This window comes from Notamacropus eugenii, chromosome 2 (assembly GCF_028372415.1).
Source record: "Notamacropus eugenii isolate mMacEug1 chromosome 2, mMacEug1.pri_v2, whole genome shotgun sequence".
Taxonomy (NCBI): Eukaryota; Metazoa; Chordata; class Mammalia; order Diprotodontia; family Macropodidae; genus Notamacropus; species Notamacropus eugenii.
Window position 1 is genome coordinate 42771037 of NC_092873.1, and position 144179 is coordinate 42915215.

The window sequence follows — 144179 nt, forward strand, 5'->3', positions numbered from 1 at the left end:
GGCTTCTGTATCCCACACATCCAAAATAAATATACCATGGGCTCAGGCCATGGAAGAGCTCAAAAAGGATTTTGAAAATCAAGTAAGAGAGGTGGAGGAAAAACTGGGAAGAGAAATGAGAGAGATGAAAGAAAAGAATGAGAAGCAGGTCAACACCTTGCTAAAGGAGACCCAAAAAAGTGCTGAAGAAAATAACACCTTGAAAAATAGGCTAACTCAATTGGCAAAAGAGGTTCAAAAAGCCAATGAGGAGAAGAATGCTTTCAAAAGCAGAATTAGCCAAATGGAAAAGGAGGTTCAAAAGCTCACTAAATAAAACAGTTCTTTAAAAATTAGAATGGAACAGATGGAGGCCAATGACTTTATGAGAAACCAAGAAATCACAAAACAAAACCAAAAGAATGAAAAAATGAAAGATAATGTGAAATATCTCATTGGAAAAACAACTGACCGGGAAAATAGATCCAGGAGAGACAATTTAAAAATTATGGGACTACCTGAAAGCCATGATCAGAAAAAGAGCCTAGACATTATCTTTCATGAAATTATCAAGGAAAACTGCCCTGAGATTCTAGAACCAGAGGGCAAAATCAGTATTCAAGGAATCCACAGATCACCGCCTGAAAGAGATCCAAAAAGAGAAACTCCTAGGAACACTGTGGCCAAATTCCAGAGTTCCCTGGTCAAGGAGAAAATATTGCAAGCAGCTAGAAAGAAACAATTCAAGTATTGTGGAAATACAATCAGGATAACACAAGATCTAGCAGCTTCCACATTAAGGGATCGAAGGGCGTGGAATAGGATATTCCAGAAGTCAAAGGAACTAGGACTAAAACCAAGAATCACCTACCCAGCAAAACTGAGTATAATACTTCAGGGGGAAAAAATGGTCTTTCAATGAAATTGGGGACTTTCAAGCATTCTTGATGAAAAGACCAGAGCTGAAAAGAAAATTTGACTTTCAAACACAAGAATGAAGAGAAGTATGAAAAGGTAAACAGCAAAGAGAAGTCACAAGGGATTTACTAAAGTTGAACTGTTTACATTCCTACATGGAAAGACAATATTTGTAACTCTTGAAACTTTTCAGTATCTGGGTGGTGGGTGGGATTACACGCACACAAACAGAGACAGAGAGCACAGAGTGAATTGAATAGGATGGGATCATATCTTAAAAAAATAAATTAAGCAGTAAGAGAGAAATATATCAGGAGGAGAAAGGGAGAAATGGAATGGGGCAAATTATCTCTCATAAAAAAGGCAAGCAAAAGACTTTTTCGTGGAGGGAAAAAGAAGGGAGGGGAGAGAAAAACATGAAGTTTACTCTCATCACATTCCACTAAAGGAAGGAATAAAATGCACACTCATTTTGGTATGAAAACCTATCTTACAATACAGGAAAGTGGGGGAGAAGGGGATAAGCAGGGTGGGGGGGATGATGGAAGGGAGGGCAATGGGAGGAGGGAGCAATTAGAAGTCAACACTCTTGGGGAGGGACAGGATCAAAAGAGAGAATAGAAGCAATGGGGGGCAGGATAGGATGGAGGGAAATATAGTTAGTCTTACATAACACAACTATTATGGAAGTCATTTGCAAAACTACACAGATATGGCCTATATTGAATTGCTTGCCTTCCAAAAGGAATGGGTGGGGAGGGAGGGATGAAGAGAAGTTGGAACTCAAAGTTTTAGGATCAACTGTCGAGTACTGTTCTCGCTACTAGGAAATAAGAAATACAGGTAAAGGGGTATAGAAAGTTATCTGGCCCTACAGGACAAAAGAGAAGATGGGAACAAGGGAAGGGAGGGATGATAGAAGAGATGGCAGATTGGTGATAGGGGCAATTAGAATGCTCGGTGTTTTGGGGTAGGGGGAGGGGACAAATGGGGAGAAAATTTGGAACCCAAAATTTTGTGAAAATGAATGTTAAAAGTTAAATAAATTAATTTAAAAAAAAAAAAGAAAAAAAGAAAAAAAAATTTGGCGGTGGGGCATGGACGCCTGGGATTGAACAAGGATGGCCTGGCTGAGCCTCTGATATTGGGGCAGCTGAGTGCCCCTGGGCAAGTTATTTCATCCCTCTGAACCTCAGTTTCCTCATATGTAAAATGGAGCTATTAATGCTGCTAGTCCCGACCTCACAGAATTGTCAGGAGGTCCCAATGAGGAAACTTTAATGCCCTATATTGATGGCAAGTAGAAAGCCCTGTGGATAAAGCAACTGAGCCTGGAATCGGGAAGACTTCTCTTCCTGAGTTCAAATCCAGCCTGAGACACTTACTAGCTGTGTGACCCTGGGTAAGTCACACCCTGTCTGCCTCAGTTTCTTCATCTGTAAAATGAGCTGGAGAAGGAAATGGCAAATCGCGCTACTATCTTTGTCAAGAAAACCCCAAACGGGGTCAAGAGGAGTGGGATACAATTGAAAATGACTGAAAACAACAAGATAAATGCCTGACAATAACAAAACAATGGAAGCTGTGGGTTCTAATCATCCAGCTTGGCCCCAAAGAAGAGACAGGAGAAGGCCCCCTCCCTCCCCCCACATCCCTTTTTGTAGAGGCAGGGGACAGGAAGGCCAGACTTTTGCCACTGTCTTGGTTGGGTTTTTCCTTTGCTTTCCTCATCTGTGTTATAAGGATCAAAAGACCATGGATTTAGAGTTGGATCGGACACTAGAGGCCATGGAGATGAATGCCTTCATTTTAAAGGTCATTGCTTCCTGGGAACCAGTCAATATACATTTAGTAAACACCCATTATGTGCCAGGCTTTGTGCTAGTGCTGAAGATGAGATGAAAGGCAAAACCCAGTCCCTTCCCTGAAGGAGCTCACAGCCTAATAGAGGGGAAGACAGAGACGTTGGAAAAAGTTCAGATAAAAACAAAAGATAGCAATAAAAATCTGTTTTTTAAAAAATATTCACAAGTCTCAATGACAAAACATTGAAACTGAAAGCTGTGAAATTGTAATGATCAAGGTCAGTCCCAAAGAAGGGACAGAGTAAGGTGAAGGTACAAAGATGGAGGACGGTGGGTGTGGGAGATCACATAGAAGGTCAGACTTTTTGCCTGTGGGTTAATTTTGTTGAACTAATTTTTTCTTCTCTTTTTTCATCTTGGTTTTTAGGAGTGGCTTTCTGGAAGGGGAAGGGCACACGAAAATGTAGGTGATAGTAAAACAAAATATTGACAAAATTTACAAATATATTTTTGTAAGTTCTTCTTTCACAGGGTCCAGGGAGTAAATTGAGGCCCCTTGAATGGTGCAGCTTGGCTCTCTGTCAACAGCTGCAGGGTTAGGATTGGGGCCAGACAGTGCATTTCCTATTTATGGTCAAAACCCAACTGTTTCCTTTCCTGAAGCCACACCTGCAGTCTCTGCTTCCTCTTCCCCTCCTGCTCCCCAGAATGGCAGCAATTTCACCAGGTGAGGTCTGGACTCTTCCAAGGAGGCAGCCAGCTCTGCTGGCCCTCCGAGCAGGGCCTCCTCCCAGCTGGAATGGAGCCAGACGCCATCTCTCAATCCCATTCATCTGTCACCTGATTCATGAGTCAACTCACTGTCTTCCAACTGCTACTATCCCAGATGGATGGGTTTCTCCCTAAAGGAGATGACAAGGGCTTTGTTCCAGGGCACTGACCCTGGATGGGTCACCCCAACATCCTCTTCTCATTTTGCCCTAGGCTGCCCCCTAGGGCCCACCTTCTGATTCTACTCCAACCTCTCCCCACAATTGGGGGTAGGGAAGAATTCAAAGACCATTTGCCACACTGTAGGGGCATGGGCCAGAGTTCTAGCTCCCAGATTACATTCAACTGAGGCAGATTCAACTCTGCCCCGTTCCCTACAACTGAATTTGTCACAGTCCTAAGAATTTCTAGTTCTGACTCAAAGCACTACTAATAGTAAATATAGTATTACTAACCCTGTTTAGCACACACGAAGTACCTATAAATGTTTTTCATTCAAAATAATAGATGATAACTCATTTTGATAAGACTTGGAGATTTACAAGGTGCTTTTCTCACACCCATCCTGGAGGGTGCATGGTGTGGTTAAACTTGTTGCCCCCATTTTGCAGATAAGGAAACTGAGGATCAAAGAGACACAGTCACAGTCAACAGTGAAGAAGCACTTATTAAGTGATAATTATGTGCCAGGCATTGAGGGATACAAAAAAGCCTAAAGGAGTTTCTAGTCTAATTGGAGAGATGTCCAAGAGGCCAGTGGGGATTGATGACTCTGGCTCGGCAGAGAGGTTAGGGCCAGTACATTCATTGATTTGGGAAACATCTTCATGAAAATGATTGGGAACTGATGAGATCACCCAAGACAGAGGGATTAGGCAGATGTGAAGGTCCATGGCAGAATGTTAGAGGACACCCACAGTTGGAGTGGGTGACCTAGATGAAGAACCAGCAAAGGAGACTGAGGACAGATGAGGCAGATCAGGAAAGAGAAACGTCAAGAAAACCTACCGGGCGTGTGGCCTGTTGGTAGACATTTGCTTGCATGGGGTCTGTCCCCCCATTAGATTGTGAGCTCCTCCAGGGCAGGAACTGACTTTTGCTTCTTTTTTTGTACCAGGGTATTTAATAAATACTGATTTATTACTCAGAGAGGGGAGAGAATCCAGCAGATGTGATCGATATTGCCAAGGAGGTTCAGGATTGAGAAAAGGCCACGAACAATAATAATGATAAATAATAACCCAAAATGAACTGATTGGGAGGTGGCATTGGGGAGTGAATAGAACTAAGTCTGAAATAGCAAGACCAGGCATCCAGACTTGCCTTTCTCTCACTGTCCCAGGACTCCGGGCATCTTTTGGAGCATCAGAAGGGGTAGGGCCTAGAAAGGTTCCTTCATGGATGAAATCACTAGGCTGAGTCCCCAAACCTGAGGACCAGCCCTGAGCTTGGGATTATGGGAGAAAAGGAAGAAACCCTGTCCTTCTCCTCAAGGCACTTAGAATTTAGATGGGGAGGGGAGGAGGAGGCAGAAAGAAATCAGGATGTGAAAATACCAACTACTTGGGAGTGCTGAGGAGGAAGGACACTCCATCCAAAGTTACAGGACTTGGGTTCAGATTCCAGTTCTCCTACTCACTCCTGTGAGCTTGGAAAACATTTCTACCTTCTTTTGACCTCAGTTTCCTCCTCTGTAAAATGAAGGGGTCAGAGCTCTAAATCCTCTAACAATATGAGAATTGGAATGTAGGCCCCAACAGTAGGTGCTTAATAAGTGCCTGTTCTCTTTCCTCCCTCCCTTTGTATCTCTAGCACCAGCAAGGTACCTGGTGCATTTTTTGCTGTTCAGTTGTTTCAATCATTTCTGATTTTCTTGGCAAAGACATGTTCTTCTCCAGCTTACTGGACAGATGAGGAAACTGAGGCAAACAGGGTTAAATAACTTGCCCAGGGTCACACAGCTAGCAAGTGTCTGAGGATGGATTTGAACTCAGGTCTGACTCCAGGGCCAGCACTTTACTCACTGAGCCACCTAGCTGTTCTACCTGGAGCCTCATGGAGGACTGGAATTAAGAATATCTCAAAGGACCAAGATGCATCATTTAATATTGTTCACTTATAATAAGCTATTTTAAAAATCAATAAAAATTTAGATATAAAATTTCTAACATTTTTATTTCCAAGTAAATTTAAAATTTTGGCGGGTCCTTCTAGTGTTACTGAATGCTTGGTTGGTTGACTGACTGAATGGAATGTTCAAGTGTGGGATGCTGGAGCTCCTTAGTCACAGTTCTGCTCTTGGGGCCTTCATAGAGGCTGGATGGTGGGACTGCAGTCACTCTATGTGAAGGTAAGGACGAGGGGTCTCCCCCAGAGAATCAAGAATTCACTTCATGTCAGAGAACTGAGAAAACCTAGCATGGGACCAAGGAGTGAGCTGGGAAGTTTGGCTGGGGCCAGATGTGTGGGGCAGCCTCTGGAATGAGATCATAGGATCATGGGCTGAGAACTAGAGGCAACCTCAGAGGTCAGAGTAGAACCCTGCCTCTTTTACAGATGAGAAAACTGAGGTGCTGAGATTCAGAGAGGTTAAATGGTTTACCCAAGGTCACACAGGTCATGAAGTAACAGGGCAGGGATTTGAACCCAGGCCCTCTGAATCAAAATCTAGCACCCTTCACACCATCCGCTGGTGCCTGTGCCCTAGAATGGTCTTCTGAGATGTTAATCATGTGTGTGTGTGTGTGTGTGTGTGTGTGTGTGTGTGTGTGTGTGTGTGTGTGAGAGAGAGAGAGAGAGAGACACACACACACACACACACACACACACACACAGACACACACACACACACACACACACACACACACACACACACACACACACACACAGAAGGTCCACCCATGCCCTCCCATTCCCTCAGCTGCTCTGAGTCTTCCCAAGGAGTTAAAGGTCTTCCTTGCTTTCTCTTGACATCATGAGGAACCAGCAGAGGTCATCCTGGCTTCTTTTTCTGTCCCTTTCCTTCTGTTCTTTGGAGTTCCTCACTGATTATATGTGGTATAGTATACTGATTTTACATATATATAAATTATATATGTTCGTACTGTTTTTATGTTATTTTATTGATGGAGACTGAGAAAGGTTAAGATTTCCCAGGATCACAAATCAATTAAGTGCCGAGGTTGAAATCTGAACCCAGGTCTGCCTGACTCATACCCTAGCATTTGATCCTCCAGGTAACACTGCCTCTAGGCCTCAGTTTCCTCCTTTCTAAGACAAAGAGGCTGGACCAAGTGGTCTTTGAGGTCTTTTCCAACTCTAGAAATCCATGGAGCCCAGAAGGCAACTCCCAGGCCTTAGAGGATTGTTGCTTTCTACTCTGATTCCTAGGATCCTAGGGTCTTAACAAGAACTGGACACATCCTTAGTCCAGCCTCCTCATTGTACAGAACAGGAAACAGGCCCAGAGAAAGAAAATGACTTTACCCAAGGTCATACAGGTAGGTAAGAAAATGGCAGTCCGCATTATAACTCAGGTCCTCCGACTTCAAATACTTTTAAGGTGCCAGCTGTACAAATTGTTCAGACTCTGATGCTTCATAGGGGTGGGGCCTTTGTCTCCCCTCTCTTTCAGTTGCTAAGATCAGCCTCCAGCCCTGAGGGCCCAGCACCTAGGACAAAAAATGTCACCAAAGACCATCCCTCCTCCATGAGGGTTCAGCAGGGATATCCAGAAAGGCTTTGGAGTGCCATCTTCTGGTGGAATTCATACCCTGCACCCCCAAGTGGTACAACCTGCCAAGGAAACTGACTTGGGCTAAAGACCCCAGGCTCCCAGCTGCACCTACTCTGCACCTGTCTTGGCTGAACAGGTTATTTCTCCCTTTGGCCTGCCCCTCCCCCCACTCTCCTGCTCTCAAAGACTCAGAAGGCTTAGGCTCAAATTCCACCTGAGACTTACTACCTATGGGACCTTGGACACATCAGATCTCTGGGTCTCAGTTTCCTCATCTGTAAAATGAGGGGGTTGGCCTCTATGAAACTATGACTTCTCCCCTCTTCTTCCCCAACATAGAATCATGGGATTTAGAACAGGGAAGGCATTTTCTACAACCACCCTCTAGTCCACCCCATTTATTTTTCAGAGAAAGCAACTGAGGGCCGGGGGAGGGAGGGGAGGGTGGAGTAATTTAGGATCCTCCATCTAAAGCTAGTGTCTAGTCTGACCCATTTCAGGCCCAGGGGCCACAGGAACAGAAACACAGCTGAACCCAGGGCCTCTGAGCCCAGATCCAGGCACTGACGTTTATAGTGTCTGATAACATCATCCTGTGCTCCAGAATGAGACCCTTCCACTTGCAGGCCTTCCCTTATCTCTTGATGGTTCAATTCCATTGCTCCCCCTAACACATCCTTTCTTTTCTTCTTCCTCTTCTACAAAACTGTCTCTCAAGGAATTGATTCTCTAATCTGGCTCTGGCTAAGAAAGGAATGAAAATTAGCACTAGATAAGCTTTCCTGAGTCAACCAACTAATCAATAGACATTTATGAATAGACACACCTACTATGTTCCTGGCATCGTGCAATGTGTTGGGAATGCAAGGAAAGGCACAAAACAAAAATGTGCCTGCCCTTAATGGACTCACTATCTAATGGGAGAGAAGAGGCTTGTTTGTATGTAACTGTCCAGCAGGGGCCTATCCGTCAGATTGGGAGCTCCTCAAGGGCTTAGTCCAGTGCCTGGCACACAGTAGGCGCTTAGTAATTATTAATGACTAGAGAGACAGGATGAGCTGGAGATAAACAACAGAGGGTGGTTAGTGCCTTTTCACTCTCATTAAGGAAGGAAGGGCTTCTTACAGAAGGTGAGGTTTTAGCAGAGACCTGAAAGAAGGAGGTGAAGATGAGGGAGAGCATTTCAGGCATGAAGGATGGCCGGTACAAATGCTCAGAGGCAGGAGATGAAGTATCTCACACAATCTAGTGCTTGGGAGAGATCTCCTCTCTAAGGTCTGTATTCTTTCATTGTTGGGCACTCCTTAGAAAGTACAGCTGAGAGAATCGGGAGGGAGCACAAGAGTCATCCCCCAGCCTCCAGCCTTGGATAATCTACCCCAAGACACAGTGGAAGGCAGTTGGAAGGGGAGTTGGAGGGTCTGGGCTTGAATCCTACCTCTGTTGATAGCTCATCTGACTCAGGACCTCTCTGGGCCTCAGTCTCCACACCTGTCAAATGCAGGGTAGGCTAGACGAATGAGTTCTGAGATCTTTTCCAGCTCTAACCACATAAGAACCTAAGGCTTATGAATCCCTCAGAAGGGTCTATGAGTGTTAGGAGCACAAGAAGGACACTCCAAGAATACTATAGTGCTATAGGAAATGATGAACAGGAAGACTTCAGACAGTCCTGGAGGGACTTATATGAACTGATGCTGAGTGAAAGGAGCAGAACCAGGAGAACTTTGTACACTGCAACAACCACAGTGTGCGAAGAATTTTTCTAGAAGACTTAGTCCTTCACAGCAATGCAAGGACCTAAAAAATTCCCAGTGGACTCTTGAGGCAAAACATTTTCCACATCCAGAGAAAGAATTTTGGAACTGGATCTCAGAATGAAGCAGACCATTTTCTCCTGTGTTATGTTTTGTTTTCTTTTGTGGTTTCTCCCATTCGTTTTAATTCTGCTATGCAACATGACTAAAGTGAAAATGTATTTAATAGGAATGTATGTGTGGAACCTATATAAGATTGCATGCTGTCTCAGAGAGGGAGTGGGGAGGGAGGGGGGAAAGAAGAGAGGAAGGGGAAAAAATCTAAGATATATGGAAGTGATTGTAGAAAACTGAAAACAAATAAAATAATTTTTAAAAAGGACATTCCATGAATGCTGAACCTCTCCATTTAAGGGGCCTGCTTGATACTAGCACACTCCACAAGCACCTGGCACTTGAGGGGACCTGTACATGACCTGAATGCAGGACTAGGTCTCTTATGGACACTTGCATTACAGACTCACGGAATATAAGATGTGAAAAGGTGCTCAGAGATTCACTGTCTGGCCACTTCCTTTGGCAGAGAGTAAAATTGGTATAGTGGAAAACATTGATAACTCAGTAGGTAAAAGCCCTGGGTTCAAATCTCACTTTTTTTTTTTCAAATTTATTAATTTATTTGTTTTCAGTTTTCAACGTTCACTTCTCTAAGTTTTAAATTTTCTCCCCCTCCCTTCCCAAGACAGCATGCAATTTTATATCATCTTTACACATACCTTCCTACTGAATACAGTTACACATCAGTCATTTTGCATAGAATTATAATGAATGGGAGAAACCATGAGAAAAATAAAACAAAACACAATGAAACACAACAAAAAAGAAAATCTGTCTGCTTCATTCTGGGTCCGACTCTATAGTTCTGCCTCTGGATGTGGATGGCATTGTGCATCAAGAGTTCTTTGGGAATGTTTTAGGTCCTTGCATTGCTGGGAAGGGCTAAATATATCAAAATCAGTCCTCGCATACTGTGGCTGTTACTGTGTACAAAGTTCTCCTGGTTCTGCTCCTTTCACTCAGCATCAGGTCACATAAGTCTTTCCAGGCCTCTCTGAAGTTTTCCTGTTCATCATTTCTTCTAGCACAATAATATTCCATTACATTCATATACCACTTGTTCAGCCATTCCCCAACTGATGGGCATCCCCTCGATTTCCAGTTCTTGGCCATCACAAAGAGAGTTGCTATAAATATTTTGTACATGTGGGACCCTTTCCCATTTTTATGATCTCTTTGGGATACAGTACTAGAAGTGATGTTGCTGGGTCAAATCTGGGTATGAACATTTTTGCAGCTCTTTGGGAATAGTTCCAAATTGCTCTCCAGAATGGTGGGATCAGCTCACAGCTCTACCAACAATGAATTAGTGTTCCAACTCTCCCACATCTTCTCCAACATTTATCATCTGTCATGTTAGCCAATCTGATAGATGTGATATGGTATCTCAGAGTTGTTTTGATTTGCATCTCTCTAATCAATAGTGATTTAGAGCATTTTTTCATATGATTATACATAGCTTTAATTTCTTCCTCTGAAAACTATTCATATCCTTTGACCATTTATATAAGAATGACTTATATTCTTGTAAATCTGACTCAGTTCTCTATATATTTTAGAAATGAGGACTTTATCACAGACACTAGTTGTAAAAACTCTTTCCTAGTTTTTTGCTTCCCTCCTAATCTTGGTTGCATTGACTTTGTTTGTGCAAAAATTTTTTAATTTAATGTAACCAAAATTATCCATTTTGCACTTCATAATGTTCTCTATCTCGTTTGGTCACAAATGCCTCCATTCTCCATAAATATGACAAACTATTCCTTGCTCCCCTAATTTGTTTATAGTATCAGTTTTTACAACTAGAGGGTGCACCCATTTGGACTTTATTCTGGTATATGGTGTCAGATATTGGTCTATGTCCAGTTTTCCCCATACTATTTTCCAGTTTTCCCAGCAGTTTTTGTCAAACAGTGAGTTCTTATCCCAGAAACTGGGGTCCCCGAGTTTATCAGACAGTAGACTGCTATACTCTTTGACTACTGTGTCTTGAATACCTAGCCTATTCCACTTGTCTACCCTTTTATTTCTTAGCCAGTACCATGTGGTTTTGATAATTGCTACTTTACAATGCAATTTAAGATTTGGTATAGCTAGGCTACCTTCCTTAGCATTTCTTTTCATTCATTAATTCCCTTGATATTCTGGACGTTTTGTTCTTCCAGATGCACTTTGATATTATTTTTTCTAGCTCCATAAAATAATTTTTTGGTAGCTTGGTATGGCACTGAATAAGTAAATTAATTCAGGTAGAATTCTTATTTTTATTATGTTAGCTTGGCCTATCCATGAGCAACTGATGTTCTTCCACTTATTTAGATCTGACTTTATTTGTGTGAAAAGTATTTTGTAATTGTGTTCTTACAGTCCCTGTGTTTATTTTGGCAGGTAGACTCCAAAATATTTTATAATGCAAATCTCACTTCTGATGCTAATAACTGTTAGGCCAAGTGTGGCAAGTTAACACAAATTTATGAAACTCCATTATGGGCAGGCATGGTGCTAAACACTGAGGATACAGAGAAAGTTAAGAGAAAGGCCCAGCTCCCAGGATGATGAGGGAGATAAACATCATATAGATGGGGTGTGCCGAAGCTGATGGACAGATGGAAGGCAGTAGTGCCAAGGGAATCAGGAAAGGCTTCTAGTAGGAGGTGGGAGGAAGCCAGGAGGTGGAGATGAAGAGGGAGATGATTCCGGAGCTGGAGAAAATGATCAGAGCCAAGAGAGGGAATGTTTTGACTCCCCTGGCCTCAGTTTCCTCATCTGTAAAACTAGGGAGGGTGGAATTAGAAGGCTTCCAAGGACCCTCCCAGCTCTAGAGGGCCATTTCCTTGGAAACAAGTCAATTAATCTCTCTGAGCCTCAGTTTCCTCATCTGTAAAAAAAATGAGGAAAGGTGACCTTGAAGTTCCCTTGCAGATATAAATCTATAATCATAATTGAGTAAGAATCTCAATCTTCTGACCTATGTACACTCCTGGACGATTTTATCCAACAAGTCAATCAGCAGAAAGTGCCTGAGCCCCTAGCACTGAGCTGGGAGATAGGGACAAAAGAAAGAATTCACCATTTTATGTTGCTTAAGAGTCTACAAAGCGCTTCCCCTGTACCAGCCATGGGAGTGAGAGAGAAGTGTGACTAGTCCCTTTTTTACAGATAAGGAAAATAAACCCCATGGATCAATCTGCTCACAGTAACACAGCTAGCTAAGGGTCAGAACCAGGATGTCTTGTGATCCCTGGGCTTGTACCACACAACCGCTAATGAAAACCCAGCCCCAGAATGTCCCAGCCTTAGGGAATACCACCTACTGCTGGTGACCCTGGGGGCAGAATCCAAGCAGAACCAGGGGGTGAATCATCAGGGAGACATAATCCAACCTCTGTGACTGTTACTTTGAGCAAGGCTGCCTTTGTTTCCCCTTTTGTCAAAGGAGGATGGCATTATTTACCGTGCCTGACCTTCACAGATGCTGTAAGGATCCAGGGAGATAATTTAGGTGAAGAAGGCTGGTCAATTATGAAGAGTTCCCAGCTATGCTCATTAGCGATTGGAGGCAGCATGAGAAAGACAATCAGACTGGGAGACTGAATCCTGCCTCTGTACACACGAGCTGTGTGATCCTCCACCAGCCACCGTGGCTTCCTCATGTGTGAAACAGGGATAATTCTACCTGTAGTACCCACCCTGGAGGATACATTACTGACATTTATAAAGCGCTTTCATGTAGCAGCAAGAGAACCACCATCTAAGTCAGGTGGTCTCTGATGGTGCTTGTTATGTGACCCTGGGAGAGCCGCTTCTGCCTCTCAGAGGCCCCTCTTCTCTGCATTAGCGATGGGAGGTTTTGCTAGACCAGTTAAATCAGAGGGCCTCACCCCCTGTCCATTTGTGAGGCTGCCCATCGAGATGCATACCCCCATACGTAGCAACATGCCAAACGTTTACAGATGGACAAATTTACACACATTCTCCCACTGGATCCTGATGATAAGATTATCCCTTGTTTAGAGACCTGCCACAGAGAAACGAGAGTCAGAGAGAGGAGGAAGGGGATGGTATCTACTACCCACATGGTACCTACTGTGTGCTAGGGACTGTGCAAAGGACTTTACAGCATCTCATTTGATCTTCATAACAACTCTTCAGGATAGGTGCTCCATCTTTTATCTCCTTGGAGAGAGGGTGGAGGGAAGAGAAAAGAATGAAAAGTGCCTACTATGTGCAAAGTGCTGGGTTTACAAATCAAAAAGTCAGGCAGTCCAATCCTTGCTCCCCAGGAGGTCACAGTCACACATGGAAGGGTGCAGCTGCCAGTCAGATGGAAAGGTCCCATGGTCCTTAGGGTGTAGGGTACAAAGATGGTGGCAATGGAAGCCACCTCTAGCTCTTCCCTAGACTCTTGCAGCCCAGTCAAGAATGATCAAGTGAGGAGGAGGTGGGGTTGATGCTCAAACTCAGTCAGTTAAGTCCAACCTGGGACCTGTTCCCCCAAAACCAAACCTAGTAAATCAGGAAGAGTCACTGGGAGTAGATGAGGAAGGGGAAGGGAGAGTCTTGTTTTTAACCAATCAGAATTATTAAGTTAAATGGCTCCTCCAACTGGCCCAGCCACAAGAAAAAGATAAGCGGCTTTGTTTACCATCTTGATTCCACTGAACATAAAAATACAAACATTTAAAGTGCAGCACCATCTGGCAAATGGGATGTTGCTTCCTGAATGACTTCATCCTTCCCTTCCCCCCACCCCACCAAGGGATATTTCCACTTTTGTTGGAGAATGAGAGGGTGCAGATAAACAGCTGTGTTTGACTTTGCCCAGTGGGGATTTGGGGAAGCCAGCCTCATTCTCTGGCCTCCTTCCTCCAAGTCTTGTTCTCCTATCCCCAACACCACCATGGCTGAACTCTACATGCCAGTGTCCATCTGTTAGGTGTGTCTGGAGGGACCTGGGTCCTGGTCCCCTCTCTGGACCTCAGTTTTCTTCCTTAATGAATGGGTGGATTCAATTGTTTCTTCATTTTCCTTCTAACTTTCACATTATAAGGTTTGGTAACCCTAACCCTAACCCTAACCCTAAATGCGGCTGGGCCTGAATCTGACTGGGTGTCTCTGAGCCTTCGTTGTTTGGTTCAACTTAAATATGATACTTCTATTAGATGAAAACGGTGGCTTTGTGCTGGATGCAGAGACAGAACACTGGATTTGGACTCAGAGGAGCTGGATTCAAATCCTGTCAGTGGTTGTGTAAATTTAGCCAAGTCATGTCCCTCTACAGGTTTCTTCATTTTAGAAGGTTTGGCCCAAATGATTTCTAAGCCTCCTATTAGCTCTAAATTCTCTCGATCCTAAATATAAGCAATAAATGTATGATCCTGGACCAAAAGCCTGAGAAGGTATCCATTCCAGCTTTAATGACCAGTGGGGCTGGTCTCCACTCCAAACCCTTGGGGGAAAGGGTGGAGGAGGTAAGATGGAAGCATTGCTCCCCTGGCCATGTTCTGAGTGTGGTCCATTCAGTGTCCTCCCAACAATGAGCTCTCCTCTCCCTCTTAGTTTAAAGGCACTTTTCCCCCTCCTCAGAGATCAGAGGATTTAAGATCCCTGCTCCCAGCCCCTTCATTTTACCGAGGAGGAAATGATAAGGGAACCACTTAGAGTCTGAAAAGAACTGAGTTCATTAAGCAGGAAGGATCTTGTCTTGAACTGTTGATCGATCTTGGTTTGGGAGTCAGCCAAATCAGTGCTGGATCTGTCTTGTAGGTATAGAGTTGTTTACATGATGCCTCCCCCTTTAGACTGTGAGATCCTTGAAAGGAGGGACTTGTGACTTTCTTTGTATCCCCAGCACACAGTAGGTGCTTAATAAATGCTTAGTGACTTGACTTCTGATCTTAATCTTCCATCTCTTGCCCTCCCCCTTCCTAGTCTATCCCTATTTCAAGAGGTACAGTGGCTAATGGAAAAAACACAAATCTTGTGCTTGGGTTCAAGTCCTGAGGACCTGCCCCTTATTGGACATCTGACAAGTCGTAAGTCCCAAGAGTTCCTACCGCCATTCAAGAAGGAAAGTGAGATTAGCCAGAATCTCTGACCAAGTTCTCACAGAATTTCAGAGTTGGAAGGGATCCCCAAGAACCAACCCAGCCCTACATCCCACCTCCAAATCTCACAATCCAGCTCCACAGGACATTCCCTGACCTGATCAGTCCAAAAGGAATCCTCCCTCTTCTGAACAGGTTTTCCTAGTCAGCACCACTCCCTCCCTGGACCGTGCTGCCTGGCATCTTCAGGACCTGTGGCATGGACTGTAAACTCCTGGGAGGAGGGAGGGAAAAGACAGGCTCTCCTGTTCCTCCCCTTCTAAACCCCAGGCAGAGGGTTTTGTACAGATCAAAGAGATGCTCAATAAATGCACTGATTGATTAAAACTATTTTGTCAGAACCTGGGCTAGGCATCAGAGATAGAAAGTCAAAAGTCCTTGCCCATAATGGACCTAAATTCTAATAGGGACACATAATAGGTGTGTGTGTACCCATACCCCTTGTACACACATGCACATTCATGTACACTTCAACATATACATGTGTATAGGTAGATACAAAACATATAAAGGATATCGACCCTGGAGAAGAGGGTCAGGCTCACCAGTGAGCAAAGAATCAAGGGAAGTGCACATACCCCCAGCTGTGTGTCTAACAAGTGATGAATGGTGCTCGATAGGTTTGCTGCATGAGAAAGTGGGCAAAGACCACTTATCCAGCTCTGAGCTCTCATCCAATTTCTTTTAAAAAAGGACATTTCTGTACCCCTTTCAGGTTCACAAAGTGCTTTACTTACAGATGAGCTAGGGATTGATTCAAGCATCACTATTCTTTGCATATTAGAGATGAGGAACCCAAGGCCAACAGAGATGACATGCCTTGCCCCAGCAGGTCTCACAGTGACAGGGCTCGGGCAGGGTCTGCTGACTGCCAAGGCCCCATGCCAGAGGATGGGCCAGCCTGCAAATTCTCTAGGAGAGCTGACCTGACAGGTGCTGAAGGATTAAATGGTTTAGAGGGATGAAGAAGTCACACAGATCCCAGCTGTGTGACTTCACTGGTAGAGGAAATGCTCTTTCCAAGGACAGGTCAGCACCTTTTCTACAATTAACGTTCCCACAGAACTAGCTAGAGCACGAAAGGGTGGAGGGATTTGACCAGACTGCTCCTGCCTTCGGCCAGCCCTCCACCCAGGTACACGCTCCCCAAACCCCTCAAAGTTGGGTTGGTTTTTTAATTGCTAACCTGCAACTGACCCCTGCTCCAAGCATGGAACTCTCCCATTTTCCCAAAGAAAGATGAGAGGAAACAGAAGGTGCTATTGAGATATTGAACTTCTGGCTTCTCACAAAGCAGCACTGTTCGTGGTTTCATCATCAGAATGGCTTGGTGCTGAACAGCACAACCCCAGTATCTTCCTGGGGACAGATGTGCATGGTACCTTTGTCGTTTGGGAGAAAAGATAATTCCTCTTGACTCTCACAACCTCCATGAGCAGGGGAGAACCGTGACGCCAAATTATGCTAGGAGTGGAGTCTGTAAGGGGAGATGGGCAGCCAGAGGTGGGGTCCCATCTGGAAAGCCAAGGCCTTGGGCTCTAAAGGGTTAATGTAGTTGAGATGGATGCTCTTTTCCTAGAACCTATTCAAACACTTTGTACTCCATTCCTCTATTTACCTTTGCAAGACAGGATTTGGGTCAGGTTCGCTACTGTTTGTTCTTCCAATAAATTGCAAAGCTAAGAGAACACATTAGCAGCTAGGGAGAAGACCCCCCTGGGCAGATATCTAGTGTTGGCAAGGAGAGGGACCCCCCCACCCCAACTCCCCCCAGGAATCCTCAAATGATTTGTCTCTGGGGAAAAGAAAATGCTGAGCTTCGTTAAAGATGTTAATTAGTCCTAGAAGCACAGACCCAGAAGAAGCTTTAGAATTGGGAGTACAATGGAATGAACATTGGAGTTGGGAGTTGGAGTAGCTGAGTTCAAATTCTGACCACCATTTATTACCTAGTATGACCTTCAGCAAGTCACTCAACCCCTAGTTGGATTAGATGGCCCTTAAGGTTCCTTCCAGCTCAAAATGTATGATCTGACAGCTGAGGAAACTGAGGCCTGCTTACCTAAGGGGTGACTAGAGGGTCCTTTCCCTCCGCCTGTGCAAGATAAGAAAGTTCCCCCTGCTCCACATACGACACTTTCTAATTATACCCAGGGCTGAGCCTGGCGATCTCCAATACAAGGTTCTAACTCTCAGTTTCATCTTTTGTATGCCTCCCCTTTCCCCAAAGCAATCAACCCAAGCAGAACAAACTGAGAGAAACCTAAGTAAACGCAGATGTTTTTATTCTGTAAAGCATATACACACATCTTACAAACATTGAAAATTAACCTAGCATAGAATGCCATTACTGGATCATGCAACAAGAGAAGTGAACGGGATCACTGGGCCATCTGGGCTACGACCTGAAGGAGGGCCATCAGCTGAGGCTCTGAAGCTCTAGAGGACGCACTAACTACAGGAAAAAAACACTTACCGAGAGAATCAAGACGGATTCAAGTCATACGGTGAAAGGGAACAAAAAGGAGAGATCAATATGATCCGAAACCACCACTCTACTGTTTATGGCACTGACCTTCCACCTGGCTGCGTCAGAGCCAGGCCGAGGGGTCACAGCTGACCCCAACACCCACAGACAGACCCGGGAGCGAGTCTCAGGGAGGAGGCCAATCTCCTGGCAGGAATGGGCATCCTTGACTTTGGGGGATGCTAAGGAAGCCTCCCTGCTTATGCAAGATCTCAAGCCTAGCCCAGTCCCTGCCTCCACACACATCAGGGGCACATCTTCTCCAACCTGCTACACTTTGGGCTTCTGCTTTCCGACAAGTGCTTGCATGACTAAATAATGACCACTTGCTATTTTCAGATCTCATCTTAAGCTAAGCTATGTTCTTGGGGCATTTTTTTGGCACTTCCTAGCACCATTCTTGACTTCATTTCTTTCTCGGGTTATCAGTTCCCCACCCCACCCCAGAACAAATCAGGAAAAATAATTTTTTTCAACTGTACCCCTCTCCCCAAACACATGCACGCACACACACAGGCACACACAGACACAGACACGCATGCATGCACACACAGGTGCACGCATGCACACACACACACCAGTCATAAATCTAGTCACACAGCTTCACTTAATCAGGATTCTAAGTCAGTAGCAGCTTCAACTCAAATCTGAAAGTCTTTGAATGTAAGACATTTCTGGAAACCAGGCCCAAGAGATTTCCAAATCTGCTCCAGTACGGAGCTCAAGGGTTCCAGAAAGAAAAGTACATTCAACAATTTACCCATGTGTCACTTCAGGAACAAAGACCATACTGGAAAAACATTATCTATCAGAAAAATATGATTCTTGTGCTTGAAATGTACTTGAGAGAAATACTGCAATGCCAGCCAGGTCCCTGCAGTGGCCTGTCTCATGGTCTTCGGGGGAAAAGGCCCACTTCAGCTTTCCATCTAGGAAGTCTGGGAACCAGTCTCCAGGCCAAAGGAGCAACGCCTGAGGACCCTTGTGAAAGGGAAGAACATGGGCTGCTATTTCCAAGGCCTTAATTTCAGGGCCTCTGCAACATAAGACAAAAGTAAGACATAAAAGGTCCTTAATGAAGGGTCACCATTTTAGACATGTGGGGAAGTTTACAAAATGCTTTCCCTTCTTACAGACTGAGGAAGAAACATAAGATGAGTGTATTAGAAAAGACCATACAAATTCTTAAAAAAGGGGAGGAGGGGAGTCAAACAACGAGGGAAGAAAAATCAAGGGAAGAAATGAGACGATGCAGGAGTCCGAGGAGAACCAGGATGCATCTGTGTCTCACTGAGCCAGCCTCCAGCTCCTGAAGAGGCCTTGGATGAAAAAAGGAGGGATGAGCTCAGCTCGCTATCTCTGGGTTTTGCTCGATCCCCCAGATTTCCCCTCTGCCCTGCAGACTAGAGCAGGACATGTCTCAGCTCCTTGGGACAAGGAAGCTGCTTTTTCATTTTAAAGAAGACAAAGGCCAAGAGAGGAAGGAAAAAAACGACTGGGAAGCATTGTGCTGTGGAGCCCAGCAAGGCCATGTCTTTCCACAGTCTACACAAAAAAATGAAACTTAGCACAGCATGGGGATGACTTCAAAAGGGATTTAGCTTTTAAATATTTGTCTTACTTGGGAGAAAAGCACAACTCTGTCCTAGCTACAGCAGTATTAAAATGAGAATACGTACTTTAATTTTTCTTCATCAAAAAAGAAAGAACCCTAGAAAGATGGATATCTTTTTTTGCAAGCAAAGAGCAAAGTGGAGAACAGGTACTACTACTGTTGTTACTATCCTTACTAAGCCACAAAGAACACCCTGGCCCCAGGCCCTGGATCAGTGGCTTTGGAAACGTGATAGCCTATGGAAGGTGCACACATGTTCAAACACCACTGCACAGACTACGGCTGGGCTAAAACCAAACCAAACCAAACCCAAACAACCTCTGCCTGACAATCGGTGTCCTCTGAGACATTCACAAAGGCCCTGCACCAGCTCGATGCCTCCAGGCTGTGGTGTTCCACTCTGACTGATGGAGCTACATTGTTAACATATTTATACAAACATGGTGAAGTCCACAAGTGAAAGATTGAAAGGTTCTGGTCGCACACACTCTGGTGCAGAGCGAATGCATCATCTGACCAGTTTCTGAATATATTTTTTTCTTTTATAAATATGTACAAATCAATGAACAGGCACTTGAAACGTCTTTGGTTGGAATAACCCAACATTGCCAGATAATAGATTCACAGAGTGTCCAGATACAGGCCGGGCTCAGCAGGCAACAATTGCGGTTCTTTCGGTCACTCACAGGACTAGGCTTCAGCTAAAGCCACCTGGAAGAGACCACAGGCAAAGGGGACTGGTCAGTACAGGGAAGTACGCACGGTTTCAGACCCCATCGCCCCCAGGAGCTCTGCTGACCAGTCCGTGGAGACCCTTTCTCATTCATTTACTGCCCCTGGTACACTCCACATCCTAGACAAACTGGTCCACATCCTATTTCCTGTATACAAGATTCTATCTCCTCATGCCTTTACCCAGGCTGTACCTCATGCCAGGTATGCACTTCCTTCTCAGAGAATCCCTAGCTTCCTTCATCTCAGGGGCTATCTCCCACAAGAGGTATATCCTGATGCTCCTGAATAGTTAACTACCTCCTCCCCCTACCAAAAGCACTCTAGTTTGTATTTTCTTATCTTTATAAGTTGAATCCCCCTAAGAGAATCTAAGTTTCCTGAAGGTAAGGATTGTTTCCTCCACTGCCTAGTTTAATGAAGTCATATAAAAGGGACTTAGAATGTGTGAATGTATTCACATTCTGAGACAGGCTACAGGAATCAGCCAGGATGGAAATCTTGAGGGAATGAAATGAAATCTGGCAGCCAGGACATCCTTCCTATGCACAGGGCCACAGCCTAACACCTTTACCACGCCCTTCTCTTCCCCTGGTGTCTGCTCAGGTCAACAGAACAGGAGAGAATGCTGAAGAGGGTGTGCTCCTCGAATGATGCATGCAACTACAGTTTGAAAGCCAAGATCAACTCATCTTGGACTTTCAAACACACACCAGGAAGATTCTAGGCAGGAGCCAACATGAAGGACAAGAAAAAATCCTGTCACTGCTTTTTCAAAGGAAAAGTATTGGACAAAAGACATGAAGGGATGAAGGAAGCGAGGCCTTCTGCTTCCTCTTCAGTCCATTCGTTTCTTTTTGGATAGGCAGCAGAGATGAAAGCTTCCTGGTTGGCTGCCTCGGTCACAACTGGTCTGTCTGCAGGCTACCCACCACCGGCCATCTTCCTACTTACCTTCTCTGGGCAGAATTCTGAATTGCTCTGTCGAAGTTTGCTTGGTCTGCCCTTGATGACAGCATAGCAGAACATCGTAATCACCATCACAAAGAGGAAATAGCTGGTATGCATGAGATGCAGGTTTATCAAAGACCGATCATCCTACGGAAAGGGGAAAAACCAAGCTGCAGCATCAGAGGGCGGGGTGGCCAGGCCAGCCCAAGGAGTCCTCAACTCTCTAAGGGGAGGGGGCTGAGTCTTTCCGGTGTCATGGACCCCTACGGAGTCCTTCTCAGAAAACAGGTTTTGAACATGTAAGAAAAATGACATGAGATTATAAGAGAAATCAATTATATTAAAATAGTTATCAAAATATTTTTAAAAAACAAGTTCAGGGACCCTAGGTTAAGAACCCTCATATTCTGTATGTTTATATTGGAGTTTTCTTTCTACTTCTGGATTCCAAAAGAAAAAAGCTTGGAAGGGTAAAACCAAATGTCATGTGACTTACATGCTAAAGTCCCAAACCAGTCAAACTGGCCCCTCGGTGGCAGCCCCCACCCCCACAGTCAGAATTGTTAGTCAGGCCCCTCCCTATCCCTTCTCAAACAACTTTGTATTTACTTATTTGTGCATGGTATTTATTTTCCTTAAGGGTCATCCTCAAACACTGTACCTCTAGGATCTGGCATACAGTAGGTGCTGACCACTCCTACCTCTGAAAATCCTTCCCTCTCCGTCCTGGGTGTGCCCCTAGTGCCCCCTCCCCCCTCCTCATTCTTCCCTGGAGTCAGTCTATTCTCCCCTCCCCTCAGCCTCCCATCTGCCTCCTGCACGGGGTATGGCCCCTGGTCCTGCCAGGAGTGCAGGGGGCTAGTGGTTGGGTCAGGCCTTCAGCCTGTCTTTATTCCTCATAGCCTGCCTCTCACCCAACCCTGGTCCCGGGAGCTTCTGCATCACCGAAGCCTAAGTTGGTACACCCAGCTTACACGCATGTAAACACCACGCATGTCTGGGAAAATAAAACATGGCAGAAGGTCTGCCCCTGTGGAATGTGGCAAGGAGGCCACAGAGGCAAATCCCAATGCCTCTGCCTCCTCAAAGGCCAGCTGGCATTTCTGCAGCAATGGCCAGAACCTACATTTGGCTCAAGCTTAAAAATATTCTCTTTTAATATGAAAACGGTCTTGAGGCTTGGTGTGAAATCCAGGCCCTTACAAATAACAGTGATGACTGATGTGTTCATGTGACAGCAAGTGCTGTGATTAAGAGACTTGTTATCCACCAAAATACGAAAGCCTCACCTGCAGTCTCCTCCCCCTTTTGTATGATTCTCTAATTGCATATTTTAAGGTTTCTCTCATCTAAGTGTCTGGGACAAAGCCTTTGGACTTTGGACTGTTAAAGTCACACCAGTTTGACGGCTTTTCAAGGCTCACTGATTAAACTGAATTGACATGTAAGTGGGAAAAAAACATACAAAGCTTCTGCCAACACTTGCCAACCAGCTCCATCTCTCCAGTAAGATGCAGAGGGGACAAGGGGAGAACTGCAGTGTCTTCAATGCAGAAATTAAAGGAAGCAGATGTTGGCCCAACATAAGCAGAAATCCTCTAGGAATCAGAGGTCTACCAAAGTGCTCTGGGGCTGGAGCGATGACCCCTCACCATCCGGGAATACCTGACTGGGTCCTGCCTAAGGACCCTTCCAATGTGGCGATTCTGGGAGAACCCCACTCTAAGCTTCACCAGCTAACATAACCTGGAGGTTGTTGAAAGCAGCCTGCAACCTCCCAAGTAGGTTTTCCAGCCCCTTCCCCGCCCCCCCCCCCCCCCTTTCATCCATCCTAAATCTGGTCAACCCCACCCCAGCCCAGAGTTTGTCTCTCTTGTGCTCCTCTGAGTCTGGTCTACACCATTCAGTGCGTGATGTATCTACAGGGTTTTGAGGACCACCCTATTAGTGTCCTGCACAGATGTCCCTCGTATGTCCCTCGTATCCCTGGGAGAGCACACGCCTCTGCAGGAAAGGGTCCTTCTCTATCTCCAGCGTCCCTGACAACATCAGGCATGTAGCAGGTGCTCAGGAAGTTGAAAGAAGTCAAAAGAATAAACCCAAAGCTTTCTGGCCTGAAATGGCCCATTCTTCTGACCCCCAGTGCACCCACTTCCCAGAGAGTGCCTCAGGGGAAAGAAATCCCCCAAGGAAAAGAAACCAACAACTCTCTAGAAAACTCTCCAGGACAGAACGAGGGAGGCTTTTGTCACTTACGTCTGGCACGATGACAGTAAGTTTGGGGTTTAAAGTGTGGTAGACCTTCCCGATGGCCCCTTTGTAACACCAGAAAGGATTATAATCTTGTGAGTATTTCGTATTTGCGTCCCTGGCGGTGGTGAAGACTTTGTACCAAAGTGTGGCGTTGCTGTAGGTCTCAGGAATGCAATGTGGCGGTTGTCTAGGGGAAGAAGAAAACCACCATCTACACCAATCGTCCCTCTTTCTGATCCCTCCCAGGAGGGACCTGCCAGATAGATGAACAAGGGACGGCTGTTTCTATGGGATACAAACCACTTTGTTAAGCAGGGCCTGGCAGAAAGGGAAAGACAGTCTGTTGTCTCAGGATACTAAGAAGCTATTCTGGTTTCCTGGGCAGAAAACCCAATGCCCCCAATCCCTGCCCTATGTGATGTGTCAAAGGGGCTCCTTGGTGCCCGCTTTTCTCAGGCTAAGCCTTTTCACTGCAAATGGCAGTTCTGCGTACCCAACTCCCTAAACAGTTCATAAATCTAATGCCAGATGAGTACATAATTTATCAGATCTTGTGGATCAGACATCCTGAAATGAGCCTCTGCCTGGTTTTCTAATCCATCTTTCAGCGTCCAGGGGCCGCCGAGGCCACCCAAGGCCCAGCATGTTTGCCACATGGTATCACAGAATGAGCACTAGCTCAATCTGAGACCTGAGCTAGCCCCTAACCAGTAGAATGATCTCGGGCAAGTTCCTTTTCCTCCTCCAGATTTTATGTGCAAAATGAACATGATTTCTGAGGCCTTTCCTATGGGCTCCAAGAGTCTGAGATGGTAAAGATTCATAGAATCCTAACGTTAAGACCTGGAAGGACCCATAAAGGTCACCCACTCATAGGTTCATGGTTTGGAGCTGGAAGGGACCTCAGGGGCTACTGAGTCCAATCTCCTCATGTTACAGGAGAGGAAAATGAGGCCTAGTAGGAGAACTGGCCTGGTCAGTTCTCAGTCAGCTGAGATTCAAACCCAGAGCTCTCTCCATGCCCCCACCCCACCCTCCTCCTTTAAGCAGACTTTCTTCCCTTAGATTAGTGTTTACACATCCTCAGCTAGTGAACAGAGAAGTTAACATGAAAGCACAGCTAACTTGGTAGGGGTCACTGAAAACTAAAGGTCTGCCAGAAGTAACAATTGAGCCTCTGAAATGCCAGCATCACCCTCTGCTATTTTGAGAAGGACCTCTCCCGAGGAGAGGAGCTGAGCCTGTTAGAAAGTTTAGGACAGGTCTGGTCGTCTCCCTCCCATGTCTTTTGGTCACGCCCATGCCCATTTCTGCCATTCCAGGTGTCTACAAATGCCAATCCACACAGGATCTGCCTTCGATGCCTTCACATCTTGGCAGGTTTCAGCATCAGGTCTCTATCAGTTATTGCTAGAGGTTTCACTAAGAAACTCAGAAAATTAATCCTCCTCTGCCTGAAATGCTCTTCCCAGCCTCTCAGACAGTAACATAGGTCACCCTGTGCAGGCTTAATGAATGTTTTCTCACAGACCAATAGCAAGGAGACCCAGGAGCATTACTGCACCCTGACCAGTCAGGGATGTACTTACACAGTAACAGGAAACACATTGGTGGCGGCTGTGATGGTCATACAGGCAGTGAAGACCACCTGCTCACAGTGACTGTGGAGAACACAGTCATCTGAGTTCCAAGCTGCAGGCAGGGTGAAGGTAATATTGATCTCCTCGTGGGCTTCTCTACCTGGGAAAAGAAGACAATCTAAGTGAGAAGAAGAAATCATTGCAGCTAACTTCTTTCCCTGCTCAAGCTCATGAGCACACACAAATCCAGCCCCCACCCAGATCCCTGGCACAGCAAGTTTTCAACGTTTTAAGAACATATCAGAACTTACAAAACAAAGAGAATGTTAAGTGGGAAGTGTCTGATCAACTGGGAACCACAGAAAGAAGGTGAATGGATTGGGGTTCTTGGTCTATCAGGGTCTGAGAAGTCCAGTCAAAGAAAAGCCCAGAGACTGGGCAAAGGGAAGGGGCCTGCCTGCTGAGGAGGTCAAGGACTGCGAGTTCCTTGGAGCCTCAGTCCTCCCAGGGCATGCTTCCCAGGTTGTTCTAGACCTCAGCAACTTCCCGCCCCTTTGGGATCCTAGAGTATTAACAGTACTTGTCTTCTGTGTTGAGTCTTATCTGATCTTATAAGCTCCTGGAGGACAGGAGCTAGATCTCACATCTCTGGCAACCCCTACGATGCTGACTAACCACAAGCCTATATCGTATATGGAAAAGGAGTCCTCAAAGATGTTAGTCTTTTGGGGGAAACAACTGATGTGTGTCTATTTATAAGTAGGTACAAAATGTGGACACGATGAACACAAGGACATTGGGGTGAGGGGAACCACTAGCTAAGGGGACTTGGGGAAAAAAGGATGCTAAGGGGATGGAGAACATGAAGATGCCAGTCTGGCCAGACCACAAACTGTGTGAAGGGAAGTCGGGTATGGTCAAGTTGGAAAGGTAATTTTTGTTTTTTGTAGGGCCTTCAAGGCCAAATATAGAAATTTACATTTGACTATAGGGGTAACAGGTTGTGACTGGAATTTACTGCTGAACACACAGCAGATTTAAAAGGCCATTAGGGCCAGGACTGAATGGATATTCAAGAGACAAGGCCTGAACCCAAATCAGAGTCTGTCAGCTTAAGGTAGACCCTCTGGTGTTCTACCTTCTGGTGGGCTGTCTCAGCCCTGTCCTAGCTGCTGCCTATGGAAAATGGAGAAGAATGAAGCTTTAGGGAAAAGAGATGGTCTCCAACATACCTGAAAGCCCAATCTGGTGGCCCAAGATGGTGGAATACAGGTGGGTGACATTGCGGGAGTACCCTCCAAAGGGCTTTAGTGGGTCCAAGGTCAGAGTGATGGCGACAGAAATGTTTGTGGGGCCAGAGTCCTCGAGGGCCTGAGGTGCCTGGGTGGCTGACCGGGACTGCCCAGTGGTCACTGAGGTCTCTGAGGTGGCGCTGTCATTCAGAAGATGCTTTAAGGTTTCATTCTCCGAAACGCACAAGTCCAAGTCGTTAAACTTCAGAAGGAAAGTGTTCCAGTCCTTAAACAAAGAACAAAGTCACAAGACACACTGACGGTGAGAAGTCTCACAGGACAGTGCAGTGCCTGATCTCCTCCTCCCCTGAAGCCTAATCTGGTACCTCAATGGTCCCAAAGTGTGGCCTTGAGGCAGCACTCCACTAGGTGATTTCATACTAGAAAAGCCTGAGGACCAGCCTGACTAAGTTCAGGGAGATCCATCCAGGCCAACGATTGAACAATGAGTTTCTTTTGACCACAAAAGGGTTGTAATCTACACCGACCAGGAGAGTGTCCATACTGATGAGATCACAGGTCTTTCCAAGTGAAACCATTATCACTTTTCATCTGCAAGACAGTTCTAACTTTTTCAAAATACTTTTATGTTTACGATCTCAGAGGTAAGTAATGCTTTCCTTGCATGGAGTGTTTGTTAAGTCAGCTCGGGAACTAAGCCATACTTGCCGGATGCAGTCCCGCCATGGCACAGCAGAAAGGGCTCTGCTCTTGACTCCAGGAATGAAAACCACACATCATCCTTAGCCAAGAGGAGCCCAGTTAGACAAAGGTGATACAAAAGTGCCCAAAGCAGTGCCTTTAACTTCTTAAAAGTGATCTCAATTCCATTTATGGTGAAAAGTCATTCCTCCTCAGTCTTGTTTTTCCCCACAATCCTCAGTGAACACCAATACTTAGCATCTGGGCCTATCTATCTCTCCTCCCCACAGTGGACTCATCAAATGTTAGATGAAGACGAACAGTTCCAGGTGTCTTTTAACATCTTCAAGTTCTAATGATTTTGGATCTTGAGGGCTTTCCAAATACATGTGCACCGGGTCACATCAAGGCTTCACTCAGAAGCAATTTTGGAAATAACCAGCTCTATATTCATTTTAGTGGAAGCACAAAGCTGACCTCCAAAATGAGGCCTCCAAGTACTTCCTCTGGCAATTCTCATTCCAACACAGTGTGCTTACTGTCTCCTGCCCGGCACTAATTTATCAAAAGCTGCTTACTCTCCCTTAAGCCACAATGAAGGTGCATTTAACTTTCTCGCTGTTCTCAGCCCAATGTCAGTGACTGCATCTCTGATCTGATGAAAATGGCTCTAGTTAGGCCCAGCTGTACCCCAAGAATGTACCAGTGGAACTGACAGAAAGCTCCCAACTGACCCCACTGGACCACCTTTTTAACACAGTGTCTTGAACATACTAGCAACTTAATAAATGGTGGTTGAACTGAATTGAACAGATGAAGAAATGATGGATCTGGTATACTTGGGTGCATAACTACAACCTAAACCTGTAAAACCTTGGAATTCTCCTCCCGCTGAGCCTACCCACACACCAAAGGCCACTCAGAACCAACTCTGACTATGAAAAGTCATAGCTAGTTGTAGATTGGCCCAAGGCAGGTTCTCCAGGCTATAAGAGATCCAGATCCATGGTTCTCATCCTCTCCCAAAGGCTGCCCACTTTTTGGCCAAAGTCACTGATTGTTAGCACTTCCCAACCCAGGGTCAGCTCAAACTAGCTAAGGGTTCTTCTCCAAAGCATGGGGGTAAAAGGTGCACAGGCTGAAACAATTCTGATTGAAACAAATTGCAGAGAATGGATTTATCGGGCCTCTTTCTGTTCCCTAAGAGCATCAACGTTTATAAGTTGACTGTAATAGATTGCAGAATCTCACTAGGCAGAGGGAAGAGTCAGAATCCCAACAATACAATGAACCAAGGTCTCTATCCCTCCTCTTCATCACAAAGAACTAGGGTCTTTACAATCTATATCCCTTTTCATACAAAGAACGTAAAACTTAGAAAAGATGCTGTTTTAAAGGAAATTGAGGCAGAGACTTGTTTATGTACACTAAAATGCACTTTCCAGGTCACTCACACCACCAGAAAGCTGGATCCAGTGTAAATTATGAGGTAACAGTAAGTTCAAGTTGACTTTATTTTTTGAATCACTTAATTTAGAAAACTCCCAAGGCTCCTTAGTGTGTGGTATTTAAAAGTTGCTTTGAAATGTGAAATAAGCCTTTTCTAAAACCTCTGTACAGGCTACATGGAAGAGGACAAGGAATCTGCAGTCAGAGACCTGGATTGGAATTCCAGTTCTGATGCAAGTCACATGACTTCAGTTTCCTCATCTGTAAAAAATAAAGTGTGTGTGTGTGTGTGTGGGGGGGGGAATGTTCTCATCCACTTAGAAAATAAACTATAGGGTCAGCAGGAAGACAGCACAACATCCCTTCTACCTTGTAATCCCCAAACAAGGTAAGATGGCCTTAATTTTCTCAATCTGCCTTGACCCAAGGAATGCCAAGCCTAGAGGTCCAAGTCACAATCTCTTGACATTCCTGATTCACCAAGCGGAACTTGTTTAATGTCCCAAATGTCTCTGTGGAAGTACCACTGAACACAGACGTGGGGGAAGAGGAGAACATAGCTACCATTTAATCAGTGGAGGGAACTTCCATCAGGAAAACTCCCTTCACCAATATAGACTTGCCACTCCTCTGTTCTGTCATGTAGTTTTAGACTCTCCAAGGCGGGGAATGAAGAGAGAAAAGGGGTTTCCTCAGGCTGCAAAGCTGATGATTGTCAGGCAAAGGCCTGATTTCACTGCCAGCCTGTTACAATAACTATACTGTATAGGTTCAATTCTTAATGTAGCAGAATAAACCTAGGTCTCTCTTAAAAGGGCATATAATACCTAAGAGCTTTTTGGCAAAGGGAAAAGGAGAGGAAGGCTTTCGGTGTTTTACGCTTCTCTAGGAAAAAAGTCCAAATTAAAATGTCATCCAAAAAGGCTGTTAATGTCTCTTCCCTCCCCCAATGCCCACAATGCCATGTGAAGCAGAATCTAGATTGTTTCTTACCTCTGTCATTTCTGGCGACTTGATCTCCTTTATTTTAAAGAAATAGCCGAGGGTCAAGAAAGCAATGGCCATGGCACTCACGCTGACCATAAAGACGACCAGCGGAGGGCGGCTGCTGATGTGAGCCCTCAGGTTCTCCAAAGGATTGATGTTAAACATCATTCTCATTAGTTCCACCTGAAGGGAGCACAGTGGAGAAGAGAAGAGACTTTGTAAAAAAATCAAACCATCTCAAAAGGTCATTTTATCTCCTTCTGAAAAAGCTACTCATTCCCCAACTGAGAAGTGTGACCAGCTTACTTGCAAAGGGGCTGACTGAGTGGTGCGATACAGAATGCAAGGCAACAGAAATTAAACACTGTAAAAAGAAGTGTCTGGTTTCCTTAACCACCAAAAGAAAGAATTACTCTATTGGTTAAAACAGAGGGTGCACTTTTGTATAAAATCTGGTTGGTGTAAAACCTAATCCATCTGCTTGGTTCAAGGACCCTGGGGGGAAGGGGGGAAGGGCCCCATCTCTGCCTCTCCCTGCTGGTGAAGTCTTTTCAACTCCCCTGTTCTCGATCTTCATATCTTTAAATGAGGTTATGCTAAATGACCTCTAAGGGCCCTGTGGCTCTAAACATATGACCACTGGCCTATAAATCTGTATTGTTTTTCTCTGTGTGTGATATCTATTTCTCTATAGAGGATTTTTTCTTTCAAAAAGCTTTCTCTTTGGAGGGAAGGAGAGGCTGGCCTCTATTCAGGTAAATGAACCAAGCTGTCCACTTGGGTGAGCTAGGGTAGAGTCTTTAAAGAGCCCAAACTCAAGCAGCAACTTGAACCCCCAAAGTACATATAATACTACGTCAATTGGACAAGAAGACACAGATCGTGTGAGTTTCCATTAGAGGAAACTAAATAGTGTATTCTTACTACCCTGATACAACCCCATGGGGACAGACATGAAAGGTCAGCCAAATGGTAGACTATAAGTCTAGGCAGAGGAAAAAAAAAGACTTCATGAACATAGAAAGCTCTATCATCACCTTTTCTACCTAATGTATGACAACTGGTTTTTTGGGTGTTGTGCTCTTGATGCTAGTGCAGTACTAAAAATATATCTTTACACGCATTCTCTCTCTCTCTTCCTTCTCCCCTCCCCTCCTCCCTGCCCCCCACTTCTCTCCATCATAAGCCCTTACTGAAGGGAGACTGACCACTGTCTAGGCATGTCACGAAATCAGAAGTCCAAATTCAGGAGGCCTAGGTTTTTCCGGGCCTAGAGATGAAGAAGGTCCTGCTAGACAGCCTACAAACCCAGTTTAGGACAAGACCACAGAGGGTTGCATGGCCACTGCAAGAGATAATGAAGGGCTAGACAATGACCATTTCTGTTGGTGGATTGAGGTTTCAAAGCTTTGCCCTCAGAATTCAAAGACCCATACCAGGTGACCAAACTGTGACAGGGAGAAGATAAGTCAATTGTGAACAATGACTTTGATGGTCTTCAGCAGGATTTAAACCTCTCTAGAAAGAGATCCTTCCAGCTGTGTGGCTTCACTCCAAGCATGCTTTGAAGTGTCATCTTAGGTGACCAGGGCCCATGGTCAAAGACAGGCACTGACAAGCTAATAATGGAAGGTTCTGCATCTTTCTACTCTCCCTCCCATCTCAAAACCTCAGTCATCCTTAATTCCTCCCTCCCTCCTCTCCCCCAGCCCATCTCCGGCCTTTGAAATCTCTTTTCCATCATTTCTTCTTCCTTTTTGTTTCTGTGTTCACCACCCTCACCTCAGCCTCAGCTCCTACTGTGGCTACTGCAATAAATTCCAGAGGAATCTCCCTACTAAAGTCTTTTTCTCATGCTCCAGTCTATCTGACACAATGCTGCCAAGATTAGCTGGGCACAAAACACATAAAACAAGGGAACAGTGGTGGTAGGTGATTCTAACGGAATACTATTATGCTACAAGAAGTGATGAGCAGGATAACTTCAGAAAAACCCAGAAAGACCTACATGAACGGATACAAAGTGAAGTGAGCAGAACCTTGGACACAGCAACCACAATGATGTACCGTGAACAACTGTGATGATTTAGCTTTTAGCAATACAAGGATCCAAGACAGTGCCAAAGGACTCACGACGCTATCCACCTCCAGAGGAAGAACTGACGGTCTGAAATGCAGATTGAAGCAGACTATTTTTTCATGAGTTGGGTTTTTTTTGGTCTTCATTTTCTTTCACAATATGACTACTATGGAAATATGTTCTGCATGACTGTGCATGTATGATATGCATCAAACTGCTATCTCAGGGAGGGGAAGGGGAAGGGACAGAAGGAGATAATTTGGACTCAAAATTTTAAAAAAACTAATATTAAAAATTTGTTTCTACATGCAATTAGAAATAAGAATAAAATATTATTTTAAAAAATAAGGGAACAGATGTGAGGAGGTAAAGGTTTATGAGGAAGCAAGAGAGGCTTACAATATACCTAGTGTCTGGCTGGAGTAAGAAGATAGTTTAGTTGGCAACTGGTAAGGGAAGCACTGAATTCATTCATCCAACCTATACTTGAATGCTTATTTTGTGCAAAACTCTATCAAGTATTGAAAAGGCCACAAACCTTATTCCTGTCTTTAAGGAGGTTATCACTAAGCCCATCACTAAGTCAAACGCCCACAACATTCTACTCACAGATCAGAACCGACCCCAAACACCAAGCTTTCACTGTACTAAGAAAAGCCAACCATGCCATGCTCTGCCACACTACAGCAATCTGCACTATTTATGTGGAATTTTTTTCTCCCTTTCCCATTCATCTTTTTGGGATGCCTAGGCAGGGCTATTATTTGATAATTCTGTTAACAGAATTCCTCCATCACATGGTTGCCACTGATGGCATAGAATAGAGATGCTTAGAATCTTCCTGAATGGGGCGGGGAGATTCTATAAAAGTAATTAGTGACATGACATAGTGGAGAGAGCTGGGCCTGGAGGCAGGAAAACCTGAGTTCAAATCCCAACTTAGACAGTTGTGTGACCCTGGGCAAGTCTCTTGACCCCTCATCTGTAAAATGATGGGGTTGGCCTAGGTGGCCTCTCAGGGCCTTCTAACTCTATGAGAACAGGTGAGAAAATGCCCTTCCTTCCTTTCACCATGTGCAATACTGCCATCATGGGCTGCTAGATAATGGGTTTTCTGAAGTGTTTTCTTTTTAAATTTCTTTTTCTTTTTTTTAAATTTTATTTTATTATTATTAATTTTTAATGTTTTACAATCACTACCATAAAATTAAGATCTTTATCCCCCCCACACCTACCCCTCACTACCCCCCTCCCTCCCCATGACTGCATACAATTCTGTATAGGTTCTACATATACTTTCCTATTGAGTACATTTTCACTATAGTCATGCTATGTAGTAGAACTAAAATAAATGAAAGAAATCATATAACAAATCAAAACATGATACACAAAAACATACACATACACAAACATGATCTGCTACATTCTGCAAATGACTTCCATATTTCTTTCTCTGAGTGTGGAAGGCATTTTGCCTTGAGAACCACCATTGGGATTTTTTTTTAATAAGTTCTTGCGTTATTACGAAATTCCAAGTCTACCAGAAAAAATTCTCGCACACTGTGGTCGTTGCTGTGCACAAAGTTCTCTTGGTTCTGCTCCTTTCATTCAGCATCATATAAGTCCTTCCAGGCCTCTCTGAAGTCTTCCTGTTCATCATTTCTTATGGCACAATAGTATTCCATTACATTCATATACCACAACTTATTCAGCCATTCCCCAATTGATGGGCATCCCCCCTTGACTTCCAGTTTTTGGCAACTACAAAGAGTGCTGCCATAAATATTTTTGTACATGTGGGACCCTTTCCCATTTTTATGATCTCTTGGGGATACAGTCCTAGTAGTGATATTGCTGGGTCAAAGAGTATGCACATTTTTGTAGCCCTTTGGGCATAGTTCCAAATTGCTCTCCAGAATGGTTGCATGAGCTCACAGCTCCACCAACAGTGAATTAGTGTTCCAACTCTCCCACATCCTCTCCAGCATTTATCATTTTCTTGTTCTGTCATGTTTGCCAATCTTATAGGTGTGATGTGGTACCTCAGAGTTGTTTTGATTTGCATCTCTCTAATCAAAAGTGATTTAGAGCATTTTTTCATATGATTATAGATATCTTTAATTTCTTCTTCCAAAAATTGCCTGTTCATATCCTTTGGCCATTTATCAATTGGAGTCTTTTAAAATTTCTGTTACAAGGCCTGAGTAGGAGAGGAGAGGTGGATTTAGAAAATATGATGATATAAAAACAAAAAGCATCAAAACTAAATAGCATTTTGTATGAACAACCACATTCTCTTGACTAATCAGAAAACTATTTTTAAGCTTAGGATTTATGGCATTAAAAAGCCAGAGGAAGCAGATCTGTAAGTGAAACTGGAGGCTCCAGGGCCTGAAGTCAGCAGGCTCTCCCCTAACAGAGGGGCCCTACTTCTTTCTGTAATGAACACTGGGCCCAAGGCCCTCATTTGTATGTAAATATGAGGCAGGAAGTTCACCACCTGGAAACCTGATCATGAGTTATTCAAAGATCTCAGTACTTAAAAAAAAAAACAAACTGAAAAACATTTTTTTTTGCATCATTTCCAGTTCTCTGCTGCTCTAAGTATTTTTGTACACATGGGACACGCCTTCTGTCTCTGACCTCCTCAAGGTATTTGCCTGGTAGTGTTACTAACATACTGTATGACCCTGGGTAAGTCACCTCACAGTCATGACTCTATTTCCTCCTTTGTAAAAGGAGAGGTTCAATGAGATGATCTCTGAATTCTCCTCCAGGTGCAACACTGGATAAACCAAAGCCAACTAGATTTCGGGGGGCTTCCTAGAGCATCCATTTACTGCCACTAGGGACCATGTCAACACATGAAACTAAGCTTTAGACAAAACGAAATAAGAGCTAGACTAAAAGCTAATCACTGATCCCTTGCAACCTATCCTGGAAGCATCAAATTCAAATGTTTCCCTAACTATACCTTTTCCCTCTGCAGGTCCTACCCAAGGAATCACTCTAGTTTTTGCCTTGGCAAGCGATGTCTTGAATAAAGATTATCTGTGGGCTATTACTGAGTTTTCTTCTTTTGGGGAAGGAGAGGGGAGCTGATGAAGAAAAACACTTCAAGAACATGATTTTACCAAAAGAAAAACATTCAAAGGAAATCGGGTGCGGCTGCTCAGTCCTTGACTTGATCAAGTCATCTTCTGCTTCAATAAAAGATTCTTTTTGGAGAGACTAAGGAGAAAACACTAAGGTACAAAAACAGAAGGAAAAATAAAGCCTTTCAATAAATAAATAATTCCAGGAGGACATCAGGTAGATTGTGCCTTCTCAACTGGTTTAGGCTGTGAAGTTTCCTAGAATTCTGGGCTCCTTTCTATAAAAGGGGTTCACAATGAAAACTGAGAAATCATCAGATTTTAAAGCTTATACTCCACAAGGTGCCTAGAATATGATGTCAACTTGATAAAAAGCAAGAGTTAAATGGAAATCAGGTAATGAAGAGATAAAACCAGGGCTGACTTAAAGCTATAGGTCCCTCAGTCCTACTTGGCTGACCAGTAATTTTCCTAAGAAACCAACAAGTCAACAAGCACGTGAGAAGCATACAAGATGTTCTTCTAGCCCACCCACAGCCAGGAAGCTTCCTGAGGGATCAATTCAATTAATTTCCTACACTAACAAGGGGTAGGCAGAAAAGGAAGCACAAGCCGAGGGTCGCGATTCTGGACAATATCTGAAGCAGCCCTATCATGACTAGGGCACTCTGCCAGTCAGCCCCACATGCAGCCTGCAGACCTCCCTCGGCGGACAGCAAACATCCAACATCTGCCACCAACCCTCGCAAGTCTGAGACATGGGCCAGTCCTGGACTGATGGAAAGATGAACAACTCAGCCTCTAAGGCCAGTGCTGATGGGATCACTAATCTAAAGTTGGAAGGAAGAGCCTCAAGGCCATCTGGGCCAACCCAGCAGTCAGGAGGGTCAAGAAAACTCCAAACCTGACAGGCCTAAGAAAGGTGTCCCTTTACTTTCTGATCTTTTTTAGCAGAAAGGTTTCTGCACAAGGCAGAAACTTTAAGGTATAAACTCTCATGGGTGCCTCGGACCTGGAGCTATTATTTTGTTCTGTATTACCAGCATCTGCACTCTGAAGGGCAGTGTGGTGCTGTTCCCCAAGGCCTGGACTCAGGGTCTGCCTCAGTTGCTCTCGCTATAATTAATCCTGGACTTTGCCTCCCGGCAAAGGCTGCCATGTGCACAGCAGGGGCTGCTGTGCTCTCCCCAAGGACATCACATCCTAGTCCAGACCCCATGCTTACCTAAGGACACTTTCCACCTTCAAGACTGGGGGGACGGTGGGTTTCTATGCTGCATGTAACCATCTATATTGAGACTGGCCATGAGGCCTGTTGTGAGGTAACAAAGCCCTTGTTTCACTCCCACGGTAATGAATCCTACATTCCAAACAGGAACTTGTTCTCCAGGAGCCTAACTAATAATCCTGACTGGGGAAACCTCCCATGGGGCCTAGTGAGAAGAGAGTGGCCAGCCCAAGTGCTTCTGAAACAGGCCAGCAAAAGGCCTTGAAACAGGCTGAGCTATCAAATGAAACCCACTAGCCAGACCTGCGTGCCTAGAAGTTAAGAGCTGTCGGGCCAGCAGCTTCCTAATTTGTGTTCGCAGGGGGCTTCCCAACGTTCAGCGTGGCTCCAAGTGACTGGACAATGCTACACCAGTGGCGGCAGCAGCAATTAAAGCAGCTCACATTTTTACTGTCCCATTGCTACCCCAAATTGACATCATCCCTAGCACATCAATGAGAAAACTCAGACTCCAAAAAGTGAGGGGATGGGGTGGGGATCACACACTGGCCAGTACCAGGGCCAGGACTTAATCCATGTCAGACTCTCCCTTCGTACACTGTCCAATGTACCCTTCCCAACATTCCTGTGAGGGAACAAGACCATGACCCTTGTCTCCTGCCTGAGACATTACAGAGTGGAAAATGACACAATATGTTACTCATGAGCAAAGTCAAGTGCTCAAAAATGGAATCAACAAACACCCAGTGAAAAGAAAGCTAACCTTAGCATCTGAGGAGCCCGGCATGAATCCTACTTGAGTCCCTTCTGTCTCGGGGCTGTTTTCTCCCCCAAAGTCCATTCCAGCTCTCACTCTGGAATCCCATGAGTCTATTGAATGGGTATCTACAATGTAACCGGCCCTCTGCAAGGTGCTGCACTGCCCAAGAAGGGTTTGCAACATATTTGAGGAAACAAGAAAACAACACCCTCCAAAACTCTGACAAACAGTACTGTATGCAGGCTTAATGACAAAGGGATAATTAGGATTAAACAGGGTAACACCAAGAAAAAACTGCAGTGAAGGTGACCATAGCCACAAGGCTTCAAGGAGAGAACAATAATGCAGCAGTGAGGATGGCCGTGGAGAGCTTCATGGAGAAGGGGGCTCGGCTGGATGCTGAAAACTCTGTGAGACAGACAACTGGAGAGGAGGGGAGGTCATCTCAGTCGAGGATTTGGGAAAGAACGAAGGCCCTGGGGCAGGAGTGAACGCAACGCACGGACAGACAGCAAGGAAACACCCTGACAAGAAGGGCAGGGGAGGATGTGACCAAGGATTCGGGGTCCAAGACGGACAGGGCAGGGGCAGGGAGCATCTGAAGTCAGCACCACGAGTTTAGAATTCACAAGATCCTTAAAGCTAGAAATAAGTGCCCTTAGAGGAAATCCAGTACAACCCCCTCATTTTATAGATGAGGAAACTGAGACTCAGAGGAAGTGACTAGCCCAGGGTCACATGGCTCATCAGTGTCTATGGCTGGAATAATCCAAGTGTGAGGTGGGAAGGACTCAGACTGGGAGGGCTATGGTGGAAATGGAGGCGTTTCAAAAGAATGGATGATGCCATTACAATAGGTAGATGTGAAACATGGAAAGGAAGGAAAGCTCACAGAAGACACCAAGTGCAGAGCCTGGGAGCTGGAATGAAGCCTGATACCCACAGAGAGTGGGGAGGGGGCAGGGGTCCTTGCAAACAAAATTATAACCCTCAGTGGGGTGGCCTCCCAGAGACGTGGCTGAACTTGGAGCTCAGCATTCTCATTTTAAAAAAAAGGGCATGTACTGGGAAAGGCAGCAAAGACAGGGACAAAGGGCGAATAACCGCTCAAAAAAAACTGTTATGCTAGTAAAGTGAGTAAATGTCTATGCTTGTCAACCCAAAGATCCCACTCCCTCCTGGCCATTTGCAGACACACTTCACCTGAAGACTGTGGACTATGTTGCTAGGACCACAGGCTTTGACCAGTGAGTTCTCATCTCCATCCAATGGGAACCTCCCATCTCCAAACCCCGCCCCCACCCTGGCTGGAGCTCCCCTTTAGGAGCTCCCAAGGGAAGAGACAGATTTGCTTATTTTGGTATCACCAGGGCTTAGCAGTGCCAGGCAAACAGTCGGTAATTAATTAAAGCTTTTTCATTCAATTATTCTCCCCCCCCTCCCCCCAGCAATATTCTATGCGGCACTTTTTTGTGGTAGCAAAGAACTGACAAAAAAAGCAGACACCCCATGCCTGGAGAATGAGGGAGGGAGGCAGGAAGTAGGCATTCATATGGCACCCACTATGTGCCAGGCACTAAGTGAAGTGCTTTACAAGTGTTATCTGATCTTCACAACTACCTCAGGAGCTTGGTGCTATTATAATCCACATTTTACAGGTGAGGAAACTGAGGCAGAGAGGGTGACGTGCCCAAGGTCACACAGCAAGTAAGTGGCTGGAGCCAGATTTGAACTCAGGTCTCCTTGACTCTGGGCCCAGTGCACTATCCATTGTGTGACCAGATACCTATCCAATACCATCATGACTAAACAAGCTATGGTCCGTGAATATATGCTGAAAGACTTAGATGAATGGATACAAAGCGAAGCAAGAAGGACCAGGAAAACAAGACATCATGACTATGCCGATGTAAGTGGAGAGAACACCCCAATACAACAACCAAAAAAGAAGAGACAGGGGACCCATCTCCCCTCCTTTTTGGGGGGGAGAGGTAGAGAGAGAAATGACATGTTGAACACCATATATCATATTAGACTTTTTCTTGATGTCGATTTATTTTGTTGGAACCTCCTCCCTTTTTTATATGGAATGGTTCTCCACGAAGGGAGGGGCTGAAGATACATCGCACAATGCAGATGATGTCACAACAAGAGATATCAATAAAATGTCATTTAAATAGAGAATGTTGATTCAGGATGGGCCCACAGATTAGTTCAACCACTCTGAATATAAATTTGGCATTATGCAAGCAAAAAGACTAAACTGGCCATACACACTTGAACCCAGCAATTGACAACTGAGCATATACACCAAGAAAATTCCAAATAGAAAAACAAAGGTCCAACATATACCAAAATATCCAGAGCATGGCTTTTCCCAGGAGCAAAGAACTAGAGGAAAGCAGATGTCCATTGACTAGGGAATGGCTAAAAAACAATGATCAACCAGCATAGTAGAACACTGGTAGTGTTCAATACAAAAGGACAATCGTGAGGAACATGTGAAACACTTAACATCGAGTCACGAAGGCCAATGTAGAGAAAAATGGATACAAGGACTCAACAACGTAATTGAAAAGACACATGGTGGAAAAGCCAAGGGAATCTAAGCTCCTCCTCTTGGCAGAGGTTCCAGGAGGGGCATAAGAGTGGGACAGAAGGCTGCCCACCCAGAGGGAGGCAGGGACACTGCCTTTATCAAACATTTTTGCTCAATTGTCTTTCCCTGTTACAAAGTAAGGTTCCCTCTATGGGGATGGCTCCTGGAAGGCTTGATAGATGCTGAGCTGTATAATCAATGCAAAAGACAAGAAAAGGGCCTTTTAAAGAGCTTTGCTGGAGGCAGGAGCAAAGACGGGCCAGGGGAGAACAGACAAGGAGAAAGGAGAAATTCCTCAACGCCTGGTTTGGCTCCAGGTTTCTTCAGCAAGCAGAATTCTCCTCTGACTGCGAAAGAAAGAACAAAATGGGAGTGAGATGAAACCAGAGATGAGGAAGCCCCCACTTCTCTAGTGAGCAGAGACGGCTGGGCTGAATGGAACATCTGAAGATAAAGAGAGAAGATGGCCCTGTCAAAGCAGAGAAGCCTTGTGTGAACTGAAAGCAGACTGAGGAAGGCAGAACCAAGAGCACAGGAACATGAAGGAAACCTGCACTCAGTAAGATCAGAACTCAGACAAACATCATGATCCAGCTTCTGAAGGCTGAAAACAAACCATGATCCTCTCCAGACAGGGGTAGGGCAAAGTCTGCCCCCACTGACAAGACACAGGAAATGAATTTATTTTGTTTCTCTTTGCTACAAAGAGAGTTCAATGGGGGCACGAATTTTGGGAAAGGTTCAATGAACTCTGTCTAGATTTTTCTTGAGAAGGCAGTGTGTTAGGGAGAGATGCTGCCTTTGGAACCCAAAGACTGAGGTGGGACTTTCAGTGCTGTTGCCCCGAGTCACCACAGGCGAGTCAATTGATCTGCTCCTGGCCTCTTTTCTGTAAAATGAGAGTGGCACCAGAGGGCCACTGAGGGCATTTCTAGTAAACTAGACTGGCAAACGTGCCTTTATCTCCTGGCAAAATTGTGGGATGAATTACTGAAGAGAAGAAATGAAGAACTCAGGGGGAAGCAGTCACGTCACATCAGCCCCATTTCCATTTCTGACAGTTAATAAACGAGGATGGTCATGGATATGACATAGGATTGAAGTCTTCCACAGTATCCTGGTGTTGCCGTTTGTTTCTGTAGTCAAGATGGAGAGATGTGGGCCAGATAACAGCACAGGGAAGGGTGGCAAGACCGAACTAAACACCTGGATTCATGGCCTGATGCCGAGTTAGAAGAAAATCTTCGGTGGAATCTTTGGGGCCAGAGCTTGTCAATTCTGCCTGTGTTTTCCCTTGACTCATGTGGAGCCACAGCCCCAGGAGCCCTCCTGCCTCTCAAGAGCCTCCCCTTCAGTCTCCCTGCTTCTAGTCTGCCCTGCACATGCTGCCCAAGAGACTTTCCTAAAGCCAGTATAGACCAAGGAGAAACCTGGGATATGTGTATATTCTTCTCACATCCTATTCCCTGACACGGCCTCTTTAATCCAGTGTCTCCGGTCTCCTAACTGATCCACAGACAAGACGAGGAGCTCTTGGCTCTTGGTATTTTCCCTGGGTGTCTTCCATTCCTGGAGTGCTCTCCCTCCTCATTTCCACCTTGGGCCTCCTTTAAGTTCTGACAAAAATCCCATCTTCCATAGGAAGTCTTTCCCAGCCCCTCTTAATTTGAGTGCCTTCCCTCTCCTAATTAATTACTTCCTAATTATCCTGTATATAGGGCACAGACAAAGGAGAGAGACAAAACAGAAACTATGATTAGGAGGGTCACCGGAGGAAAGGGAAGCGCTTCCAGGCGCTGTTGGGCAGATGGTGCTAAAAGGTTAAGGAAGATGAGTGCTAAAGGAAGGTCTCTGAGGATGGCCAGCACGAAGTCACTGATACCTTCAAACAGGCACTTCTCATGACAAGACTGAGACAGGATCTGGCTGGCGAAGAGTTAAGCCTGGAACGTGTGGCAAGGAACTGAATGAAGGCAGAAAGAACAATCTATTCTTCTTTGGGAAATGTGACAGCAAAGGAGAGGAGAGACAACCAGATGCTAAAACAGGAAACTAGAGACACTAACAAGGAAGAGAAGACTTGAGAAAGTTTAAGCCAGAGGGGAGCTGGGAAAGAACTGGAAGATGCTAAAGAAATGATCTAAATGGAGGAATAAGGTCCCTCCGTGGAGACAGCTGTAAGTGTTACCTGCAGAAACAGCAAGCTTCTCTGCTGTTATTCAACCCAGAGCCCAGGAATTTTAAAAGAGCTGTTTGGATTTAATGGCTCCCCTGACTAATCCCAGCTTGTTTACTGAATGCCTGTTGAACTGAATTATAGAGGAATTCATCTCCCACATGCAGATAGGTGGCATAGTGCATACAGCACTATGGAATACAGAATCAGAAGACTCATCTTCCTGAGTTCAAATCCAGCCTCAGACATTTACTAACTGTGTGACCCTGGGCAAGTCACTTAACCTTGTTTGCCTCAGTTTCCTCACCTGTAAAATGAGCTGGAGAAGGAAATGGCAAACCACTCCAGAATCTTTGCTGAGAAAACCTCAAATGGGGTCATGAAGAGTCTGAAACAACTAAACCAACAACAAATACAGGTTTCAAAGCAACCCCATTTTGCAGATGAAAAACTGAGACTATAAGAAAGTTTTAAAGCAGAACCTTGAAATCAGGTCTTCCAACTTTCTATGCCATAGTATTTTCCTACTTTACTAGGCTGCCTCTCCACTAGCAGGTGTAATTGGGGCAGCTAGGTGGAGCAACAGATAGAACCCTGGGCCTGGAGTCGGGAAGACCTGAGTTCAGATCTGACCTCAGACAGCTGGGTGACCCTGGGCAAGTCACTTCACCCTGTTTGCCTCAGTTTCCTCATCCATCAAATGAGCTAGAGAAGGAAATGGCAAACTGCTCCAGTATCACTGCCAAGAAAAACCCAAATGGGGTCATGCAGAGTGAAACACCACTGAACAACAGGACTAAACAACATCTCCTGCAAGCCTCTTCTCAAGCATTTTTCATTTAGAATCACAGAATCGTAGAGAGTAAAGGGCTTCAGATTAGAGGTCACCTAGAGCAACCTCCTTATTTAAAAAACAACAATATTGTGTGCTGTAAGAAATGACAAACAGGCGGACTTTAGAAAAACCCGGACTTATGTGAACTGATGCTGAGTGAAGTGAGCAGAACCAGGAGAACGTTGTACACAGTAACAGCCAGCGTGTGAGGATTATTTTTGATAGACTTAGCCCTTCACAGCAATGCAAGGACCTAAGACAGTCCCAAAGTACTCTTGATGCAAAATGCCATCCACATCCAGAGAAAGAACTATGGGATTGGAACGCAGAATGCAGCAGACTCTTTTCTCGTGCATTAGGTTTTGGTTTGGTTTGTCCTCATGGTTTCTCCCATTTGTTTTAATTCTTCTATGCAACATGACTAATGTGAAAATGTGCTTAATAATGTATATGTAGAACCCATATAAGATCGCACGCAGGGAAGGAGAGGGAGAAAATTTAAAACTTATGGAAGTAACTGTTCAAAACTGAAAACACATAAATTTTAAAAAATTTTTAAAAGAACAACGTTGAGGGGAAGAGGCAAGGTCTTGCCCAAGGTTACTCAATACAGCAGACGGCAGAGTCCAGGTCTCTGGGTCTGTTTCAGTGCCCTCCTCACATGGGGAAGGAAGCCCCCAGGCCCCTTTATGATCTCGACAGCTTCGCTGACCCTAAGCTGCTACAAAACTACCATTCAGTTCAAAGGAGAGTTCTCCCCTCGGAGGGTAAATCAGTTCTGCAGATCTCACTGTGAGCAAATGTTTAACACACGTTTTAAAAAGAAATGGTACTAACTACACTGGTGAGGCATCAAACTGCACATTAGTAGATTTAAGACTTGGGGAAAAAAAATCTCAAGAAATTTTAAACAAACCTCTGGTCCTGAAAGCTCACAGTATTTCAGGGTGCTCACAGAAGGTTGAAAAAATAAATGGTTGCTATTAGCCAAAGGTCAAATCTTCACATTTCTCAAGGGAATAAAAAAAAGGAAAAAATGCTCGTAGAGTTCATGATGTCACTATCCCATGCAAGCACTAAAATGCCAACAGAAAGAAGAAACTCCCTTCCCCACCCAACTGGGCCCAACTTCACTGCTCAAACAGTCACAGCACTCGGTGTCAATCAAATGGGGAAGGTCATCTCCAAATTATTCCACTTACTGGGTAGCTTCAGCCTATCAGCTAGAGAACACGGAAAAGAGAACAGGCCATCCTGCAGTCCTGGGGAGGAGGTAAAGGTCTGAACACAGAGCTGGCACTGCCAGCCCAGACTGCAGCAATGGGAAAAGGAAGGGAAGACAACTCTTTCTGATGCTGCCCCAAGAGAATGGGAACATCAAATGCTCCCAAACCCAAATAATCTCAACGAACATCCCACCTAAAAGCAATGCTGGGGATAAAAAAGAAAAACCCTCATACCCACACCCACGTGCAGAAGGATTATTTGTGGCCTAATCACTCCAAAGACCTCCCTCTGCACTTGGTAGTGGTCCTGAGCAGAGTAAGCCCACCAGGGTACTACAAGTCATTCCAGTTCAACAGGCATTATTAAGCCTACTCTGTGCTTACAGGGCAAGGGCTTAGGCTATAGAATGTACCAGCAAACAGCAGAAATGGAAAACAATGCCTGCCTCCAGAAAGCTTACATTTCAATGCGCACGGACTTGGGCCAGTCCAAGTGGAAACTGGCGCTAATTTCTAAGGGCAAGGACTCTGTGTGCCCAAACTCTTGGATCCGCACTGAACTGAGTTAGGAAACGCTCAATCCCCAACTTAACAGGTGCGGCTGTACCCTGTGACTCATGGACCACTTCAGCCAGGCCCAGTGGGAAGGAGAGAGGGAGAGAGGAGGATAAAGTGTTACTACCCCAAGGTATCCAAAACAACATTGGCAGTAACCACCCACACACACACACACACACACACACACACACACACACACACACACACACTCTCTCTCTCTCTCTCTCTCTCTCTCTCTCTCTCTCTCTCTCTCTGGATTTAGGGGACTCTGCCTCCGCCTCCTCCCTGGTTTCCTCAGACTCTAGGACTCCTGAGGTCCCTTCCAGTCCTGAATGTGTGATGGTGTCATCTGCAAAGAAGGTGAGAGGATGGATTTGAGAGGGCACAGCTGGGAGTCGCACATCCTGGGTCAGAAGTCTGACCTGGGAAGTCATCTACAAGATGAAGAGATTGCTGGAGATGACCTTGGGTTTCTTTCCATCAATCTCTTAATCCCATGATCCTATAAATTCCCTCTAGCATAAAGACCACAATTCCTTCTGGCGCCTGCACCAGTACTACCCAACAAGTGGTTGGCCTGTAGACCTGTCAGGCCTGTAAAGTCCCCCGGAATGAAACTACAGACAGTGAGAAGAGCCTCAAACATTCTGGAACTCAGCAGGAGGAGTGGCTGCCTCTAAGCAGGATGACAGACTGAGAAAGGTCAGCAAACGTGGCCAGAAGCTTCTGCTACGGAAATTCAAGGATCCCATTTTTTAAGAGTGATTTGTCTGCTAAAAAAGTGCACGATGTAGACAAGGTTGCACTGTGTTATTAAAGACTAGCGACCCATTGCTTAATCACGCATTATTGAGAAACACAGGAGAGAAGCTTGGGAACAAGATGCAAATTATGAGGTCATGTCTCACCCTAAAAGGTCACTATAAAGAAATGTCAAATCTGGCGACCACACAAGTGTCAAGCACCTAAAACCGGTCACATTTCCATCTTTTTAAAGGGATGAAAGAGCCAAGAGAATGTTGCTGGTTATAATGATTGGGTTGATAAAAGCATTTGAGAGAAGGCCAGCTTTGGTCATCAAACTGTAACCTATTAAAAGATGCTGCCCACAGGGCCCATTCTGAGGGAGAGCTGATTGCGGCCCCTCCCCAAAGCTTTTTAAGGAGAACCACAGGACGGCTGGAGACCCTGACCAACACCCAAATGGAACCACTAGTGAAGGAAACGGGATGTGGCAAAGGAACTCCGGGTTCTGTCCATTCACGTTCCTGCGTGGGGTACCGAACACATAGCAGAGCAAAGGAAGAGAAGCAAGCAGAGCAGCGAGGAGACGGTACTGGGATCACAAGCAACCTCAAAGCGCCTGCGAGAACACCCGTGGAGACGGGCAGCTCACTGACGTGCTGCTCAGCCCACGGGTGGGCCTCCTTCCACTCCCTCGAGCCCACCCCGAGCCGCGGGGGCTCACCGGCTTCCTCGGCGCTGCTTCCCAGCCCTCGCTGCCACAACGGCGGGGCGAGGGGGCCAAAGGCCAGGCACCATCCCCCCGTTCTGGCCCAGGGATCCGGCCCCCCTCTGAGCACCCCGGGGGGGAGGGAGCTCTCCTCGTGGAGTGCCCGGCTGGGCCCCACAACTCCTACTATTAAGGGAGAAAAGGGGGGAAGGCCCGGGGCAGCAAGCTGGGGCTCACCTCAGAAATCAGAGCAGGGACCGGCCCCGAGGGCCAGGCCTCTCCAGGGGAAGCTGCGCCTGCAAGGGAGGTCCGGACCAGCCCTAAGCGCGAGGCTGGACAGCGGCCGGCCCCGCCTTCGGCCGGGACGGGCAGGGCGGCGGGCCGCTCCCGGGGGGAGCTCCACACAAAGCCCGGGCCCCCTCCGCGGGTTCCATCACCAGCGAGGAGGCGCTTGGGGGGCGGCCCCCCCGGACAGGGGCCTGCGCGGAGATCTCGGTCCCTCCCCCTGCCCCAGGAAGTCCCCTCCCATCCCTGACCCCGCAGCCCCTGTGCCGCTGCCCCCTACCCGGGCACCCCGAGATCCGGGAGGCCGCCCCCGGCCCTGCCCCCGGGGGGAGGGGTCTCCCAGCGCGCCGCGCGCCCCGAGCCACTCACCCTGCGCCGGCGGGCCGGGCCTGGCGGGAAGCTCCGCTAACGGGTCGCGCTCCCACGCAGCGGCGGCAGGGGCAGCGGGGCGGGCGCGGGAGCCGGGCCGCTCTGCACCATTCTCCCCCCGGCCCGCTCCTGGCTGACACTCCGCGCTCCGCTCCGGCACCCCGGGACGCGGACAGGCCCAGGCCGCGGGCGCCGCCTCAGCCCCAGACGCCGCCGCTACGGCGCTGGGCCGCGGCAGTTTCCGGGTAACCACGCCGCCGTGACCTCCGACCTCGGCCGGCCCCGACGGCGGCCGGGCGGAAGCAAGACTCCTCGGTCTCGCGAAGCCGCGGAGTGGGGCGGGGCGTCGGGGGGCGTGGCCGGGTCGTTCTGGCCAATGGCTGAGGACCCGGCGCATCCTCGGGCTGGGCTGCCTGCATAGCTCAGGCGTCTTCATTCGCTCGCCTTAGAGCTGGACTGGAGCCGGAGCCGGAGCCGAGAGCCCCGAGCGCGCGCAATAAGTGCGAACCCTGTAAACCATGCATGTTGAAAGCATTCATTAAACGCCTACTGTGGTTATGAATTTCACACTTATGGCAGAAGACTGCTATCTATAACAAAATAAGTAAGTTTACATAATAAGCTGAAAAACTCACTAGTTACCTGTTCTGCCTCTGCCAGGTGAGGATGACGCCCACCTGGGTGGATTGTTTGAAGGTAAATGAATTCAGCGGGAAAGGGAAGGGAGCAAGCCAGTATTGATCACCTCCTGTGTGCCGGGCACTGTCCCAGGGTGGTTGTGAGGCTCAGACAAGGTGACGATTGTAGAGCACCCAGGAACATGGCTGGCACCCAGTAGGTGTCCTCCTGGGCAGTTCTTTCCCCTCCATGCTTTCCCCCTGGAGACATTCCTCCAGCCACCAGCTCTTTTGGTTTGTTTTGAGCCAAGCCTGTGACCATGGTTGGAGACGGGCACCTTCCCCCCAGTCCTCCCTCTGCCCCACCTCCCAAGGAGGGTGGGCATTCCTGGACTTGCTTTGGGCCCCAACTAAAAGCCCAGCTTTTACAAGAAGCCCTCTTCATCCCAGTGCCTGCCCTCTGTGCATCATGACCTATGTGTGCTGTGCGGGGCTTATTGGTACACTGTTTGTGTATTCCATTAGACTAAACTCCTTATGGGCAGGAACCCTTTTTTTTTTTTTTGGCCTCTTTTTATATCCAGTCACTTGGCACAGCACTTGGCACATAGAAGGCCCTTAATACATGTTTATTGATGGACTGAAGGGAGATCTGCCCAGAAGTAATGAGCACATCCTTGAAAAGTGGTCCTATCAATCGATTGAACTTAAATAAGTCCCCTCCCCAACTTGTCCTTCCTTCAAGAGATGCCTTCATTTCCAACCAGTCTCCCATTGACAACCCCCAGTCTTAGAGAATTGTCTGAGTCTCTGAGGAGTTAACTCACTTGTCACTGAATAACCAAGACAGGTCTTGAACCCTCCTTCCTGCTTCCTGAGGCCAGCTCCCTATTTGCTTCACTAACCTGCCCCTTGGGCTCTCTCTTACTATTGGAACTCCTGTCATAGATTTTTCTCTTTTTCTTTATATTTGCTAGATTAGATTTTTATACTTCTTGCGTAGAAGTCATTGCCAGACTTGGAGTCAGGAAGATAATAATAATCATATTCTATGGCACCTACTATGTGTCAAGCACTATGCTAAGTAGGTAGCTAGGTGGTGCAGTGGATAGAGCACCAGTGCAGGAGTCAGGAGGACCTGAGTTCAAATCTCACCTCAGACACTTGACTCTCACTAGCTATGTGACCTTGGGCAAGTCACTTAACCCCAGTTGCCTCATCCTGGGTCAGGAATGAATATCAGGTCACTGGATTCAGATGGCTCTGGAGGAGAAGTGAGGTTGGTGACCTGCACAGCCCTCCCTCACTCAAAACAAAGTCAAGTGCAAGTCATGTCACCATTTCTCTGATGGCATGGTCTTCTTCGGCAACGAAGGATGAACACACACACGCGCGCGCGCACACACACACACACACACTATGATAAACACTTTGTGATCATCTCATTTGATCCTCACAACCATGAGAGGTGGATGCTACAATTTTACAGAGTGAGAGATTTGGGTTTGAATTCCATTTCAGTCATTGTGTGACCCAGGACAAGATTGAGCCTCAGTCTGTCACATTTACCAATCTGATAGATGTGAGGTGGTATCTCAGAGCTGTTTTAATTTGCATTCCTCTAATAAAATGATTTAGAATATGTTTGATCTAACTATTGATAACCTTGATTTCTTCTTCTGAAAACTGTCTATTGATATCCTTTTGACCATTTATCAATTGGAAAATGGTTCATATTTTTATAAATTTGGTTCAGTTCCCCATACATTTGAGAAATAAAGCCTTCTATCAGAAATTTGCTGTTAAAATTTTTCTCATTTAATTGTTTTTCCTCCTAATTTTGGCTACATTCCTTTTGTGGGTGCAAAACCTTTTTAATTTCATGTAACCAAAATCATCCATTTTATTTCCCATGATCCTATCTCTTGTTTGGTCATAAACTCTTCCCTTATCCATAGATCTGACAGATACATTTTTCCATCTCCACTAATTTATTTAAGATATCTCTTATGCCTAAATCATTATCCATTTAGATATCATCTTGGTATGTGGTATGAGATGTTGGTCAGTGCCTAGTTTCTGCCAAACTGCTTTCCACTTTTGTCCCAGCCTAATTGCCGTGGGCTGCCCAGGTCATCTTACCTATCTCCAGGTCTTCAGTGGCCAGCCAGATAAACGTATCGAGAGAAGAGACTTCCAGGGTCAAACAGAAGTTGTAGGCTTTATTCAGGATCTTAGTTACATGTCAGCATGCAGGGCAAGTTCTTCCCAAGGAGAAAGGAACCCCACCCCCCAGGCTTTCCTGTCCCCATTTAAGCTCTCCCTGCTGCATAGTTTGCTCATGGATACTGTGCATGCTCTCAGCCCCTTAGCTAATTAACAAAAGGGTGTGCTCAGACCAGGGACCAATCTCAAGGGTGGGATGCTCTCCCCAGCAAGTTTCCACTGAGAAGAGGTGGAAAAACAAGAAAGCTCGAGTCTCACACCTCAATTCCCAGCTGTTCCCTGGGGGGCCTCATGAGAACTCGAAATCAAGAAGCCCTCACTTCTACCTGCCCGAGACCGACTGTTCATGTGAGAACTGTGCTTGCACCCCAACACACTTTCCTCAGCAATTTTTGTCAAATGGCGAGTTCTTACCCTAAAAGCCTAGATCTTTGGGTTTGTCCAACCATAGGTTACTGTGTGACCCAGGGCAAATCATTTAACTTTGCTGAGCTCACTTTCTTTATCTGGACAATGAGAATAATAGCTATTGTTATACCTACCTTCTAGAGCTGTAAAGATCACATGAGATAATAATCCATATGGAAAGCCTTTTGTAAACCTTAAAGTACTAGACAAACGTTAGCTGACAATTATTGCTCTTTGGGGTGTCTGCCATTTTGATTCTTCTGAGAACGTCTTGCTTTGTTCAACTGAAGAACCACCTCCATTATCCCTTCAGTTACCAGGTCTCTTGCCCTAATCCCAGTTACTTTATGAGCCTTTTGTATTTCTTTATATGTATACCTGTTGGTTTCCCTGACAGAATAGAGGATCCAAGAGGACAGAGATTGCATCTGACACATAGTAGGTACTTTTCAGTTTTTTCATCTTTTTATCTCCAGCTCCTAGCACATGAAAGGAATTTGATAAGTATTTGTTGATTGACTGACTAAAAATTACCGGTGATTGACTGGATTGATAGAGAGGTAAGGCCTCATTCTCCTCAGTAAATGAAGAAGACAGGTTCTTTCCAGCCCCTGCATTTCCCTCTGGTCCTTTACATGTTTTTTAAAGGCTTTGTAGTTTCTTTTATCTTCTCTCTCTCAAAAGGACTTATTTCCTATCCCCATTCTGACTTTCAAAGAGCCCTAGTCATCCTAAATAAATCTGAAGTCTTGCTCCTACAAGGAGCTAACCTACATCCCATCCTACCACTTAGGTTTCTTTTGGAGAAAAGAGAGAGATCTGCCTAAGGTCATGTACATGTCATTGAAAAGTTATCCCTCAATCCAACTTTATAACTAACCCAGTCCCCAACTTACCCATTCATTCAAGAGAAGCCTTATCTTCATTTCCAATCAATCTTTCATTGGCCAAGTCTGCTTGCTCACAGTAGTTTTAACTTCCTTTGCTCTACCAGGCCTTTTGGTTCAGGAGGGTAGTTAATGATAAACTCCCACCTGAAATGCATTAGCCTAGTTCAGATTTAAAGGGGTATCAGGAAAATGTCTAAACTTAAAGGTTAAAAAAAATTCAGATTTTTTGGTGTTCATGGCAATGCACCTCAGAGGAAGTATCTACAAAGAGAAGGTATTTTTGTAATGAAAACAATCATCTTTTAGATTATGTGTGGGGAGTGGACAGAGTAAAACCTAGTAAATTAATTTTACATAATGATGAAATCAGATTTGATGTAGCAGCTTTCCTAATTATCCCTGGACAAAAATGTAACGTTGAAGAACTGGGCACTGAATTGTAATGATCTTGGGATCCAAAGACTTGGAGGCTATGGTCAAAAATACCCTAATTTTATGATCTAGATAACTAAGAGCTAAGGTGTGTTTTATGGCGCAGCAAGAACACTGGGTTTTGACTCAGAGGCTGTGGGTTCAAATTCTGGCTTGGCTACTAATGTCCTCTGTGGCCTCTGTAAATGAGAGGGTTGGAATGGATGACCTCTAAGGTGGAGGCTTCAGATATCCAGTGGCTGGACAACTGCATCCTTCCTAGAATGTACTCCTGTACCCCTCTAGATCCCACCTCTTCTTAAGGTTAAGCTCAAATCTTGCAGCTTTCCCAGGCATTCATTCTGGGTCTGAGATCTTCTCCAAACTTACAATAAGTATTGTGCAGACCATTAGCCAACACTGTCTTGGAACATCTCTTTTATTATTCCCTATGATTTTTTGAATGACTTGCATTTCTTACTGAAGTATCAATTCCTGGAGGCCAGAGATTGTCTTCTAGCTCTTTGTATCCCACCCAGCTCTAGAATTCTAGCCTCAGGAATCTTAGAGATCATTCAGCCCAACCCTTTTGGTCACCTGAGCTTGAGTTAACAACTGGTCTTCTTGGTTCCTACCTTACAAATGGATTTGTCTCAGATGGAGAAATTTTTTTTAAAATATTTTTTTTTTCTGTTGTGAGTGTGTTGTAGAGGTCAATCAAACAAGCATTTATTAAGTGATTAATATTTGCCATGAAGTATGGTGCCCGATGGGGATATGAAGTTTAAAAATGAAATAGTCTTTGCCTTAAAGTGCACATTCCAAGAGGGGAGGAACGTATTTAAATAAGTATCTACAAAAGAAATGCCAGGTACTTGGAGAAGGTATTAGCACCTTGGGGACAATCAGGAAAGGCTCCACGTTGGAGGTGACATTTGAAGGAAGCAAGAGATTCTATGAAACAGGTGAGGGAGACACACAACAGAGGCATGGGGAATGGCTGCTGCAAGGGGACAGTAATAAGATCAGTCATACTGGACCACAAAAGATGGGAAGGAACAAGTACTTATTAAGCACCTACTATGTGCCAGGCACTGGGCTAAGCACTTTACAAATATTGTCTTACTTGATCCTCACAACCACCTTGGGAAGGAGGCACTGTTATTATCCACATTTTACAGTTGGGAAAATTAGGGCAGAAAGATTATGATTTGCCTGGGGTCACACAGTCAGTAAGTGTCTAAGGCAGGATTGGAACACGTCTTCCTAACTCCAGGCTCGGTAGTCTATCCTCTGGACCACCTATCTGCAGGAAGGATAGATAACAAAGTTGGAAAAGTAGATTTGGGCCAGGTTGCTAAGGGGTTTTAAAAGCCAGAAGATTCTATTTGATCAAAAGGTAATAGGGATAAATGGTCAAAGGATATGAAGAGGCAATTTTCAGAGGAAGAAATTAAAGCTATCTATAATCATATGAAAAAATGCTCTAAATCACTATTGGTTAGAGAGATGCAAATCAAAACAACTCTGAGGTACCACATCACACCTATAAGATTGGCAAACATGACAGAACAAGAAAATGATAAATGCTGGAGAGGATGTGGGAGAGTTGGAACACTAATTCATTGTTGGTGGAGCTGCGAGCGCATCCAACCATTCTGGAGAGCAATTTGGACCTATGCCCAAAGGGCTACAAAAATGTGCATACCCTTTGACCCAGCAATATCGCTACTAGGACTATATCCCCAAGAGATCATAAAAATGGGAAAGGGTCCCACATGTACAAAAATATTTATAGTAGCACTCTATGTAGTTGCCAAAAACTGGAAGTCAAGGGGATGTCCATCAATTGGGGAATGGCTGAATAAATTATGGTATATGAATGTAATGGAGTACTATTGTGCCATAAGAAATGATGAACAAGAAGACTTCAGAGAGGCCTGGAAGGACTTATATGACCTGATGCTGAGTGAAAGGAGCAGAACCAGGAGAACTTTATGCACAGCAACGACCACAGTGTGTGAGAGTTTTTTCTGGTAGACTTAGATTTTTGTAATAACACAAGAACTTCTTACAAAAAAAAAAAAAATCCCAATGGTGGATCTCAAGGCAAAATGCCTTCCACACTCAGAGAGAGAAATATGGAAGTCACTCACATAATGTAGAAGATCATGTTTGTATATGTGTATGTGTTTGTGTATCATGTTCTGATTTGTTATACGATTTCTTTCATTTATCTTAGTCTGACTACATAGCACGACTATAGTGAAAATATACTCAATAGGAAAGTATATGTAGAATCTATACAGAATTGTATGCAGTCGTGGGGAGGGAGGGGGGTAGTGGGGGGTAGGTGGGGGGGGATAAAATCGCAATTGTATGGCAGTGATTGTTAAACATTAAAAAATAAAAATTAAAAAAAAAAAGGTAATAGGGAGCCACTGAAATTTATTAAATTTGGGAGTGACTCATCAGATCTGTACTTAAGGAAAATCACGTAAGCATCTCCAGTCCTCCAATGAATTAGAGGGAGGGTAAGTCTTGAAACAGAGAAGTCATCTGAGAAGCTACTGAAATAGCCCAGGTGAAAGCCTGTTTTGAGTGGGCAGAGGGGGAGAGATGTGAGAAATATCATGGAGGGAGAAACAAGATTTTGTAACTGATTAGATCCATGGGGCAAAGAAGAGTAAAGAGTTGAGGATGATGGGATGCACCTGGATGGTTGGAAGAAGTCTCCATGACAGAAGTAGGGAATTTAGGAAGAGGGATGGGGGTTGAGGGAAAGACAACTGAGTTCAGATTTGGATGTACCACATTTGAAATTCCTGTGGGGCACCCTGTTTGCAATGTTCAGTAGGCAGCTGGAGATGTGTGATTAGGGCTCAAGAAAGAGGTTGGGATGGATCTGTAGACCTGAGAAATCACCTGTGGAAAGATGACAATTAAATCCATGAGAAGGGCGGAGAGAGAGAAAGAAGGCCTGGGACAGAGCCTTGGGGTGCACCGATAATCAGTGGGTTTGGCAAGCATGATGGTCCAGCAAAAGGGACTCAAGAGTGATCAAAGATATGTAGAAGAATCAGAAGGCAAGTACCATGAAAACCTAGAAAGGAGAGAACACAGGAGGAGAGGGGCGTCAATAGTAGCAAATGCTGCAGAGATGGATGAAGACTGAAAAAAAAAGGCATCAGATGTGGCAATTAGGAAACCATTGGTAATTTTGGGCAGGGCAGTTTCAGTTGAGTAATGAGGTCAGAAGGCAGACTGTAAAGGGTTAGGAAGAGAGAAAAGGGATAAGGAAGTAGAGGTAATGCACATTAAGACAGCTTTTTCTAGGAGTTTGACCATGAAAGAGAGGAGAAATATAGGCCAATAACCTTAAGCTATTAAGAATGGTAGAGTCTAATGAGAGTTTTTTCAAGATAGGGGAGATTTGGGCATGTTTGAAGACAGTAAAGAAGGAAGACCTTGTAGATAGGGAGAATTGAAGATTAGAGAGCATGATTTGGGGTGGGAAGATGCAATTTGCTAGAAAAGATTAGAGGGGATGAGACCAAGGATAAATGCAGAGGATCTGGCTCTGGCAAAGTCACTCCATCAAATACTGGCGTAAAGGAGAAAATGGAAGATGTAAAGGGATTTTGAGGTATAGAGAAGGGGAGAAAAGAGAGCCTACATCCTCTTTTTTCTCAGCAAAGTATGAAGTGAGGGCTTAATTCAGAGGAAGGGTGAGAGGCTTGAAAGGAAAATAGGTCTGGAAGAACTTCTCTAGAGAGCACAATAAAGAATCAATTGGAAAGGAGTAAAAGGACTGTCTTGCTGTCCTGAGAGCTGTTAGGACTAGGTAACATAAATTTGCAGTTGGCTACACCCAGTGTCCACGTAACAACCTTCCTCATAGGTCCTAGCCAATGCCATCAATTCTAATCAAGACCAATTATAGGCTGGGTCCCTTTACTTGCTTCTGAAAAGGCTTACCAGTCTCTGGTTGCTCTCCAAATACAGGAAACTAGATTTCTTCTTACTTCATAAGACTTTAATTAAGGAATGAATTGATTCTAGTTTAACAGCTCATATTGTTTTGACAACAATGAAGACATTCCTGGGCAACTTTTTCACAAGTGGATTCCTTTTAAAAACAAATCCTTTTAAAATATAGTGTACCACAGGAATTGCTGAGTCACCATTTGGAACGGCCACTTTGAGTGGTGTCTTATCATATGATTGATTGCTGCCTCTGTGTGTTCATCTCTCGTTGCCGAAGAAGACCATGCCATCAGATAAATGATGACATGACTTGTGCTTGACTTTGTTTTGAGTGAGGGAGGGCTGTGCAGGTCACCAGCCTCACTTCTCCTCTGAAACCTTCTGAATCCAGTGACCAGATGTTCATCAGGATCACTGGAGATGACCCAGGATGAGGTAATTGGGGTTAAGTGACTTGCCCAAGGTCACACATTAGTGAGTGTCAAGTGTCTGAGGTGAGATTTGAACTCAGGTCCTCCTGACTCCTGCACTAGTGCTCTATCCACTGCACCACCTAGCTGCCCCTTTGCTATCTCTGTATATAGTCTCTAAATGCCTCTTTTGAATGTGAATCATAGGAATAATACACTTTTATTGGTTATTGAGATTATATGATCAATCATTTATTAAGTACCTATGTGCTAGGCACTGTACTAACAGAAACCCATTCAAAGTGCCACTCTGCAAATATGCTGCCTGCCTCCAAACCAAGTCAATGTCCTGGGGGATTAAGAAGAGGCAGCCCCTGAACTGAGTTTTGAAAGAAGTTTAAGGATTCATTCTAATAGGCAGAGATAAGGAAGGAGAGCATTCCCTCCAGGGAGGACAGCCTAGACAAAGGTAAAAGGGGGCAAGACACAGAACTGAGTTAGCCTGGGACATGGAGTGAGGGAAGGGAATTCACATAAAATAAGCCAAAGAAGGTGAGGCTGGAGCCAGATTGGGCAAAGCTTTCAATGCTAACAGAAGGAATTTGTATTTTATCCTAGAGGCAACAAGAGGCGATTGGACGTCTTCGGGCAGAGGAAAGGTGTGGTCAGACTGGTGCAATGGGAATATTATTTTGGCAGCTTTATGGATTGGAAAGGGGAGAAGCCAGGGTTTCAGTCATGAGGCTGCCACAGTCACAGTAGCATTCTGCCAATATCCAAGTACGAGGGTAGGCACAAGACAAAAATGTTGGCTTGAACAGACAGCAGGGGCTCCTCTCTCTGACCAAGGGCAGAAGTGTGTGAAATGAATCCTTGTCACAACCCACTTTACTGACAGGCAAGACAATGAAAGAATTCAGCCTTCCTGTGAGGGTGAGGTCCATATTCTTATTCCACAAAAGCTGTGTAGAGCAGTGAGAAATTTTGTACATTTGTGGGAGAGTGTGACTGTGCGTGTGCCTGGATTACCACCTGGAGAACGTCAGGAAACGGACACACCCAAGGAAAAGAAGCCTCCTCGAAAAGATTAGCTATGAGAGGTGGTGGTGGCAGCTTAGCCATGGAGTTAACTGCTTTGTCTGCTAGAGCATTTACCGGGACAAGTCCTCGTTGGGACAAGCTGTGCACTGGGTGGCAGCTTCTACAAGCAAATAAAGTGTGAGGGGAGAAACCAACACATCCCAATAGGGGCCTGAAGTCACTGGAGGGCACACCTGGGAGCTGTACTAGTTGGAAAGTGTGTGGAAGAACCCAGGGAGCCATTCTTAATGATAGCATGACATGTCACCGCTCCAGAAGGCTGCCTTGGAAGAGCATCGTGGATGTTACAGGTACACAGAGAAGTCCTGTTGAGACTTACCCTGGTCAAGGACCGAAAAGAAGACAAGAAGACATTCCTGAAATACAAGCCTCCATCCTGTGGAGGCCTCACAGAGTTCCACAAAACAGCAAATTGCCAGGTTAAGACACACAGTGCCCGGAATGTACCATTTGGTGGTTAATGCCAACTGATGACACAGAGGGTGAGGTCTTTGTTTTCTTGTTCAGAGCAGGGAGTGCAGGACGGCTGTCTCAGCTGGTCCATAAGAACAACGCCCAGACCAGCAATGGAGGTATTCTGTGCAGGCCAAGATCACAGTAACTTTTGCCCTGGGCTGGGCGCAACTTTAACACCTCATGATCTGCACTACCCCCTCCTACCATCCCCACCCCCACATCATTCGACACAGTTCTTTAATCACTCCAACCCAAGCCTGGGCCAGCTGCCTTCACTCGTAAGCTGCCCTGAGCAACGGAAGCTCACACAGAGGTGAGGGCAACAGTGTGGTTCAAACTTTTCAATGGCCTGCATAATAAATAGTGAAATGACGTCAGGTAAAGACAATCCATTCCTTGATAAAGTCCTAGGCCGAGTCTGGACCTCCAGGCTGACAGAACTACAAAAGTCAGCACACGCTCCGTGCTACAAAAACGGACTAGTCTTGGAGGCCTGAATATCTCAATTCTGCCAGGCTCACTGAAGAGGGCTGAACAAAAAGGGAGTGGTGGGTGTTAAAAAGGCAGGCAGTCATTCATTAATTTGCACTAAGAACATAAACTCACTACCACGCACAGAAGTACCAATTTTCTTTACATATTTACAATTCTACATATTTACTCATCAATATATTTTCCATCTTCATAATTACAAAATAATCCAAAACATGAGGACAGTAGTACCACTGGGTTCCTTCTCAAACATACATGACCCTTGTCCTCTTACATTTAAAGTAATGATTTAACCAAAACCAAATCATAGTGCATGCCTGGGAGGAAGCAGTAAGAAAAATCTGTTAATGATGCTAGTGTTTCTTAAAAATGACAATGGCTTTGTGTAGAAAAGGCAGGTTCAGTTAAAAAAATACACAAAAGCCTCATAAGAACCTACTTTAATAACTAAAATAAATAGTATTTATTAAACATTAACCCTGCCCCCCCAACTGTACCGTGAAAAATGTACTTCCTTAACCCTCCTAAGTACGTCCTTCCTTCTCTGCTGGCTTCCATCAGCAGGAAGTGAGTCATACAGCCTAACTCGGTTCTAGGTCCTAGCCAACACTTCCTGGGCAAATGGGCATCATCCTGCATAGACCTGTGGCTGCAGTGGTGGGGGGAGTTTGTCATTCTCAACATTCTCTGAGTCAATGGCTGCTAAAGGTTGGCTTGGGGGCTTGATGTCCAGGGGATACTTCTCCACAATATCTTGAACCTCCTTTGCAATTCCATCAGTCCAATCAATAAGGTCTTTTTCAAGCTTCTTGGCCTGGCTCATGAGCCTTTCTTGTCGCTCGTTCAGCTGAGAGAGAAGATCCAAGTTCTTATACATCTGTTTCACTCCAAGGCAAGCATCAGGAGCCCAGGGCTCAGACTCTTGCTTCTTGGGAGAGGTCTGGCCCGACATGTAGCGATCAAAGTCCTCCTGACTTAAATTCAAAGACTGAGCATCCAGCTTTTCAATGAAAGCCACTGCGCAGCACTGTGAAAGGAGAGAGAATGACCATGAGCCCAAGAGGCAAGTCAGAACCCTCTGAAGTGGGGTCTCCTCTGTGCTGAGAGAGGGAGAAGGCTCCATGATGCCAGGAGATGGAAGGGCCTGGACCCTTAACTGCCCAACAACTCTTCAAGGAGAACTGTGCACATGTGACAACACTTACCACCAGTTTGGGACATAATGGGTTGAGGGGAGACAGCATATGGGCTCACATCAGGGAGGGCACGAGGGGTTGCCCTCACCTTTCAGAAATCACTTGCCCTTCTCCCCAGGTGCTTCACCAACTGGGGCTTCACCATCCCATCCCACTCCCATTCACTTCCACATCTAGAGTTGCCTTCTCTTTCTTTTTTTTTTTAATTTTAATTTTTTGAGGCAAACGAGGTTAAATGATTTGCCCAGGGTTACCCAGTGAGTTAGTGTCTTTAGGGCAGATTTGAACTCAGGAAGAGTCTTCCTGATTCCAAGCCTGCTGCTCTACCCACTGTGCCACTTAGCTGCCTTGCCTTCTCTTTTATTTCATCTCAAGCTCTCTTTCTTGTCTCCTAGCCCCTAACCACTATTCCTTTCACCTTTAGAATTTTCCTCTCCTACTCATCAAATACTAATTGTTTTGCACGCTTATTTAATGACTCCATGGAGACAGATCTTCTCTCCTTCTAAAATGGACGAGCTCCTCAAAGTCAGAGAAAGCAGTCCTTGTACCCCCATAGCCTGGTATAGAGCCCTTTTACGGGGGTCAATGTTCAACAAATATTTGTGGGATCTAAGTCCTACTCAGCTCCTCCTTTCCTCAAGAATCTTGGTCCTCTGCTCCTAGGAGACTCCCAGTTCCATCAATTAGCCTCTTAATAACCTCCAAGTCCTTGCAGAATTCCCTGGTTTTCTTTTCTTCCCCCAGACTTTAACCCTATGGGGTAAGGACCAGACCTCCAAACCACCACTGTTCCATGCATGGATGAGATCTGCTGTTGTTAGTGAAATGAAGTATACATTTTCATTCCCATTCTGAAGAAACTGGCATACGTGAAACTCAAGAGAAAAAGAGGAATGACCTGATTTCATTCCAGCCCACTTTCCCTTTTGAGGACTGAAGTCCCAAGAGCCAGCTATGGAGAAGGAAAGAGAACCAACGGCTTTGCCAAGGCCAGTTTCAAGCCTGGCACTATGGTACCATTCCCTGAAGACACCTGGCTCCCAGCCCTTCTTTCCACACCTGACCTTCAATCACCTATGTGTGAATATAGAACACAGAGATATATATGTATAAAATAATATAATGTGTGTTAAAGATCAGCGCTTCTTAAACAGTTTAAGAAACACTGAACGGGTCATGACTGCAAAAAGTTTAAGAAGTCCTGTTATAGATAATACAACAATATATATAATAAAACAGAGATGGGAACAAATTTAATGATCCTTCTCAGAATCAGTAATAACCTAACTAACGAAGATTTCCGTGGTGAAAAACAAGCTCACCTCTTACCAATTGTCAACCAGGGTATTTTTTGGTTTTGTTTTTTAAACAAAATCTCTGCTCAAACTGTCACCTTGGAAAAGGGCATAAAAAAGTTAACCCCAATTTCCCTTAAACCAAGGCCCAAGATTTACCTGACTGTTGCTAACATGGGTCTCTCAACTCAAGAAGCTTGGCCTAATTTAATGGTCCTTATAAAATGGACTGAATGAGGTTGCAACAGGTGAGACTGGCCCCCATGGGGATTAAGCATCACCAACCACAAGAGCTCTGGCTAAACAGTGGATGAGGAGGTGTACATGGTGGTGGGAGACATCTTGAGTTAGTGGTAAACTATTGGTCAAAAGAGGCCTGGGTCAGCACCTCTGGTGGATCTCTCACTAAGTGCCTGACCCAGTCTATAGCACCGAGGGAAACATAAGCCAAACACCTACCAAGTTGGTGAAGTAGTAGCCATCCTCCCCAGTCATCAGTCGGCTTGGATTACAGAAACGAGTGATATACTGGATGTTGGACTGAAGGCGTGGGGGGTTGCCCTTCAGAACGATGTAGATGAGGGTGGGTAAGAAATCATCAGCGGATGCTGGTTCATTCTTGGTGATCTTAATAGCATTGAAGATGTGTTTGCTGCATTTGGTGATGCAGGCCAGCTTGTCTCGGGGAACACGCTTAGAATCCATCTCAATAATGTCTACAGAACAGAAAAGAGGTTTCCTCCAGTCAAGAGATTCCTGTATAATTTACATCTCATCCCAAATTCACCCCACTTTAAATAAAACCCAATGAATGAAAATCTAGACAAGTCAGGAGATAATCATTTGCTCTAAAAGAATTAATTACCACTTAAAGCTCATTATTGCTAAGGGGATTCCTCTAACTAAGGAGCTCTTCCAATGCATCAGATGCTCAGAATCCAAAGCACATGTCCCCCTGACAAAGGGGAAGCAGCATCCTCTGCACGGAGCAAAGTCAGAAAGTCAGTTGGGTTACAGTTTCCCAGGGGTACCAGCCCACACTATATCAGACAGCTATTCAATTTATATATACTTCCCTTACTCACAGCTACTACATAAAGCATAGTCTGTATTTGATAACAGAATCCAACCACAAAACAAAAATCCTTCTTCAGTAATCAACCCATTCAGATCTAAACTGGCCAAGAGCCCAGTGGAGTAGATATGTCACTGTGCATCTCTAAATGCTTAAAATATGACTTGAAATGATTTTTTTCTTTTTTTTTTACTATGAACTTAAATTCAACAAACACAAATATTTCCATATATGACAAACAGAAAAAGAAGCCTTGCTGACTTGTGGCAGACTGGTCTGGACTGGTGAACTTGGTGGTTTGGAGTGTGGCACCAGCAGGGAAGCCAGCGTCAGAGGCTCAATGCCTACGTGGACTTGGTGGCTGCACTTCTGCTTTGCTACCACAAATGGCACTATCACAAGGACTGAGAAAGCCTGGGGATGGCTTATCACAATCGTGACCACTACTGGAAAAAGGAAGCCATGTGCACATCTTCCTGATGAGTACCAGAAGCCGCGTCTACATTCGTGAATTTGATCCTGCTGCATTGGGCACATTCCCTGGCAATACTGGCCCACGTTTTGTGGGGAAATTGAGCAGCCTGAGTGCCTGGCCCTGTCTGAAGAACCCATTTACTAGGTGTTTTTAGTTCAGTGGACAAGAAGGAAGTGGGTACCCCAAGCACTGAAGATTGGGACTCAGGGGCGTGCCTTCCAATTCCAACTCAGGGGCCCCCTTGAGCACATCATGCTTGCTACACTCCAGTCTCGGGCCTTACTGCCCATAAGGAAGAACATGAATCACTCCAGCCTCCCTCCCAGACAAGCTGACCCTTGGATCTCTTTCACTGACCTGTAATGGCTTTGACTACCATATCAGAGACTTCTGGGATTTCTTCATTGACAGGGACACAGAGCATCTGTGGAGTAACCCAGTGCAAGGCTCTATAAAAAGAAAGAAATTAATGGAAATTTGCCATGCCAGGGAAGAAATTTCTTAAGTATGTGGACAACTGAGCTAGCCAGGCTCTTCGGTTAAGGAAAAGTAGGGTGCTAATGTGTCTAATTAGGCCATCCAGGAATCAAACCTGGAGTCTTCAGCAGTGTAGATGCTCAATAAGTATTTGTTATCTGACCAAGCAGGATTCCCATCAGGGTACTTAAAATACCAAAAGTCCACCAATAAGAATAACCAATGTAAACATTTAGTAGATGAGATGAAAGTGTCCCAGAGAAGGCTAGTGTTCTAGTGTTCTCCATCGACAGTGATGGCAGACAGGACAACACTGCAAGAACACAGATCCAGTAGGCAGAAAACATGGATTCTAAAGCCAATTCTGCCTCCCCCTAGCAGTGTGCCAACATGAGGCATATTCTTGGAACTTTGCGGGCCTTGATTCCTCCTCTATAAAATGATAAAGTTGGGCTAAATCAGAGGTTCTTCATCTGTTTGGAGTCAGTATGGTGAAGTCTGTGGAGCTCTTCTCAAAATAATGGTTTTAAATAGGGAAAATAAAATACATGAAACCAGCTATGATGAAATGCAAGGATCCTAATGCTCCACAAACAAGTTCACAGACTGTGGACCTGATGTCCCCTCTCCATTCTAAGTTGTTAAGGGGTACAGTTTAGGCCCAACATTAGAGGAGATTTCTGGGAGCTGGGGTGAAGATGCTGGAACAGTAGACCAAGGCATCTTACTCCTAGGAGAGTGTCATGCACAAGACAAAAACTCTGGAGCTCTCTCCTTGATTCAGGCAATCCCCAGAACCAGGAGGATGACCAGAGGGGCCCCTGCCTTTAGACTTCCATCACTGCTGCCACTGTACTTCAGACATCCTTCCATATGAAGTAACAAGGCTCCCTCACAGTGAGCCCAGGGGAGGGAAGTGGAGCCTGTGTTTGGCACTTTCCCTCCTGACTCAAGGCCATTCTCGGAGCCTCAGTTCCCTCTCTCAGCCCAGACTTTTCCTGGGACAGGAACAAGACGACACCCACCTGATCCGCTTCTGAACAGCCAGATCTTTCTTCTCATCATCGGTGGTCTCTGGACAAAACACATACTTGTACAGGCGCGTCATGACGTACTTCTCGATCTGATCCATTGGCTTCTCCATCTTCTCTGGGGGTACTGGGAAATACAGATGTTCACCTCTATCAGAAATTCCCAGGGCAAGCCGAGACCTTTTCGTTAGCATTCCCTCAGTTGCTAAAAGTGTCATGATACCATCAACCTCACCATGTAACCATACAGTAACATGAAAGACAAAGGAGAAATCTGGCAGTCATACACCTTGGAAGTAAAACCATCCAAGTGAACATGTGTGTGTGCACATGCGCGTGCACGCGCACACACACGCACGCACACACACACACACACGTGTGCGCTTTCTTTCTTTAAATGACCTAAGCTCTTAATACTGATTTTTAGAGTGATTCTCTCCCTTGTTTGGCCTGTTTTGCTTTGTGGGATTAGAAAGAGGTGAACATGGGACACGGAGTCTGGTCTGAGGGTACACTCAACCGTCTCTCAATAGCTGGGCTTGGGGCCCAGAACTCACTGTGGGGAGCTATCCTTCCTGCTTAAGAGAAACATCTCAGCAGGCTGAAGAGATGCCTGGACTGAGCCTGGGCTCTTCCTCTCATTCCCCTGGGAAGGTCCACCACAATGTGTGCCTGCTGGAGAGACTAGCTCAACAAACAACACAGCTGCATGAATTGCTTTGCGATCAATTTGTTTCTCTTCTGCCTGTTTACTATGATCAAATGATAAATGCGGCTGTACTGGCAAAGTTCATCTGGAGATACCTCAGGACTAAGGGTCTGATGTCGACCCCAGGAAGCAAGAGCAGCTTCCTGGGAACAGGAAGAAGATCTTGTGGCCAGCAGGCACCCAACATCCTGGTGCTAGCTAACATGGAAGGACAGAGCCACAAGCAGGTCTGTTACCTTTCCCCCGAGTCTGTAGTCTCTCGGCCACATTCTGGTAAAAATCCTGGGTGCACTCGGACTGCTCCTCAATACTCAGTTCCTACAACAGAGTTCAGATGAGACACAATCAGACAAGGTCAGCAGTTTGGCCTCTGATGACCGTGACACCTTCACCCGGCCCATCTGGAAGATGAGGTACCTTCCAGTTCCAATGTGCCCAATTGTGATGGCTGGCCACCTACCCTTTTGTGATGCATGACTTCCAAAAAGCTCTTGGTCTGCTTATAGATCTCTTGGCCTGTTCTGTGAAAGGGCTTGAGAAATTCTATGAACTCCTTGGACACCCTGTCTGTTTCCAGGCTAGTTTGCCGGTTTATGGAAGGGCTTGCGGATTTTGTCTCTTGAATATCTGCAGGAAGAGCAAATATCACCAGGCTCATCAAGTGAAATGATCCATGCAAGTCATGGTTTAAAGTGTGTAACTTAAGGCCACTGGAGTTATTTATAACCCAGGTTAAAATGGAATTAAGGCTGTTTTACATCTACACGTGAGACTACTTATCTAAACCAAGCTGAGCTTCCACAAACAAGTAGTGACCAGGACACTTAGTGAAAGCACACTGTGGAGTGTTCAGATCCAAAGACAAGCTGCTGCCAGGCAGAGTTTGGGCCCTGGTCCCACTATGGGTGAAGCACATTCATGTCGATATCATTGGGATATTTGGCTTGGTGCCTTTCATCAAGCCCTCTGAAATGCCATCGAGGGTTCAAAAAAACAGGAGTTCAGAAAACAGTCAATGGGCAGATAAGCATAAGGACTCAGAGAGAATTGTGTGGGCCAGCCTGGCTTCTCTCAATACCCCACGCCACACTTGGCAGCAAGGAAGAAACTGAATTTAACCCAGAAAGGCCTCGAATGAGCTCACCCACCTCTCAGTCTGCCTGTCAGTCCCATTCAGTAGGAAAGGCCATGCCTAAATGGCTTAGAGAGATTAGGAGGCTGGGGAAAAACTGAAAACATTCTCCAATCAGCCCATTCCAAACATGAACCCCTTTTTGCTTCCCTTCCCCACCCCACAAAACAAATACACTTCCACATCCAGAAAAAGGGATGATTTTATAGTGACAGACATGGATAAAGGGAAAGTCAGAGCTCTTTCAAAGAACAAGGACCACCCCACCATGCCACCTCCCCCCCTCCCCCCCAAATCTCAGCTAGCAGGATCTCACTAGATCTTTGTAGTCTTCCCAATGGAATTCTGTAGCTTCCACCCCAGTCCAAATGTAGACGAACCATTCCTGGCAACTAGGGACACCTGCCTGCAAGCTTAGAAGTCCTTCTTAGGCAGGAAGAAAAATAATAAAGTTGTGAAGGAAGCAGAAAAAGTGAAATCAACCTATTCCCCTACTGTCTTGGTGTTAACATCTTTGGATTTTATGCGTGAAACTCACGCAATTAAATTCAATAAAGATTTAAGATAATAAAGCTCAATATCCCAATTAGAGTGATTAATTTATTCAATGAAGGAATCATGTGCCAGCTGTTGGTGGGAAACACACTCTAATAACTGGCACCATCAAATTGAGAAATTGACCTCTCCCCTGATAGGGTATTAACTGGCAATTAAGATGCTGCAGCATTAACTCATGTCATCTTTAATCCTTCTCATACTAAAGCAACAGAGTCAGGTATTCCCAATTAGTACAGTGGAAAGAAAATGTGCTTTTATGGCTACCTTTCGATTTGATTTAGAACAAAATTTACATGTAATTTAAAATCACAATTTGATATTTAAAAGGTAAATGGCAGGTTTCTCTTCTGAAAAGCGATTTTTCTGACCTCCTGAAAAGCTTTAAAGAATCTTATGAGCTTAGGAATTTAAATTTCCTTTCAATCTGACACACTAGATCAGGAATCTGGGGATCACAGATTCAAAGCAGGAAGCCCAATTCTCTCATTTTGAAGAAACTGAGGCTTGGAAAATTTAAGTAACTTGTAGAGACGCAAAAAAGTATTTGGAGGATAAAGCACTGGACGTGGGCTCAGCAAGACCCAAACTTGACCCTGACCAGCTAAGAGACCTCGGTCAAGTCATTTCTTCTCAGGCTTCTCTACAAAGTGGCAGGAATAAAACTTAAAAGTACCTGGCTCACAAAGCTCTTGTGAGACTCAAATGGGCAACTTTTCAGAAGTGAGATGTCTAGCTGCTGACCACTGTTCTTTCACTTGTGTCACTGCACAAGGGGACAGCAGGCACCAAATGGCAAAAATATTCAGATTCCATAAATATTTAGTAAGCTACCTACTCAGTACAAGCCAAAGGGATGCAGGACCTCCCCCTCCCCAAATGCTCCTGTCATTTGAGGATATTCTAATTAACAAATTTTACTTTTTAAATGCAAATGCCTCCTAGGGTGGTTAAGCCAGTCATTGGAACCTTAGTGTGAATTACTCTAAAACTGTTCAGTCAATTTTTTTTCTCCCAACTACTTGAGGTCGTCTTCCCCTAAAGGAATGAGAATTTTGATTGGAGGATGGAAAAGGGATGTCAAAGAACAAAATTATGGAACAGAAAGAACCTGGGAGGGGGCCAGGGCCTTGCAGTGGAAAGCAAGAACAAGGCCATAAGGAGATGGGAAAGAAAAACCCCCAGAAACTCATTTTGCAATTTTGCCCAGAGCTCTAGTGGAGACTGCCTGCCAGGGCCCTAGCAGCAGCAAGTCAGAGGTTCTAAGGATCCCACTCCCAGTATTAGAAAATCCAATAGATGAATCATGCAGTCTTTTCAAATTCAAAATCAATCCACAAATATTGAGGGGGTTACTGGTGTAGACAACATGGAAGTTGAGCTTGCTGTTTAAGCAAAGCAAGTCCGAGAAAGCCCCTCCTCCAGCCCCTCCAACAGGCTCATTCCTGCCAAGGACTGAGGATGGCTAAGTGAGGAAGGAGGCACCAAAAAGAAGGCAGAAGGACAGGCCCTAGCCAGGCCAGGGCTAGTCTAGTGCTACCCCATTCCTACCCCACAGTTTGCCAGCTAGACCCCTCTATGCAAGAAGAGGATGTCAGAGCAAGGAAGGAAGCTTTCAAGTTTGCAACTAGGGTTGTGCCACTGCAGGGATCCGGGGCACAGCTGCACAGTCATACCAACTGGGCCTCTTCACCCAGGCACTTGTGCACAAGCATGCAAAGAGAAGTTTTCAGGTTTTTCAATGTGACTTTTAGACCTCCTATCTTACTCACATTCAGACATGTTTGCTTTATGATTTTCCTACGTTAACCCATGCCCAAAGGCATATTTTGGTCATTTGTAACATGTGATATTGATATCCCGTGCATACACACTTCAGGGATATACAGTCACAGAATAGAGAAAGCCCACATACATATCTTCAAGTCATGCAGAGTTCTTTAAAATATATATATATATAAAATATTATGTATATTTATATATATATATACGCACACACAGCACATGAACACGTGTGTGTGTATGTGTGTGTTTGTGTAAAAAAACAAAACCAAGAACAGAAAACTTTAGTCCTAAAGAAAAGGGCTTTGGAGCACTGTTTTTGCATATCCAATGAGCTTATTAAACTATCAAAATGCTCGGCACATGTAGAGTTCTTCTTTGTACTGATAGCTCTTTGAGATCTAAAGCAATTAACTGAGTTTAAAGAGCCATTCTGAGGTCACTTAAAGCAAGTATTCAGGCATGGTTTGGGAAATCTTTCCCTCCAGGTGCCAGAGTCAGAGCTGGCACAACCTCAGTTTGCAGACTGCAGAATCAACTAAGTGAGTTCACTCAATCTAAGTGGGCAGCGCCAGGCAAGGTTACCTTCAGAAGATGAGGCCATCTCCCAGGCGGGAGTGAAAATTTCCTTCAAATCCCTGAGTAGGTTATCAGCGTTTCGTTCCCTCCCAAACTGTCCTTGCTTAAGAGTTTTCTCCTGAGCCACTGAAATAAATGCAGGAGCAAGAAAAGCACCCAAAACAAGAAGAGCAAGTAAGGGGGGAATGAAAAGGAGAAAGCCAGGACATGAGAAGCAATGTGCCTGGGGCTGTGCAGGCTCAATGGCTCCACAAGAGCTCAACCAAGGCAGCCAGGTCGGGGTTGGGTGCTGTGCTCAGGAAGCATCCCAATTGACTCCTGTCAAAAGGAGCTCTTCTAATGTTGAAATACACACACACAAATGTAATTTCTATAACTGGGAAAGACTCATATGAACTGATGCTGAGTGAAGTGAGCAGAACCAGGAGAACATTGCAGACAGTAACAGCCAGAGTGTGCGATGACTAACTGATAGACTTAGCTCTTCTTAGCAATGCTAGGATCTAAGACCACTCCAAGAGACTCATGATGGAAAATGACGCCCACATTCAGACAAAGAGCTCTGGAGTCTGATGGAAACAGACTGTCTGCTCTCCTTTTCATTTTGTTTCTTCTTTCTAGTGGTTCCTCCCATTAGGTCTGATTCTTCTGTCCATAATGACTGATATGAAAACATGTTTAACAAGAATGTAGAAGTAAAGCCTATATCAGACTGCATGCCATCTTGGGGAGGTGGAGGGGAGGGAAGGGGAGAAAACTGGAGGCTCAAAGTCTTATGGAAGTGAACGTTGAAAATGAAAAATAAATGAATTTTTTTTTTAAATGTAACTTCAAAGATGTCTTCACTCATTCCAGCTTTCCGTAAAGATGTGGAAGAAGGAAGACTCTCATTTATAAATAAACAGACATTTTTTCCATGCAAAAGCTTCAAGATCAAAAGCAACAGGGGTTTTATTTTTAAAAAAGGAAAGAAAGCTCTGTGCTCTTCACATGGTTCCTAAAAGTCCTTCACCATGCACTGTTTTTAAATCCCAGAGGAGAGCCCAACACATGGCCAGTAAACATGTCAGCAAAAAGTGAACTCCAAGTCTGGGGCTGTACATGGGGATTTCTACCTCAGACGCATATTCGCGTCAGCTTGGTGAGAGCATATGGGCCCCATAGCTCTGGGTTCTAATCCCAGTAGGCCTGTTCCTAATGACCAATGTTTTGAGCTTCTCTGAGGCACCATCATTTGCTCTATGAAATGGAGTTTCCCAGACGATCCCAGAGCCCTCTCCTGGCTCTGAAAGCCCAACACCCTTAAACCTGTCTCTATCCCAATCCTGGCTCACACAACTTAGCCCGACCTCACCAGTTTTCCAGACTGGGTGGTTTTCTCCCAGAATAGACAAAATGACTTCAGAGAAAGGAATGAGCCAATAACTGGGCTCTAGTCCCTGTGCTTTAATAACATACTACGTGTTCACCAGAGCTGTGGGAGCTGTGCCCATCACAGTGATTCTAACTATCATAAATGTAATCTTTTGTGACTCACATTCTGAACACATTCTTCACTGAGACACTGGAGATACAGACTCCCTTCGGTAGATCACCCAATGTCACCTTGAATAAATGTCATGAAACCAGGCGAGTGACGGGCAATCGAATCATACAGAGAATGGAATTTTTTTCTTTTTTTAAATTTATTTTTAGTTTTCAACATTCATTTCCACAAAATTTTGAGTTCCAAATTTTCTTCCCATCTCTCCCCTCCCCCTACCCCAAGACAGCATGCATTCTGATTACCCCTTCCCCCAGTCTACCCTCCCTTCTGTCACATCCTTCTCTTCCCTTATCCCTTTCTTCTCTCTTTTCTTGTAGGAAAAGATAGATTTCTATACCCCATTACCTGTATATCTTATTTCCCAGTTATATGCAAAAACAATTCTCAACATTCATTCCTAAAACTTTGAGTTCCAACTTCTCTCCCTTCCTACTCCCTCCTCCCATTTGCCCTCCCTTCTATCATCCCCCTCACCCCACTTATCCCCTTCTCCCCTACTTTCCTGTAGTGTTATAGATAGATTTTCATACCAAATTGAGTGTGCATGTTATTCCCTCCTTAAGCCAAATGCGATGAGAGTAAGCTTCACCTTTTCCCTCTCACCTCCTCCCTTTCCTCCTCCATTAAATAAGCTTATTCTTGCTTCTTTTTAGGAGTGATAATTTGCCCCATTCCAGTTCTCCCTTTCTCCTCCCAATATATTCCAGAGGACGGGTTTTTAAAGCAGGTTATGTTTTAGTTGAAAGTGAATTTGCTTCTTACTGAGAAAAATGGCAACAGAAACCAAGCCCAGTAAGGACCCGAGGAGCTTGTTTCATTCATTCCCTTGCCTTAGGCCAGGCCAACGTGAGACTCTTGTCTCTCCCAGGGTTCTAAGAATGGAAAACCCTCTTGTAGTGGGATGCTCACAAGTAGTAAGCCAGGCTCCCACACAATCTCAGGAACACCCCAATAACCCTCCCCCAAGAGCCCCTTGGGTACTGAGTCACAACAATGGAGAGTCCTTCTAGCAGCGCCCTGAAGCCCCCTGAACCACTCGTCTGGTGACATCAAAGGTCATTCCTCAAGTCAGTTAAACAGATTCCAATCTTAGAACTTCCTCCAAGCAAAGGGTGGTTTTTACAGAGGCAATGGAAATGCCACAAATCTGCTGATTTGGTCTGGAGAAATTAGCTCAGTCCTAGGAAAGGTCACCTGGGGACAGAGTCCTCTGATGAGTCACATACAAGGGGAGAAAGACCATAAGGGGACCCCATGCTAAGATCGGAAAGCCTGAGGCCCATGTGTGACATGGTTACATACAAATGACTCGATTTCCATTTCCCTTGAAATATTGTCCCCTATGAGATGCATACTTCTAAATAAAGTACCCTGAGGTGTGGAGACTGGCTCACACTCTGCCCCAAGCAGGAGCCAGGGATGCCCCCAACCCACCAAGTCCTCCCTCTCCCCTAAGACAGAGGAGGGGCCGTTACCTTTCTTGGGGCCACCTCGGGAGGAAGCACTGAAGAACTTCTTTACTGTTGTCACCTTTCGACTCTTCTCATTGGTTTTCTTTCCCTCGAATTTGGAGAAGGTGAGAGACTGGGCCCCCTGGCCACTCTGGCTGCTGGCGAAGGCTTCTTCCTCCTCCCTCTGGAGCCTGCAACATGGGAGACACGCTAAGTTGGGACGTTCACAAGAATGTCCCAAGGAAAGGGGTTTTCCGTGTGTGTCTAAAAGGATTTCCTCTGGACTCAATGATCTGGGGAACAGCCAGAATTTGAGAACCAGGTGCTAAATCTATCCCAAAGGTCTGGGAAAAACCATTCTCCTTCCCCCTTGCTCAAGGGGAGTATGGTCCATGAATGGTGAGTGGTGCCTCTATATCCCCACAGGCAGCAGGGGGTTGGGAAACATTTGCTGAATTGAATTTGTCTCATGTCCTTAATTAGAATACAAAATGTTTGGGACAGGAACCGCAGTTTATGCCTCTATTCCAGGATATGCACAAATGTCTGAAATTTGCTTCACTTCTAAAAGTCAGTAGAGAACCTCAAGGGCCCTCTGGGATCCTGGTGCAGTGGCCTGAAGACACTTAGGATGCATCGGCAAGGAAGAGATGGCCTCAACAAGTATTTTTCACAAATTTATGTTCAGAAACCACTAATGTTTCTCAGACATGTCTAGCTATTACCACTACTTTCTCCCCACCAGAAAACTAGTCTCTGCCCTGGGAACCCCTACACCTACTCCTACCCTGGCCTCTGCCAGTCAGCTCTGGCCTTGGAAGCCCCCCTCCCTCCCAGTCTCTATAGGCCAGTTCTGGCCTTCTCTAGCTCAGTTCCAGGTCTTCAAAGCATTTCCTGGTTTTCTCCAGCCGTAGCACTGAGTGTTGCCCCACTGCACCCCTTCCAGCCCCCCTTTCAGGTGCTGTCTTCCCTTGTTAGAATGTCAGCTTAAGGACAGATACTAGCTTATTTGTTTTTATTTGCATCCCCAGTACATGGCTGAGTGCTTGTCACACATGCTCTATCCCTTCATCCATCCATCTGCCTGGTTTACTAGGTGTTCCCATCTTTCAAATTTGATCACAATCCCATTATTGGGGAATACAAACCAGCTTGGTTTATCAACATCATTTTTCAGGTATGGCTCTGTTTCTGGATTAAAGGTTGTATACTTCAAAACAACCAATCACATTTGCTGATTAACTTATTGATTAATCAGTACTGTTTATTGATCGTCTATTATCAGGATATGATGAGCCTAAGTTCCTGCCCTCCAGGGGATGACAGTCTAGCTACTCCAACAGGACTCACACACAGGAAACAATCAGGGAATACAACAGACAGGAGCAGAAAGAGCACTGAATTCAAAATCCAAGGAACTGAGTTCAGATCCTTCTCTGCTACTTAATACTTGTTGGAACCGGGGGCAAACCCCTTCACTTCCCTGGGCCTCAGCTTCATCATCTGTAAAATGAGGGGTGTGAATGATCAGTAAGATCCCCATCATCTCAGTCTATAGTTTCTAGAATATGGTAAGTGTTCCACTGTCAGCCACTCCTGCCTAAATTGGCCCAACAAGGAACAAACAGGGAGAGGGGAGATATCCTTTCCCCCAAACTGTTAAGCCAACCTTCTGACATCCCAATATACAGGAGTGGGAAAAGGATTAGTTCACAGAGAAAGAAACATATGCAACAGCCCCTCCATGGCAGTGAGCCATCCCTCACCGCTCGGCCAGCTCCCAGTCCTCCTGGATCTGCCGTTGCCGGGCCTTCTGATATTCTTCCCTCCAGCACTTGGAGCAGAAGCCCTGCCAAGCTGAGTTGCCATAATAACCACATCCTTTCTTGCACAGGAGCTCTGACTGGTCCACATGAATCCCTCTGCGTTCAGACTTCAGATTCATCTTCCTTCTGTTAACCAAGGAACAAAAGGAAGACGTTAGAAAGAGCTTCCTAGAACTTGGCTATCCTATACTACAGGAAGGAACACCAACAAACCCAGTGCAATTCACCCACAGCCCTGAACTCTCCCAAAAGAAGGGGAGAAAAGATGGCAAAGTTCTTAGGTCATGGCCTGTGTTCTGCAGACTGAGGAGGGGTCTGGAGATTAGGCCAGAAGGACACCCTGGAGGGCAAAATGAATCTTTTTTAGGTACCAACAAACTACAATTCTTACCCCAAAAAACCTACTCAGAGGTATACTGGTGTTTTCTTATTCTACAGTGTTTCCTTTGGCTTGCTGCCTCTGAAGAAATATTTATACACACGTCCTTTATACAGCAATGCTGACTTAAGAGGAAGGAGGGGGTAGTTAAGGCATCAGTGACTTTGGGAAGTGACAGGGTTGTTTTGTTCCCAACAACCACGCCTCCATTGGTCAATGGAGGAGTTTCTCTTTGAGATTTGATGTGACACTCACTTCCTGTGGATTCATATACAAGAAACAACGTCCATCAGCTGGGTGACCCAGGAGAAGGAAACCAATGAAAAATTAATCTTGTTGGGGATTATGAAAGTAGCAAAGGGTATTAGCACATCCTTTTCTTTTTTTAGGTACTAAGGAGAAAGATTCTTTCTAATTTGGAAAAGCTGATTCCTAACAAGAGTGATGACGCTGGGGTCAAGAATGTGAGCAGTAGGCCTCGTGTTCTGCCATCCAACTGCTCTGATAATGACAAACAGATCTGATCAATCTGGTTCGGCTGACTAATCGTGCCAACATCGACTTTCTCCTTGCATTCACTAGATATAGCCAGGGGTTGGAGGAAGAGGAGCCGTTCTAGGATCTCAGAAAGGAAACCCTCTGGATAGAAATAACACATAGATCGTAGCATATATGGTCTCCCACCCCCAATCAGAAAAGCTATTACTTATGGAGAGTTTTAGTATGAACTTATCAAACATAAGCACTTCAATACACAAACTACAGAAAAGAGGATGAAACTCTGAACAGCCTCTTCTGTTGATGTTTAGTTGTTTCAGGAGAGCCTGACCCTTCATGACCCCATTTGGGGTTTTCTTGCCATCTCCTTCTCCAGCTCATTTTACAGATGAGGAAACTGAGGCAAACTGGGAGAAGTGACTTGCCCAGGGTCACATAGCTAGTAAGTGTCTGAGGCTGGATTTGAACTCAGATAGAAGAGTCTTCCTGACTCCAGGCCTGGTACTCTATCCACTGTACCACCTAGCTGCCCAATAGGAATAATCATAGTGAGGGGACAGAGAACATAGGGATGGATAGGATAAAGAATGCAGAGAAGAGTTTATCTTGGAGAGAAGGGTCCCATCTTCATAACAGACAGGAGTGAAGGAGGAAACAGGTAAGGGAAGATGCTGAGTAAAGTGAGACAAGGAAGTAGAAGATGGGATCCTGCGGAGAGGTCCTCAGCTGACAGGGCTAGGGATGACAAACAGGAATGCTTGGAGCAGCCACTGTGGCGAGCAAGATGGTGAAGCAAGTTGGGAGGAAAGGAATGGATGTCCTGCTTCAGGGAGGAGAGTTGGGCAGAAATGTCCACACACTGACCATGACTGAAAATAGGGTTTGATCGGCACTTTGAACTCATCACCTTTTTTGCCAAGAGGCAGGAAGTAAATCTGATTGAAAGGCTTCTGAAATGATAATTGCTCACAATGGTGTTTTGAAGTGTTTCATTTTTCCCCCCTCTCTACCATTATGAACTTGACAAGCATCAATAAACGTAAATCTATTCCTAGACAAAGAACAGAAAACCAACTAAAAGCACTGTAGGTGAAGCCATAAATCTCCACTACCTACAGCTTAGAAAACCTTTCAAATTTAACATGGTAGTTCCAATATAGCCCTGCATGCCCATAACCCGCTCTGAACTTTCTGATGCTGTGTGTACTGTCAACAGTGATTCATGGATGCTCTTTTTTTCCATTTAAAATTTTCAATCACTTACCTCACCTCCCACCCCCCAATCAAAGTTCTCCTTTCTACAATCCCTGCACTGGTCACTCTAATCTGTGGCCTAAATCAGTGATCTACCTCTGGAGAACAGAGCTTCAGGCTCACCCCATCTTCTGTACCCTTGGGCTGAATTGGAGATCCTGTTCCAAGCCTGGAGCCTCAGAGCTGCAGGTCCAGTCTTAGTCTGTGCCAGCAGGCTGAGTTGGAGAGCCTTCCAGTGGGCTAACTCTTTGATCCCAATCTGGGATCAGAATGACAGAGCTGCAGGCCCACCCGTGGGAGGCTCCCCTACTCCACCATCTTTACCAGTCTCCTCAAAGATTCCTAATAATAGTTCTAGAAGCAGCATTGACCCTTCCCTAAGCATCCAATAGTCTTCTATTACAGATTTAACCTGCAAAAGGTAGTTGGACTTAGACATTCTGCTCTGATTTCTTAAAAGACTGAAGATAAGGTTAGACTCCAAGTACCTGCCATTTAAAACTGGCAGATCAGGGTGGGATGGAGTAGGTCAAAAAAGAGGTAAACTTAGACATGCCAGAAAGAGATGGTCAAGCCCATGGCTTCTTCCATGCTCAGATTCTTCAAAAACTTCTTTGATACTTACCATTACCCATGGCAGAATTGGCCTCACAGTAACAAGAAGGCATTTTTAAAGCACTTACCATGTACAAATCACTGTGCCAAGAACTGATGATACAAATATAAGCAAAGAAGACAAGAAGAAGATAACAGCTGCTGGAAAAGGGAGAGGGAGAGTCCCCTGGGAGGCCACAGTAAGGAGGCTGAAGGGTTGGGGGAGCATGCATGGATAGAGTCAGGGATCAAGACCAAGAACCTCAATCAGAAAAGGAGAGGAAGGAAGAGGAAAAGTGCATCTGCATGCCTTTAATAAGCCACTTGAACAATCTTGGTATCTTTCAGATGATATTTTGCTACGTACAAAATGTCCCTTAAACTTGACTCTCCAATAAGAGACAACCTTTAGCCTACCCTAGGACCTGATCTGTAGAGTACATGCTAATTAAATGCCTTCTCTATCTAGCCATAAACCTCAAATAATAATAATAACATAATGATGGTTAGCATTTATATAGTGCCTACTATGCGTGAGTACTTTACAAATATGATCTCATTTAGCCCACCTCTGGGAGGTACATGCTATTATTATCCACATTTTACAGCTGAAGAAACTGAGGGAGACAGAGATGAAGTGACTTGATTAGGGTCACACAACTAGTAAGTGTCTGAGCCTGGACCGTAGGCTTGGCGCTCTACTCACTGCACCACCTGCTTCCTGACTATTTTATTGATTACTAGAGTATATGCTGAATCAGACTTTAGAGATGGTAGGGGCCTCAGAGGTAATCCAGTCCAACTCCCTCTCTTTACAGCTGAAGAGAAGGGAGGGGAACGACATGACTTGTCCAAGGTCACATGGGCCCTGTAAAGTAGCCAAGCTAGAATCTGAAAGCAAGTCTACCCCTCCATGGTGCCTTCCCATTTGTAACATCCCCTCCAAGTGGTCTGGCCCCTCTGGGTTCTAGGTGGTCAGAAATGAGAGACAAAGGCCAGGAACTTCTCCAAGGACAGCACAGCCCATAAATCAGGACTCAGATACTCTGGGTGTCTGGGAGACATTGTGGGAGAAATCCTGGCCTACTGAGGGCCCATCAGGAGCTCTGGATGCTCATCCTCACTCTGCCACTAATAATAACATGGAATAAGGGTCATTTCTCTAACACTTATTTTCAGTCAGATCATTTGCTGTAACACTACCCTGAGGTAACAAGATGCATGACCTTGGGTAGATCCTTTCAGCTCTCTCCTCTGTAAGACAAGACTCGAGGAAAGGATGGCCAAGGTGCCCAGCTCTAACAATCAATGCTTCTAGAATGGATTAGTCAAGGAGAGGTCGAAACTGTCAGAACCAGTCTGTGCAAAGCCGTGCCCTGCCAGGTACCATCTCATGCTACAACACAATTTATATCACACCCGATACACATCTGGCGCTGTTTAAGAAACAAGTAGAATTCTTCAATTCCTTAAGCAAACTTCACTGATTAGTCATTTTAGAGATTCAGAGGTGCATAGATTTAGAGAGAAAGGCCTTAAAGGACGTTTTACAGATAAAGACAGTGAGACCCAGAAAGGTTAAGTGACTTGCTGGGGTCACCTAAGCAGTGAGTGTCAGGTCTAGGTCTCAAACCTAGATTCTTTGACTCCAAACCCTATTCCCTTTCCACTGTATCTTGCTGCCTCTCAAAGACTCACCAAATAGCTTTATGAGTTGACTGGCCATTTATTTTTTCAAAGGGATTTTTAGAACACTAAGCTCAAGTGTACAAGACTCCTAAAGTAGGTAATAAATTCTGAATACCTTCATCATTAAAACAGGACAAGACTCTCGTGCACATCACCAGGGCCACGTAAGAGCGATGAGTTAAATTCTGCAGATAGTTTCAACTAGAGAAAAGAAAACAAAGAGCACACTAAAACAAATACCTCCAGTTAGTTTACAGCTCCTTCAGAACATGAGATGTTCTAAGTGAGTCTCTGGGGAAACTAGCTGGTAATAAGAACCCATTCTTTTGATGGCAACAAGCCTGCTGCTATCAGAGATGGTGCCAGCGGCGGCCCCGCAACAGCCCTAACCTAAATACACTCCCTTCATCTTCTGTGCTTCGAGTACTCCCTGAAATACAACTCCTATGCGCTTCTTTTCAACTAAGTTATTAAAACCCTCTGCATTCCAAAATAGAAACTCATCAAGTCTGAGCTTTCTGAACTAACCATTTGTGGAGGGCAGTCAGATCATTTCTTCACCTACAAACTAAGGGGCATTGGTTGAGATAAACTGGAGGGTCCTTTACAATTCTCAAAGTCAATGAATCGAAGACTGAAAGAATCCCAGAATATTAAACCTCAAAAGGATCATGGAGGTCAGCTGGTTTAACTCCCTTATTTACTTTTTAAAGCATCTTTATCTATTATTTGTTCTGACATTGCCTTCTTTTCCATGACCCTGTCCAAGAAACTGTCCGTTGCAACAAAACAATTTTTAAAAGAGAAAAGTGGTTCAGCTAAACTAACCACCATACTTACATGATACTCCACACCCTTGGTCTGCACCTTTGCAAAGTCAGGCATTCAGGAAGCACTAAGCAAGCCCTTGCTACTAACAAGAATTGCGCTAAGTACTACAGACACCAAGAAACACAAAAAACATGTTCTTCCCTCTCAAGGAGCTCACAATCTAACCGGGAAGATGCCTAGAAATGCAGACAACTAGAGACAGGAGAAATGAACAGTATAAAGAGAAAGTCCACTTCCCAAGTGGGGAGACTGAAGTCTTGGCCTCCTGCAGAACGTGGGATTTCAGCTGAGACTTCAAGACAGCAGGAGGCAGAAGGGAGGAGGGAGGCACTCCAGGCAGCAGGCCAGCCAGGGAAGAGGCATGGAGTGTTGGGTGTAATGGATCATACTAGAGGGAAGTCCAGTGTAAGAAGATTGGGAAGGACAGAGGGACCAAGCTAGGGGTACGTTTTCTCAGCTCTTCAACCCATCACTTTCCAAACGAGGAAACTGAAGTAGCTGCTGAGAGTCGGCCCACACTTGAAAGAACCAGGACTCATGATTCCCTGACCAATGGTCTCTTACCTACACAGGAAAGTCAGGATCATAGCACAAAGGAACTTTAGAGATTACTGAGTCCAACCCCTTCATTTCAGAGAAGGAGAAACTGAGGCCTCGACTTGTCCCTGGTTATCCATCTGTTCCACAAGCAGAACTGGGATTTAAATCTAAATCCTGTGTCCCCCCCCAAGTTTTCTGCCCGACCAGCATCCATAGGGACTCCTTAATGTTTTCAATGTAAACAAAAATTTTGAAAGTAAAGCTATCAACACAATAGCAAAATCAACGGAGAATTCACAATTGGAAATTTACCAGCACTATGAAACTTGACATTTTGCCATTTTCATTTTCTCCAGGAATCGTGTTACTGAAGATAATAATCACCTTACTATTTACAAGTCATTTTAAAATTTCCCTTTGACCATGAAAGCGACCCAAAGGTCAGAAAATTCTTCAAACGCCAGTGCCAAACCTCTGAAAAGACAACTTCCAAACCAGTCCTCTTCAGTCACAGAATCTTACAAAGTGGAAGGGCCTCTGAAGCAGTCTAGTTTGATCTGAATTAAAATCTCCACCCCACATATCTGTGAGGATGGATCAATCACACAGCCTTGAGTTGAAGACCTCCACTGACAGGGAGCTCACTACCTCTAGGGCAGAGGTTCTTGACCTTTTTTTTTTTATCAAGGACTGCTTTGGTACCCAATTGGGTGAAGCCTATGGACCCCTTCTCAGAATCATACTTTCAAATACAGAAAATTAAATACATGGCATCACAAAGGAAAATTACGCTGAAGAGACATCAAAATACTTTAAAGAAAAAGTCCATGGAGCCCAGTTATGAACCTGCGCCCTAGAGAAGGTCCCTCCGCATGTTGCCAGCTTTAGATGACAGAATGTTTTCTGACCTCCGCCTCACCTGCTGCTTCTGGTTCCGGCCTCTCAGGCCAAGTTCAATCCTTTCTGCTCTATGAGAGGTCTAAAACACTTGAAGAGGGCCACCATTCTTCTTGTCTTCCTTTCCTCGACTCCTTGTTGTTAAAAATTTCAAATACAGACAGTGTTTATAATCAAAGTCAACTGAGTGAAGGGTGAAATGAGCGCAACCAAGAGAACACTGTATACAGTAATCGCAACACTGTTGTAAAAACAACTTGAAGCGACGAAGTCATTTTGATTATTATAAATACCTAAATTAACTACCAAGAACATATGAAGGAAAATGCTATCTGCATCCAGAGAAAGAACTGACAAACAGAGTGGCTTTACCTATATAAACATATATTTGTGTCGAATGGTAGCCAGTTCCAGGGCAGAAGGGAGAAGGGGTGAGAAAAAGAAAAAAAGAAATTTACATGATAACATCATTATATATTAATATATTCTATATAAAACTTTACTATATATTTATATATAATATAGTAATATATATTTACATTTATATATAATAATTACATATTAAAAGGAAAAGAAAGTTGTACCTAATAAATTTGTAGTTTCTAATATTTTTAAAAATTATACTGTTATGGAAATGTTTTATTCCATAAATTAAAAATAAAACACACTGAAAAGTTTTTTTAAAAGTCAACTGAATGCAGTGCTGTATAACCGGTTTACTCTAGGCCAAGTCACCACTGCCAAAAGTTCAGTCCCATTGTTTAAAAAGAGCTTGACCCCCTTCCACTGGTTCACCTTGCAATTTTCTCCATGGGAAAGATTACTAATCTTTGGGTCCTAGAATTATGATAAAGTTGGAATCTTCAGTGCTCTTGGAAAAAAAACAAAACGGTCTGGTGCTTATCTCTGGGAAATCCCCAGAGGCAGGCTTTGTTTCACTACCCTTCATCAGGTTTAAAATTTAGTCATAGAACAACACCTGGATCATGTGTGCTTCGAGGTCCCAGATTTTTCCCCGAGTATGTTTACTGCTTTCAATTCTAATTCTTATATCTTCATCTTTCATATTTGAAAGATCTGTAAGGTTTAAACTCAGTATATCTATTCTTGCTCTATGCTCTAAAAGGCATGGTCTTTTAAGACATACTCCTGAGATCTTTAAATCAATTAAACATCTATCTAGCTCTTCTTATATACAAAGAAGTACACTCTGCACCAAGTACACCTAAAGGCATCAAGGAACATCAAGAAGACCACCGGATTTGGTGTCAATGGCCCTTGGTTGGAATGCCAGCCCTGCTCTCACTACCCCTGGGGTCTTGGTCAAAGCCCCCACCCCTCATTCTGGGCTTCAGTTTCCTTATCAGGAAAAAGGAGGTGGATTTAGCTGAGGTTCCTCTTAACTCTAAACCCATGATCCCAACTATTTCCCTTTTAATCTGAGCATTATTAGATTGGTTTATGCAAAAGCTTTTTTATTTTATATAATCAAAATCATCCATTTTATCTTCTGTGATCTTCTCTCTTTCTTGTCTAGCCATAAACTGTTTTCCTATCCATAGATCTGATGGGTGTTTTTTCCCATGTTTTTCTAATTTGTTTATTATGATGGGACCTTTTATGCCCAGGGCACATAACCAATCTGGAGTTTATCTTAATCTAAGGTATGAGATAGTGGTCTAAATCTAATTTCTTTCATATGATCTAAATCTAATTTTTTCCATATGATGGTCTAATTTTCCCAGCAGTTTTTGTATTTAAAAAAAAAAAAGAATCTCTGCACCAAGCTTCTCTGATAAAGGTCTCGTTTCCAAGTTATGAAAGCAGTTGATTCAAACTTTTAGTATTCTATATGCTGTATATATATATATATGTATATATATATATACATATATATATGTATATGTACTATATGCTATATTCATATACCACTCCCTATTTAGCCATTTCTCCATCAATGGACATCCCCTTGGTTTCCAGTTTTTTGGCTGCCAAAAAAAAGACCTGCTACAAATACTTTTTTGAACATAGGAATCCTCTTCCTTTTCCTTTTTCTTTAATATCTTTTGGATATAGGCCTGGCAATGATATAGTTGGGTCAAAGGGCACATACTATTTAGTGTCTTTTTGTTTATATTCCAAATTGCTTTCCAGAACAGTTGTATCCATTCTCAGGTCTACCAACAGTGTATGAGTGTGCCTGTTTTCCCACAGCCCCTTCAAAATTTATCATTTTCCTTTTTTGTCATCTTTGCCACTTTGATGGGTGTAAGATGGAATTCCAGAATTGTTTTAGTTTGTGTGTTTTTCTAATTAGTAGCATTTGGAGCATTTTTTCATGCGGCTTTAGATACCCTAGGTTTCTTCCATTGTGCTGCAAGAAATAAGGAAATAAATGATTTCAAAGACATAGAAATACCCATATGAACTGATGCAGAGTGAAGTGAGCTATAAGAATGACCATGATCAATGACCATTCAGGATTCCAAAGGAATCTACTACAGAGAGATGGATTTAGGATGCAGAATGTACTTACTTGCTAATATAAGTCTCTTGCCATTGAAAGAATTTCTTTTGCTTGACTATGCATATTTGTTATCAGAAATTTGTTTTTCTTTTCCTTTTTTTTTCCAATGGTGTAGACAGTGGGAGGGAGAGAAAACTGATTTTCGGTTAAATTTTTTAAAATAGAGAAGCAGTACAGATGTGAAATACTGCATGCACTTTTGAAATATTAGTTTTACTTAACTGTTTTTCCTTTGTTATAAAAGACCTCTCACAAAGTAGGAATAATCTATAAATATTTGTAACGTAAAAATAAAACATTAATAAAAAATTTTAAATCCTTTGATCTTCCAAAAACAAAAATTAAACTCTTCCTACCTCAAGGAGTTTACAAACAGATTCCAGGAGGGAAGGGGTCACAAGCAAGTATATGAGAGAGAACAGCTCCAGACAGACTAAGTAAAAAAGATTAGGCATTTGTTCCACTTACTTCCTTGGAGGTGCTGCCACTTTTTAAACTTCAGACGGAAGGGATTAGGGAAAAGAAAATTCCATGTACTTCACCCCAAAGAAGTAACTGGAAAGATATATTATTTAATTTTTGTAAGAAGCCAGTTTTCCTTCCTTCCTTCCTTCCTTCCTTCCTTCCTTCCTTCCTTCCTTCCTTCCTTCCTTCCTTCCTCCCTTCCTTCCTTCCTTCCTTCCCTCCCCCTTCTCTCTCTCTCTCCCTGTATATTTCCTCACTGGAAGTCTGAGCACAGACAGTGCCTGTTCATGCCCAATCAAGGAAGGACAGGAACTGCTGACCAGGCTTCAGGAGTAAGCTGAGGGCTCATCTTCAGTAGGGAACTGCTGATTAAGCATGGAAGGCACCTATCCTTCTCAGGCTGAGCCTCAGGGAGTTCTGGAGCTGGGGCAACAACTTCCTCTCTTTCCAAAGCTCACTCTTCATCATTACCTTTGCAGCAGTCTATTCAATCCCCTCTGGATCCCTGGAGAAGCAAAAATCAGACATGACCTTCCTCAGGTCATGTCAGGCACAGGAGATGGTGCCATATATACACAGGCCTTCAGACACCAGCACTGACCTCACCACATCAGAGGGATCTCTAGGGGATAAAGTGCAGGGTGGAAGACTTGAGTTTGAATCGAGCTTCAGATACTTCCTAATTGTGTGATCCTACCTAAGTCACTTAACCCCAGTCACCTCAGTTTCCTCATCAGTAAAATGAGATTAACAATAGCATTTACCTCCCAGGGTTATTGTGCTCTGCCAACTCTAAAGCACCATATAAAAGTTAACTGCTGCTGCTGCTGCTGCGTGGAAGAACAATGCCCACATGTCAAAGTGGGCATCTGCGTTAAGATTCTGTCAATGGACAGTGATCAGCCCAGGGAGCCATCAGACCCGGTCCTGAATGCGAGATGTCTGGTGATGGTGTTGCACCCGGAAATTTCCAAACTGCACACTGGCCGGCATTCCTAAAAGAGATGCCATCCGGGGCAGCTGCATTTCCAATGACAACTACAGAACAAACTGCTGGAGGAAGCCTTTCCTAAGTTTTCCTGAGATCAGTGATGCTGATGCCATCACTCTCTTTTGGAGGGATATGGTTCTATCTGGATGTCCAGACTGGTGCCACCTAAGTAGCAAGAAACGTGAGGCATCCTCCTCTTTCAGCTAGGGCTTCAACACTATGAAAATCTCCCTTTAAAGTTAGGATGGGAACAAACCACCATGTGGGGTCCTGTTCTGGGCAGTGCAAGGCAGCACTGCAAGTACTTTAGACACAGGGGCACTCTCCCAGCCCTAGATTTTTAACATGTGACTACAGGTTTTTCCTTTTGCCCTTTGCACCAATTATAATCCTGCTAGATTTTCTGTGATAATTTATCATTAACTAAATAGATTTTCTTAAGTTGTAACAAGTCCAGTAAGCTAATAAGTCTAATAAGTTCTGTTTCCTTTAGAGGCCCCACATCGGAGGGAAGGGGAAAGAAAACTAATCAAAAGCAGATACTCTAACAGCATGAAAAAGCTGAGAAGACAACTATAAAAAGCAGACAGGAAAACCTGGGGAAAATGGTGCCACTTTTTGGCAAAAGCGCCTTCATTCCTCAACAACCCCTGAGCATGTCACAGCATCATGGCTCAGTGGGAATAGAAATACTTACAATGACATTAGGAAGACAGGGACAACAGGGTGAGAAGCATGCACAGGTTGTAATCCAATTGTCAGAGGGAGTCCCTAGAGCTCCACTGAATTAGTCATAATAAAGACCCTGAAGCCTTAAGAAAAAGTTACACTGTAATCAGCATCCAGAATGCAAAAAGAAAGCACATTTGGGCAAAGAATTGGAAATTGAGGCTATGCTCATCAACTGGGGAATGGCTGAATAAGTTGTGCTACATGAATGTAATGGAATACTATTGTACTATAAGAAATGATGAGAAGGTGGACTTCAGAAAAACCTCGAAACTCTTACATGAACTGATGCTGGGTGAAGTGAGCAGAACCAGGTGAACACTGTACACAGTAACAGCAATATTGAGCTATGATCAGCTTCGACAGATTGAGCTCTTCTCAGCAATATGATGATTCAAGACAATTCCAAAAGACACATGATGTTGTCTGTCCAAAATGCTATCCACATCCAGAGAGAGAACTCTGGAGTCTGAATGCAGATCAAAACATATTATTTTCTCTCTTTTTTTCTTGTGGTTCCCACCTTTTATTCTGATTCTTCCTTCACAAAATGATTAATGTGGAAATACGTCTAATAGGAATTGTACATATGTAGCCTATATCAGACTGCAAGTAGTCCTGGGGAGGGAAAAAAAATTTGGAACTCAAAGTCTTATCAAAGTGAATGTTGAAAACTATCTTTACATATAATTGGAAAAAAATAAAATACTGCTAAGAGGGGGAATTATGGCATATTTGAGAAATCTACCTACCATCTAATATGGTTAAATTGTTGGTACTTTAAAAGATAACCTTCCGGGACATGAAACACCTAATTCCCTTACCAACTCAGTCAGTCAAATCAGCCAAGCATTTACTAAGTGCCTACTATGTGCTAGGCCTTAGGCTAAGTGCTGAGGATATAGAGAAAGATAAAAACACTGTTCCTGCTATCAAGAACCTTACATTCTAATGCAGGCAACAACATGTAAATGTTGAGACATATCAAAGATTTTAGAGTCAACGAAAGGTAATCTCAAAAAGGAAGGCACTAGGAGCTGGAGGAACTGGTAACAGTGTCCTTCAGAAGATGAGACTGAAGTTTATAAGTTTTCTTTTTAAGTTTTGAAGGCAATCAGGGAAGACAAGAGACAGGTGAAAGGGGCAGAGATGGTATGGTGCAGAACCAGGACAAGGTCATAAAGACGGGCGATGGAGGGCCATGTTTGAGGAACAGCAGATAAGCCAGTGTAACTGAACTGTAGAATGCACAGAGGAAAATAAAGTATAAGAACACTGGAAAGGTAGGAAGGGTCCAGGTTAGGAAGGCCTTTAAATGCCAAATGGAGTCATCTGTATTTGATCCTGAAGTTAACTGGGAGTCACTGAAGCTCATTGGGGAATGGGAGATATGTGTGATATGATCACCACCTGGCTGCACCCCTCAGACTTCCTCATCATGTCCTCTGGAATCTCATTATCCTGCAATGTCACACCAACTGTGAAAGTCACAATTCCTCAGTATCCCCTCGCCCAGAGCCCCTCCCTTCCTCTTATTAGAAGTTACAGGGAGGCTGTAGAGACCTCCTCCTCCTCCCAGGGCATCCATCTCATCTCACCAAACCCCGACTGCACTCCTTGGCCCTTTGTTTAGTTTTTTCTTTTTAATGTCCCCATTAGACAGTAAACTCCTTAAGGAGAAAGCCTGTCTTTTGTGTTTCTTTGTATCCCCAGTACTTATCACAGTGTCTGGCATACAGTAGGCACTTAATAAATGTTTACTATCAGACTGATACTTCAGGAAAAATTCGTTTGGTGGCTGAGTGGAGGATGGAGTAGGGAGGGGAGAGCTGTGAGGCAGAGAGCTCAAACAGAAGTCTATTTCAACAGTCTAGGAAAGGAGATGGAGGCTTGAACCAAGATGGTAGCTGTGTGAGCTGAGAGAAGGGGATGGACACCAGAGACAGCATAAAGGCAGAAATGACTGTATTTGGCAAGAGACCAGATTTGCGGAACAAGCTCAAGTGAGGGGTCAAGGAAGACAGTGACTGAGTGACCGGGAGGATGGTGATGTCCTCAATAGCAACAGGGAAGTTCAAGAGGTAGATCAGATGATATAAATTCATGTGGATACAGTTTTATGGTTTCTTTCACCACCAGGTTAGGTAATCCAGAATTGGATTGGATTGGCAAGGGGTTACTAGTGATAGGACCAGAGCACAGAGGATAGTTTAACACTGAGTTGGTTTACCAAAGGATGGAGACAGAAACGAGGACAGTGTAGACAGTGCAAGGGATAGGGGTGGATAAATTAGGTTTTCATATATAGACAGTTGGATAATTTCACCCCCCAAAATTTTGGTCCACTCTAACCTGTGATTTTACGCTTCAGGAACTTCCAGGAAGGAACCTGCTAGCAATGCAGATCAGTAACTTTCAGATATTAATGGTCTTTGAGAATTGCCTGGGGCCCTTTGAAGTTAAGAGACTGGGCCAGAATCACCCAGCCAGCAAGATCCAAGTCCTTCCTGACTGAAGCCAGTTCTCTATCTACTACAATGTGCTGTATCTGAAGGATAAACATCATTAAATTAATCAAGGCATAAGCAATAATCTCTTACATGCTTTCAATAATACTTAAGACTTAAGTGAGGGAACCTGCCTTTGAGTGTTTGCCCTATAACTTCCGCTAGGGGATGTTACAGTGGACAGAGTAAGGGGCCTGGGGTCAGGAAGACTCATCTTCCCGAGTCCAAATCCAGCCACAGCCACTTATTAAGCTGTGTGACCTGAAGCAAGTCACTTAACCCTCTCTGCTTCAATTTCCTGTAAACTGTAAAATGAGCTGGAGAAGAAAGTGGCACACCCCTGCAGTGTCTTTGCTGAGAAAACCCCAAAAGGGGTCATGATGGGTTGGACATGACTAATACGACTCAACAACAACCTACAACTTTGGAGCCATGTGGTCTCAAGCAAGTCCCTTAACCCTTCTGGGCCCTAGTCTCATGGGAAGGATGCTTATTCAATTATAACTGCTCACTACCTGCTGAGTATCAAATGAGATGATGAATATAAAAGTGCTTTATAGAAAGTGAAGCCCCATATAAATATAAGGCCTTGTTACAGTGTCTAATAGCTGATGTTTCATTGGATCTTCATAAACAATTGTATGTGGTAAATAGGCCAGGGATTATTCCCATTTTACAGATCAGAAAACTGAGGTACACAAAAGGCAAATGACTGATCCAAGGTCACACAATTTATTGACACTCCTCTTTTCACTAGAGAAAAGCAAAAAGGATAATTGGGTAGATAGAGGGTATGGTTTGCACTGGCCTTTTGGGGTCCTGAAAGTCAGCTCTCCATCCATCCCCCCTAGATGAGCTCCTCTGACACACCTCTTCTAGCAAGAACACTTGTGTGATGGTAATTACATGTGTTGGACTTGATGCCATTTACAATGTAGATGCCCTTGGGGCATCATTTGATTCTTCTGAGACTCCTCATGGGTCAAAAAAGGGGGCTGAACAAGATGAAAGTCCCTTCTGGCTCCCAATGTTTCTGCAGGAATGATAAATTTCATCAACATCGTCCAGCATCTGTGACCAAGATGACCCTTTCACTCCCATCCACCAGATAAGCAGCCAAAGCTCCTCTCCTGGTCTCACCAAAGTCCAACTTGCATTCCAAGAAGTGGACACAGTGGAAGGTTTACTGCCAAAATGAGACCCACAATCTAAATAGCAGTCAGCAGACTGATTCCTAAACAATCACTTCTGGCCAACAAAAACTGCTCTATTGGATCCTCCACACCCCACCTTCACCTGGTCACAATTATCTTGCCAAGAAGAGAATAGCCTACGACCCAGCTCATCTGCAGAAATTAAATAGTTACAGTCCCTTGTATGGCACTGCTTCCAGGACCCAATAAAGTGGGGAGAAAAGAGGAAAAAGGCTAGGAAAGTTGAATGGTCTTTTCCATTTGGTCAAAATTCCACTCTTTAAAAAAAAAAGTACTTTTAAAAATTAGAACTTACTAGAGGGAAGTAGCTAATCTTAACACAATTTTCCTTTCTTCTTTTTGGTCTTAGTTCAGCCAAGCAGAAACTGCAAAAGAACCAAGTGGTTCAGGGCTTAGCCAACCTTGGGAAGGAAATATGAGAGAGAGGGAGTGGTCAGAAACCTGTAGATTATCTCTTATTAACATAGCCAAGGAGGGCTTTTCTCATCAGCTGCCCAGAAGGTCAGTTCAAAATACTGATGGGAGCTAATTCTCTTAGAAAATCTGCACTAAGCTCAAGAGGACTGTGAAGCTGCACAAATAGGGAAGATCAAAATTGCACTTCCTGAGAAGGAATCTAAAAAGAAAGAAATCTTCCAAGGTACTTTTTTAGTTCGCAAAACCCTTTCTCCTCACCACAGGTAAAGTCTGAACAGTGTGAAAGTGGCATTTTTGTGTCCCACTGAAAAATACATAGATGGACTTCCATGCACCTCCATCATCCATGATGAAGGCCTTCCCACAAACTCTATGGGGAGAAGTGGACACCCTTGGAACCCAACACTGTTGCACTTTGTTAGTCTTACATCCAACGGTGCCCTTATTTGCTTTCTGAACAGCATCCAAGTGTTTTTAATTCCTCAGGTTATTGGATCACAGAACACCACAAAGACAATAACAAAAAAAACCTCACAATCCTGGGGAAGTACACACACACACAGACACACACACAATACTCTACAGGATTTTTGGAAGGGAATAGGAAATTTCTTACCAAAAAGTGACAGAATACTTGCAAGAAAATTGTTATTTGGGAAGAAAGCTAAATCTCCCCAACAGAGAAGAGAATTCAAAGTATTTAGCTACTAATTTTCCTTAGTCATTATAGACACTACTCTTTTCATTTGAAAAGGGGGTCATCATCTACCTGACTCTGCCCCAAACTCATTCTGTCATTTGAGGTCCATGACATCACGCCTATGTTGCAGTATCTTCTGTTGATCTCTGTATATAATAATGTCTTGCCACCCAATGATCTCAGGGAAGCAGCATGAGGCTTCCCACCCCATGACTACTCAAAGCTTGGGAGTCTTGGCAAACAAGATCTGCACCAATCAATTACACAGCCACCTAAAATAGGAGTGGCTCCATGGATCCACATAAGCATAAATTTAATCCAATTTACTATGTGGCAAGCAAACATACCTCCTATGAATATACTCATTACTGTGGCACTTAGGCATGCCATTTGATTAACTGACTCTCAGAATTAAATTCTTACATTATCCTTTCAAAGCCTTCTGTCTGCCTTCTTTTTCAGAAACACAGGTCAGAAACCCTTTTAAAACAAGATGTAATGAAGTGACCACGGGACAGCTGTGCCTGCTGTTCACTGAACTAGAATGTTTTCTGTCTGCCACTTTCGTGGGGAGGAGACAACTCCCAAGAAGGCACTTAGAAATCTCAGCATCCCAAACAAAATGAAACAATCATCAGAAAGACACACACCAGGCAACACCACCAACACACAGGCCTCTTGTCTCAAGACTTTCCAAGCCACAGTAATGAGGTCACAAGCTTAAGCCATGTACAGCCTCCAAACAGTCCCTTCCTCCAGCTCTCCAAGCATAAAGAGCCTTTGCAAATACCATGCAGACTTTGCTGATAAGAAAATGATGTTCAGTAAAAGTAAATCAATAGGGAAGTAAAGGACTAAGAATCATTTCAGCACATACAAACAAAAACCCCAAAATAACATGTTCTGCTTACAAAAAAGATAATAAAAAGTAATATAAGAATTTTCTCCCCAATCTAGTAATGTGTTAAACCAAAGAACTGAATTTCTAAAGACATTCTCCTTCCTGGGCTCCAATATACTCTCTAAAAAGAAGGCTGTTATGCTTCACTCTGAAAATAAAATACTTTCACTTGTTTTTTGCAAATTTGCACCCTCAATTTCTAAATACGCATATATACCCCCAATAAGTATTATAAATGAGCCAAACAGCCACTTGACATTTTAAAAACACTCTTTTAACAAGCTAAGCCATTATTGCTGAATAAGGATTCTGTATTGGTTTTAAGAAGACTGGGTTTAAAGACTGGGTTTGCTATAGGGTAATAGCACTTCTATGCAGCTGACTCTTGTGGATTGCCATATAAATTCACCAAAAAGTAGCTGCCTGCCTGCTGCTACAATCATTATCCCTTTAGGTTCAATAACACCAAATTTGCTCCCTAAGATGCTCTTGGTACCTCTTAAACATCAGCACCTTCAGCTTTCCGGCACCACAGCCTTTTGCAATCTCCCTGCTGACATTATTCTATACAATAAATTCCAAACCTCCTCAGCCTATATTCTGTGAACAGACAGTTAGGAGTCTGGTTGTAACTTGTGAATTTATTTAGCATGAAGTTGACTCATCAGATCTCTCACTGAGCCATACTCCATCACATTTATCTGAGCCTTATCATTGGTCCTGCTCTGGTTAGCATTTTTTTAATCTGTGATTCAGATAAAGTCATCTATGGCATGCTTACTGAGCTTTCGGATGGCACAAAATTGGGATACATAGTGACAGAAACAGGATGCAAAAAGATCTCAAAATAGAATGGGGTAAATTTAATAACATAATAAAGTAAGGTTAAGCATAAAGAGTCTTGCAACTGAATTTTTTTAAAATTTAATTTATTTATTTTAATGTTCTACAATCACTACCATAAAACTTAGATTTTAACCCCCCGACATCTACCCCCCTCCTCCCCCCCCCTCCCCAAGACGGCATACAATTCTATATAGGATCTACATATACTTTCCTATTGAATACGTTTTCACTATAGTCATGCTATGTAGATGTACTAAAATAAATGGAAGAAATCATATAACAAATCAAAACATAATACACAAACATGATCTGCTACATTCTACGAATGAATTCCATAGTTCTTTCTCTGAGTGTGGAAGGCATTTTGCCTTAGAAAACCATTGGGAATTTTTTTTTTTTTAAGTTCTTGCGTTATTACGAAGTTCTAAGTCTACCAGAAAAACTCTCGCAGACTGTGGTCGTTGCTGTGCACAAAGTTCTCCTGGTTCTGCTCCTTTTGCTCAGCATCAGATCATATAAGTCCTTCCGGGACTCCCTGAAGTCTTCTTGTTCATCATTTCTTATGGAACAATAGTACTCCATTACATTCATATACCATAATTTATTCAGCCATTCCCCAATTGATGGGCATCCCCTTGACTTCCAGTTTTTGGCAACTACAAAGACTGCTGCTATAAATATTTTTGTACATGTGGGACCCTTTTCCATTTTTATGATCTCTTGGGGATACAGTCCTAGTAGCGATATTGCTGGGTCAAAGGTGCAGCTGAATTTTTTTTAAAAAATCAGCCATACAAACAGAAAATGAGGGAAATTTATATATAGAAGAGATCATGAAAAAATATCTAGTGGCTTTAGTATCCTGAAAGCTTACTATGTCCTTACTAGCCAAGAGCCAGTAAAAACAGTCTCTTCAGAATGAGGAAGGTGATAGTGCTATATATTCTACCCTGGTCAGCTGACATCCAGAATATCATGTCCAGTCCTGGGAGCCACATTTCAGAAGGGAAACTGACAAACCAAAGAAGAGACAAAAGGGCAACTGGAAACCGTGCTGCGCTAGGATCACCTGAAGTAATAGAAGATGGTTAGCCTGAAGACGATGTCTTAGGGTGGACATGATCACTGTCTTCAAATATTTAAGGGGCCAGCGTGTAGATGAGAATAAGCCTTACTCTGCCTGGCCCCAAAGGGCAAACTAGGACCAATGGGTGAAAGTTACAAAGGGAAAGGATTTTAGCTCATTATGAGGAAGTAACTTTGTAAAAATTGTATTGATGTCAAAAAAAAAAAAAAAAAAAGAATGGACCGCTTCAAGAGTTTCCTGTCCCTGAGACTTACATGAATAGATGCAAAGTGAAAAGAGCAGAACCAGGGGAACATTATACATTGTAATAACAATATTGTAACAGTGAAACTTGGAAAGACTTGACTACCCTGATGAAGACAATGATCCATGCTGTCCCCTCCAGAAAGAGAACTGATGCACTCATGAGTGTAGACTGAAGTCTATTGTTTTTCACTTTATTTTTCTTGCCTTTTTTTGGCAACATGGCTAATATGGAAATATATTTTGCATGACTTCACATGTATAATGGATGTCCTTCCTATTGCCTGCCTTTTTAATGGGTAGGGAAGGGGCTAAAGGGAAGAAAAATTGGAACTTGAAATTTTTTTAAATGAATGCTAAAAATAAATGAGAAAAAAAATGAGCTAAAAATAAAAAGGACTTCCTATCCCTGAAGGTCTGCAAACATATTCATTCAACCAACATGACATATCTCCTGTGTCCAAAGTCCTGAGACAATAAAGAAGGTACAAGGGTTCCAACACATAGTCCCTTGTGTAGCTTAGGGTAGAGTACAGAGAAGAGACTCTAACACAGATAATCCTAACAAAAGATTGAATAATAGATGCCATCTGATGCAAAATGAAGTAAGCAGAATCAAGAGAGCATTTTTATACACAGGCCACAAAAAAATATATAAAGGAAAACAATACAGAAAAATTTCAAAACTCTGATCAATGCCACCGCTAGGGATAACCACAGAGGCTTAGTAGACTATAGGGGCAGAACGAAGCATACATTTTCAGACATGACCAATGAGCAGGTTTGTTCTGCATGACTGTACTCAGTACAAAGGAGGCTATTATCACTGGGAACTGACAGTGATGTTAAAAAAAAAAAAAGCATTAAAACATCTTAAAAGGAGGAGGGGTGGAAAGTGTTATGTGAGATCAGACAAGGAATATAATTTCTGATGGGGGGTAGAAAAGGTGTCATGAAGGAGTTGGAATATGCCAGGCTGCAAAAAGAAGCAGGCCATTACAGGCCCAGGAAACCGTAAAAGCTGAGGAGTAGAGGTGGGACAGCATAATGTGTAGCTGGGGACAGAGTGGTCCAGTTTGACTGTATCAGATGCTCAGGCTGTCAGAGGGTTGTGAGAAGGCTTTGTACAGACGAAATTTGGGAAAAGAAGCGTAAAGAAGTACAGACAAGTGAGGTGACGTTCCAGAAGAACAAAAATATATAGGCCATCAGTCAAGATCAAGGATTAAAAATTAATCACAACGTGCAAGTGATCACTGTGTGGCCATCAACTGGAATTGTGTGGGGTGTGATACTTAATAAAAGAACAAAAACTAAAATTGGTCAACCATACAGACTGACTTCCTGCTCTTTCTCCTGTGCTTAATACACAGAATATCATTTTTAGCATAGCTTCTTCCTTCCTTAGTTAGCTTTCATAAGTTTATTATTTACTCTGTAAAACATGGGGGAGGGGGTGAATCAGATAATCTCTTAAGGGCCAAATACTTGTTGAGCAGTCTCTATATTCCATTTACCCCTGACCCCAAATCCTGTTTCGGTTTCCTGCCTTAAGTCTCTCTCCTCTCCTGTCCTCTTACATGAAGCTGCCAAATAATTTTCTTAAAGTACAGGTTTGATCCCATTACTCCTCTGCTTAAAACCTTCTAGCGGCTCCTCATTCCCCATCAAAGAAATTACAAACCTTTAAATTGGCATTCAAGGCCCTTCCCAATCTCAATCCAACCTTTCTAATCTTATTCCATAATACTTCTTTGTACACATCCTAGTCTCCAGCCAGACTAGAAACCTAGATGGCCATGCCCTCGTCTATCTCTGGGTGTACATGAGTCACCTGCCTAAGACAGGGTGTCCCAAAAGTCTGAGTGCTGTCAAAGGTTTCATATACCTTTACCTGTTGAAATCCTTCTTTTCCTCCAGGTCCAGTACAGGAGGTACTTTTCCATGAAGCCTTCCCTGACTCTCTACACTTGGAAATGATCCTCACTCCTTGAACATCTCATTTTATTTTTACCTTCATCATGATCTTCTAGGTTTTATTATCATCAGTTGTGTAGATGTCTCACATCCCTCCTAGACTGTAAGCTCCTTGGGACCAGAGACTGATTTTTTTCATCTTTGTATGGTCAAGTCATAGCATATCGTCACCTCTTAATAAAGGCCTCCTGAAAAATGAATTTAAGCAAGCTTTTGAAAATACTTCTATTTCCCTAGCAAAGGTACATTAACATACATAAAATGACACAATCCCAAATTTTAAAACCTTCTTCTGAAAATCATGATCACAATCTAAAGGAATCAACTTTTATTGTCAAGTGAACAAAGATTTACTGAATCCTTTCCTACTTGCGTCCAGCGATTACAGGAACTATCTATAATTATTGGCTTAGGTAACTCCCTCCACAATTCCTTAGGTGTTATATGAGGCACATACTAGGCAGATGACTTGTCCATGGTCACCTACTTATGAAATGCCAGAGGAAGGATTTGAACACGGGTCTTTCTGCCTCCAAGTCTTAGTACAATGCCTAACACTTAATAAATTCCGTTTCATCCATTCATTCCTTATACCACGATGCACTTCTAGTGAAGAACACAAAATTTATTAAAAGTTATTCCTTCTTTGTAGGAATTTACATACTAACTAGGAAGACATACACACGAAAGAATCAGACCACGGTAGGAGTACAGAAGTGCTGAATTTTGTAACACAGACAAAGATATTGTAGGAGTTGTGAAAAGGTACAGGTAACTCAGGTCTGGATGAAATCTTAGTGGGGAAAGGCCCATACTGAGTTTCTGAAAGATGGCATGGATTTGGATTGACTGAGAATCTAAATGATATAGCAGAGAGAGAGTAGATCCAGGAGCCTGGACCTCTTATATTAGTTGTATATCCTAAATTGATTCTAGGATGTGTACAAAAAAGTATTATGGAATACGATTAGAAAGATAGGTTGGACAGATACTGGGGAAGACCCTTAACCGCTGAGTAGTCCAGACTCACTCTACTAAGGCGTTAAGCTGAGGAATAATTGTTGATCTTCATTGGTAGAAGGTGTTCCTTAAACCAATGAAATTATCATCCCTACCCTTATTCCCTACGCTTCTCTCTCCCCTTCACCCCCCAAAAAAGGAGAAACCAAAGAGTATGGAGGAGGGGGAGAGGAAATGAGGATAATAAGAAGGGTGTATTTTCTTAGCAGCTTGACTGGAGCACAGGATTTATATTTCCACGTCATATTAAAAGATGCGATGCATAAGTACTCAAACCTTGTTCCTTTTCTTACCTATCTCACAATGCATGAGTAGCAAGATTTGGGAAGTTGCTTATGGTTAACAAAACAAATCCCTTCACCTAATTCCTCGGTCCCTCTCCTGCACCCAAATCCCTCGGGCAACCATACCTCATCTGGTACAGTCAAAGCAAAACTTCACACAATCTCAAGAATGAAATGAGCTCTATAGACACCACCACCCTTTGACACATTTCCCAACCACAGAGACAAGTCAGCAGGACTGATCCAACACCAGCTGTCTGTGGCTGGTTCACCAGGCTAGTCCTTCCTTCCCACCAGGCTAGTCCTTCCTTCCTACCTACCATACCTGCGATGAGTCTTTGAGCATCATCGCGGCTCTCCTCCCAATCAGTCAGACGAGTCCCAACCCGTCGGAGAGCTCTGGAACCTCACAAACCCGTTTGCCCCGCTCCCTCCTTCAGCCTGACCCCGGTCAGCCCGGCTCCTGCCGTCCCTAGAACCCTGCGCGCACCGGCCCGGCGCGGGCTCATGGGCTCGGCTGGTGCCCCCGGCCCACCTGCTCCTCCACCTGCCCCGCTCTCATCAGCACCCCCAACGCTAATCGCGTGTCCAGGGCTCGATCGCCTGAGGTCAGCAGAAACCGTACGGAGCCAGGCAGACGCGAACTATGCCCTGCTGGGCGGACTCCAGGGTCAGTCCCTCCGGCCCCTCGGGCATCTTGGGGCGTGGTGCTACCTGGGGCACGCCCAGGGATGCTACCCACGGACCACCTCTGGCCAGGGGCGGCCCGGGCGAGCCGGGCTTCTGGCCCCAGCTCTCCCACCCACCCCTCCGGGTGACCTTGGGCAAAGCCGCGTCCCCCCTGGCGGCCTCAGTTTCCTCCTCCGTAGAATGAGGCAGCTGGGGGAGGTCAGGGGGCTCCTGCCCTTCTCGGGGCCCTGGACCGCTGGGGAAGGGGTCGGTCCGGTCCGCAGCCCAGGGACCCCTCAGGAATCGAGGGCAACGCTCAATGCTTCAGCTGGGGGGAGCGGGAGAATACCAAGGCTTTGGGGAGCCCTCTCCAAGTTCCCCGCCGCCGGGCTGGGAGGCTCTCCAAGCGGGGGGCCGGCCAGCCCGGGAGTGGCGGGGGCCCCCCATTGGCCCGCGCGGGCATGGCCCGGGCACGGCCCGAGGGACTGGGGCGTCTGAGGTGGGAAAGTTCTCCGGGGGCCGGGATGTGAAGGGGTCGGGGATCGCACCGGGGAGGGGAAGGGGACCGGGAGGGACGGGCGACCCCGAAGGGGCGGGGCCCGTCAGTCAGCCAGCGCCCAGACCTTACCGCGTTCCCGGCCCGGCCCGGCCGCGCTCGGGCCCCACCGCCTGCCGCCTGGAGCTGGTCCGCCGCGCCGCCCGACCCGCGCGTTCTCTCCGAGTCCGTCCACTCCCGCCCGGCGCGGCCCTGGCCACGCCCCGGCCCGGCCCGGCCCGGCTCCGCCCCGCCCCCCGACCCGGCGCCGACGGCGGCGCCGGCGCCTTCCCCGTCAGCGAGCGCGCGCGCGCAGACCCCGCCCCCCGCTCCGACCGACGTGCTCGCATCACGAGTCACCTGACGTCGCGTCCCGAGGCCTCGGACCGGGCCCAGCCAAAGAGAGCCTTTCCTTGGCTTCTTCCTCCCTCTCAGAGGGCGGGCACGAGGCTCTGATTGGACGAAGACTTGAGGGAGCGGAGCTGAAGGGGCGAGGAGAATTCCAAGGTTGACGTGGAAGGGGCGGAGCTGGGAAACATACCTGGGAAGAGGGCTAAGGCAAAGGGGGCGGGGCTGGAACACTAACCTGGGAGAGAGGCCGAGGCTGGAATGCGGAGACTCGAAGGGGGCGGAGCTGGAATGGCGAGGCTCGCAGGGGGCGGGGATAGAGCGCGGAAATTGGGAGGGGGGCGGGGATAGAGCGCGGAGAGTGGGCGAGGGGCGGGGATAGAGCGCGGAGAGTGGGCGAGGGGCGGGGATAGAGCGCCCAAACTGGGAGGGGCGGGGATAGAGCGCGGAGAGTGGGCGAGGGGCGGGGATAGAGCGCCCAAACTGGGAGGGGCGGGGATAGAGCGCGGAGAATGGGCGAGGGGCGGGGGTAGAGCGCCCAAACTGGGAGGGGCGGGGATAGAGCGCGGAGAGTGGGCGAGGGGCGGGGATAGAGCGCCCAAACTGGGAGGGGCGGGGATAGAGCGCGGAGAATGGGCGAGGGGCGGGGGTAGAGCGCCCAAACTGGGAGGGGCGGGGATAGAGCGCGGAGAGTGGGCGAGGGGCGGGGATAGAGCGCCCAAACTGGGAGGGGCGGGGATAGAGCGCGGAGAATGGGCGAGGGGCGGGGATAGAACGCCGAGAGTGGGCGAGGGGCGGGGATAGAGCGCAGAAATTGGGAGAACGCGGGGAGTGGGAATCGGAGAGAGCTGAAAATAGAAGCCAGAGAAAGGAGGCGGGGCTCAGATCTGGGAAAGGGGCGGGGCTTGAGCACACACCTGGGGAAGGGACTGGAAAAACAAACTTGGACCAAAGGGGCGTGTGTGGGCAGCCCACCTGGGACGGGGGAGAGGCAAGGCCAGGACCCTGAGTGTCCTCCCTCTGGCCCCGGGCTTTCCTTTGTAGCAGCCTTCCTCCGGGTCTCCCTGACTGCGGGTCTCAGCCTCTCCCCGGCCTCGCAAACCCGTGGAGGCCAGAGGGGCCAAAGGACAGCGCCCTACCTGCTGATGGACCCCGAGGAGTTGGGGAGGGCAGAGGGGACTGGCCTGACTCTGCGTCAGATAAGCAATGAGTCATCGACAAGGGAAGGTCCACCCTGGCCCTCAAGTCCGAGCGCTTCGGAGCCTAGGACCCTGGACACGTCAGTTACCTCATCTGAAAAACTGGGAACGTCCTCTTTGTGCTCAATGCATGAATCCGACCTATTACTGGAGGAGGAGACAATGTCATCAAAGACATTAGTGACGTATTTCCAAGAAGATGGGCCGATCAATAAAGCGGGCGCCTAAAAAGCATTACAGCAGGCCCCTAGGTGGTTGGGTTTTGTCAGACCTGTGACTTCATCGGTTTAGGAAACTCCCCAGCACAATTCCACAGATGCCAGTAACGTCTGTTTGGTAAGGTCGTTGAGCTGCCTTTAAGTGACTTGCCTAGGGTCATACAACAAGTATCAGGTTTTATTTTACTTGTTGTATTTCTATGTTCAGCACCTAACAGAGTGCTTGACACATAAAAGGTGCTGTGAAGTCCTCAAGGGCAGGAACTGCCTTTTGCCTTTCTTTGGCATACCCAGTGATTAGCATGGTACCCAGCACACAGCTGGCTCTTAATACGTGCCTACTGAAACACAGACTGTACGTTTACTGATTGGTTAATATTGTTTTCTCCACAGGACCCATTTTTATCTGATTCCTAAGACATTGGCCATTTGTTACTTACATGGGTCCATCTCTTTGGAGATGTGAGTGATGACTGTCTGATAAAATCATCTAACAGGGGTTCTTAACTTGAAAGTCTGTGGCCTGGAATTTTAAAAAAGTTCTGATACCTTCATTTTCATATGATCAGTTTCCTTAGTAATCTTAAGTATTTTATTTTATGCCTTTAAAAACATTATTCTGATCAGGAAGGGGTCCTTAGACTTCCCCTAACTGCCTGAGGGGTCCAGGACACACAAAAAAGCTAAGAACCCCTGTGCTGGAGATTCTCATCTCTATCCTCCCATGTTTCTTTCAATAAAGCTTATTATGCAATCCATCCAACTGTGATCAGTATGCTCATGTTTTCAGACTCTGAGAATCCTTTGAATCCAGATGCTAAGACTAAGACACCTTGGTTGCGGTACCATAGGGGAGTATTCAAGCAGGGACCAGGCAGGTCCCTGGAGAGGATTGGAGAGCCTCAGCCTCAGCCAAGGAGCCATCGAACCTGTGGTTTTCACCTATGGGGAGGTTGCTCTGTGAAAATCTCCCTAAAGATCCGTCTTACTCAATGAAGCTGGTGCTTTCCAAGCCCTAGTTAAATAAAACAAAATGGAAACCTTTATTCAGGGCCCCACCACTGGGACACTGGTCTGAAGATATACAAGGAAGCCCAGTTTGTAGAGCCCTTTGGGGTTATTCAGGGTAGGGGCTCCTGGCTTTGGAGGCAAAGAGCTTTAGGAACATTGACTGGAGGCAGTGAATGGAGTTGGCACAGATATTTGAGGTTCTTGGTTCAAAAGCAAGAAGGAAGGCTCCTAATGAAAGTGATGGTAAGCCCTGAGGAGTGTGGGTTTTTTTCTGGGGTTCTGGACTCTAAATTAAACCATGAGTCCAGCTCCAGAAGTCTTCTTATGAAGCCGCAGGCCAGGCAGAAAGGTGATCAATTCTGCTTGGTAAAGAGTTTTGGCAGTCACAATGGTGTCCCAATGGAATGGGTCTTTCTTGGCCTTCGAGTCTTCATCTGTAAAATGATAAGATTGTGCCAGCCGAGCACTGGAGTCTCTTCTAGATCTGAATCTTACGATTTTGTGAAGGTGGGGTAGGGGAGAGAGAAGGAAACTAGCCCTGAAGAAGACAAGCCACACACCACCTACATCCTGATACTTCACTTTAATGCCATCGTACAGCAGGAAGGCTGGTACAGCCACACTGTCACAGACATCGGAATGAAAAAAGTCAATGACACAGGACCCGCTACACGGTGACACAGAGCCCTAGATCTGTGGGGAGGAAGACACTTAAGCCCAGGTCAGCACCTGCACTCCACCTGGGATCTCCTGCCCTTGCTCCTCCTCCTCTATTCCTTTACCCATGCACATTTTCCCAGAATTTCAGAAATGTCTTACCCCCTTCAGCCTCCTTCCACCAAAGGCAGGGAGGCAGTATGAAAAGAGTCCTGGCTCTGGAGTCAGAGAACCTGATTTCAAATCCTATTTCAAATGCTTCTCACTCATGTGACTTTGGGCAAGTTACATGATCTCCTGGGGCCTCAGTTTCCTCATCTGTAAAATGAGGGGCTTGGACTACGTAGCTTCTGAGGGCCCTTCTGGCTCTAGAGTTATGTATGGCCCTAGGAGTTGTAGACAGATCTGTCTTTGGTGAGAACTCTGGTAAATGGAGGCATGAAAAGTATTTTTATGAAGGACTAAGTCTGGACAGAAGGGTGTGTGTGTGTAAGAGAGGTCCTTTCTGGAAACAGAGTGCTTATGGTATGGGAAGATATTTTTAACTCTTTCAGGATGGGGTCAGCCCTGTATACTCTGAGCCCAAGGTCGCAGAAGGAATGACACATGTCCAGTGACTTCAACAACAAACACCTAGGAAGTCAAAGAATCAACTGACCCAACCTGAGAAGCATTCCTCAGAAAACCCCAAGCAGATCGTGGGCCCAAGAAAGAAGTGAAACTTGCTGTCCCCTGATTGGCCAATGAGCCCACCCAGAGGGAGCACCTAGATGAACTGTGTGGGACGGGGACAGCCACAGGTCACCTAACAACAGTCAGCTCAACTTGGGAGGGATTCGGCCAACAGCCCAGCCCCCAGATTTTATGTTCTTAACCTGCTATGCTGGAGGAGCCAACCACTAAGAAAGCTCCTGCTCTGGCCAGTCACTTTTCTCCCAATGGTCCTAATCTTTGAATTCTCCTATTCTCCAGTAACCTATGGAAAAATAGAACAGTGGAAAAAGCAATGGGTTTGGAGACAGAGGACTTGTGTTCAAATCACATCTGTGTCATTTTATGACTTGGACAAGTCCAACTCTCTGAGTCTCAGTTTTCTCATTTGCAAAAAGAGGAGATTAGACTAGATGGTCTCTATAAGTCCTCTTTCAGCTCAAAATTTATGATCCACAAACCAGTCCAATGAGTCTTTTCTCTTGGCCCATCTCTGAAGAGAACACATATAGTTTCATTTTTAAAGTGGGTGGGGGGTGTGGAGTAGGTTCCATGAAGTTGAAAGAATTCAAATAAACTACGTTGTTAGCATTTAGGAAGGAAGTATTTCTAAGACTCTCGTGGGACTTTGCCCCTCTTGACTTAGATGATACTGTAGTTATAAAAGAGAGGAAGGATAGAAAAGGTCCTAGCCCTACCAATAATTAGAGGAGTTCGCTGGGTGCCAGAATAATTTCCCCCAAGAAGGGGTTTTATTCCCATCAGTCCAAGGGTAGAACCAGAGGCTATTAGCAACAACCACCTTTTTTTCCCGCCTCCCCTTTGGGTTTGATGTCTATAGATTACAGAGTTTTTTTACCTGCCTTCCAATTCAGCTTCAGGTCCTAGACAGAGGGCGGGTCTGTTGCTAGCTCTAGAAAAAGCTCCCTAAATGTAGCCAGGAATGACCCTTCCTGGCAGCCCTAGTCTCCTCAGAAGGACACACAGCAAAACACAGTCATTGAAAGCACGTCACGACAGAGTTAACAGAGAGTGACCTTTCAGAGAGATGGGGGACACTGTCCTCACCCAGCATCCAGATTAACCCCCAAGCAGGGTTGCAGGGCTTTTCGAAAACCAGTCAGTCTGGGTCTCACCCATGTGGATTCTAAATAAACACACTGCGATGCTCTGTGGCGGGAGCAGGAGGGGACAGGGGGAAGAGAGGCCAGTGTGGGTTACTGTCAGCAATGGTGTTAGTAATCTGCGCTCTACTCACACTGACATCCTCCTCAAAAGCTTGGCTCAGTGTCTGTCAAAAAACGAACACGGATTAGGCAGTAACACCACTCAGAGAGATAAACAAAAGACTTTTTTACTAAACTCAACCTGACTGGACACATGGTTAGCAACACCTGGCACCCTGCAGGAACATCAACCCCAAAACAAACATTTCCAGCTGCCTTTTAGATGAAAAGGGGCATCTGAAAATCCAGAATGGCAACTGTCCTACCAATTTAGATGGAAAGCCTCTCTCTGGTCTTAGGTAATATCTACCACATATGAGCTCCTCTACTCCACTGCCCGCCACGCTTCTTGCCTAGTGCTGGTATGCATTCATTCAGCATTTATTATACCTCTCTTATGCGGCAGGCACTCTGCTAAGTGTTGAATATCCTGCCACTCATCGTCTCAGGGCCACTTCTCCTATGGGGGAGACAGCTTTGCATGGAGACACATCAAGGATGATGCATACAGGTTCAGTGGAGGGTGCTGGCTGGGCTTCTTGAGCTCAGACTATGCCATGCTATCAGGAATCGGGCAACCTTAGTTTCCCTAGGCTAAATCAACCAGTCCTTACATGCACAGGGCCAGTAGGGTTGGGCCAACCAGGGCTGACAATGTTTGGATATTGGTTTGAATACAGATGTGACTACAGAAGTAGGACTCTCTCTAAGCAGCCCTGACAGGTCATACAGAGGAATGAAGAAGTGGTGGAAATGCTGATTAGGGGATCACTGAGTGCCACCACTTGGCTGTCCAAACCTCCAGGAAGGGAAAATCCTTAACCCGAACAACTTCCTTAGGAAGAAGGGATCAGGCCAGAGATATTCTGGATCGTTTAATATCTTCAAAATATAGGAACCCAAGTATCCTTGGGAATTATTGCTGGCTTACCTACGAGCCCCTGAGGAGACACTGCCTCCCATTCAGTCCCTCCTTTTATTCTTCAGAACCCAGGGCCTCCCTGAGGGAGAGACTTGAATAGGTTATCCTAACAAGGTCTCATGGTAGTGAACTCTAGAGTGGGCTTGTTCTACAAGTATGAGCTGCCCACTTAACACAACAGCCAGGAACATGGAGAAGGATGCTGTGACTCAGTGTGGATGGAGGCTCCATGTCTATCCCTGACTCCCATTAGCTTCTGCAGTTTGCATCTCAGCTCCAAAGGAAATAACCCTATACAGGAGTTGGGGGAATGGCAGGGAAGGGGCTGAGGAAGGGAGGGAGAGATAGCAGGAACCAATGCCCAAATCAGGGCTGTAAACACTGGTTTTTCTAAGGCGAACCTGGCACAGGCCTTTGGCAGCTCTGATCACAGATCTCAAAGGGGATGAGAAACGTGCTTGGTGAGGAAGACGAGACTCTCTGGGTCCCAAGAGGAGAAACTGAGCAGGGATATTTGGGGGAGGTAACTTGATAAAAGCAAGTTCTTCTTCACCATCATGGGAAATTTAAGGAGCTCATTCTGGTAAATCTCCCATATTCCATTCTCTTTTTCCCAGCTAGGCCCTGGGCACACAGGGTTTTTTAGGGAATGAAACCATAGCAGGGGAAGTTGGGGAGGAGGAAAGGGACTAATGCCCACTAGAATATGAAACATGGACCCAGCCCTGACCTCCAAAAAGGGTCACAGCTCTCCCTCTGGGTGGGAGAGACAGTCAGATAACTCTGGGTCTCACGGATGGGCCCCAGCTAGATCCCCTGAGCCACAGGCAAGAAGGTGCTGCTCCCAGAAGAGGGCCTGATGGGGCCACTGTTCCAGCTGGCTAAGGCCTTGGGCCTAGCCCCAGGTGTATCCCTGGAGCTGGGCAGCTATGCCACGGGGCCACCTGGGCTGGGCTGTTCAGGACTCAGTCCCCATCACAGCATGTCCCTGGGATAGATGGTCAGCAGCCTCCACGGGATGTCAAGCAGAGCCGACAGTGCCCCCTCCCACTGGGGCTTCTTGCTGGGGCTACTCACCACCATGTGATCTTGAACTCATAGATGGGTCTCTTGCAGTAATAGTGGTTGACCAGGTGCTTGTCGCAGACCCCGATACACTGGTGATCCACTGTGAGGCCCTGGGCAGAGAGGTCCGTGACCAGGCAGTGCAGCAGGTCGTAGACGTCGGCCACGGCCTCCCATGGCCCGAAGGAAACGTCCACTTCGCAGTGGTGTTCAAAGAAGGGGCTGTCACCCTCGCTACGCTCAAAGCGTAAGGAATTGAAGAGGGGACACTCGTAGGGTGTGATGGGCATCTCCTCCTTGAAGACGCAGACCTTCAACTTGGCAAAGCGGGCCTTGCGCTGGATAGCCCGCAGCTGAGCGATCTCCACAATCCGCTCCAAGTGGTCTTGGGGGGACAGAAAACAGCAGCTGTCACAGGGAGGGGGAACAGAGGAAGAGGAGGGGAAGGAGCAGGACCCAGAGGGAAATGACTGCCCTTGATGGGCCTAAAATAACTCAGGACCAATCTGTACATTATAGAAGCATAAATCTAAAGCAAGAAAGGACCTTAGAAGCTGCTGAGTCCAGCCCCTTCACTTTACAGAAGAGGGAACTGAGGCTGAGACAGTGAAGTGACTTGCCCAGGGTCACATTGCTGGTAGGTATCTGAGACAGGATCTGAACCCAGGCCTTGCCAATATTAAGGTGCTTCCCGAAGGAGGATAGAAATCAGTAATATTCCTATTTCTAAAAAGGAATAAGCCCCTTGTATTTCAATAGGGATTTCAGTTAGAAATAAATGGAAGGGGAAAATAACATTTCTTATTTTAACAATTTCAATGGAAAATTGCTTATTTATCAATTTAAAATAAAAGGAAGGGGAAAATAAAGGGGAAAAATAAATGGGGGTGAAGGGGAAAGATGGAATTCCCAAGTGAATCAAAGTGACTGAACTCCCTTTCTTGGGAGGTCTGGTTTAAAAATGGCCAGAATTTCATGTCTAGTCCAGTAAAGTCACAGAGGCACAGTAGAGGCATGGAAATGGGATGTTGATCCTCTGTGCTTTCTCAGTCTATTTCTCATAATGTGAAACATAGTAAGCCAGCCTTGGGGTCAAAGGGGACTTAAGTTCTCTGATACATACTGACTGTGGACAAGTCACTTATAAGTGAGGCTGGTGACCTGCACAGCTCTTCCTCACTCCAGACAAAGTCAAGTACAAGTTGTGTCATCATTTCTCTGATGGCGTGGTCTTCTTCGGCAACGAAGGATGAACACAAGTGAAAAACAAAACCCCTCAAAACCCAGAAATCAAGGGAAGCATTAAGTGAGAAAAACCACTATAAGTGGGCTGAGGTATGGTAGGATTTCCTAACTTTTTTTGTGTCTTGGACCCCTTGGGCAATCTGAGGAAGCCTGGAGAGCCCTTATGGTTTTAAATCCAGAAAATAAAATATATAGGACTAAAAAAAGAGAACAACCATAGTGAAATAAAGATATCGTTTTCCCCCATCAAATTCAAAAGCCCCTCCACCCCACCCCACTGAAATCTACCCACAAACCTAATAACAGCCATTTACACTATACTTCAGGTTCATAAGGAATATTGTTTGAAATAACCCTGCAAGGTAGCAAGGATTAGGACCTTCCATTTTACAGATGGGAACACTGAGGCTGCGAGGGGTTCAGCAGGTGAGACCCCACATGGCTTGGCCCCACCCTCCTCACCTTTGTAATAGGGCATGAGTCCCAGGAATGCCTGCCGCACCTTCTCCCCTTTCAGGGGCTGCACATCCTCTAGCTGCTCCAGCAGGGGCCCAATAGCATAATATTGGGCCTCCTTGTACACGGCTCGCACTCGGTCCCTAGGGGGCAGGTCGCCAGAACGAAGGAAGTTAAGCACGTCTCTAAGTGAGAGGGAAGCAAAGGAGAAATTAAGGGCAAGGCTACACTGGGGGGACATGGGGATGTGGGAGGGTAGAGAAGGGAAGGAAAGGAGGGATACAGGAAGGAAGAGAAGGCTGTGTGACCCTAGGTAAGTCTCATAAGCTCACAGGGCCTCATGAGGACCTATAAGGTCCCTTCTAACTCTGTCTGTGGTCCTATGTCCGTCCACTCCTCCCCACCCCAGTCCTCTCCTCTTTCCCTTTCCAGAACACACTCCCACCTCACCTTTGCCTCAGAGAATCCCTCTCTTCCTTCAAGCACCACAGTCTACATGAAGCCCTGTCCCCATCTACCCAACCACCTTCTTGTATTTTATCCAGTATATGCCTATGTTCATCCACCCCATCAATGTAATCTCCTGGAGGAGAAGGACTGACTGTCTCACTTTTGTCTTGGTAGCCTCAGTACCTGGTATACATAAGGCACTCTAGACTGGTTGATTCTCCTGACTCAACATACCCACCACAACATCTCAAGGCCCTTTGCCATCCCTGACACCCTCCATCTTGTTCATGTCCACTTCTCACTGACCACAACTGAGGAAGCTGCCCTACCTGAGGATGGGAAGAAAACCCACCATCTCTCTCCCTTGGGTGTGTGTTCCAAGCAGGAGCAACACCACAGGACTCAGACCTTTCTTGTTCTTCCTAGGCCTTTGCAAAGCTGTGGCAGCAGGAGGGTGGAACCAGACAGGGCCACCATGTTTATTCTCCCACCTGGTTCCCATCATTCTTTGGCAGAGTCCTCAAGGACAGAACAGGACAGAAGCCAGAGTCCAGCAGCCTTCTCAAGGGGAAAAAAAAAGACAAGCTAAACCTCAATGCCTCAATGGAACCATACAGCCCCTCCTTTGGTCAGCCCAGACCCAGCCCAGGATCCGAGGTCTGTGTGGGATACCAGCTGAGGCCCAGCGCTTTCCTCCCCCAAAGAGACTGCAAACAAATCTTTTTATAGCTCCAACGAGCGATGTGACACGTTGTTTTCTCAGAGCTAGAGGCAGCTGACAGCCCACCAGGGAGACTAGGATGCTACCAAGCAAATGAGTTGACCACATGTCCCCTCTGTGAAGGTGGAAACTGGCCCTTCATTTGGCTTGGGAATGAGGAAGTCCTGCTTGAAGGGGGAAGGTGTGGAAGATCTGCAATTAATGACTTGCAGAGTTTCCAATGACATGAATTCAGGAGTGGCCAGATTTGGTCATGCCACAGGAGTAGGAGGGCATTCCAGCCCTCTTTCTACCTCCAGAACTAGGATAGAAGGACCCTTCTCAACACTCTCTTTTACCCTGCTATGGTGCTGGATAAAGAAGTCAATCCAGGAACAAAGGAGATCACTGTTAATGGCATCACAAATCTTTCAGATCTAGTTTGAAAAGCTTGGAAGTTTGGTTTTTTTTCTTAAGAAGGAAGGACATAAGATAAGATCACATCTGGAATTTCATACGGATAAGCACCTCTGATTTTTTTAAAAGTCTCTGCAGGAAAACTGCTCCACGATACTTCTATCACTCAGGACTTCCCTCTCCTCTTTACAGACGTGAGGGGCTCGAGGTGTGGCCTTTTGTTTATACAGCCACATACGACTCATGTGTCAGTTCATTTTAATAAACTGCTTTTTCTCCCTCTTTCTTTTTTAATCTTTGTCATAGGGTTGGATCATTGAGCTCATTCATGGGGAGAAGAAATATATTTTAAAATGAAAGTGATATAAACACAAAAGATATCAACAAATATAAGATTTTTTTAAAGGTGTCCAGGATTTTTTTTAGTGTAAATCCTCTGGGAGTTGATATTGCTTCAGTCTGAGAAATTCCCAGTAGAGCTAGACTTAAGACTGGAAAGGAACTCTGGTCACCTGGTCCAATCCCCTCATTTTACAAAAGAAGAAACTGAAACCCAGAAAGGATAAGTGACTTGCTGAAAGTCCCAAAGCTAGGTTGTGTCAGAGGCAGGACTGGAGTCCAGGTCTTCCTAAGTCCCTGGCCAGCCTCCCTCCATCATAGTATCTTTCTACTTAATCGAGCATTTCCTGGGTATCTATAAGACACCTCATACTGTGTCAAAGCACTATATGAGATCTAGATTCTGTGTCCCTAAAGAAACATGTTTGATCAACCTGAGCATCAGGAAGTGTTTTCTTGTATCTAACCAAACACACACTGGTGGAACAATTCCGGAGAAGCAGCAGAAAACACCTACCCAAAGTGAGTCCCATCACGGTCAATGAAATACCGTCCCTCAGCATCAGTGGGAATGTAGTGGCGTCCACTAAACATGGCTGCCAGCATGGTGTCCTCATAGCGCCGCAATGTCGACAGGCGTGTGGTAAAGTACATCCCTCCGATGTTGAGTGGGACAACCTCAGGGAACTGGAAGAAAAATCATTGGGGTGTTGAAATAGACTGGAAAGCAGGACTAGGAACCTGGACATCTAAGAGAAATCATGGTGTGACCCTGGGTGAGGTGTCTGACTGTTTCCCTTTTCTTTCCTTCCTTTCCCCACTTAACAAACCTTACTAAAATAGGGTGAAGAGTCAGATCAACAACAACCTGTAAAATGATGAGGGGCAGCAGGGTGGTGCAGTGGATAGCTCACCAAGCCTGGAGTCAGGAAGAGCTGAATTTGAATCCAGCCTCAGACAATTACTAGCTTTGTGACCCTAGGCAAGTCACTTAACCCTGTTTGCCTCAGTTTCCTCATCTGTAAAATGAGCTGGAGAAGGAAATTTCAAACCACTACAATATCTTTGCCAAGGAAACCCCAAACAGGGTCATGAAGAGTCAGATATAACTGAACAAACATAACTCCTGAACGTGTCATACAACGTATCATCACCCTTTGAATTTTCTGGATGTGTTTCACTGGGTCAAGGTGCTACTGAAATAAATGTGAAAAAAAATGGGGCTAGTTCCCTAGGATAGGAACTGATTGATAGGTCCTAAAGGCCTTAGTGGAACCTTAGTGACCCTCTAGTCATAGGATCAGAGGATCATAATGTAGAGCTGGAAAGAATCTTAGAGGTCACTTAGTCCAATTCCCTCCACATGACAGAATGGGAAACTTGTCCAAGTCACTCAGTAGACTGTGAGCTCCTTGAGGATAAGGATTGTCACATATGGGTATTTGAGTAAGTACTTAATAAATGCCCACCTACTGATAGCCTTACTCCAATCTACATCCCTTTTTTTCTTTTTAAATTTTGGGGGCCAGACATGATTTGATCAGTGAAGGCACTTTCTCCATCAAGGCAGATCACCACCTTTTCTGAAAGCTCTAGTCATACTTAGACTGTTACCTGAGAGGGGGTTCAGGGTCTAACTGTCTTGCCCAAGGTCACATGGCTTGTGTCAGAGGTGGGTCTTCCTGACTCCAGGGCTGGCAATGTATCCAAGTTAACTCTCATCCCTTTAACGCCTCTAGTGAAGAATCATTCCCCTTTCAACGTCTCATTAGGACTTGGAGGTGACCCTGGGTTCTCAAAGGCCAGGGCGACTGCAGCACATGAGCCGTAGCAGGTGCTCCAAGACTGCAAAAGTGTCAAGAATGAGCCAGTGGCCAGAGTACGGTTCTGTCCTCTTAGGAATGGCCTGGCTCAGCTTAGAGGGGCTAGGTTGGCTACATTTTTTTCTGCTGTGGGAACTCTAGAAGACCATCCTTTAAATTACAGAGAAGTCAAGATGTGTGATGGAGCTAGGAGTGTATGTGTAGGGGGAAGTACCCACATGAATGACATCTTAGATCCTTACATGACATAAAAATGCTCAACATGTGCTAGGTTCAAAGTATCCCAGATCTAGAGGTGGAAGGAGCCTTAGAGGTCATCTAGTCCAACCCCCACATTTCACAGAAAGAGGAAATGGAGGCAGGACTTTAAACTCAAGTCCTGTAACTCCAGAGCCAGGGCTCTTTCCACTGTCCTACACCATCTCCCTATTTCCTGTCTTTCTGCTTTCAATCAATAGAAATAAGCACCCACTATGAGAATGCTGGGACTGAAGTCAGGAAAACCTGAGTTCAAATCCAGTTTCAGAAACTTACCAGCTATGTGACCTTGGGCAAGTCACTTAGCCTACTTGCCTCAGTTTCCTCATCTGTAAAATGGGGACGATAATAGTATCTATCTCCCAGGATTGTTGGGGGAATGAAATAATCTATGTAAAGTACTTAGCACAGTGCCTGGGAAATATTAGTTTTGTTGTGATTTTTATTAGGATGTGATTAATAATATACTTTCACTCACATAACCTCATCTGATCCTCCCCTAAAACCTGTGAGGCAGATGGATCTGGCATCCTCCTCCACTACTTTTTTATGTCCAGAGAAAGGCAATGTGGCATAGTCTCTAGAGAGGGGTCTCAGAGCCAAGGAAGACTGTCCACTTCACACACTGCCTTCTTTCAAGTTCCAGCTAAGATCCCTCCTTCTGTAAGAAACTTTTCAGAGTTCCCCTTAGTGTTGGTACCTTCCCTCTGAGGTTGTGGCTGTCTCATCCTGTTTCTATCTCATTTGTACATAGATCTTTGCAGGTTATCTTCCCCATTAGAACATGAGCACTTCCTGAGGTAGGAACCGTTTTTTGTCTTCCTATGGATCCCCAGTGCCTGGCACACAATAGGTCCTTGACAAATGTTTGCTGACTTGACACATATTGGTTACATGACCCTGGGCAGGTCATTTCCCCTCATAGTGCTCTAAACCAGAAGGGTCAAACAGCCCACCGCAATAACATTCTCCATTGGAGTCGAAATCAGATTAAGAGGTAACTGGAAAAAATATTTAACAAAATAAAATTTAAAATATTTTAACAAATAAAATATATTAACACATGCAGTAGACAGAGTGCTAGACCTGGAGTCAAGAAGACTCTTCTTCCTGAGTTCCAATCTGGCCTCAGACACTTACTAGCTGTGACCCTGGATAAGTCACTTTATCCTATTTGCCTCAGTTTCCTCATCTGTAAAATGAGCTGGAGAAGGAAGTGGCAAACCACCATAGTATCTTTGCTAAGAAAACCTCAAATGGGGTCACAAAGAGCTAGCCACAATTGAAATGACTGAACAAGAAAATTCATATTAATATCTAAGCTTATTTTAACTATTTGATATGTGAGTTCACATGAATAACTACAATATATTTACATAAATAATGCTAAGTCCCTATGAGGATTATATTTGAGGGATCCGTATTTATGGGTTAGTGGCCTCCAATTCTATTGCAGCAAGCTCTGCTCCAGGAAGCTCTAAGGCTGCAAGGTGCTGACCTTCACTGGTGGGGGAAGTTTCTGCAATCAGAAGTTCCATATAGTAATGACTCCATCTTTTTCTTGATATGCTTTACACATGAAGAAACTGAGGTACAGAGTTTAAGTATGAGCTTGAAGGAAGCTCAGAAATGAGTTCTAAGTCAGGTTGAAGCAGAAGACCATGCCATCAGAGAAATAATGACATGACTTGCACTTGAGTTTATTTTGACTGAGGGAGGGCTGTGCAGGTCACCAGCCTCACTCCTCCTCCAGAGCCCTCTGAATCTAGTGACCAGATATTCATCAGGATGACTGGAGATGACCCAGGATGAGGCAATTGGAGTTAAGTGACTTGCCCAAGGTCACATAGCTAGTGAGTGTCAAGTGTCTGAGGTGAGATTTGAACTCAGGTCCTCCTGACTCCTGCACTGGTGCTCTATCCACTGCACCACCTAGCTACCCCTAAGTCAGGTCACTTATCAGTGATAAACAAGTATTATGACTAAGTCCATGACACCTTACAGTTTCAGGTTCAGGGTAAGGTCCCCAGGGAGCCCATCTTACAATTCTCCTTTGGTCTCACCAAGAATAAACACCACCTGAGGTTTTCACTAGCCTCTTTCTTCCAACAGCTCAAGGGACTTAGCACCTGCCCTTTTGTTTAGACCCAAAGTCCCAAACTTCCAGTGACATTCATTCTCCCTATTGTTTAAGAGCTGGGGGGACCGTAGAGAACAGACACAGAGTAGATTTGTCCAAGGTCATTCAGGCAGATCAGTGGCTAAAGAGGAAAAAGAACCCAAGTGTTCTGTTCCCCAGTCTAGAGGACACTGACTGTGTGCCTTCATAGCCCCTCCCCATCTTGTATTCCCTGGGTGCTGCATCCTTTTTCATAAATCACGTGCTGTCCCCACCAGTGGCTGTCTCCAGTACTTCTTCAGTACTGGGGTCACCCCAGTGGCTTCCCTCCACTGTCTTTTCCCAGCTTTCTCAGTTCATGTCAGGTAGAGACAGTAAAAAAGATGGAGTCGCCCATTCATGAACAACACACAAGCCCCATTACATCAGAGGACAGCAGCTGGAGTGGGGGGTGGGGGCTGGAAAATAATGGAGGGAGGCAGCCACCCTCGGTCTTGTGGATTGAGAGACACACCCCTTATCTGGTCAGCTTTGTACCAGCAGTTCTCTCCTAGGTCCTCTCCTCCCCTGGACATCTGGGCAATGGAGATAAGTTGGGGAAAAATTTGAAAAAGCTTGTTATTCGATGATGCTTTTGACCTAAGATTACATGGGTCCCAAAGTCCTGCCCTTCACACCCCTTCCAGCCAGGGAAAGGGTGGAAATGACTCTTTGAGGGCTCTCCCAACTAATATAGGACTCAAGGAAAGGACTTAGGCATCCTGGGCAGCTCGGGCTTAGGAGAAGAAAAATTAGATACACTCCATCCCTTTGGGGGGAAGTAGGGTGGGGAACTTTCCTCCATCTTCATGCCCCTATGATCTGCGGCCACTTCCAGGCCAGGAATACACAAAGTCCGCTTCTCCCCCTCCTCCTGGCTCTGTCTGTACTTTCCCCCAGGTGTCTGCCACGTACAGAGAGTTAGGAGTTTCAGGCCCACTCCCCAGCCCCAGCCCTTCCCCATTACCTCCTGGGGCAGCAGGGGCAGAGCATGCCCAGCCTGGGTGGCTGTGGGGGTGGCAGGCTCCTGAAAGTCGTCTTCAGCGTCCGAGCTGGACATGGCATCATCCGGGCGACGGCTGGCTGGCTCCCGCCCTGTGACTACCACCATCCCTCTGGCTCTGGGCAGCAGGGGGGAGGTGAGGCTGGGGAGGGGGAAGGGCTGGCTAAGGTGGGGTGAGGGTGGGGGGGTGAGTGGGGAGGATTGGAGTTAGGAGAGAGAACTAGAGCAGAGAGCAGCCGGGCATGATGGGGGAGGGAGGGGCGTGCCTCGGCAGCCGGAGAGGGGAGATGAAGGGGCAGCCAGATGTGCGGCGGGGGGAGGGCAGCCACATGTGGCTGAGGATAAAGGGGGTGGGCACCGGGATCCTCCCCTCGCGCCCTCTCTCTCGGGCTCTCCCTCCCCGAGGCAGCCCAGGACCGAGGCAGGACCACACAGTCTCTCCTCCCTCCCTGCCTGCCCAGGGCCAGACGAGCCTCCGCTTCTCATTGGCCCAGCGCCCCAGCTGGCCCACTCCCTGATTGGCAGAGGCGTTGCCCAGTCGCGGGCCGGACGGAGGGTCCAGCCAGGGCGTGAGTGGCTGCCAGGCTGTCGGGCCGCCTCCCCTGACAGTCTCTGATTGGCTGTCTGGCTGGCACGCTCCTTATCCCGACTCTCTGCGTCTCTCCCGGAGCTAGGGCATCAGCCCAAGGGGCTGGAGCGGGGAGTGCCCCCTCCGCTGGGGAACCCGCAGCCTCCGCGGGGCGATGGGGCCCCTCCTGGCTGGCCCGAGGCTGCGCCTCCCTCGTGGCGGGGAGAGGAAAGCCGGCGGGGCCTCCGTGCCGCCTGTCTGTCCTCCAGTGCCCTCCCTTCTCCTAAGGGCAGCGAGGCGCATCTCTCCAGTGACCGTGGCCTTGGCCTTGACCTTGACCTCTGCAGCGGCTGGGACGGAGGGAGGCTGCTAGGCGGATGGCTGAGCAGCCAAGAGGCCTGGGGTGGGATCCTAGCTGGACCATCACTGTCTGCGGGACCTGGAGGGTCCCAGTGGCCTCCACAACAGGGGCTTTGGACCAGAGCGGATCGGGCCACCAAGGTCCCTTCCAGTTCCACCACGCGCAGCTCGGTGAAGGTCTCCATCATTCTGGGACGATGTGGTGTGAACAAAGAAGCCTCGAAGTGTGACTCTGGACTCAGGCCACCTGAGCACTACTCACCTCCCAGGATTTTCTACTTGTATGACTTGGTGAAATCACTCAACCTCTTTGCCAATGTAAAATGAAGGACTGAACTTTGATGGTTTCTAAGATGCCTTCTGGTTCTAAAGCTGCGATCTATAAACTAGAGGAGGGCCGGGAATTATACCTTATGCAACTCTAGTTATACACCTCCTTACGCCTTATAGAAGGAGCTTAATAAGTGTGTCCCACCATCTGAACAATGATTTTTACATTTTATTGCCATCCTTTGTTTTTCTATCACTATATTTCCCAATATATCCCTCCCATCAGAAAACCATTCCTTATCACAAAGGATAAAAATAAGTAGGGGAAAACCAGTTCAGTAAAACCAACACATTAAACAAATGCAAATTTATATTCCTGTTCCACACTTCAGTAAATAAAGGAAGGAGGCCCCCTTCTCCTATCTCTTCTTTGGGAGAGCTCTGTTTTATTTCTTGTTGAGGGCCAGGGTGGAGTGCGGTTGACAAGATCAGGATAGACCTTTGGGGAAACTGTTCTTTGAGACTGTGCTCCATATTGTCTGGAATGGCTCTCCATGCCCCCCAGATGGGCTGTCTCCATGAGACAAAAACGAGAGAATTACAGAAAACAGGGATATGTAAAATAGATGCCCTCTAGACTCACAGTCTTTAAGATAAGACAGATTAAATCACTAGGGCAGGAGACAAGCAGAATGTCACATAGGCTTGCAGTTTCTGTCTATAAATACCCGGACCCTCAGATCAATAAACGGAGTTGGTTTTTCTTCTCCCGCCTCCCGTGTCTTTCTTCTTCACCACATCACCGAGCTGCGTGGGAATGCAGGACATCCGCTACAATTTCTTTTCTCATAGTTCTTTTCATTTAATATAAATTAATTAATTAATATAAATAAATTAATTAAATAAATTAATATTGTAGTCATTGTGTAGAATGGGAATGACTAGCTGGGCAACATGGTTTATTTCGTTTTCCTGTTTCTGCTAATTTCATTCTTCCTCTGTTCCTATAAACCTTCCCATGCTTCTCTGAACTGATCATATTTGTTATTCCTTAATAGTTAAGTAATATTCTTATTTATTGTGCATTCCATTATGTCATAAGGAAGTTGGCTCAGCCAACCATCATTCGATGGGCCTTTATATTATTTTCAGTTTCTTTGTTATCTTAAAAATGCTGTTATAAATATGTTGGTGTATATAGCTTGTTTTTTTTCCTGAAGCCATCTCCTTCATTATTTCTTATAGCACAACAGTATTTCAGAATGTTCAAGATTTAAGGTATGTCCACAATGTCCCTGTGAATGGCTGAGGGAGAGTGGACATGAAGACTGCCTATGGACAGGATATGGACAGGTCTTTGTAGGCCCTATACACTTGTACAGAGGCCCTCTTGGTTCTGATATTCAAAGGGTAATGTGGCATCTTAATTCACAAATCAAGAGCCTCACTGATATTTCTATTTTCTCATACTAAGTCAAAGGACAAATCTGTTGAAATCGAAAGGTATTCAATAACAGCAGGAGAAAATAAGAAGGAAAATCACTGTTTGAACCATACATAAAATGACACACTGTCCCACTTTTCTACTGGAGAGAGTAAAAATATGCATAATAAGGAAATTTGTGGCCAGAAACACATATGGAAGAGAGAACAAACATAATAAACATTCATAGCTAGGACAACAAATGATCATTGAACTGCATCCCACCTGGAACCTCTTTCTGCCTCTGAAACTGATTTTTGCTGCTTCTCCAAAGAGTTGCTGATGTCATCTGCTGAGCTGCTTTTTCTGTTGAACTCTGAGTTGCCAGGGTTATCTGCTGGGCTATTCTTTTAAATCCTATTTTTATTGATATCTTTTGTTTCTTCATTACCTTACTTTCTAAAAATATCCCCCACCTCCTTGCCTATGAGCTCTGTCCTTAATAAAGATTTTTAAAAGATGGGGAAAGCACTTCCTTCTGAGTTTTCTTTGCTGGGTTGCCATCTACTGCCTCTGCTGGATTACAGCTACTATGTAGCTACTTCCCTACAGAGGAAGAGTTGCCATCCTTTTTGTGCATCTGGTCCATGGCATTGAAGTTATTTCAGTTCTTTGGTGAGTCAGACCCAAAGCTAGCACACAGCCAGTCAGCAAAATGCCCTTAGGCCAAGTTTACCTTTTGAGTAGTAATATTCTACTTCAAGTATGCTTGTTATTGAGGTGAGAAAATTCCTTTGAACTCCATTTCTTTCAATCTATCTAGCACTGGAAACATGTAAATTATCCTACAACTTCATTTAGCAAACCAATGGGGCAAGGTGGATCAAATGACTTTTATCCTATATTCCTCATGGAACCAAAATCACTGCTCTCCACACGCAGAGAAAGATACACATGTGTGCATGCACAACACAATCCATACACACATACAGATATATACATGGTATCCTGAAAGTCTTAGGGCAGTTTTAAACTATTAAAGATCAAAACTACACTAAGAATTTTAGGACATGCTACATAAATACACACACGTAAGATTTTTGTCTTTTATTATACCAATTTTTTTAAGTAGTTAAAAATTCTTCACAGGTCCTAGACACAATGCCAATTGAAATAAATGGGCCCTGGTCACAGAATTTAAAAAGATTGTGGAATTCAGTGTCCAGGCTATTTATTAGAAGAGTCATCAATAAGCATAATGATTTCCCTAAAGATAATGTAGAGGACAGAGTGGAGAGGAAATTGTAAGCCAAGTTTATTGGTTTATCGAATTATTGAGGATGGTAGGAATACATTCAGGAGGTCAATAGATCATAATGGCAAAGATTGGGAGAGGGTAGTATAATTGAGTGGTGTGAACTACCAAAGAAGAAGAGAAGAGGTGATATTGGCCTAATCAGAGTCTGAAAGCAGCTGTGGGGAGAAGAAGCCCTGTGAGTCTAGTGATAGGAGAGAAGAGGTTTAGCCATTAGTGGGATTGTTGATGGATTTTCCATCCTCAGAAGAAAGCCAGCTTTCAGTCATTTCCAGAAGGTGGAATGAGTATAAAAGATCAAGGATGAAAGACATTTTATTTACAAAAGAACAAGGAAAGCAATGGGGGTTTTATGATTTTATTTTTTTACATCATGACCCCCTTTGCAGTCTGGTGAAGCCTGTGGCTCCATTCTCAGAATATTTGTAAGTGCATAAAGTGACATCAGATTACAAAGGAAATAAGTAATATTGGAATACAGTTATTAAAAAAAATTTTAAAACAGGTTTGTAGACACCAGGTTAAGAATCTTTGGTGTGGTGGAAAGAGAACTAGACTGAGAATCAAGAGAGATCTAGATTCGAATTCTGCGGCTGACATTTACTTGCAGTGGGACCACAGGCAAGTTATTTTAACTTCTGATTCTCAGTTTCATCATTTGCAAAATGTGGGTAATAATTCCCATGGTAGCTACTTCCCAGGATGGCTGTCAGGCTTAAGTGAGGTAACAGGATTTGGGAACCTTAAAATACCAAGAAAAAGTCATCTGTCTAGCAGCCAGTAGAGCAGATATTCGGAAGATCACAGTAGAAGTGGACCGAGGGAGAGGGGCTGATTGATTGATCATCATCTCCTTTCCTCTACTCCTTACCTAAGTCTCAAGAAAAACAACAGGCTACCCAAGCTGGGGAACCTGAACGAGCCCACTCATGGTCATGGGTGGTACAGTGGGGAGAGCTTGGAACTTGGGGTCACTGAACCTGAATCCAGCTTCTACTGCTTACAATGAAGATTACCCTGGGTGGGTCACTTTTACCTCTCTGGATCTCAGTGTCCTCATCTGTAAAATGAGGAGGGTGGGCAGTTAGACTAGATGATCCCTGAGGTCTCTTCCAGCTCTCCATCTATGAATCCATAACGGGAAGTGAGGATGCCAGGAAGGGAGCAGGGGACAGGCGAAGGGCAAAGTCAGAGTCATACAGCAGAAGCCTGTGCCAAGAAGAGGAAACTGGAGGCAAGAGTCTCAGAGGGGTGAGGGGCAGGAAAGCATCTCAGAGTGGGTCAGATCCAGGGTCAGCCTAGACCCAGGGCAGGCGGCAATGGATGGATTCCCTTTGCCTATGGAAAATAGGGGCCCCTTAAAGTAGGAGGTTCTTAATCTGGGATCTGTGAGCCTATGTATTATATGTGTATGTATATGTATATATGTATGTGTATATATTTGTGTATGTATATATACTTAAATATAAATGTATGAAACCCATAAGTAAATAATACAATGTAATATAAATAAATAATATGTAAATTATATATTAATATACAATTTAAAATATAATTTGATAACTATATTTCAGCAGAATTGGCTTTCTCTGTAATTCTGTATTTTGTCTGATGCATTTAAAAACATTCTTCTGAGAAAGGGTCCATAGCCTTCACCAGACTGCCAAAGGAGCCCATAATACAAAAAAAGGTTGAGGAACCTTGGCTTAAATGAGTATGCGAACAAAAAAATTCTTCTTTCCTTCCCCTACAAGCTGTACCATAGCTTTACACATCCAGGATTCTCTCTTGCCCATGTCCCTAGTCTTAGAGCACAAATAGATACAGGAATAAGAGAACAAATACAGAATAAATCAATCAAAATCAAGAAGTATTTAACAAGTGCCCAACTGTGTAGCAAGCACTATGTTAGGTGCTGAGGAATACAAAGAAAAAAATGCAATTGTCCCTGTCCTCAAGGAGTTTACAAGCTACGCAGAAAAGGTGAGGGGCTGATTTCCTGGTGGTCTGCTTTTGGGGCACCGGAAAGGGAGTGGTGCAAAGCAGATTGCTGAGCATACCCAAAGACAGATAAACAATCCGTGGGTGGAATATGACTACCTAGATCATGAAGCATAATTGGAAGAAAACGCACAGGGCATGTGGTCCAACACATTTATTTTACAAATGAGAAAACAGAGAATTTAAGTATCTTACACAGGGTCACATATTTAGGAAGTGTTAGAAAGGCTTTGAACCCAGGTCTTTCTATCCACCAAACCAGGCTGTCTCTCAAGCAGTTGAACAGATAGAGGAAAAGGAAGGCTCTCTGGGCCTGGGTTTGTTCTAAGATGAGTCTAGGGACATCAACAACAATAAGAACTATTATTATTGTAATTCTAATACTAGGGAGATGATAATAGTATGTCTTCTAGACTTCTAAGACTCTTGATTTCATCAGCATAGATCTCTTTCCAGAGATTCCCATCATAACCCTAATTTGACAGAGATGAGTTACTGTAATTGAATCAGTTCATCAGCTTGGCCAACTTCTCAATGAATAACCTCTTTGAACTCAGCTAGGTTTGGACAAAATCAGGCTAGTCGGTTATTGTCCCCTCCCACCCTCCTCCTGCCCTCCAAACACATGGACTCAAAGCCTTTCCATCTTGGTATAAGACCTGCCAAAACTTGTGCTCTGAGAGCCTTCAAAGGCCCAAGGTCACCTCTATACAACACCATCTCAACTGGTTCATGATCCTAAGTTCTAAGGAGCTCGGGGGTACGTGTCATAAAACTTGAAATGGGGAGTAATGGAAAAAGATCTGGTTCTGGAACTAGAGGACTCAGGCTTACAACTCATCTGCCTCAGTACCCTTCTCTGTAAAAGGAAGAGGTTGCACTAGATGGCATCTGAGACCCCTTGCAGTTCTATGATCTTCTAAATATGGGTGTAATAATGATAATAGCTGTCATTTATCTAGCACTTTAAGGTTTGCATTGGTGGCTAGGTGACACCATAGTGCGTATAGCACTAAACCTGGAGTCAGGAGGACCTGAGTTCGAATCCAACCTCAGACACTTACTAGATGCTTTCCTCAGTTTCCTCATCTGTCAAATGAGCTGGAGAAGGAAATGGCAAACCACTCCAGTATCTCTGTCAAGAAAACCCCAAAGGAGATCAAGAAGAGTTGGACACGATTGAAAAATGACTCAGCAACAACTCAATTCAGGTTTGCAAAGCACTTTGCAAATGTCAACTCATTTGACCCTCATAATGATCCTGGGAAGTAAGTGCTGTTATCACCCCCTTTTGAGGCATCAAGGAGGATGCGTAATAACAATAATAATATAAATAACAGTATAATGATAAAAATGGAATAATAGCAAATTATGGTTTTAGAGATGGGATGGACCTTAGCCCAATATTTTTATTTTGCCGATGAAGAAACTGAAGACCAGAAAAGGGAAATAATTGGCCCAAGGTCACCCAAGTGGGATCTAAGCCCCAGTCTACTGTCTCCAGCCGTTGATCCATTGATTCATCTCTATTACATCACACTTCCTGTCTTGTGACATCCACCCCAGGGCTCTTTAGAAAAACAAGATAGTGGATCAAATGAGATAATGGCTGGTAAGCACTAGGCACAGCTTGGCACATAGCTGACACCAGATAAATGCTAACTGTCATCATCGTCATTGTTATATTATATTTAGAGCTGGGATAGAACTCAGAGACCACCTAGACCAACCCCTTTGTTTTACCTCTATGAAGACACTAAAGCTCCAAGAAAGGAAATGACCCGACCAAGGTAGCACAGGCACTGAGTGTCAGAGGTGGGTTTTGGACCCAGGCCCCCTGATTCACACAGGATGAGGAGACAGTAACTAAGCACATGGTGTAGGAGAAAAAGAGGAGGAAGATGAATGAATCAATGAGTGAGTGAATGAATAGACGAATGAATGAATGAATTAAAAGGCATTTATTAAACATTGACTATGTGCAGAGCATTGTGCTAAGTGCTAAGGGATATAAATACAAGAGTAAAGACCATCCCTGGGCCCCTGAGGGCCCAAAGGGAACAAATGACTTTTCCAAGATTGAATCCAAGTCCTTTGACCTGATCCAGGGTTCTTTTCACTATGCCACAGAGTCAAGGGGAACAGCATTAGTGAAGGTGTCAAAAAGGAGTGAGAAAATGCAAAACGTGTTTGGGCAATGAGAGAAATCCTGAGAGGTAGATTGGGGGACAGATTGTAGGTCTTGAATGCCATGCTAAGAAGCTTGCACTTTAGTTTGTGTGCAATGGGAAGCCTACATAAGGGCATTTGTGCAAGAAAGTGATAAAGTTGGAGCTGAATTTTAGGAAAATTAAGTTAGCCATTAGGGCAGCTGGGTGACATAGTGAATAGAAAGCTGGCCCTGAAATCAAGAGGACCTGAGTTCAAATCTGACCTCAGACACTTACTAGCCATGTGATCCTGGGCAAGTCACTTCATCCTGTTTACCTCAGTTTCCTCATCTGTCAAATGAGCTGGAGAAGAAATGGCAAACCACTCCAATATCTTTGCCCCCCCAAAAAAACCCCAAATGGGGTCACAGAAAATTGGACATGACCAAAACAACTGAACAGTAACAAAAAAGTTAGTAGTGGTGTGAAGGATAGATGGGAGAAACTGCAGGTGTAGAGACCATTTAGGAAGCCATTCCAATCATCTAGGCATGATGTGATGGGGACCTGGGGTGGGATGCTGTTAGTAGGGATGACTTTAAGAAAGCACAGAATGTGTTTTTGTATCTCCAATGCTTAGCACTATGCTTGACACATAGTAGGCACTTAACCAATATTTATTAGATGAATGCATACATGAGTTAGAAGGAATCTCTAGTCTTACTTGGATTCAAATCAAGTAGAACGGGGCCAGGTTTATATGAGCAAGAATTCCTCCACTGCTTGATCAGTTAAGCTGAAGACAGTGTCAAATATGTACAGTAAATTACCCAAATAAAGTACATGATGGGAATTAGCATCTTGGGCACTCAGGGGAAGTTCCCCCATTCTCTCAGACACATCATTTTCCTGGAAGGAAAACTGAGTGGTATCTTTCAACAGTGAGGATGCCAGCAGTCTCCTAAAACTGCTTTCTTTGGAGACAATAAATTACATCAATGTGGCATGTTGAGGTTTACAAAACGTTTTATATACATTATCTCATTCTATCTTTGTAGTTTGGTCAGATCAGGGAAGAGGCATGTAGGCAGAAGGAGCTAGACTGATTCATGATTTCATACATAATTAGTTTAATCGTCAAGGTTCTATAAATAGTTGGGGTCCTGGGGGGATAAGAGAGCTGTCAATCACTCCTGACTCCTGACTATTACTGTGTTTTGGGATCTTATCTAGGAGCGTGTGTGTGTGTGTGTGTGTGTGTGTGTGTGTATCACTAAGCCTCTGTCTCAGTTTCCACCTCAATGGCTCTATCTCTTCTTTTTCCTTTCCAGCATGTTTCTTTCCTTCATTCACCCTCATTCAAGGTCATAATTTAAGCATACAATTTAAGTCAATTAAGGGATTTAATTAGGAAATGCATAGTAGATTCAGACATATATAACATAGATTACATGTTCTATTGATTTCTCAGGTCTAGTTCTTCCCAATGCAAAACCTCCTTTTAGGTTGGAGTCTATTTTCCTTTTATTTATTCATATCAGTCTAACCAGTGGCTATATCTAGAAGAAACCACTCTTCCACAGGAGTCCTGCTGAGTCCCTCTCCTATGTCTATGTCCTAGGTCTAAGTACTATGAATAAAGAGTGGAATGAGGTAAAGCTTTCCTAGATACTGGTCACTGACAAATCATCTTAAAATGGGTTCCAAAACAGAGTTCTTAGAATGGTCTGGCAATCTTTGCTTTCCTTGATGGCTGCTTCTGTCCATGTGGTGGCCCAATGCTGGAAAGACTTGTGACTTTGGCAACCTTCTCTTGCTCCATGACAGTGGCATGATATTTGTTCAACAGAAAAATAGGTTCTCTCTTCCTTTGATCATCCAGGAGGCATTTTGTAACTGAAATTTTAGTGAAGGATGGGAGTTGGACTGGTCCTTCCTTCCCCATTCCAACGTCACGGTAACCACTTTCATCTAAAAGCTAGAACAAAGAGGGGCACCCAGGGCCACACCAGTCATCCTAATCTATGTCTTACTACTGAACCCTGATGACTCTGGAAGAGAGAGTGAGGCTGATGATTTTGCACAGCTCTGTCTCACTTAAATCCAATTTACTTGTGAGTCAAGACATTATCCTCCTGATATCATTGATCCTGTTTGAGAATGAGGGACATGCAACATACAAGAACAAGGGGATTCCACCAGGTGAGCTTAAGCCTAAGCCCCTGGATGCCTTTTCTGCTTTGTTTTCTTTCTTGAGTTGGTGACTTGAGATAGATGCATCCAGATTTAGAGATATCCTTGTAAGGTCGAGAGGGTCAGAGGTCCTGGGTTTATTGAATAAAGCTTATTGTCAGAAAAATGAATTCCTTCATCGTAGATAGCCATCAACAAGAAGAGACCAAGCCCCTGGTCTGATCTGCCAGAAGATACGGTCTTTGTGAGAGAAAGTAGAGCCAAGGTGAAATACAAAATGCCTAGTCAGCATTCACACAGCCTACTTTATGTTCTGACAAGGTTTAAGTATCCGCATCCCAGCAGATTGTAACATAGTTATGTAAGTTAAGTTATTGAGCCCTCTTCTGAAGTCGTTCTGTCAATGTGTGCTATGTTTTTTATGTCTAGCATTTCTTTTGTGTTTAGGAATAAGATACTTGCCCATAGCTGATTCGTATTTTATGTTGAATACCTTTTTACCCTCTTTGTTTGTAGAGGCGTGGGGCGTGGGGGGAGCCAAGATGATAGAGTAAGAGAACCCCTGTTTTTTTGGCCTTAGCTCCTTAGTATACCTCTTCTTCTATAATACTGAAAATGAGCCAGAATGAATTCTGAACAGAAAAGTCAAGACAAAGTCACAGTGAATCATATTTCTAGCCTGGGGCAGCTTAGGAAGATGGAGATGTCTGCAGGCACTGGGGTGGGGCCACAGCAGAGCATTCCAAAGCCCAAAGACAGCAAGGTGTCTGAGCCTGAATATCAGAACAGGAAACACTGGGGAAGAAAGGGAACTCAGGGGACCCCTGAGTTTGCACTGGGAGCAAGAAAAGGGATCATTTGGAAACTGGTTCTTGGTCACAGATCCAGGGCAGGGAGGAGCAGTCAGGAGCCTAGCTGAGTACTGAGCACAGAATAAATTCTAGAAATTAAGCTATGTAGCTCGAAGTCCAAGAGCAGAGTGGTGACAGTTCCAACCTTTATTCCAGCACAAAAAACCTACAATGAAACAACCAGGGCAGGACACTAAGACCAAAGGGGACCCTGCGGTTCAGCCACTCTGAAGTTCCAGAACCTCTCAATGGGCTAACAGTGACTGAGCTCAGCAGCAACCTCCTGAAACTTCACCATACATAAGCCAACAGACCCAACTTGCAGAGCTCAGACCAGGAAGGCAGTAAACACAGCTCTCCCCAGATCACACTTTTTTGGAAACACTGAAAACCTGGAGGCTGCCACAGATATGAAAGCAGTAGAAGACCATAATAGAACAGAAACTCAGGCCAGATGTCCTACATCCCCTCAGAGGTGGGAATAACCCAATGTTAACAAAAGAAGGAATTGACCATAAAGAGCTACTATTGTGACAGGGAAGCTTAAGTCGCAAACACAGAAGAAAATGACTTGAAAACATCTATGAACAAAACCTCAAAGGAAAAAATGCAGATTGGACTCAAGCTCACCAAGAATTTCTAGAAGAGTTAAAGAAAGTATTAAAAAGAAACTTCAAAATAAGTTTAAAAACCAATTAAGAGCAAGAGAGAAAACCATGGGAAAAGAGGCAAGAACTAGGGAAGAAAGATACAAAAAGAATTGGAAAAAGAGATACAAAACCTTACTAAATAAAAATGACTTCTTGAATATTAAAATTGGCCAAATGGAAGCTAATGACTCCATGTGACATCAAGAAATAAAACAAAAGACTGAAAAAGTAGAGAAAAATGTAAAATACCTCAGAGAAAATAGGTTGAGAGATAATTTAAGAATTGCTGGATTACCTGAAACTTGTGAACACAAAAAGAGCCCACATATCATATTTTTAGAAATTATAAAGAAAACCTGCCCAGATATCTTAGAGAAAGGGACAAAGATAGAAATTGAAAGTATGCACTGATCATATCCTGAAATAAACTTCCAGGTATTTTATAGCCAAAATCCAGAGCTCCTAGGTCAAGAAGAAAATACTGAAGGCAGCCAGAAAAAAAGAATTCAAGTACTATGAAACCACAAGCTTTACAGCTTGGAATATAAGGACTTGGAATACAATATTCCAGAAGGCAAAGGATCTAGGATCATAACAAAGTATAACCTTCCTTGTCAAATCTGAATAAATCCTTTGAAGGGAAAAATGGATATTTAATGAAATAGAAGAATTTCAAGGATTCTTCATAAAAGGACAGAGCTGAATAGAAAACTTGACATTTAAACATAGAACTCAAAAGAAGCATAAAAAGAGTGAAAAATCATAAGAAATTAAATAAGTTTCAATTGTTTACATTCTTATGTGGGGAGATTATACATGTTAACTAACCTCTCAGAATTTTATCATCGTGAAGCATCTTAGAGAGTCTATAGAGGAATAACTTAGTCTATTAGAGAGACCTAGGTATGAGACAAAAACATAAGCATTAAATAATTTGTCCTTGGGGTGTCAGGGATGGGGTGTAATAAGTCAAAGAAGGTGAAAAAAGAAAGCCTGCCCTACCCCTCATTAGAGGTCAGGTTCCCCCCAAACTAAAACTGGTCAGAAGCACACACCTAGCAGAGCAGAGGGACCTTCACGGGGAGAGAAATGGAGATAGTGCTCCAGTACCACAGGACCAGAAGTCATTCCTTTAATGTTACACCATCAATAAATACCAATAGTTGCATCAATAAATTGTGGGGCTGTCTATTCCTCAAAATTCTTCAGTGGATCAGAGGAAATAACCTGTGATTACCTTGTGATATCAGTACTATTATCCTCATTTTACAGGTGAAGAAACTGCTTTTCCTGAAATCATTCACAGCGAATGAGTGCCTGAGCCAGGATTTCAAAGCAGGTTTTGCCCAGTCTGTTCAACACTCTCTTTCCACTCTACCACATGACCCCAAATGAGAGCCACATGTCATTTTGGGAGGCTATCTGGGAAAAGAATAAAGCTGAGAGGAAGGTGGTGGCCTCTTTCCTCCCTATCCGACCCCTAAAGTTAGGCTGTTCAAGAATGTGAGGAAAGAATCCCAGAGGTATATGGAGAGGGTGGAACAAGGTCACCAGCAATATGTTTCCAATCATGATATGATTTTTCCAGCTTTTCCTTTATGTCGTCCATTTCCTTTAGGTATGGAATTTCCCACTTGATTCTGTTTATATGTTGGCCAGAAATCTGGAGTCTGGCAGCTGGGACATGGAGGCCTGTTGAGTGATTGGGAGGAAGGGTTTGAGGAACAGGATCTGGGAGGCAGCCTTCCCCAGGGACTTAAGGGGGAAGAGCAGAATGACCCCTTACTGGCCAGTTCACAGTGAGACATTGTGGTTTTAGGGGGTGTGGTTGAAGATAGGATGATGTCCAGGCCAGGGTAACTGTAGGATATTTGGAGGCTATTCTGAGAATCCAGACCATTTGACCAAGTATGACAGCAGAATTCTGAAATGTCCTGCTACTAGAGTAGGCTAACAAATTGTCCTTCCAAAGCTTAAACCAGTGATCTCCTGGATTAGTGATCTCCAAAAAAGGTGCTGGAACTGAACGCCCAAAGAGTGGTGGTCTGACCCAAAGGGATGTGTGAACAACCAATCCAAGGGTGGGAAACTGGTTTACATCCTCCCTATGGTAGACAACTTTGGTATTTATGTCTTTATTTTTCTTGCTCAGTCATTTTAGTCATGTCCAACTCTTCATGACCCCATTTGGGGTTTTCTTGGCAAAGATACTGGAGTAGTTTGCATTTCCTTCTCCAGGGCATTTGGCAGATGAGAAAACTGAGGCAAACAGAGTGAAGTGACTTATCCAGGATCACACAGTTATTAGCAAGTATCTGAGGCCAAATATGAAGTTGAATCTTTTGACTCCAGGCTGGTGGTTCTATCCACTTCTCTACCTCCCTGCACCTTATCTCTAATATAAATATACCTACCCTTATCCCCCATCCTGTTCCCTCCTTCACTCTTCTAACTTTCAACTTTCCTTCTTCTGCAAAGATAATCAGCCCCCAGGGCATTTATAAACTGAACATAATCTAATTCAGCAGTGGCTATGGGAGCTGGGGAAAATCCTCTCTCCTCCCCCCAACCTCATACTCTGTTCCCCAGACCACCTTGTTTCTTTGGCAGGTGCTTCTTAGAAGTCATGCTCTGACACCTAGTCAATAATATTCCCTCTCTCCCCCTTTTCATTTAGAATAGGACAAGGTGAATCACAAAGGAGGAATCGAATCAGTTACAATATGTATCTTATTACATGATCTTTCCTCTTAAACCCACCTCTTCCTCTTCTGAGTTTCCCTATTAAGGTCGGTTGAGGGCACCACTCATTTGGGTTTTCATCCTGGGTGTCATTTTCAGTCTTAGCTGTCTTCCCATCCCTCCATGCCTGCAGGACCAATTTGTGATCCTCCAAATTCCTTGGGGCCTGGGGCAAAGTCCCACTTACTTCATTTTGTTTTCAGCTCTGCAATGAACCTAAGTGGGTAGGGCGTGGGAATCTGAGGCCTTTAGCCATTGAAACTTGAAGTTCGGATTCAGTCAAAGGATCACACTTGAGGAACTGGAGGGTCACATATGACTTTGAAGCCACAGGTACCCCACCCCTGGGCTAGGGGATGGGACAGTATAACTATCACCCATGGGTCACTGAGGCACATCTTCAGATGGAGAATGAGATCTCCAAGATTTTGGGAACATTAAACGTGACATATGGGAAGAAAAGAAAAACTAGGGTCTTGAAGCTGAGAGAAATGGATTTGAATCCTACATCCAACGCTGACACACTGAGTAACCTTGTACTAGTTGCCTAACTTTTCTGGGATTCAGTCTCTTTAAATGCAGGGTGGGAACAGTCACACTCAGATAAAGGAAAAGAAACAAGCCCTGAGTTACATTTAGGATCAGATTTATCAAAGTCACATTATTAATTTACTTATAAGCTGTCTTCAGGGAGAGTTCTCAAGCCTTTCATTGAAGGCATTTTTTTTGGTACTATTTTCTTTTTTTCTCCCAGTTCCATGTCAAGAAAATTTTAGCATTCATTTTTACAAGATTTTGAGTTCCAGATTTTTCTCCCTCTCTCACTCCTCTCCCTTCTTCTAAAAATGGTAGGCAGTTTGATATAGTTTATATATGTGCTATCATGTAAAAAATATTTCCATAATAGTCACAACTGTAAAAGAAGAAACAGATCAAAAGGGAAGAAAAAAAACCACTAGAAAGAATAAAGTATGTGAAAAAATATGCTTCGATCTACATTCAGAGTCCATCGGTTCTTTATCTGGATGTAGATAGCACTTATTTTCCTTGAGTCCTTTGTACTTGTCTTGGATCATTGTGTTGCTGAGAAGAGCCGAGTCATTCGTAGTTGATCATCACACGATGTTGTCAAACTTGACATTCTTAAGGACTGATCAACTCAATGACCAACCATAATTCCTGAGGACCAAAGATGAAGCATGCCATGCTGGAGCCAGCTCAAATCCAATCACACACTGACTGGTAAATGTTCAGCATGAGCATTTAAACCTTGAAAATCAATCGGCAAGTGCTACAAATCAGGGCTTGACTTATTGTTTTGTTGATTGTCTAGGCATAAGAAAGTGATGGAAATGTTAAAAATGTGGAGTAAGCTTAAAACTGTCATTCGTAAATTTTTTCAAAGAGATTGTTGTCAAGCATTTACTAGCAGACCCCTCCCTACATTCCACCCACTTCTTGTCAGAAAGATGGTAGATTCCATGAGAGAATGAGACATATATTTTCTTATATAGCCACCGTGGGAACTTGTTTGCTTCATATATATATATGACAGGGGCTTTTTTTTTATCATTCTTTTTTATTAAATGATATTTTATTTTTCCCTAGTTACATATAAAGACAATTTGAAACATTCTTTTAAAAAAATTCAAGTTCCAAATTTGAGAGAGAGCGAGAGAGAGAGAGAGAGAGAGAGAGAGAGAGAGAGAGAGAGAGAGAAGGAGAAGGAAAAAGAAAAGCCACTGAACATTTTTCTTTTTAACACTAGAAGGACCAGAATTTAGGAATACCTCCAAGGACCAAGCTGCATAAATTGCTGCATTTTTTAAAAAATCCATAAGGCAAAAAAAAAAATAGAGATAGTAGGATAAACATTTCTATTTCAAAGTAAAATTATAACATTTTGCATCAATTGACATATATGGTCCTTCTAATATTAGTGATGCATGGAAGAGAAAAGAGGGAAACACAGACAAGCAGGTTAGCTTTGAAAGTTACATGGTGAACTTATATATTCAAAACAAAAAGTAAGATGTACAAAATAGAGATTCATAGTTTCAGGTACAATTCACTTTTTCTTTTCTATCCTATGTATAGAAATGTTCATTTTATTTGGTGATCATTATATTCAGAATTTTATTTTATTTTATTTTATTTTTTAAAGCCAAAGAAAACAAAGTTTATTAAAGATTCGCCAAATTGGGTTGACTGTTAAGGAGCCTAAGTATTTGTAATGCTTGTATTCACAAGCGGGCCAGATAGAATCCCAGCTAGACAGAGTCTGAGCTGGATTGCATCTGAGCCTATATTCAGAATTTTAAAAATAAAATTAAATCATTTTTAAAAAATTAAATCATTTTATCTAAAAGATAAAATCTGATAGCTTGTAAAAAATGAATGTTACTAAAAAAATGAATGTTGCTCTTGAGAATTACTTGAGGTTAAAAACCTAGGAGTGATACATAAGAGAAGACAATACATTTTTCTTGGGTTATTCTGGATATTGGCAGAGCTAGACACAGCACAAGGTCCCCCAGCTGTACAAGTTTAACTATGGTTACTTTGAGAACAAACAGCTTTTGATTCTTGGATGAGTGAGAGGCTCCCCTTCCTTTTCCTGCTGCAGGTGCACCCTTAGGCTGTCATGATCGGAAGCCTGTCTCATGCTCTTTCCATACTACACATCACAGACCTGTGGTGAGGAAAGTGTTTTTATAAATCTTAAAATATAATCGAAATGTGAAGCTATTATTAAGGGAAAGAAAGTAAAGTTTCCCATGGGATGATGGGATGGGGGTGGGAGGTGTCCCTGGAGGAAAATAGGAATTTCTCAACACATGTTTAGTGAAAGTTTTTTGAAGGAAGGATTGATTTAGGTGAGATGTGGGTATTGGAAACTGTATAGTATAAATGTAACGAGGGTTGCCTTGATTTGTTTCTCAGGGAAGCCAGAATAGATATATTTCTAGCATCTCCTTCCCCTCTCACTCTTCAAGGATAACTTTTATTCCTGCCAGGTGGAGAAGCAGGAGGTTGGGAGCCCATAATGGGCTAGAATTAATTGCATCTGCTCTCTTAAATATTATTAGTGTAAGGGATGTAATTTTAAGGTTCAAGCTAAACTCCTGATCACTTCACTAATGGGGAAAGGAGCAACCCAAGCTCTATATTCAAGGTTTGCCTTCCCTCCTACTAAATATATATCAGGTAATACAGAATGAAAGAGGTCTCTCACTAGGACTGAGATAATTCAGTTCAACTAAGATGCATAGAAGGAGGGAAGGAAGGGAGGGAAGGAAGGAAGGAAGGAAGGAAGGAAGGAAGGAAGGAAGGAAGGAAGGATAGACAGAGAAAAAGACAGAGAGAGAGAGAGAAAGAGAGAGAGAGTCACATCTCACTCAAAAGGGGAAATTTCCATAAAGTCTCTAGTGTAACAATTTGGGGATAAGGACATGATGGAGACTGCCAACTCCTCTCATGTTGGTTTCTTCCCCGAATCTTTTTCTCCCTCCAGTAACCTGAAGAGGGGTTGGCATTGTCCCTCTTCTTTCTGAAAGCTGGAATCAGAAGGGACCTGAAGTGACTGAAGAGACCAGATCTCTCTTTTCCTTTCTCAAAAACTCTGCCCCTTTCCACATACCAGCATGGGGTATTGCTCCCCACCAATGAGAAGAGAGTCCTATACCAATTGACTCTGGGACTCAGATTTCACATACATAAGATACTGTGAGCCCCAATTCAACGATCAGGCTTTCAATAAGTATCTAGTTAATGTGCATCTACTATATATGTGAGGTATATATATACAAGGTGAAGCAGTGTGCCAGAGTGGATAGGTGCCAAACTTGAAGTCAGAAAGACCTGTACCCAAAACCTGCCTCCCACATTTATTGGCTATGTAACCACAAGCGAATCCTCTTTGAGCCTCAGGTAACTCTCTAAGACTCTCCTTTCTAGGGAATCCTTCCTATATTCAAAATCACAGATTCCCTGAAGAGTGCAGAAGACACTGTGCTAGGTGCTAAGAATATAAAAACAAAGGGAAAACTAGATCCTGCCTCAAGAAGCTTGTAGCTATGTAGCTAACTAAATACAAGATAATTTAAAGAAGGAGAAAGCCCTACCAACTAAGAGGATCAGAAAAAATTCCAAAAAACTCTTCAGCCAGCTTGGCCTTCCCCTCTGAATCCTTCCCAATCTTCAAGACATGTCTCAACTCCGATCTCTTCCATGGAGCCTTCTCTTACCCCCTCAGACCACAGAGATCATGGGTTGAGAGCAGGAAAAGACCTTGGAGGTCACCTAGTTCTATCCCTTTATTTAATAGAGGAAGAAACTGGGGTTCAAGGAGGTTAGTTATTTCATACAGGTGGAAAGAATTGTAGGCAGAATTTGATCCTAGGTCTTCAGGTTCCTAAGCCAGCACTCTTCTACTCAATCAATTAAACCATCAATCAAAAATATTTACTTTTTATTCTGTGCCAGGCACTGGGTGAAATGATGTCTATTTTCAAGGAGCTTATATTCTAATGTGGAAAATATCAAGGGCAAATATAAAGGATAAATATAAAGAGAATAAATGCAAATAAATATGAAGTAGCTAATGATAAGGTAGTTTGGGAGGCAAACAAAGGCTTCATGCACTAAATAAAACTAGAGCTGCATCTTGAAGGAATAGAGGAATTCTATGAAGTGAAAATGGAGAGGGAATGTCTTCTATGTCTGAAAGTCAGCTAGTACAAAGGCATGGAGATAGGAGATGGAACAGGAAGAAAGCCATTATGGCTGGATTGTAGTGTGCAGTCAGTCAACAAACATTTATTAAGAGCCTATTACATCGCAGACATTGTGCTAAGGGCTGGGAGTACAAAAAGGTGAAAAAAATTATCCCTGCTCTTGAGGAGCTCATGGGAAGTAATGTCCAATAAAGATGGAAAGATAAGGTAGAATTGAGTTGTGTTGGGCTTTAAAGACCAAACCCAGGGGTGAGGGGTGGAGTTACATTTGATTTTCTAGAAGCTACAGGAAGCCCCTGAAGTTTATCAAGGGTCACATGGTTAAATCTACTTGGTGGCTGTTGTCCTTCATTCTCAAAGAAGACCAAAATGACATCACTACATCAGGGTCAAGGTACATTGTGTCTGACTGTGGCTGATCAGACCCATATGAGGCTGGAATATTCTACCACAGGTCAGGCCCAAATAGTCCATGTGAACATTTGGGGTGGATTCTCTAAAATTTTTGCATTTCTAGTTTCTTTTGAGCTACTTCAATTCTGCTTTGCTCATAGAACATGGTATCTTCTCTGATGAGGGTGATCCCATGCCAGTGTCTTCCACGTCATACAATCAATTCCAAAGTTCTTCAGAGACCTTGAGAGTGTCCTTGTATCATATCACTTCTTCTGACCACCACGTGAATACTTGCCTTATATGAGTTCTCCCCAAAATAGTCTTTAGGCAAATGTACATTTGACGTTCTAATAATGTGGCCAGCCCATAGGGGTGCTCTCTTTAGTAGAGTTTGAATGCTTAGCAGTTTAGTTCTAAAAAAACTCTGGTGTCTGGTACCTTATCCTGCCAGGTGATCTTCAGAATCTTCCTAAGACAATTCAAATGGAAGTGATTCAGTTTCCTGGCATAGCACTGGTGTATTGTCCAGGTTTCACAGGCATACAACAATGAAGTCAGCACAATAGCTCTGTAGACCTTCAGTTTGGTAGTTGGTCTCTTACCTCTTCTCTCCCACACTTTCCTTCAGAGACTCCCAAACACCAAGCTAACTCTAGCAATGTGTGTATCAACCTCATTATCCATGTTTACATCCTTGGAAACTATATTGCCAAGGTAAGTGAACTTATCCACAGTTTTCAAAACTTCTCCATTTGCTGTAACTGATGGCTCCACATACAAATGGTATGGTGCTGGCTGGTGAAGCACCTGTGTTTTATGGTATTAATTGTTAGACCCAAAATTAGCATAAGCAGCAGATAATCAGATCCCTACTTTGTTGCATCTCAGCTTCAGAGGCTACACTGAGTATGCAATTACTTTCAAACAAAAAAATCATGCACCAATTCTCCCTCCACTTTAGTCTTGGCTTGTAGCCTTTTCCAGTTAAATGATTTACCATCAGTGCAGTAGCTTACCTTGATGTCATGCACATTCTCATTGAAGGTGTCTGACAACATTGCTGAAAATGTCCTGCTAAAAAGCATGGGAGCAAGCACACAGCCTTGCTTCACTCCATTGGTGACTGGGAAAACTCAAGAGCAGCCCTCACATCAGAGGTACTAGTCTTCCCTGAACATATTCTACTGGTCAAACCTATATGTAAGAGAAATCACTGTGGTTACTAAGTGGAGGATGGGGTGGAGGAGGAATAGACTTGAGGTTGGGAGATCCCAGTAGACCATTGCAATTACCTAGAGATGAAAGGTGAGTAAAGAGAAGGGGTTGGTTACAAGACATGACATGGAGGTAGAAATGGCAAGATGTATGGTAAGAGACAGTGAGGAGTTGAGGATGATCCCAAGGTTAAAAAACTAAGAGACTATAGAGATGATGGTGCCTTTGACCATCCAACAAGGAAGTTTGGACAAGGGGTAGTGCTGGAACCATACTGCCTCCTGAAATCACTGACTTCCCTGAACTCTGGCCTGGGCTACTCAGATAGCCGTCAGATGGCTTGTCTTGTAGCATTAATTACCTTTTCATTGTCTGTACTTGGTCTTCTCAACTTATTATTGTTTTCAGTTCCTCAATCTATGAGGGAAGGGATGGTGTACTGTTTCTCCCCCAGAGCAAATGCGCAATACTTACTTGTCTGTTGCTGGTTGAAGTGACAGCTTGGGGACTCAATGCAGGAACACCAGGGAAGTGGCTATTTAAGACACACAAATAAACAATAACAACTGAGGACAGAAAGTACTTTGAAACCAGAAAATTTTTTTGAAAATAAATTTGACCTCTTCCGTTACATTTCCCAATGTAATTCCCTCTCCTCCTTCCAGAGAGACATCTCTTATGACAAGGAATAAAAAATGAGGAAAAAAAAGCTTGGATGAACTTAAACAACAAAAAATCCAATTCAAAAAGTCTGACATTCCATTCAATAGTTGCCAGGCCTAGAGGCCTGAGGGCTACCCGAGTCTTACCTTACCTCTATCGCAGGTCTTCGGCTGGCCAAACCGGATAAACGTATGAGAGAAGAGACTTTCCGGAGTTGAACAAGGGTTAGGCTTTATTCAGGGTCTCGGTTACATGTGCAGGGGAAGCTCTTCCTTAGGAGGGAGAGAGAAAATCTCCCAAGGAGGCAAAGATCTTACAATAAGAGATTGGAAGCAGAAGTGTAAGTGGGGAGAGAGGGGGAGGGGAGAGCGAAGAGAGGAAAAGGGAGGAGAGGCCTTCTGTCTGTCAGGGCCCCTCCCGAGCTAAGAGCGCTTTCAGGCTTTCCTGATCCTAATTAAGCTCTCCGGCCGCATAGTTTGCACCTGAATACCGTGCCTGTTAGATAACAATAGGTGTGCCCAGATCCAGGACAGTCTCAAGGGGGATGCTCCTCCCATCACGTTTCTTACGGGAAGAGGCGGAAATACACGAGATTGCTCGGTCTCACTCCGCTATTCCCTGCTGTTTTCTGGGGGGCCTCATGAGAACTCTAAGATTTAGAAGTTCCCACCTTTACCCACCCGAGACTGTCCACATGGAATTGAGCTTCCACCCCCAACAAATAGTCAATACCTGTGAACTGTTACATCTGCAAAGAAGTTGGAGATGTAAACAATCTCTTCATATTTCTTCTTTGCGACAAAGCCTGGCCATATGGAATTGGATTTTACTTCTCTGGAAATGCATTGTAGAGGGCAGCTGGGGGCACAGTGGAGAGGGTACCAACTTAGAATTACAAAGACTCATCTTCATGAGTTCAAATCTAGCCTCAGACACTTACTAGTTGTGTGACCCTGGGTAAGTCACTCAACCCTGATTATCTCAGTTTTTCATCTGTAAAAATGAGCTGGCAGAAATGGCAAGCCACTCTAGTATCTTTACCAAGAAAACCCAAAAATGGGGTCATGAAGAATCAGACACAACTGAATGACAATAACAACAAACACATTGTAATACTTCTGTAGAATGTAATTCTTTGTGGGTAGGCACTGTCTTCATATGCCCAGTGCCTGGTATTTGTGGTCTTTTACTCTCAAAGACAACCAAAATGATATCACTTGGTGATGTCTTTCCATTCACAAATCGTCAGGAGTGGGATTCGAACCAACTACTCCAGGAGAGACTGCGACCAGAATGCAGCGCCTTACACTCGGCCATCCTGAGTCTAATGATTCACAAATAAATTGGATTTAAATGAGGTAGACTTGCATGAAGTCATTGGTCTCACTCTCTCTCCCAGAGTCCATCAAAGTCCAGTGGTAAGACAAGTCAGGATGACTGGCGTTGGCCTGGGATGCAGTGGATGATCTAGGCATCTTTGATGTCTGACTAAACTCTAAGCCTCTATAGCACCTGCTTCCACCACCATCATAACCTTTGGAAAAAACTGTCCTCATCCACCCATTCTGCTAAGAGAAGTCTTTACATGCTTGGGGTAGACATCCCCGTACCTCACTGAGAGGTCCGAAACCCCCTCAGTTACCCTTAACTTGATTTAGGCCATCTGCCAAGACCTTGCTGCTGGTGTGGGGCCCCTGCCATGCTACAGCTTCTTGAAGCCCTGGGTGAGAGTTGGGTGAATCAGGCAGACACCAAGCCCCCACACTAAAGGTATTAGTCTTCCCTATACCCTAGGCCCAGTGCCTGGCACATGCTTGGTTCACAGTAAATATCAATTGCTTGATCGCTGGCATTATTTATCAACTCTATCACAGCAATGCCAAGGCATCCATCCAGTAGCAGAGGCTGCTTTGAGTTTGCTCATCATCCCCTCCCCCCAGTTCTGATAGGAGGTACCATAGCTAAGGAAGTTTCCCAGAGGTCCCCTCCCCATCATATCTGAAATGCTTTCCCTGGTCAGGGATCCCCAGGAGACTCCCGGGGAAGGCAGTTATCCCTGACCCACTTGGCTGCTCAGCTTCTAGGCTGAGGCGGAGGAGGAGGGGGAGGGTATGTGTCTCCCTGCACAGGCTGCAGTATACTATTTGGGGAAGTCAATTTTCCAAAGGAGGAATTTTCCAACTCAGGACTCTGGCCTCTGGAATTTGAGTTTGGGGGCTCAAGAGTGTGGAGGGGGACTACCCTTGACTAGACTGTAACTAGGAAAGGGTAACTGGGACTTTGGCCCAGACTACCAAATTAAGAGGGTCTTCACAGTCAGCTCTAAGGGACCTGATAGGTCATTAAATCCCACACCCTCATTTGACAGATGAGAAAACCAAGGCCCAAGGAACTAGGTGACTTTCCTGAATTCCCACATATAGTAAGGGCTGGATTTGGGAATCTGAACCCAGCTTGGCTGATTCTAAAGCCAGCCTACTCTCCTCTGCACCCTTCTGACTACTGCCTTCAGCAACGTGGAGACAGCGGAGCTTAGAATCTAGTTATCAAGAGCAGTTTATTAAAACGAGAAGCTTCTCCCCATGCTTAATAGAGATGTGATAGAGTCGAGCTCCAGAATGAGATTTTCACACATGGCTGCTGAGTGGAGCATTTGGCTTGACCATGTGTATTTGTCAGGTCAGGGTCGGGGTTTGGGGGAGGAGGAGGGAGGAGAGAGATGAAAGGATAGGAAGCCCAGTGAGAGTGGTGTGAAAAGAAAAGGAAAGAAAAGGAAAGGAAAGAACATCAACAAAATCTTTTTTAAAAAACTACTCGGAAGAGAACAGAAGGGAATGCAGAGAGAGACAGGCCAGCTTTGAAGCTGATGGGCTGAACTTGCTATATACTTAAAGGAAAAAAACATGAAGCTATAGGTAACAGAGATCTGTGATTTTCCCAGACATTTTTTCTGCTCTTTGTATATGGAAATAATCACACTTGTTGATATTTATCAAGTTTAGATTAACAAAAAAAATTAATTAAAGTCTTAGGAAAACAAAGAAGGCTCCCAGATGTTGGGTTGGGCTGAATGCCTCATCATCTGTTTCCCCTAGCAGTGGCTATGATGGAGGGTACTTCCCCTCCTCCAGGCTTCTCTATAAAATGAGGTTGTTTGAATAGATTGCCTTGAAGTCTTTTCTGGTTTTGAATTTATGATGCTAGGAGTCACTTTGCTTCCCTAGACCTCAGTTTCCTCAGTTGTAAAAGGAAAGATTTGGGTTTGATGGCCTCTGAGGTCCTTGTCAAATCTAGATCAAGGATGGTGGGATCATTCCCTCCACTCTCAGAGAGGAGGAGCCCTGAGGAAAATTCGGTTGACCCCAGCTCAATAATTCCTAGTGCTTGCTCTGCCCCCATGGCCAGTCTGAAACCCAGGGAAGCCTTGGGTTCCCATGTATGCCAGATGTGCCAGCAAGCTTATTTACTGGATGAGCTGGGGAGAGGAGAGGACTCACTCCAGACTTTAGGAAAGGTGGAAAATAAAGGAGGCCTAAGAACAAGAGAAGAAGCAAGTTCAGAAAGATAGAGTCTGGACTTTCCAGGCCAAAATCTGGCAGAGCAGAGAAGCTCCCACCCTTATCTCTTCTCCTCTGGGAGCTTGAGGCCTGGAACAGGATCCTGCCACTGCCACGGCTGTGTGCTGACTTGCCTTTTTAGGGGATGGCCACCAATTTGTACAAGATCACGGAAACCACAAGGGTAGAGAGAAACAAGAAGCCGCAGAAATGCAGAAGATACCAAACCCTCCTGTTCCCCAAAGGAAAGCCTAGGCTGTCTCAAGTTATCCTTGCCCCAAATACAGGGGATGTTGCTGATTTCCCAGAGTGCTGATGGCAGAGTGTCCTGGCACTGGAGATGCAGGAGGCCCCAGGTGGTGGCATGATGACCAGAGGCCTCATGGAGGCCTGTGCTTGACCCTGGGCTCTCCAAGGCTGTTCCAACTGGGTATGGGTCCCCTGGGCTCTCCAAGACTTGAAGATGCCAAACAGGCTTGTCGATTTGATTAATTAATGTACCTCCTCAAAATCAGTTCCTTGAGGGCAGGGACTTTTCAGTTTTTTTCTGACACGTTTTCTGACACGTTCCACAGTGCCTGGAATATAATTAATTCATGATTAATTATTAATTAATGTTCTTTCCCCAGAGTAGAATGGAAGAACCTTGAGGGCAGGGACTACTTCATGACTTGGTTTTGTTTTTGGTCTCCCTTTCCCCTGTGCCTAGGACAGCGCCCACCTGGTACATAGTCTATGCTTAATACATATTTGTTAATTGATTGATTGATTACTTTATAAATGAGAAAACTGAGGCCCATAGAGAGAAAATGACAAGATCATAGTTTGAGAGCTAGAAGGAATGTTGATATCATCTAGTTCAACCTCCCCTTATCCTACCGATGTGGAAACTGAGGCCCAGAGACTTGCTCAAGGCCACCCAGGCGGTGCTTAGATTCAGAACCAGGCCCTTTGACCCCAAATCCAGCATTCTTTCTCCTGTACCAGGCTGCCTCCCACAGGACTTGAGTTGAATTCTGGCTGTGCTCCATATTAATGTGTGACCTTGGGAAGTCATTATCCTTCTCAGAAACTTAGCTTCCTCTCCTGAGGAGAAGGCTGAATTGGAAGATGTCCGGAGTTTTTTCCTAGTCTAACATTCTCTGATTCTGTGAGACCATGAAATTGTTCCCTCCATCATCCCATTTCATGCTCACAACTGTCTTATGAGGGGGGTACTATAGGACTATTATTCCTGTTTTATAGATGGGGAAACTGAGGGTCAGAGCAGTTAAGAGACTTGCTCATGGCCACACAGAGTTGGTGTGGAAGGAAGGATTTGAGCCCAGATGTTCCTGAGTCCAGAATTCCCCACTAGACCAAAACTGAATCCACAAAGATGGTGGAAGGAGAATGGAGGGTATGGAGCAACAAGTTGCGAAGGCACTACAATGTGTTCGCACTGCCGGTCCTGGGCATCCCACACATGCCCCTCTATCTAGAGCAAAAAGATCAGGCTTCTGAAGGTCCAATTTGATAAAGACGTTGGCACTGCCTAGCTGGTCTGGGAGGTCAAGGATGAGCAGGAGAAGACGTCAATTCTGTAGCAAGAGTGAGCATTTATGTGGCCCTCCGTGAGTTAAGAAGCACTTTTCAGATGTGATTTCGTTTCATGGGATCATAGCCTTTCAGAATTGGAAGAGACCTCAACCACAGTCTAGTCCACCCTTTAACTGACCATGATAAGATAAGATACTTCCCAAGTGGCCATCCTGCCTTTGCTTGAAGACCTTCAGTGAGGGAGAGCTTTCTACTGTCTAAGGTGGCCCATTCTTCCTTAGGAAATGCTAAACATTAAGAAGTTTTTCTTTGCCTACAACCTAAATCTGCTACCTCTCTTGGCACCCGTTGGCACTTCAGTCTTTAGTTCTAGTGTTGCCCTATAGAGCCAAGGAAAATAGGTCTTACTCTTCTTATGTATGAATTAGTCCTTCCTGTCCTCAAAGACATGGGGTAGTAATTTTTTCCTTCTAGCCTAAACCACCCCCAGTTCCTTCACTGCACCTTCACATAGTGTGAATGGGTATCCTCTTTTGGACACTCTCCAGGTTATTGACATCCTTCTTAAAATGGGATACCCAGAACTGAGTGTAATAGTTCAGATATCATCTCCCAAGGACAGAGTAGGGCAAGCCTATCCCTTCCCTCATCCTGGAAATGATAATTTACTTTCATAATCCTTCCTAATCCTTTCCCGAGGTACCATCTCAAAATGGTGACCCTTGTCAAACTTGCAGTCCACTAAGTCCCTAGATCTTCCTCATTTAAGCTCTCTCTAGGCATACTTCCCTCACTATGTATGTTCTTGTGAAGTTGATTTTTCAAACAGAAATATAAGACTTGACATGTATCCTGATTAAATTTCTTCCTATTCAATTTGGCTCAATATTCTAGCCTGCTGAGATCTTTTTTGGATCCTGACTCTGACCTCCAGCATATTTCCTTTCCCTTTCAGCTTAGAGTCATTTACATACATGATAGGCATGCTATGTATGCCTTCTTCCAAGTCTCTGATTAAAAATGCCACCAGAGAATTGGTCTGAGTCAGGCCCAGTCCCCAAAGAGCAAAGTCTTAGGTGGGAAAACCAATGGGACGATTCCATCCCATGAAAGGACCCATATCAGTTCTCGCTGGCAGTCTAGCCCAGTGGAATTTGCTCACTTGTGGGTTCAGTGAACACATAATGTTGTTACAACTCTATTAGATTACTGCATGGTCTGGGCAGGTCCCTGATTTCATAGTATTCTCTTTTACCAACTGCGTTCAAGCTTATGGTAAGAACAGTACCTATTAGTCATCTTTATGGGAGTCATGACAGTAGCACGGTCAGAAACTCAAAGCCTTTCCAGTATTCTGAAGGCCCCAAGGTCACACACATATCACAAGGCATTACAGAACTTTAGCTGAGGTTCGTGAGATTCTGGAGTTGGCCTAAACCCAGGTCAAGTTCAACTACTCATGAGAAACGAAATGCTAAATCTTAATGTTAACATTTCTGAGTTTTGTTTTGTTTGTTTGGCCAAGAGGGACTAAACAATGGGACCTTATAAAATAGGCAGTATGGCATAGTGCATAAACCAGTTTGGGGCCTCAGTTTCCTAATCCATAAAATTAAGAGGGTGAATTAGATAAGGGGTCTTTAGCTTGTTATTAAAAGACAGATAAATTAATAAAAGTTATTGTTATTAAAAGATCAGTTAATTGGTATTAATGTTATTAATTGTAATTAAAACAATTAAAATGTAAAATTGTTATTAAAAGATAAATAAATGAAAGTCTTATTAAAAGATAGGTAGGTAGACAGATTGATAGAGAGACAGAGAGATAGATGATAGACAGATAGATAGATGGATGGATGGATGTGTGTGTGTTCGTCCTTTGTTGCTAAAGACCATGTCATCAGAGAAATAATAACATGACTTGCACTTGACTTTGTTTTGAGTGAAGGAGGGCTGTGCCGGTCACCAGCCTCACTTCTCCTCCCGAGCCATCTGAATTCAGTGACCATCAGGATGACTGGAGATGACTCAGGATGAAGCAATTGGGGTTAAGTGACTTGGCCAAGGTCACACAGCTAGTGAGTGTCAAGTGTCTGAGGTGAGATATGAACTCAGGTCCTCCTGACTCCTGCACTGGTGCTCTATCCACTGCACTATCTAGCTGCCCTAGATAGAAGGATAGATAGATAGATAGATAGATAGATAGATAGATAGATAGATAGATCGATAGATCACTATTTCAACGCATTGTAATCCTGAATATTTTATTTAATGCCTTTAAAAACATTCTTCTCAGAGCAGGTCCAGAGGTTCCACCAGTCTATCAAAGGTGTCCAGGACATGCAAAAAATCTACAGAAGCCCGGAATCAGAGGGATTCTAAGCTCCTTTCTAGCGCAGAATCGTACAATCTCAACGTAATTCAGTCTTCCTGGTTAAACTTGGTCCTTGGGCGACTGGGCCGCTATTCCATTGGTTGCCCATAGAGGGAGTACCAGGATCTCTTTTTATGGACAAGATGCAGCTGGAAGGCAGAGTCAACCCCTCTGAGAAAAATGGCTCATTCTCAATCGCCCCAGGGCTAAAGGAAAATCTGAGATGGCAAGCTATGTCAGCTAAAAACCAATCACTGAGCAGGATGACAGCCTCCAGGGATCCAATTTGCTTCCTTTACCCACATTCCCATACGAATGGAAACATGGCTTGCTCTCTTCATTCTGAAATGTCTACCCACGTTGGGAGAAGATCTAATGGGTTTGTAGATTTAAAACTGGAAAGGTCCTCAGAGGCTAGCTTCCCCAACCCTCCCATTTTAGAGATGAGGAGCCCAGAGAGGCGTCTCCCAGGGAATCATTTTATATCTCTTTGAAGGTTCACATTTCCCAGGGACATATAGCCATGGAAGAAGGCCCAGCTTGGAGGTAGAGTCAAGAAGGCTTGACTGGGGCAAACAGAATGGTCCCCACATTGGGGGCTTCTTAGAAATGCAGAGCCTAGGAGTAACACAGAGCTGAGGTTCTCACAATCTATTTTGTCATAGGATCATAGGTTTAGAACTTGAAGGGACTGCAGAAGTTACTCTTCATTTTACAGATAAGGAAACTGAGGCCCTGAGAGAGGGGACAAGTGACAGGTACTAAGTGACAGAGTCAGGACTCAAATCCAGGATTCTTTATTCTAAACACTTACTTTTCACTGTACCATACTTCCTCGAAGATTGTCACATCAAATCACCTTAAGTTTATTAAAGTGACAATTTGTTGTTCATTCATTTCAGTTGTGTCTGATTTTTCATGACTCCATTTGGGGTTTTCTTGGCAGAGGTACTGGAGTGGTTTGCCATTTTCTTCTCCAGTTCATTTGACAGATGAAGAAACTAAGGCAAACAGGGTGAAATGATTTGCCCAGGGTCACCCAGCTAATAGTAAGTGTCTGATGAGTTTTCCTGGCTCCAGGTCCAGTGCTCTATGCACTATGGCACCACCTAACTGCCCTAAAGTGACAATATAGAACTCTGATTCATTCATTCAACAAACACTGATCAAGTGATTCATCATAGTAGACTAAGCATAAGGCATTAAGGGAGAGAAAAAAGAATTTCCTTGGTACAAGAAGTTTCATTAAATGGAATTTGAAATGCCATTTGTTGGAGTGAGACACTTTTTGAATTAGAACTTATTGAAATTTGGGGCCTTTATTATTGTCAAACTCAGTTTTCCAGCAGTAAAACCAGAGGGATTGGAACCTGTTCCTTAAAAATGGTCTGATTCAGACTGGCTAACCTGACAAAACAGGAAGATGATAAATGTTGGAGAAGATATGGGAGAGTTGGAACACTAATTCTTTGCTGGTGGAGCTGTGAACTGATTCAACCATTCTGGAGAGCAATTTAGAACCATGCCCACAGGGCTACAAAAATGTGCATACCCTTTGACCCAGTAATATATCTTCTGGGACTGTATCCCCAAAGAGATCATAGAAGTGGGAAAGGATCCCACATGTACAAAATATTTATAGCAGCTCTCTTTGTGGTGGACAAAAACTGGGAATCAAGGGGATGCCCATCAATTGGGGAATGGCTGAATAAATTATTGCATATGAATGTAATGGAATACTGTTGTGCTATAAGAAATGATGAACAGGAAGTCTTCACAGAGGCCTGGAAGGACTTATATGAACTGATTCTGAGTGAAAAGAGCAGAGCCAGGAGAACTTTGTACACAGCAACAACCACAGGGTGGGAGGAATTTTTCTGGTAGACTTAGTCCTTCACAGCAATACAAGGACCTAAAAAATTCCCAGTGGACTCTTGAGGCAAAACACCTTCCACATCCAGAGAAAGAACTACGGAATTGGATTGCAGAATGAGGCAGACCATTTTCTCTTGTGCTATGCTTTGTTTTGTTTTGTTTTACGGTTTCTCCCATTCATTTTAATTCTTCCATGCACCATGACTAAAGCGAAAATGTATTTAATAAGAATGTATGTGTAGAACCTATATAAGATTGCATGCCATCTCAGGGAGGGAGTGAGGAGGGAGGGGGGAAGGAAGGGGAGGGGTGGGAATCTAAAATATATGAAAGTGATTGTAGAAAACTGAAAACAAATAAATATTTTTTTAAATGGTCTGATTTCATCCAGTTTCTGAAAAATTATAGCCTGAGTCTTCACTTTGTTGCCTTGTAGCAGAAGAAGCTCATGGTTTTGCAGCTGATGATGCTTTTTATTGGGCTTTTGTGACTTCTGGTGCCTGGATCCTCAAGAGTTTTTCTTTTTCTTTTTTTCTTTTTCATTTTTAACACAGTTCATATCACACAAAACAATTCCAACTTTTGGTCAGGTGATACTTCTTCTAAAGCATTTACAATATAGACCACAAACGAATTTTTTTTTTGACATTAACCGAGACACACATAATAATTATGTATGCTAACTTTACAAGCCCTTGACCTAATTGTCTCCACAGTATTACTAAGAATTAAAGGACCCTAACTTATTGTTGTTGGTCTAAAGTCCTAAGCCTAATAGCTTAATTTTAGACTTAACCTCGGATGTTCCCCTACCAACAATCTATAATTTAATAGATCTGGTATTAAGCTTACAAACCTTTTGACTATAGGAAATTGCCACTAAGAGTAGGGACTTTGCAGGGAAACAATATCTCCCCAACTTCATGTCAGTTCCAGGCAGGAGTAGATTGTCAACTTGCATTCAGTCAGGCTTTAAGTCTGCCAGGTGTCAGTGGGGAAATTGAGTCAGTATAGTTTTTCTTAAAAAATGTTTAAAGCATTTTGATTTATTTAATTTTTAGTTCCCTACAAAGTCATTTATTAAGATAAGTAAGTAAGAGTTGCTACAAAACATTCACCCTGTGAACCTGGAGCTCACTTCCTTGCAATAACAGATTGCAGCCGTGACAAGAGAGTGAGCTCACACTTAAAGAATGATGATAACAAGACAAGTGTAGGATAGAGGTGTCAGACATGGGGCCACCGTCTGGCCTGACCCAAGTGAAAACGGAATTGGGAAATATCCTCCC

General features: G+C 44.5%; 3 protein-coding genes across 10 annotated transcripts; all 3 read right to left on the minus strand.

The window, feature by feature from the left end:
* Positions 1-17458: 17458 nt before the first annotated feature.
* On the minus strand, positions 17459-46176 carry TMEM248 (transmembrane protein 248). Of its 3 annotated transcripts, XM_072640064.1 has the most exons (8): positions 45883-46155; positions 45466-45524; positions 29225-29401; positions 26081-26366; positions 24858-25008; positions 23272-23455; positions 21019-21162; positions 17459-20043 (listed from the first exon to the last, which is right to left on the minus strand). In XM_072640064.1, exons 3-8 carry the CDS (start codon positions 29390-29392, stop codon positions 20023-20025), a joined length of 954 nt encoding a protein of 317 aa, XP_072496165.1. In that variant the 5' UTR covers positions 29393-29401; positions 45466-45524; positions 45883-46155; the 3' UTR covers positions 17459-20022. The 3 variants fall into 3 exon arrangements, with proteins under 3 accessions (XP_072496165.1, XP_072496163.1, XP_072496164.1); XM_072640062.1 differs by lacking the exon at positions 45466-45524 and having other exon boundaries at positions 45883-46176; XM_072640063.1 differs by lacking the exons at positions 45466-45524; positions 45883-46155 and adding an exon at positions 35619-35683.
* Positions 46177-57005: 10829 nt separating this feature from the next.
* RABGEF1 (RAB guanine nucleotide exchange factor 1) lies at positions 57006-96044 on the minus strand. 4 transcript variants are annotated; one of them, XM_072640065.1, is made up of 10 exons: positions 95900-96012; positions 76542-76627; positions 71953-72138; positions 70211-70377; positions 63602-63768; positions 63378-63459; positions 62427-62559; positions 61282-61373; positions 59834-60090; positions 57006-57907 (listed from the first exon to the last, which is right to left on the minus strand). In XM_072640065.1, the coding sequence occupies exons 3-10, from the start codon at positions 72129-72131 to the stop codon at positions 57509-57511; spliced, it is 1476 nt and encodes a 491-aa protein (XP_072496166.1). In that variant the 5' UTR covers positions 72132-72138; positions 76542-76627; positions 95900-96012; the 3' UTR covers positions 57006-57508. The 4 variants fall into 4 exon arrangements, with proteins under 4 accessions (XP_072496166.1, XP_072496169.1, XP_072496168.1 ...); XM_072640068.1 differs by lacking the exon at positions 76542-76627 and having other exon boundaries at positions 95900-96044; XM_072640067.1 differs by lacking the exons at positions 76542-76627; positions 95900-96012 and adding an exon at positions 95138-95232.
* Positions 96045-99150: 3106 nt separating this feature from the next.
* Positions 99151-112555, minus strand: KCTD7 (potassium channel tetramerization domain containing 7). 3 transcript variants are annotated; one of them, XM_072640070.1, is made up of 6 exons: positions 111977-112555; positions 107288-107457; positions 104871-105049; positions 103176-103548; positions 102108-102177; positions 99151-101241 (listed from the first exon to the last, which is right to left on the minus strand). In XM_072640070.1, the coding sequence occupies exons 1-5, from the start codon at positions 112118-112120 to the stop codon at positions 102153-102155; spliced, it is 891 nt and encodes a 296-aa protein (XP_072496171.1). In that variant the 5' UTR covers positions 112121-112555; the 3' UTR covers positions 99151-101241; positions 102108-102152. The 3 variants fall into 3 exon arrangements, with proteins under 3 accessions (XP_072496171.1, XP_072496170.1, XP_072496172.1); XM_072640069.1 differs by having other exon boundaries at positions 99151-102177; XM_072640071.1 differs by lacking the exon at positions 102108-102177 and having other exon boundaries at positions 111977-112554.
* Positions 112556-144179: the final 31624 nt, after the last annotated feature.

Excerpts from the sequence above, each read along its gene's own strand:
- TMEM248 (XM_072640062.1), bottom strand. The coding sequence starts at position 29,392 with ATGAGAATGATGTTTAACATCAATCCTTTGGAGAACCTGAGGGCTCAC. Across the intron at positions 26,367-29,224 it reads AGTCGCCAGAAATGACAGAG|GACTGGAACACTTTCCTTCT; the intron begins GTAAGAAACAAT and ends TCTTTGTTTAAG. Across the intron at positions 20,044-21,018 it reads CAGAATTCTGCCCAGAGAAG|GTGGCTTTAGCTGAAGCCTA; the intron begins GTAAGTAGGAAG and ends GGTCTCTTCCAG.
- KCTD7 (XM_072640070.1), bottom strand. The coding sequence starts at position 112,120 with ATGGTGGTAGTCACAGGGCGGGAGCCAGCCAGCCGTCGCCCGGATGAT. Across the intron at positions 103,549-104,870 it reads ACTCATGCCCTATTACAAAG|ACCACTTGGAGCGGATTGTG; the intron begins GTGAGGAGGGTG and ends TGTCCCCCCAAG. Across the intron at positions 102,178-103,175 it reads GAGTTCAAGATCACATGGTG|GGAGGCCCTGGGTTCTGAAG; the intron begins GTGAGTAGCCCC and ends TCTCTCCCTCAG.
- RABGEF1 (XM_072640068.1), bottom strand. The coding sequence starts at position 72,131 with ATGAATCTGAAGTCTGAACGCAGAGGGATTCATGTGGACCAGTCAGAG. Across the intron at positions 62,560-63,377 it reads ACTACAGACTCGGGGGAAAG|TACCCCCAGAGAAGATGGAG; the intron begins GTAACAGACCTG and ends TGTATTTCCCAG. Across the intron at positions 61,374-62,426 it reads GCTGTTCAGAAGCGGATCAG|AGCCTTGCACTGGGTTACTC; the intron begins GTGGGTGTCGTC and ends TTCTTTTTATAG.